Source organism: Lissotriton helveticus, chromosome 7 (assembly GCF_964261635.1).
Source record: "Lissotriton helveticus chromosome 7, aLisHel1.1, whole genome shotgun sequence".
NCBI classification, from domain to species: Eukaryota; Metazoa; Chordata; class Amphibia; order Caudata; family Salamandridae; genus Lissotriton; species Lissotriton helveticus.
The window spans coordinates 966,627,919-966,772,097 of record NC_136068.1 but is presented as its reverse complement, the minus strand read 5'-3'; the positions used below and the strand labels follow the sequence as shown (position 1 = coordinate 966,772,097).

The 144,179-nt window shown below is 44.4% G+C and overlaps 1 protein-coding gene across 1 annotated transcript; it reads right to left on the bottom strand.

Moving 5' to 3' along the window:
* Nucleotides 1-75,466: 75,466 nt before the first annotated feature.
* LTC4S (leukotriene C4 synthase) lies at nt 75,467-136,951 on the bottom strand. The gene is made up of 6 exons (XM_078653532.1): nt 136,376-136,951; nt 135,011-135,224; nt 97,258-97,357; nt 80,612-80,682; nt 78,498-78,579; nt 75,467-77,876 (listed from the first exon to the last, which is right to left on the bottom strand). The coding sequence occupies exons 2-6, from the start codon at nt 135,066-135,068 to the stop codon at nt 77,756-77,758; spliced, it is 432 nt and encodes a 143-aa protein (XP_078509658.1). The 5' UTR covers nt 135,069-135,224; nt 136,376-136,951; the 3' UTR covers nt 75,467-77,755.
* Nucleotides 136,952-144,179: the final 7,228 nt, after the last annotated feature.

The following is a 144,179-nucleotide window of genomic DNA, read 5'->3' as shown; positions in this document are numbered from 1 at the left end:
CACATAGCACTAAAAACATTCTCAGATGTGGGTCCATACGGGACACTTTTGCAACATGAGGAATCCAGGCAGAGACTATTAAGCAAAGGAAGCCCTGGACCCTACACAAGGGACTCAGCCTATCGATTTATTTATGCATTTTTTTTATAGCGCTAGCATTACCTAAAGGTGTTAAAGCGCTGTTCAATAAAACAGGTTTCCTTACAAGAGATACATTTTAACAAACAGTTGCTAGTTACAGTCGTTACAAAAGGCACACAGTGGCGGGTAGATACACAGACATGATTGCTTGTTTCAATGGTTAAAAAGGAACAGACTTACAATTGTTAGAGGATGTCGATGATATAAGTAATAGCAGCAAGGTTAGGTCGAATGGGACAGGAGTAGTGCAGTTAGTTCCAGGGAGGGTACATTATTATAGGAGTGTTCAGCTTAGGGGACAACTGACCAAGACGTCTATGTAGGAGCAGGTCTTTAACTCTGTTTCGAAGATACGCAATGATGTGGTGTGTTGTAAATAAAAGATGCCTTATCTCCCTTTATAACAAACCAAAAGACACCCACACTACCACACCACGAACCTTCAAACCGAACCCTGATACTACAAACAGGCCAGCTTGCCAGGCTAACATAAAAGTGGTACGTAGGGCACCGACCACAGGGCGCGGCAGGGAACAGTCAAAAACGTAGAAAGTGTGGACCACCTCACACGAACCGTATTACATCTAAACTGCCCTTCACCCAAACCCAAAGTAAGGGTGGAAAGTGTGGAAAAACACTCCACAGCAGCCAAGAAAGAACTACACAGCTCTACAACCAATCATGTAGTAAATTTGAACAGCAATCACTAGTGTTACAAACACTCACGCTACAAAAACCTGGCTCACTCTCTGCCCTTCACCTATACCCCATAGGCTGGGTGGAAAAACACTAAAATCCCATGTACTGTGGCTTCATACTGCCACACAACACTAACAAAATTTGGCATCTACACTGCCCTTCACCCTTACCCGTAGTAAGCCTGGTAAGTGTGGAAAAACACTCCACACCAATCATGAAACCACAACACAGCAAAAGTCTGGCTTAACAACTGCATCGAACCCAAATAAGCAAGAAACGAACACACTGGACAGACCATATCGCTCATTGAAGGTCATAAAAAAAGACAAGAAAAAAGAGATTGAAGCCTTATAATAGGAGGTGCACCATTTGGAGTCACAGCATGCCTGGGACCCCTCAGATGCCAACACCCACTGGTTACGCACAAAACAACAGGAATATAAAGAGTACCTATGGGCAGGCGCCAAAACCTGTATAACGTCAGTCCAACATAAGGTCTATGAATCAGGGGACAAAGCTGCACATTTCTTGCTTGGTTAGATAAGAGGGATCGGGCGAATAGATGGGTGACAGAGCTCAGACTAGAGAATGGAGAATTAACATCAGACCCACAAGAGATAGTAACCGCGCTGGCGGCACACTTTCAACGGGTATATACATCCACGAACACAACCACAGTTCATGAGGTGCTCGATTTCCTTCGGGGCATATGCTTACCAGTACTCACATCAGAGGAGGCCCAATGGCTCGATATGGACATAACAGCAGACAAACTCAAGGTGGCCATCCACAAGGTACAGTCCAGCAAAGCCAGTGGCCCCAATGGCATCCCAATAGAACCATACAAACGCACGGCTGATAAAGTGGCCCCCTACCTACTGAAAATGTATGAAGCGAGCCAGCCCCAAGGTGAGCTTCCTAGCGATCAGCATATGGCTACCATAGTGGCCATCCATAAACCTAGCAAGCCCATTGTGGAGTGCGTGTCCTACCGGTCGATATCACTGATTAACGCAGAGGCCAAATTTTGGCCAGAACGTTGGCGCTCCGATTAATCCCCTACTTCACTAAATTAGTCCACCCGGATTCATGCCGGGACGTAATACAGCTTTGAACCTTAGGTGCCTACATAGGGTCGTGGGCCGAAAAAACACAATACTTGAGGAGGCGGTGGTCCTGTCTCACAATGCGAAAATGGCCTTTGACTCAGTGGAATAGGCGTTTCTTTTTGCTGTCCTCCAATATCTGGGGTTTGGGCCTAAATTCTGTTCCTGGGGTCGCCTACTATATGCTAACCCAATCGCACAAGTAGTGGCTAACGGACATATCTCCCAGGAATTTTCTCTGGGACGTGGAACGCGGCAAGGTTGTCCGCAGGTCACCACTCCTGTTCGTGCTAGTCCTGGAACCATTGGCAGAATAGATATGGAGAGACCCAATAATCCAGGGTCTGCGATGGACGGAGGGATGAGAGGATTGCATCTCCCTCTACGCAGACGAAGTCCTGTTATATATAGCGTCCCCCATGTGATCCATTCAAGAACTGCTAAACATCTGCGAAGTGTTTGGGATGGTATCAGGATACACAATTAATTGGGAGAAGTCTGTACTATATATTCTGCAAGGGTCACATCCCAAATTACCTAGTGGTTGCACAGTCAGGGTAGTAACAGATAGCTTTAAATACCTAGGGATACACGTAACGTCAGACCCAGACGACTTCCAGGTGCTCAACCTCCAAGCACTGCTACAGAGGCTGAGGCGAGATATCAAACATTGGAAAACATTACCGCTCACCTTACTGGCTTTTTAAAATGATGGCACTACCCAGATTTTTTTATGCCCTGCACAACACGCCCTACCAGGTCCCTGAATCCTATTTTAGAGCAATAGACTCAGAAGTCACTAATCTCATCTGGGATTACAAACTGGCAAGGATAGCTGCGAGTAAACTGATTAGAAGCTGGTACGACGGTGGTATCACTCTAAAATACGTAGTGGATTCATGCACCAGATCCTGACCCCAAGTATCTCCTGGACAGAGTAAGTCTGGGAACGGGAGGAATCAACAGGGTACTCTACAATAAACAGTAAACATTAGGCCTCTTGGGACCAACAGCGCACACAGTTCATGTGTGGCACACTGTGACACAACACCTGGGATGGGCTGACAAGCTTACACAACAGACCCCATTATGGGACACTGGCAGGCTAGGTACACTGGGAAAGAGCAAGGGGTTTCAGAAGTGGGATCTGATAGGGATCTCCTGGCTGGATGATCTCTGGAACGAGAGGAAGGGTGTCACCTTTGCATACCTGCAGGAACAATAAGAAATGGCTCCTTTTGAAATGTTTCCCTACCTGCAGGTAAAACACGCACTGGAAGCGGCTTTTCCAGCAGAGAAGGTACTCCATGAATCCTCCCCCTTACAGGACTTACTATTAACAGACCACTTAGACAAGAAAGCAATTTCCCTTACATTTCGGAAAATTATTAATAACCAAATGGACCCCCTGGTACGACTACGGGCCATATGGCAGGTAGAGACGGGAGAACTGGATGACACCGAGTAGCAGGAGGCGATAGAATCGCCAAGAGAGGTAGCAGTCTCCTCTAGGTTATGCCTGATACAGCTCAAAATACTACATAGGCCCTTTTACACAAGTGTAACTGCATAAGATGGGTAGAGCCACTGACCCGCGCTGCATGCGTCAATGGAACGAAATAGACACATTCTACCACACTCTGTTGGAGTGCCCACTGATTACACTATACTGGCCAGCAGTGATGGACACTATCACAGAGGTCAGCTATAACCCAGTCCCACCTGAACCCAAACGTTGTCTGTTGAATATATGGGAACCAACGGACCTCAACCACACAGACCGAAATTAGGCAACAACGGGGATAATGATAGCTAAGCGGGATATATCTCAGAAATGGGGAGCGGCACAAGCCCCAACCCTGGAAGAGTGGTGTAGGGATATGGACATGATCATGGTGGCTGAGAAAGCTACGTACATTCACAGAGGATGCCCTAAGAAATGGGAGAAAGTGTGGGGTAAATGGAATACCTATAGAAGGCATATATATACACCCCCCTGTAATAGACCGGGACACAGAAGATGAGGTAAAAAAAATTGCAGCTAGGTTTAATTGTATATCACTGTGCATGATGCCGATCGATGAGAGCCTGCCAATGTAATATCTCCTCAATGAGAAATGTAATTGCAGATCTGGTTATATGTATAATGAAAAACGTTAAAAAAAAGAAACGAACACGCTGCACCATCCCACGACTGCAACTCAAATCAACACACAACACGTTAAAAGAGGGAGGATAAACCTTGCATGTATCATAAACACACCCGGTTAAGTGACCTTTCGAATTCGTTAAAGCAAGTCTGTTAAATCTCACCAAAGCAGGGGAAAAACAAGACATTGAAAATCAATAGATATGGCAACATTGAGAAAGGACACGTGAAACACACCAGTGAGCGACCTTTCACCCGAGATCATGCTTGAATAACGAAAATTTACAGTTCTTAAGAATCAAAAACAATCTCTTCACACCACATTTCCACCGTAGATTATGGCGGTAGATCTTGGAAACCGGAATAAATTGTGTCTCACAGGGCACGATTACATTGTTGCCTAGTAGAGAGAAATTCACCAACTTCCCCACAAAGGTGGCGGAGGCTGAACCACAACTAAATTATTAATAATAATAACATCATAGTCATTGTCTGTAGTGTACTAGGACACTACCACTATAGATCATGTTGCTTCAAAAAATTGCATGTGGGAGGCAGTAAACAAAGTAAATAGTACCTTTAGTCCCTCTGGAAACCCCCTCTGGAAACATATGAAGAAGCTCAAAAGTTGCTACTTAAACAATATGGTGGTACGCATGCATTACGTGTGTCGAGTGGCCCCAGGTGCGAATGTACGCCACACGTTGCCACGCAGACACGTAGGAAAGTGAAACTTCACAAAATGAAGATTCCTGGATCATAGGAAAACAGAGTTGCAGGAAATCTGTGTGAGACCCAAGCTTTAAGTAGTCGGGCGTGAGAGTCACTTGACTCGTTTGTGCCACAATTTTGAAAAAACAGTGGCAGTTGAACTGCCATGGTGGTCCCACTGGTGGTTGAATAATGGTAAAACATTATTATAAATGTTTCGACAAAACCACCCTTGCTGCCAGTGTCAAGGCCACTATGAAAACATCACTTGTAATCTACAGCACATGTAAGACAAAGTGGTGGGCGCGAAGCCCAATGCACCACAGCGAAGTCCACTCTTGCAAGATAAAAACTAATGCCACTCCGCAGTAAGGTAACAAAGAAAGGCAAAGTCCACTCACTTACATGAACAATGCAGATCCTCTGTGCAGCAAGACAAAACGGCCAAGCATACACAAGACCCAGCTCAGCAGGCTAGTCACTCTTCAGGACAGGGACACCTCTGCAAGGAGCAGCGTTACAAACGTACTTCCCACAAAGACGGAGAGAAACTCCTTCTTCCTCAAGGTTGTTAGAGACACAAACTAGAAGGAAAGCCCATATTGGTTGACCCTCTGGGAAACTCCTCTTGCACTACATGATAAGGACACCTCTTCAAGTTACAGCACCCCAAACATTCTTATTGATGCTCCATGGGAAACTCATATTGATGGAAACACTTTCCCAAGGTAATTTGATACAGCCAGTAAGAGGGAAGGTCTAGCAGGAACTGGCAAGCCCGGGTTGGGGCCGAACGGTCTTGTGGTCACTGGTGGGGCTAACGGCTGCCAGCTTGCAGTACACACCAAACTTACAAGAGGAGCTTCTTGAAGTTGTTCTTCTTCGATTTCAAGTTACTTTAGGCTTCATAGTTTCCCTTCAGGTGGCACACGCAGGTTCTTCTTGGTAAAATCGTCGCCAAAATATGTTGTAAATAAAAGATGCCTTGTAGTCCATGTATATTAAGCAAGTTCTTTTATTCAGGATAGACGTTATCAAGTAGAGCCCCACCAGGAGCAGCCTTCCTGCTGCTCAGCCGATCCACCCACTGACTCTCAAACTCGCCAACATTCCACTGCCACCTCAACAGCAACATTCCATCACCACAGTCACACTGGCTGAGCAGCAGGTAAAACATGGTGGTGTGTAGTTTTGGGGGGTAGGTAGTTCCATATTCTGGTTGTGCTACCCAAGAAAGATTGTGCCATGAGTCATTCATTTTTAAAGTTTTGAGGCTCTAATAACATAGTTTCATCATTTCACGATGGCCTTGTTCCCACAATACCCTCAGTTTGTTTGCTGGGTAGCAATGAGTGGATGTATGTAAGGCCTTGTGAGTGATGCAGGCAGTCTTATATATCAGACTGGCTTCTGTGTGGAGCCTGCAAAGGGTGACAGGCATAGGTGAGATGGTTGTGTCTTTTCACACCTTAGACAAAAGGAGCCACTGAACGTTGAACTGATTTCAGAGCACTGGTACTAGTCTTGGGGAAACCTGGCAGAAGAGAGTTACAGTAATCGATTCTGAGGAGAACCTGGGATTGAACTAAAGATTTCGGATCTTGTTCAGGAATGTAGCAACAGATTTTCCAAGCAAGACATAGTTGATATTTCCTTGCCATGGTGCTGATTTGGGTTTGAAGAATGAGCCTTTAGTCCAGAGTGACTCCTAGGGGTCTGTCACTGTCAACAAGGATGGGTTTGCTGTTGAGGAAGTTGTGTATCAATCCAAGTTTGTACTGGCAGTTGTGAATTCGAAGATGAAATGAGGAGGAGTTCTGTTTTGGAAGGGTCCAATTTTAGGTTGCGATAAGCCATCCAGTTTTGAATGGGTTTTTAAGTGGTGGCGTAAAGAGAATAGCAACAGGGAAGGGAAGCATCAGCTTTGGACCCCCTCCTCATTTGGTTTTGCGAGTGCAGCAGCTGAAACATTCTCTACCATGAAGCAGAACTGCCATTTGCACAGCGGAGGCCTGCTGCCAAACGCCATTTTTAGCTCGAATGAGGACAACGTGTGTAGTGTAGTTCCTATTATCCCAATAGGCTCTGCGCATTGGAATAATACCTTCAATAGTATAGGCCTAGACCAGACGTTAGGTCTTCTATTGTCGATATTAGACTTAAAGTTTTGGGTTTGCCAGCTAGCTCAGAGTTCACTAGAAACTTTCTCGAATAGGCAAGGAGGAGTTGAACCTCCCTGGATAGACAAGAAGGGATTTAGTTTCTGACAACCATAGAACATGACAACTTTGCTCTCCCCTAATCAAGAGTGTATCTCTAGAGTTGTGTGAAAACAAAAGACAACTTATTTTACTCAGTCAGTACGTGCATTCTTAGTTTCACCAGTTTGTAGAGAAAAGGAAGAGACGGGCGTGTTCAATAAAGGATGTTATTTATTGATCAGTCTCTTTTCTCGTACAAGAGAAATGAATCGATATTATTGCAATACTTATGGTTAAGTAAAGTGCATACAATAAAAGCAGAAGTATAAAATAATACTGTAAAAACATTTATATGGTTTCTAAGCCATATGGTGGTTTAAAATGGATAAAATAGATATATACATATAAACATTTGACTAATCGTACTCAACTGGTGCTTCTAACTACGCCTACCCCAGTGTACCTGACCTAAGCCTAATACGTGGGCGGGGATAGAAAGTAGCAGTTTAAGTTAAGTCTGTTTTGCCAAGTGACTGATTCAAGAATTCTCTGCAAGGGGTTATTCAGTTCTGTACCTTGAATCTAGGATGGTTGAGGGATGGTATCTCTCATCTTTGGTCTCGATATTCCAGGCTGCCTGCAAGGGCTGCTCGGAAGCGCCGGAGCTGGATTTCTCGGCAGGAGAAAGGCAGCGTCTCGTTCTCAGCGCGTCAGGAAGGCGGGGCAGCGCCGGCGGGCTTCGCTCTCTGCTGGGCTTCGGCAAGTCTCGCTGCTCCGATCTCGTCACCACCGCGTGTGTTTGCTTAAGGCAATATCGGTAATATTTATACCTGTAAGGTGCCGAGATTGACGTAAGGATGGACATAGATACGTCAATAAGGATGTCATACGAACTGGTCGTTAGCACATTCTTTTGCTGAAGTTCTCGGTGAAATCAAAACAATGGCCGCAGGGTTTTTCCCAGGTTGTCATAGGTTTGATTTGTTTTGAGAACTCCGTATGCCTTATCAGGGGTTGGAGGAATATTGCTTGTCTAATTAGATGGCAAGCGTTATGACCTAATCAGATAACGCGTTCCTGTGCCGTGGTGTGGCTTAATCAGATAACGGTTTCTGCATCATGGGATGGCTGCTAGTTAACTTGTTAACCAGAACAGGGTCAGGAATAGGGGGATCGATACAGAACCTATAGGAATACATCACACCCACTCCACGCTAACTATGGCCATATTTACGAATCTAGGCATAGTAAAACACACTGTAGAGTATCGTGTATACCTTACCACCCCAAAATACACATAATGCATTTCGAAATTATGTAATATACGGGAGAAAAAAATTAGTCACATGTACTATATGCACTCAAGCTGTAGAATAATGCTAAAGTAATCACGCATATGTATACATTATTACTAATTTGTATATGAGAATTACACATGAAATGGCTCTTAATACAGAAGAAAGGTTCGAGACCACTTCATCACAGTTCAAAAAACATTTACGAACATACCAGCGGGCAGCTAATGTCTATGAAGTTTCTAAAAACAGAAATTAGTTCTTTAAGAATAGTTCTTACTTTAAGCAGAAGATAAGTGTCCCGAAAAATCGTTAAAAAAAAATATATATATATTTTGGGGCTGCTAAAAAAATTGCTGTCCGTGGACTGGAGGAAATGTTGATCTTGCTTACTTTATTATTAAAGTTGAAGGCCAAATTCAAGGTGTCGGGAACGCCGTGTGCTAGCCTGTTCAAGAGTCATTATTTTTGCTCTGGTGAGAACATCATATCATTGAGACTGCTGAAAAAGCTGTCAACAGCTTCCTGTGAGAGTTCCACTAACTCGGAAAAAGATGTAACCATGCATTCGTGTGCATGATTGTCTCCATTGACGTTTTGATTAGTATTGCTGACAGAAGGTAGTACCTGATCGATGCTGCTTTCATCTTGATCTTCACTACCCCTCAATCGTAGTGGTGAAGTTTCCACGAATGCCGTCATCAGGATTGGCAGCCGTTGAGGGCAGCACAATGCATGAGCCGTTACCGGACCCAACAATGTTTCTGCATCCATTGGCGCATCCGATTGTAGCGTCAGACAGGTGTCCAACACGCATTCTTCTCCGCACAGCATGCACCTTAGTACAGGTAAAACACATCTTTGCCATATCGGCCGAAATGAAAGAAACCAAGTCATGTTCAGGTCTCTAAGCCGGGTTAGTCCTAGGATTTTTGGTATCCGGTCCCGGTATCCAATGGCTCGGATTGTTTCTTCCCTTGTCGCAGGTGTTTTGTCTGTGACATGGTTTGCCATAACGAAATATAAGGACTAAGAATAGGATTCCTGCAATTAGTCCCAAAATGAGGGGAAGTCCGCCAAAAATCGAATGGACGAAGTCTGGAAAAATACCCAGTATGGCTTTGAATGGTGTTAATGCCATCGAAAATACTGTCTTAAATACATTTGAGACTCCACTGGTATCAGAAATATTTAAGATTTCATTCAGGATTTCTGCGAAATGTATGGGGGAATTAGTTGATAGCAATGAGTGAATCTCTGCAGTCGTCCTTGCGACTAGGAGATCATACATTTCTTTTGATGACGTGAGCCTGGTCGGCGTCTGAAGAAGCACTGTTTTCATTCTGCTTAAAGTATCAACTCGAATAGAAGTAATTTTCAAGTTAGGCCATGCCCTTGCCTCCCTGTCTGGAAAGGAGCTGGGGAACAATAAGCGTCCACAGCACATGACCTTCGCAGTCGTACTTACGAGATAAGGAACCCCGGGCAGTAGACTACAACATCTGCGATCCACAATTAGAACGTAACTCCCGTTATAGAGTCTTTTAAAGAATGGTTCTATCTCTGTTGCAGGTGCGCCTAGCTGGTGACATGAAAGGTTATTTGAGTTCCCTTCACAGGCTCCATGCAAACTAATTCCATTACACAGAAGTGTACCGCTTAGTGACGTCGCACAATTATTGCCACTAAGAAACACTTTCTGTCCTTTATTACTGACACATGCATGTGAATAGGGCAAGTTCCATGTTGTCTTAATGTACCCTTTTCCCAATTTTTCGTACATGCCAGCCTGTATATATTTTTGGCAGTATTGAAACCTGAAAGTCGATATTGGAATATTAATTATCCCATGTATTATCCATTCAATGACAGGTCGTTCTGACATTGTCAATGGTAATCTCTCGAGTTTCTCAATGCTCAGGATTGTATAATCAGCACCCTTCTGTGCCATACTGATTTGTTTATCAGTAAGGTTAAAGATATTGAATAGTGACGTTGTGTTGATTAAACGCCAAGGCACATAGCCTGAATGCAGGTTTTGTAACGTCCAGCCAAGCTGTACAATAGAACGCAATTGAGACTGACCGTGTTGTAACAACAGTAAGTCTTGCGATATTATGTCGATTGCTGAAGACACAATACTGTCCAATGAAAAAATTCTGGAGGACAGAGTCATTAACCCATTGTCCACTACAGAAAGCGATTTTTCCAAATTAATACGGTCAATTTCCCGTATACTTTCTGCTGTCTCAATTTGAGTTATCTTCCAGGCCTCGTTGTAAGCTGCATATATAGAGGCTGCTATGAAGCGTTTTTGACGCTGTTTGCGCGGTCCCATAATGAAATCACGCAAGTCAGCACCATCAGTAAGTAAAGTTAGGTGTTGCTTAATTTCTGTCAGTGTGGAAGTTTGTAGCCATTGAAGGCAGAGTTTTCCGACACTGTAGGTGATGATTATCCCTGGGTGTTGTCTTTGGGAATATCTAGGGTCTGGCCTGGTCAATGTGAACCCCTGTGTTTTGTTCAGGAATCTGTCTTGACAGTTATTAGTATCTGTGGGCCAGATTAACCATTGTTTCCAATCAGGATTTGTTCTGTTTTGGTTTAATACATAGTTTACGTCTATCTCTTCATCTGTAGAGTTATTGCTGTTCATAGTTGGCTTTGGAATAGACGGTTTATTTAAGTCTTTGATTTTGGCTAATCCAAGACAGGTAGTTTGTTGAATAGTGTCATTCAAGAATATAATTTGTTCTGGGATCATGCAGGCTCTAAACAATGATTCTATACCCTGAACTTGCCATTCTCTTGTACCCCAAACACTTTTTACTTCCACATTTTTGTCCCAATAATCAAAACCAAATGTATTCATCTGTTCAAAAAATGAGTCCGAATATATCAATTTTGTGTTTGTAAGCATGGTTTTTGTTCATGTCTTATTTGACAATTTAAAATAAAATGTTTCAGCTTTACTTGTATTGAACCCTGAAAAATATGAATATTTGTCATAAACGGTTCTTGAGCTTCCTTTTGGAGGGGTTGCACAATGTTCCCATTGATTATAATTTAAAACATTTCTAGGTTGTGCAGATTTATTTAGAAAATGGTTACCATAGTGGTTGTAGCAGTACATACTATCATAATTAGACGAACCCTGCAAATAATCATGTTTGGTAATTTTAGCAGATATCACTAGGTCAGACATCATGTCATTAATACTTTCAAAGTCCCAATCATCAGCAAATGAGTTTGGTTTTACAAAGTCACTCAACGAGATCTTGATTTGGTGTAGATATTTGAGGATTTCAACCGGACCATAAATTTCATAGTCAGTATTGTCCCATGCTAGCTACCCCACCCGGTATAGGATTGGCTGTGAAGTTGACTGAAGAAAGTTCTCTTTTCTCGACGTGTGAAGACGTGTGTGGCTTGAGGATCAGGTTGATTTTCTGGCTTGCTGTGTCCATTTTTGCATATTTTCCCTCAATGAAGCGTCCCAAACATAGTACCATGATGAGCCAAAGTATGAGGATAAATACACCAAAGGACACCCAAAATTCAATCCATGGAGAAATCAGATAGGTTTCTTTCAGTTGTTTCAAAAGTTCCTTAGCTTTGTCTTTAAGGGTTTTTGTTGATGGCTGTGTCTTTGATTCACTGAGGTCTTCAGAGGAATCATTGAAGTTTATGAAGTAGCCGGATGCCGTTCTGTCTATTGTTCCAATTGCTTCAGGATTACTGTTTCTTGCAGCTTCAGCATATTCATTTGTTACTTCATTGTAGGTTGGTGTGTCTCTACTAAATGTTTTTATTTGGGTTTTCAGAGGTGTGAGGTCCATTGCATTGTTGCATAGTCCTTGTTGTTGTTCTGTAGGCGTTTCGAATGTGATTAGCCTTTTAGTTAGCACCTCTGTACTTGTAGCAAACCTTGGTGTTCTACTACTTATCGGGAGTCCACTTGGCCTACTGTTTGTTATCGGTCACATGATTGTGGTTTTACCAGGTCGATGGATACAACTCGGTTCTCCTTTTTACCAGCAAGCGGCGGTAGTACAACTGATCTTGTCCCGTTGATGGACAAGACAGGAACTGCTTTTCTGTAAGAAGGCCCAAATTCCTTCTTTACCGCGATCTTTTCTCTGACTAGATCCCCGACTTTTGGAATCCAGACAGGTCTTGCTGAAACAGGTGGTGGTTCTTCAGTGGTTGTTGGCTGCTGTTTCAACTTTATGTTGCTCAGGTCTTTTCTTGTTTCGTTTAAGTCCTGCAAAATAGCCAAACGGTCTTTGATATCAAAGCCTTTTTCTTTCACCACTGAAGTCTGACTGTCAAGATCTAAGACTAACATCCTAGTTCCAAACAACAATTCGTACGGACTGAATCCCTTCAGAGAATTTCTTGGCAAGTTGTTTAGACTACGTTGGACACTTATTAGATGTTTGACCCACCCAGCTCCCGAACCTAATATCCTTTCTGTTATAGACAGCTTTATGCCTTGGTTTTTTCTTTACACCATCCCGTATCCCTCAGGAAGGAAGTGAGAAGAATCCCGCTTCGCTATGCTCATTTGGCCGTGCTTCCCCACAAGCTTGAGGGCTAAAGTGAAATCATTGGTCAAACGTAGCATGCTCCTAGCGTATATGCCATTTAGACTCGCAAATCTTTGTATAACAGTCCCGACGTCAGCCGAGTGCTGGGGTCTGTTGTATAGCTCCTATATATCCTTATATCGTGTTAAGTTAGCATAGGTACATTTGAGATTTAAACGCCATTTTTCCTTTCTTGCAACTTCTGCACACGACCCTTAATTGTTGACTTAGCTTTCAACCTAGTGGTTTGCCGTGGTGTATGTGAGAATAATATGTTATTGCTCTGATATCAGTTTTGTTTAATAAACCATGTCTGCACGGAGAGTGCTGAAGTTTCAGGAGCAACACGATATGGAATTGTTATGAGGTCTGATCTCCACGCCTTCATAGTCATAACACAAGTGCAGCCTTTGCCAACTTGGGCTTGAGGCGGGATTGATATTGCTTTGCACGAGAATTGCTAACACACTTGATGCGGTGCACATGCAGAGAGAGCTGGTGTATGCTGATGTGATTCCTTCATGCTAGGACACTAAGGTATGGGCCCGCCCTAAAACAACCCAAAGAGACCTTCTTAGCTAATAATATAATATATGTGTCAGGGAGGGTGAGATATAAGTGTTGTTAACTCTTATTCATTACAGCATGTTAACATGCTGTCACCATTCGCTTTTTATGTCTTAGTAACTATGCTGATAATTTTGCTACTGATAATAAGTGTACTTGTATTATCTAAGATACTGCGCCTGAGAAGACGGCATTAGTAAATAAACATTTCAAATGCACATGTGTCTTCTTTACTCCATGTTCTGGTTTGTAATGATAATATAACGAAAGAGTGTTCATGAGTCCCACGTACCCTGAGGTACTGTAAGTTCATGTTCTGGTTTGTCTAAACATTGGGTGTTTGATATGTCCAATGAGACACTGTAGCTAGCTCGGTAAGGGGTGAGTTGGTTGCTAAGGTAAGTTTTGGGACATCCTAATTTGCCGAGGTTCCACTCCTCTGTGCACAGTTCTGTGTGAGTACAGAAACCCTGCAACATGGCGCCCAACGGTTTCGGTGGTCTTATATCATGACACTCGAGTAGTTTATCGTTCATGCCTTAACCCCTTCACGTCCGTTTCCGGAAAACGGGGTGTCGGTGAAACCTACCTATTTTTTGAAGTAGGTCTTTATTCAAGCTTGATTCTTTCTTAAACGGTTTCTTTGAATTACTACCCAGTTGTGCTACAAAGTATTCTTTGTGTTTTTTTATTTCCAATACTGTAATGGCGGCAGCGGTGGCTATTGCGCAGCATAGTCGCGTAGCGGTACGCAACCATCTTCAGACGTACCAAGTCCCAGTAGATGGGATGGCTGTGATTTTCGTGGTATGTGCAGATCCGGCGTTTCCTTACGAGTTGTTTTACTCTTGGGTTACGTTTCCGGCTGTGGACGCTAATTCTGGTTTGTTCCACTCCTACACCGCCTCGGATGTCCCGGCTGAATATACGCCATACAGGGCATTGGAAATACCTATTGATCATTGGCAGCATCGAGTTTGGTTTGATGGCGCCCTCCCCCACTCTATGTCCCCTGCGAGGTTAGGTCCACTCTCAATTCCAGGTACTAATTGGCCTGCGTTGGGTGGCTTTACCCCGCACCCGAATCACGGGGCTTGCACCCTGGCTGAAATTCGCAGGCTGCATGTAGTTTCCATTTCCGTGATTCGTGCTTTAGTGCAATACATCGGTCGACATCTTCCTGGTGGTCCCCAGGGGGGTGCGGCCGCTCCCATGGAACGAGGCGGTATGCGTCTCAATCCAGTGATGGTAAATTCGGTTTTTGGTGCGCGTCCTGTTGACAACGATGACTTCCCATTCTGGCTAGCGGAGAAGTTTGATCAACTGGAGGCGGTTTTTCCGAATTCTACTCCTGCTGATAAACATAGAATGTTAACGATTACTCTACCGAAGGATATTACTCCTGAACTTGCTGACTGTGACAGCTGGGGAAAAACATTTGCGGCAGTTTATACAAGGTGTTTCGGCACCCCGTCTATGACTGCCCTGCCTGAAATCGTTAGACGTGTTCAGAATGATCACGGTCCAGAGGCAGCGGTTGAATTGGGTATGCGCCTGTGTGGTTCTTTTGAGATTGTAAGTGATCTCATTCTCTCCAATGTTAAAGGAGATGCAGTTAACTTTCAGGTGTCGAATGCTTTGGCTGCTCTGCCCGATGCCGACAAACCCCGCCAGTTAGCAAAGATTGTGGTGGCCGCTTATAAAACAATTGGCCGCACAAGTAGAGGTCTAAAATATTTTCCAGTAAAGGAGAAAAAACAACCACAGGGACAATCTGCAGTGACAGATGCCCAGCCCAAGTCCAAGAAACAAAATTGGCCTAAAAAACAGACACAGGGGAAGCAGACAACGCAGACTCAGGGTAATTTTCCTGCAATACAAGCTCCTGCGCCACCCGAAAAAGTTTATGATTTGCGCGACCGCGCGATGATTAAATCGCCTGATCGTTTTCAGGGTTCTGATCAACGCTCTCCTCGTTCCTTTCAGGACACATCGGCTCCCAAGACCGGTGGAGGAGGAGGGGGTGGACGTGGACGTGGTGGCCAACAAGGACGTGGTCAGTCCCGCCAGACGGACGGCGCAGTGAAGCAGGAGGATTCTACGCCTAGGCGTCCGCAGTTTGCGAAAAAGAAAGTCGCAGCCTTAACAGCGCATCGATATGCCACAGATAGTGAGAACGCGGCTTCGGAATCTGACGTGGGCTCTGACCTTGCTGGACAGCGCGGCGGAGATAACCATAGTCAGAGAGGCGCTGCGTCCACTACTGAGGGTGACAGCGACTGATGTCTACGTTGTGATAGAAACAGCGGATACGAGACTTGCTCCCCCTGAAAGACTATATGAAATTGTCCTGTTAATTGAAGGTGACATACAGCGTACCGTTAAAGGTGTATTTTGGGAGAATCTGTCTTCTACATATGATATTTTACTTTCGGAGGCTGACTGGCCCCCACCTTTTGTGCTCGCGGCGCCGCGAGGGGAGGAGGTAATCCTACCCAGTTTCGCGAACACTGTCTCGAAAGAGCATGCGCAGCATTTTGCAGAAGAGTGGGCTCGGGCTCTCGCGCCGGCTCTGTACCGTAACCAATGTGGTTGGGATAAATTGTCGCCTTGCCACGAAATTCCGTTGCGGTCTCAGCCGCAGCCTCAACCTCAATATCCCATTCGGCGTGAAGCAAAATCTTCCGTCGCGGAAATCCTTGAACAATTGGAATATCAGGGAGTTATTGAAACGTGTGTGTCACCGATGAATAATCCCCTTTTTACTGTGAATAAACCTGACGGATCATATCGTTTGGTTTTGGATTACCGGCATTTAAACTCGCATTGCCGTAACTGTGCAGTACAGAATACCCACGGCTCTGCCCTAGTGGATAGTCTCGTGCGTAAGCGTTTCAAGACAACGCTTGATATATCCAATGGTTTTTATGCCCACAGATTGGACAGCTTTAGCTCCCAATGGACCAGTTTTACAAGCGCTGGAGTCCAAAAGCAATTCCGGCGTCTTCCAATGGGCTACAAGAATAGTCCTGGTGTATTTACCGCTCGAATTGTCTCTATTCTGGAGGCACTCGACCCTGATGCTTTTTCGTATGTGGATGACATATATCTCACAGACGACGATATTTGGGAGCATCTGTGTCGTGTAAATTCTCTTGTTTGCAACTTCGCAGACATGGGTTACAAATTCAACTTTGCAAAATCGCACATTGCTGAACACACAGTGTTGTTTTTGGGCTATGAGCTCAACAATGAAGGTAGAGGTTTGGCTCCTCACTTCTTGGAGAAGTGCGCACAATTGCGCGCACCAACAACTCTGAAAAAATTACAATCCTTACTGGGCTTTTTGAATTTCGGCAGAACTTACATTCCGGAATATGCCCAGCGTATCAAGCCTTTGTATGCTTTGATACAACCAACTTTCTCAAGATCATGCTGGCTGCCTGAGCATTCAGCCATTTTGCAATCCTTGCAGGCTGATCTGCTCGCTTCTAAATATTTACTGACTCGTGATAACCACACCAACCTGGTCATAAGAATAATTCCTGGGACGGTGGGTTTCACGTACCTCACTTTTAATGAAGGTGACACGGTACCTATTGCTTACAAGTCACACTTGTACACTTCGGCTGAGATGCGGTTTCCCACAGTGGAAAAGGTTTTAACTGCGGTACAGATGGCAATTCTAAAAGAACGTGCTCTGTCACAGGGGAAGCGCATGCTAGTGGTAACACCCTGTCCTCATTTGGAGGCAGTCACTAAAGCCAGTGTACCAAATTCAAAGGCTTTGCACCCTCGGTGGATTCAGTGGGCTGCGTCATTGTCATCCTCGGATGTCATGTTTATTTTTGACGCTTCCTTACGGTCGCAGGAGTTCTTGCAGTATGAATTCGTTCACCCTGCTCCTCTGGCGATGCGACCTTTGGAGGACTTCCATTGCATCATTTACACTGATGGGTCGGCGCAGGTTGCGCATGGCTCTAAACATGCCTACGTTTCCGCTTGCGCCATTGTGGTCGGTGCTATGTTGAATGATGAGTTCCTTTCCAGGGAGGTACACACGTTGCCCCTGGGCGATTGCACCGCACAATTGGCAGAGCTTCGTGCTCTCTTACTTGCTTTGGAGTACGCAGATCCAAGTGTTACTACTCTAATTGTAAGTGATTCTTACTACTGTGTCCAGTCTTACAATGAAAACTTGTTCTTTTGGATTCAAAATGATTTTCATGATTCCAAGGGTAGCACAATAAAACATAAAATGATCTGGGTTCGAGTGGCAGAGCTTAAGGCTATGTTGCCACTCGTTTATGTGATTCATACTCTCGGTCATCAGCGCGTGGGAGTTCACGCTGTTGGCAACTCGCTTGCTGATGAGGCAGCGAAATCAGCAGTATCTACATACTTAGTTGCAGCAGTTACTAGGTCGAAAACCAAGATTGATAGCGACATCTTGGCAGCGATTGCTGCCTCTGAGAAGGGAAGTAAACATCCTTCGGGATTCCCTTCGAAGTATAAATACCACTTAAGTCCCGAAAAGGTTCCTTTTGTGACAATTCCTGATGTTGGGGAACGGCTGATTCCCAACTCTGATCGCAGAACAGACTTGATTACAGCGGCTCATGAAGGTGTGGCGTCTGCGCATGCGGGCGTCTCAGCCACTGTAACGCAACTACAACAACGTTTCTGGTGGCGGGGACTGTACAAACAGACGCGTGATTATGTCCTTCTTTGTGACATATGCCAGCAGATTAAACCTTCAACTGCTACGCGTCCGCCTCAGACTCAGTTGTACATTTCTAATAAACCACTAGGCTGTGTTTATTTAGATCACTGCGGTCCATTTTCATCTGATACTGCGTATAAATACATCTTAGTAGCAGTTGACTCATGCACACGCTTTGTGTGGTTATGGCCACATCGCAGCGCTGATTCCCGGACTGTCATCAGAGATTTGCGTATCTTTATAGGGATTTTTGCCTGTGGTACCTTCCATTCGGATCAGGGTCCAGCTTTCGCCTCTAAGGCGTATAAGGATGCCATGACTTCGATGGGGGTCCAAGTCAAGTTTTCGTCACCCTACAGACCCGAGGGTAATAGTGTAGTTGAACGAATGAACCGTGATTTAAAGCAATCTTTGACAGCCCGAGTTATAGGCACTGGCAGAAACTGGCTGGCCCACCTCTATGGCGTGCAGCGTGCTCTTAATAATCTCCCTAGAAGGTCTCTGGGTGGGCGGACCCCATACGAAATGCTCTTTGGCATCAAGATGTTCGTCCCTGACCTTGACGGTCTAGACTCGGTGGTTCGCGCCACTTGCTTTGACGCAGATGAACATTGCAATGTTTTACAGAATCTACAAAAGACGAGAGACACTCTTGCAAAGGAACATTTGCCCTCCACATCGGATGATGCGTTGCAGATCCCGGTAGTTGGCTGGCTACCCCAAGTTGGAGAACTGGTTCGAGAGAAGATCGACAACAAGAAAGAGTTTGGTCCCTCCTATCGAGCTCCGGTCCCAGTGCTTGGAGTGAAGGGCACAAGAACAGTCATTTTACCACCACTTCCAGGTCATAAGGAAAACAGGTTTATTTCTATTGACAATGTCAAGATACACAGAGTGGCCGATTCTTCTTAGCATGACACCGGCTGTTTCCTGTCCTTCCATTGTGAGAAATTCAATTATGCCCACTGCTTCTAATAATGAACCTGGGGTGGCCATCGACTTACCTGCTGTTTCCAGTCCATTATTGAATAATTTACCAGGAACTAACCTTGATGAGACAGACTATACATACCCCACTGATTTGTCCATGCCTGACCTGCAAGCTCGTTTAGCCACGGAATCCAGATTTTCATTTGACTCTGCTTCCCTTGCCTCGAAAAAACCCTCTAAAATTGCATTATATGCTAGCCTGTTTAAAAAACATTTTTTGATACCTCCTTGGATATACGTTTGGCTGGTCCTTTTTTCAGTTTACCTTTTTATGTCAATTGGTTTTGTGTTTTATTTTTTTCGGATTATGAATGGACACTATGTCGAGGAGAGAACTTGCATTACTCATTTAAATGGAACTTTGGCCCCACTTTCCTCTTCACATTCTACACACAGATTAAAAAGAGACTTGACTTTGGTTAACATCACAGCGTGGCCTGTTCTGGATGGAATCGCGTGGGATGCTGTTCGTTTTCAGATTCATGGTCCAACGGAAGTCGTTAATGTCCCTAATGTACTAAGGGTTAATATGGGGGATGTGGTGAAACAAAACATTCGTTCTGATGATTGGGATGTTAATGCTGTGGAAAGTTTGTTTTCAGATTTGAAATATTATGCTGCTTTTGATGCTGAGGATTTATATTTAGAATCTGCTAATTATGGTGAATTGTTCTGTTACCAACATTATGGCAATCACTTCTTACACAAGACATCTTCCCGAAGGGATGCGGTTAATTTTACTCAGTGGGAACATTGCCCAGCACCAACACAAGGGAGTTCAGAAACGTTTCTTAAAAAGTATACTTATTTCACTGACTTTAATCAGTCCAATCCCGAGTCCTTTTATTTTAAATTTCACAAACAGCCACTGTCCAAGGTTCGACTTACAAATACAAAATTGTTATATTCAAAGGCCTTCCTGGATCAATTAGTTACTGGAGGGTATGAGTTATGGAAGGATACCATAGACCTTAAATCAGTTTGGGGCTCAAAGGCCTGGCAGGTACAAGGCACTGAGGCTTTGCACCGTGCATGTCTCATCCCAAATCATATGTGGTTTTTAAATGAAACCATTTCCCAGACCACGTGCTTTGGATTGGCTACATCTAAAAGGTTAAACACCCCGTCTTTCCCGGAGTTGGAGGAATATGAGAATTGGAGTAATTTTACTAAATTGTCCATTAGAGATGTACAGGCTCTGCTTCTGAATTCCTCCTTTGACATTTCCAGTATGACTCCCAAGGGTTGGCTGCTTTGGCACCGTAGTGCTGATTCTTGCCAAAAAAGATTTTTAAATATAACTGACGGGTTTAAGACTGTTAGATCTGATCCCCGTTTTGATTTGAGTCATACTGTCACCTCTTACTCTGTTGGCAAGTTGTGTCAAGCTTGGCTGAAACATTCAACTTTACCTGCGGTTAAGTATCACCTTTCCAAACTGAATGCAGACGTGGATTTGAATGATTTCATTAAGGGCCCAGCTAGTGGCAGGTCGAAAAGGTGGTTATATGGTGTTTACAATGAAATTTGGAAACTCTCACAGATTGAGGCTGCTTCACGCCTTAGGGCTATTGATCAGGCAAATCTTGAGAAAGTGCTTGCAGTGGTTGACAATAGCATTAACGTGCTTTCCTCTAGAATTTACACATTAGATAATATTGTGTCGTCTGTTGTTGATATTGTACATGATGAAGTATCTGTATTATACCATGGTCAAAATCAATTACGCTCAATCATGCAGTTTGCATGGACACTTCAGACTCTGAAAATGGGTAAAGTTCCCTGGGGATACATGAACGTTTCTTCTTTATTTGCACCGTTTAATTTGACAGACAAACAACGCTTGCTTTCAATGCGTGATGCTTCCTTTTCTATGCTACATATTGAAAGGTTAGAATCTTTACCTTTTTCTGTGGCAGAATCCACCGCTGCTACGTGGCTTATCCACGGTTTAATAACACTGCCTTTTGCCTTATATAAGTTTTCAAATTGTATGAAATATGTGCCAATAGGTCGTTTTGAACCCTTAGGTAGCGGTTTTCTTCATGAGGTCTGGTCACTCCCATACACATACAGATGTTTCAAGGATGACCAAGAGGTTTATCTAACAGGGGATGAGTGTACTGAGACGCCAGATCATTCTTTAATGTGCAGACACATACAGTTACACGGTTCATGTAACAAGGACCGCCCGAATATGGCTTGCGTTTTACAGGGCACGCCAGTTCCTGCTATCATCCCCACGTTTAAATTGTTAGAGAATGGTAGTTATTTAATGCTCAATAATGAAAACTGTTGTGGTTTAATTAGAGGTATAGCTTTCATAGTAACAGTTAGTGAGCGAGTTATTTGCTGCAGAAATGTTCTTTATCCTCCCACACGTGAACATAGGGAGTCTTCCATTTGGCCACAGATACCGACCTTGGGAGCAGAATTCAGCGGCATGGCTAGAATAAGAGCTCTATTGTCCCAGAAAGAGGTGGCCTTGAGCTCGGCCCGTGAAACTTTCGTGCTTCACATTGCTAACACCCGCACGGAGGTTCAGGCTCTTTTAAACACTGATTTGCCCTTGCATTTCGGAGCCATGGTCCGTTCTATCTTTAACGCATCCTCCACAACGGGCCTAGCACATTTTTTTAAAGTTGTTAGCGGTGGTCTCGTGACTTCCTTTGAGAAGATTTTTGGAGTCATCCCTGCTTTCTTCCATTCTATTTTTTCATCCTTATTTGGAGGGTTCCCGTTTTTACTTGCTTTAGCGGCTGGCGCTTTGGTGGTTTTCTGCCTTTTTAAATATGGATGCCCTTCCTGTGCAAGTCCACGCACAGCTACTACTGACGCGGTTTCGCAACCGCATGCTTGATTATTATGGCACACTGCCGTTGGCGACTCTAAGCACGGCTTTTGGATTATCTTTTCGGTTCTCCTATTTCACCTGTGTCCAGCCTGTATTTCGCTGCCTGACCTGTGATTTCCTTTGGGCCATTGATTTGTGTCTCTGCGGACCAATATCTGCTGACGTCGATTTTGATCAACTGATGAGTCCTATCATTGCTCACGAGTTGGTTTGTTCTGACGAAGGGATTATGGCCTTGGCGGTGGCACATGGACTAATGGGTCCCTGGGATGTGTTGTCGGCAGCGCAAAGTTTCTTGGAACGAAGTTTTCTTGAAAACCCACCGAGCTGTCCTCTGATGGTTATAGAGGATGCGGTGCTGGAAGATCACGTATGTTCCTTTCATCTTTTAAATTGGATGGCTGAACTGTTTTCGGATGAGGACAGTGACTTCCTCCTGGAGGCTGTTGCAGCTTACTTTTCATATACAGTCTTATCATAGACACTGCCTCAAATTGACATGCTGATTGATAGCATTTCCTTGATTTTATTGACTTTTGGTCAAGACATTTTATTTTTTGCTTGCCTATTGGCTTGAGCCACATTATACTTGTGGGCTATTTTTTAGCATTAGTTTTTATAATTGAATTTTTATTCATGCTCTTTTATAAATGGATTCTGCTCTCATGTGATGGCACTTCTGTTATCTTATTTAGTCCGTTCTCGGATCATGGGGGGGTGTTGTATAGCTCCTATATATCCTTATATCGTGTTAAGTTAGCATAGGTACATTTGAGATTTAAACGCCATTTTTCCTTTCTTGCAACTTCTGCACACGACCCTTAATTGTTGACTTAGCTTTCAACCTAGTGGTTTGCCGTGGTGTATGTGAGAATAATATGTTATTGCTCTGATATCAGTTTTGTTTAATAAACCATGTCTGCACGGAGAGTGCTGAAGTTTCAGGAGCAACACGATATGGAATTGTTATGAGGTCTGATCTCCACGCCTTCATAGTCATAACACAAGTGCAGCCTTTGCCAACTTGGGCTTGAGGCGGGATTGATATTGCTTTGCACGAGAATTGCTAACACACTTGATGCGGTGCACATGCAGAGAGAGCTGGTGTATGCTGATGTGATTCCTTCATGCTAGGACACTAAGGTATGGGCCCGCCCTAAAACAACCCAAAGAGACCTTCTTAGCTAATAATATAATATATGTGTCAGGGAGGGTGAGATATAAGTGTTGTTAACTCTTATTCATTACAGCATGTTAACATGCTGTCACCATTCGCTTTTTATGTCTTAGTAACTATGCTGATAATTTTGCTACTGATAATAAGTGTACTTGTATTATCTAAGATACTGCGCCTGAGAAGACGGCATTAGTAAATAAACATTTCAAATGCACATGTGTCTTCTTTACTCCATGTTCTGGTTTGTAATGATAATATAACGAAAGAGTGTTCATGAGTCCCACGTACCCTGAGGTACTGTAAGTTCATGTTCTGGTTTGTCTAAACATTGGGTGTTTGATATGTCCAATGAGACACTGTAGCTAGCTCGGTAAGGGGTGAGTTGGTTGCTAAGGTAAGTTTTGGGACATCCTAATTTGCCGAGGTTCCACTCCTCTGTGCACAGTTCTGTGTGAGTACAGAAACCCTGCAACAGGTCTACATTATAAGTGGAAACTAGTCTTTGTTTGTTATTGCGACGCATCATTTACAACGGTTTTACTGATTATTGTTTAGCCCTTATTGAGTGAAACGCCATGGTATTACCCCGTTCCTCTCGCCGCTGCGATCTCTGTTGCAGCCCGGGCATTTTTTTACAAAAATGTGATGCTGCAGGCTCATGCCTGGCCACCAGTATACTGATTGTAATTCTTCCAGAGAATCTTTTAGTTTGAGGTGTCTGAGACCGTCGCCCATATGTGCGTCTGCTATTAACAAGTCTCTCCTGTCCATGTTTGGAATCACTCTATCCCCCACTCCAGGGATTCGAGCAAAAGGAACGGAGTTCGCATCGATTATGTATGTATATTTGAGTGGGTAACTGATCGGTAACGCTGAGAAGTCGCCTTTTGATGACGTTTTCACCGCCAGCATTGTTTCACCGTCAATGTATTTCACTGTACGCTTTTTCCTAGCTACGGAAGCCGATTCAGTTGCTACCGCTGTGGCTTTCTCAGCCAATGAATTCCCTGCAACGTGAACGCCATCACGCTGATGACTCAGTGAGTGTATCACGTGAGTCTTTGGTAGTTCTTTCTGTAACAGAACTATTTGTTCCCAGAGCATTTTTTGCTTTATTGTTGCACCTGTGTCATCTTTGTAACCGTTTTGAATCCATTTCTGTAAATCGTTGTTATATGATTTGACGCAGTAATATGAATCGGACACTATGAGTGTCGGGAATTCGCGATCTGCATTATCTAGCGCCATTTTCAATGCTATTATTTCAGTCTGTTGTTCTGAATTAGTTTCTACTGAGTGTGTTTTTGTTAATAGAGGTCTTAGTATACCTCCGCGCCACACTTCTTTTGTAATCTCACATGTGGGGTTGTATGCTTGTTCTCCCCAAACGGATGGTTGAGCATGTCCATCTGTATAGATTACACAAGCGTACTGTCGCAATGGCAGAATGTCGATTGGCAGAGGGAATATTCTTTCATATTCTAGAAATTTTAGTTCCTCTAGTTCTGGATCAAAGTAGTATTTTACTTTGTCCATTGTAATGGAATTCACCCATTGTATCCATTCCGGATTCAATGCTGTTGTTGGTAAATTACACGGGGTTGTTAATGCCTCAAAGGCTGATTCTGCTGTTCTGACTGTGATGTGTCTACCGTCAGCTTTATCTTTTTCTCTAGCTATTGCGGTTTGAACTGCATGAACAATGTTTTCTTTAATGCTGAATTTCTTTTCAGCTTCTGTGTACAAGTGTGATTTGAATGCAATTGGTACCTTTTCTCCCTCGTTAGAGGTCAGGTAAGTGAATCCGTATCTTCCTGGGATGACTCGAATCACAAGGTTGCGTGTGTTATCACGTGTTTCTAATTTTGTTTTAATTAACATATCTGTTTGTAAGGATCTCAGAATTTCTGTGTGTATTTGAGTCCAATTGGTTTTTTTAAAATCTGGTTTTATTAGATCATAAAGGGGTTTGACCCTTTCTGCGTAATTTGCAATGTATGTTCTTCCGAAATTTAGGAAACCTAGAATTGACTGTAGGTTTTTTAGTGTTCTAGGTGCTTGGAGTACGGCACATTTCTCTAGGAAATTGTCAGCCAGGCTTTTGCCTTCACTTGATAATTCATATCCTAAGAACAGGACTGTTAGATGGGCAATTCTAGATTTTTTAAAGTTGAATTTGTAACCCTCTGCTGCGAACCCAAGTATTATGGTGTTCACTCTCTTCAAGTGAGTATCCAAGTCATCATCTGTTAGGTATATGTCGTCGACATAAGATAATGCTTCGTCATCATAGGTTTGTAGTAACTCTGTTACCCTCGCTGAGAATAATCCTGGGCTGTTCTTGTACCCCTGGGGTAACCGACAGAATTCTTTTTGAGCGCCATTTATTGAGAACGCTGATAAGTATCTGCTCTCTGGTGCTATATTTTGACAAAAGAATCCATTAGAGATGTCTAATGTTGTTTTATATTTTTTGCGCACTATGTTATTCATTAGTGCAGCACTATGCGAGTTTTGTACTGCAAAAGTTTTGCAACATGAGTTAAGGTGTCTGTAATCCAAAACTAGACGATATGAGTTGTCTGGTTTGGAGACAGGAAACAAAGGGTTGTTCATTTGTGAGGTGCAAGTTTCAATCACCCCCTGGTATTCTAGTTGATCTAGAATTTCTTTTACCTGTTTTTTAGCTTCTTGCTTGATTGGATACTGCCTTTGTGCAGTAGGTTGTGATTTTAACTGGATTTTGTGAGGAGGAGATTCCTCATTCCATCCCACATGATTTTTATACAAAGCAGGAGCTTGAGCTACTGCCCACTTTCTTGCAAGTGTATATTTTTTATGAATTGGAATATGATTTGAGAAGGCAGGCATAATTATTTCTTCGCCATGTGGGCACTCCCTGACAAACTCTGGTGGCCAATCTTTTTCAGCTAGAAGGATGTCATAGCCCTTGGAGAGATTATCCCAAAAAAGGCCCCTTATTTTTCTAGTCTTATCCCCTTCTATACGTAAAGTTATTTCATATATTTTGTGAGGTTTGCTAACTCTGGTGTCTGCAGTTTCCACTTGAATGTATTCATTCGTGTCCACTGTCTCCAGATGATTCATAAGGACTTTGCGTGCTATGCTCACTTCTGCTGCGCTGTCTAGCATTGTCTGAGCCCACTCTCCGTTTTTCAGCTGTGTCCTCAGTATTCTCGGCATTGTTGAATACTTTAATGCTGGCTACCTTCTTCTTGGGAAACTGTAATTTTTTATTTGGATGAGCAGGTTCCTTGTCTTTGGACTTGACGTGCCCTTCCCTGGGTTCCGATCGTCCTCTTCTTTCCGATTTCTGCAAGGAAGTCTGAAAAGATTGAGAGGGACGTGTATCAAAATCTTGATATCTATCCGGTTTCTTTATGTTATCCCTATTTCTAAGGTTGTATCTTTTCACAGAGGGCTCCCTTTGGGGAGACTTGGGTCCTTGGTCCGGAGATCTTTCTCTCCGCCGAGGAGACCTTCCTCTGGACTGGAATCTTTTTTCTTTTGAATTGGATTGTTTGTTTCCATCCCAGTTCTTCTTTTTACTGTTTAGATTATTTTTAATAAATATTTTTTCAGGACTTTCAATTAGTTGGGGCTTCACTGGTATTCCACCCAAACTATCTCTACCTAGTTCTTCATAGGATTTTTCTATAATTCTGGCAATTTCAGCTGGTTGGTCTGCTATATCTGTCTCTTTTAACCTCTGGCGGATCGCCACATTCGCTGCTTCTCCTTTTATGTTGGCTAGTAATATTGCCGAGACCTGCTTGAAGTCTTTTAGTAATTTCATACCAAGAGTTAAAGCGGGTTCTGGACCGTATTCGTCTTGAATTTGTTTTAGCACATCTGGTATTACTGACATGGATGGAACTCCATGTGTTTTTGTGTAAATGGAAGCAAAAACTGTACCCCAAGTGTCACAGTCCTCCACGTGTGGTGCGATTCCCATTGGAAGACAGATAGTCAGAATCCTGTGTTTATCCACAGGGGTGGTGTCTGGAAACACCGCCTCTATTTGGGTGATTTTTTGTGCTAACCAGAATGGTATTTGTTCCCGTTTAGCTGGTACTTTACCTAGGCAGGACTGTATGTTCTGTGGTGTAATTTTATTTGTGTTCCCCTGATGAGGGGTCAGCTGTGAATTTTTAATTGCTGGTTGGATTGTTGAAGTCCGCATTACATATTGGACTAGTTGTCTATATATTTTAATTAATTGTTTTAGTTGTACTAAAACATCTGCTGCAGACATTCTTTCGATGTCTGGATGTGGTGTGTATCCGGCTAGGACCGGCCACGTTGCTCCTGGTCTACCTAGTGGACCGAGCCTGGTGATGTGATTATTATGTTTTAGGGCGCCATTAAACAAGAGCAGGTGCTCTTGGAATTTAAGTGGTACTTCTACTTCCTCGAAAGGAGTGTACTCATTAGGAGGTTCCTCTATTTTATAATAGTGGAACTCCTTTGTTACAGCATTTGCTGCTGGAAAGTTTATCCATGAATAGAATACCTCTGTCTGCCGATATTCGTGTGCCTCAATTACGAATATGACTGTACCACCTCTTGGTGTCAGTCCATTGTCTATAAGTTTTAACGTTATAGATCTTCTTATGTTGACCGGGATGAGTTTTATATCCGGGTCCGCTTCTTGCATAGTATTATCAGCTTCTATTAGTTCAGCTGCTAATCTAACTCTCTCTCTTTCATCATCACTGTCTACCATTTTACCGACAGGAAGGTTTTTCTGTTTGTTTGCAGATCAGGTTTCTTACGGAAACAAAGATTAGATGCACAATATTTTGGAACAGTGTATCCTTCAACGTTGACTAAACCAAGAACCATACATAGGAGTTTCCTCCTGCGAGGTTTGGCGGATATTACCTTTCACCCACTCCAGACGTCTTTGGAGTATTATGGGAAAAAAGGGTCTGAGTGAAAGAGCACGACTGAGTTACTCTAATGTCTTGCGTTAGTTTTATCGCCTTTCCAAACGTTGGGCGCCATGTAGTGTAGTTCCTATTATCCCAATAGGCTCTGCGCATTGGAATAATACCTTCAATAGTATAGGCCTAGACCAGACGTTAACTAGGTCTTCTATTGTCGATATTAGACTTAAAGTTTTGGGTTTGCCAGCTAGCTCAGAGTTCACTAGAAACTTTCTCGAATAGGCAAGGAGGAGTTGAACCTCCCTGGATAGACAAGAAGGGATTTAGTTTCTGACAACCATAGAACATGACAACTTTGCTCTCCCCTAATCAAGAGTGTATCTCTAGAGTCGTGTGAAAACAAAAGACAACTTATTTTACTCAGTCAGTACGTGCATTCTTAGTTTCACCAGTTTGTAGAGAAAAGGAAGAGACGGGCGTGTTCAATAAAAGATGTTATTTATTGATCAGTCTCTTTTCTCGTACAAGAGAAATGAATCGATATTATTGCAATACTTATGATTAAGTAAAGTGCATACAATAAAAGCAGAAGTATAAAATAATACTGTAAAAACATTTATATGGTTTCTAAGCCATATGGTGGTTTAAAATGGATAAAATAGATATATACATATAAACATTTGACTAATCGTACTCAACTGGTGCTTCTAACTACGCCTACCCCAGTGTACCTGACCTAAGCCTAATACGTGGGCGGGGATAGAAAGTAGCAGTTTAAGTTAAGTCTGTTTTGCCAAGTGACTGATTCAAGAATTCTCTGCAAGGGGTTATTCAGTTCTGTACCTTGAATCTAGGATGGTTGAGGGAGGGTATCTCTCATCTTTGGTCTCGATATTCCAGGCTGCCTGCAAGGGCTGCTCGGAAGCGCCGGAGCTGGATTTCTCGGCAGGAGAAAGGCAGCGTCTCGTTCTCAGCGCGTCAGGAAGGTGGGGCAGCGCCGGCGGGCTTCGCTCTCTGCTGGGCTTCGGCAAGTCTCGCTGCTCTGATCTCGTCACCACCGCGTGTGTTTGCTTAAGGCAATATCGGTAATATTTATACCTGTAAGGTGCCGAGATTGACGTAAGGATGGACATAGATACGTCAATAAGGATGTCATACGAACTGGTCGTTAGCACATTCTTTTGCTGAAGTTCTCGGTGAAATCAAAACAATGGCCGCAGGGTTTTTCCCAGGTTGTCATAGGTTTGATTTGTTTTGAGAACTCCGTATGCCTTATCAGGGGCTGGAGGAATATTGCTTGTCTAATTAGATGGCAAGCGTTATGACCTAATCAGATAACGCGTTCCTGTGCCGTGGTGTGGCTTAATCAGATAACGGTTTCTGCATCATGGGATGGCTGCTAGTTAACTTGTTAACCAGAACAGGGTCAGGAATAGGGGGATCGATACAGAACCTATAGGAATACATCACACGTGTTCATGGCTTGAAAGCAGCAACAAACCTCAAACAGTCTTATTTGAGGCTAGATTCAGATGCTGACATACAGAGGGACACAGCAGCATTTCAGGAACTCAAATCTACACCGGAGTATGCATAGTGAGTTGCAATCACTGCTGCCATGTCATTCTGAAGGGTGGTAGGAAAATCATGAAGGAGCATTACTAAATGTCCTCTGGTGCCCTTCTATTAATTCCCATGTGCACAGGTTGGCGAGAAGGACCACAGTCTTCTGAGAAAGGTAATTAAAGCCCACCTGAATTTCTTCAAAGGAGCAATCTATGAGCTTTGAGAATACAGTGTTAAGTTCACAGGAAGATGGAGGCGTTAAAATTGAGAGACAAAGCCTCTCATAAACTAATTAAATCACAGCCCTGCTGCCAGCAAACATTTTAACTCAATGCCATACACAATAGAAAAGGTGATATTTTATTGGTTGGGATGAAAATGCATGTCCTTTTATAGTTTTGATACATGAAATAAAAAAATCGCAAGAATAAAGAAACAATGTAGTCCTTCCTTCTTGCACCAGTGACAGACTACTCCAAACCTTTTTTTTCTCATCAAAAATGGTCATATAAAAAGTGGCGAAAATACATAGTAAGCCTAAATAGGGCTGGGATTTGACGGTCCATCAGTGCATATATCTCATATGCATTATTGCATACACCAATATAAAAAATGTGAAGATAAGAAGACTAATTTATAGGTAGATACCAACATAAAAAAGGCATAGAAATGGCCAATTTTATAAAACTTGTGTTAAATTCATAAAACTAAGCAAGTCGCTAGGCCTAAGAAATTAATCAAATTAAATTACATTTCTAAGATTAGTATTGAAAGAAGTTTCCCACCGAAATCCCACCTTAATAAGATCAAACTTTTTAATGGACCAGTGCCCCCTAGCTTTGGCCAGAGCGAGCTCTAAATCATAGATTTGCTAGAGGCAAACCCACCATTCTGTTGCCTTGGGCGGTAAAGGGGAGATCCAAGCTCTTGCTATACATAGCCTGGCAGTGATGATAATTATAGCTAAAAGTTGACTCTGCACAAAGCCATCATTCATCCTATAGCCTAAGTTAATCTCCTTTATGTGTAAGATATATAGCACTACCAATACTGGAGCTAGAGATTTGTACCACCCCTGTCCCAAATTCATGAAGCATAGCAAAAACGACAAACATGTGCAGGATATCAACTGCTAAAAGGCCGCACTTTGGACATTTAGTCTTGATTCCCAAGCTATTCCCAGTTCATTTAGCAATTTTGTCAGGCGTATAATATAAAAAACATATTATTTTAAAATGCTGTAATTAAAATGTAATTGATTGTGTAGATTGATCGATTGTCTCTAAAGCTGAGCTTATTTCAAATGGTAAGACTTCATCTGAAAGAGCCTGAATCCACTTGATGGCAAGAGTGGTAATATCTTTAGACTTAGTATACCATACTGATGCAAAACTTCTGAGGCGCTTTAAGTAAGTTGTTAAGTATATCTGAGCCGGCCACTAAAGTTGTAAGCTTATAGCCCATCATCAAATAGTCCCTAATCTGTAATTACTTAAAAAAGAAACTGTGGGAGGTTAAAGGATGCCAAAGCTCAGCGAATGTACGAAAGCCTTTAAGGTTGTGGATCTGGCCAGGGCAGTTAATACCATACTTCCTGCCTGGTCCTGAAATATCGCAGGGATCATTGGGTTATCCCAAAGCGGTGTATCTGGGTGCAGAAAGGTAAAGACATATTTTGTAGATATCTCCCACCATATAGCAACTATATCTCAAATGACCTTAAATCTAACACGTTTAAAATTGTTGGGATTCCCCTAATCTATACAAAAATAATCTAAAATTGGATCCAAAAACAAAATGGAAAAAGAAGTCAGCTGGGTCAGGATTAGAAACAATCAAGAAGTTGCGAAGGCGCCCAGCAATCGCCACCGAAAAATAAAGTTTAAAGTCAGTGTGTGAAAGTCCTTGATTATACTGCAGTTTAATAAGTCAAATTGCCCACATAGTCTGTCGGTAACCTCGAAGCTACCAATGATTCTTTCAAGTCGTAAAAAAAAAAGAATTTGAGAGCCGTAAAGAAATAGCTCGAAACAGGTATATGAATTTGGTCAGGACACTCATTTTAATGATATTATATTGACCGATGATCAATATAGGGAGATTAATCCATGCCTTAAGTTTTCTTTACACACATGTTTAGAGTGGTTCATAATTTAACTTGATAAACTGCGCCACCTGTGGAGTCAGGTGAATGTCTAAATATGTGGCAATAAAGCACACCCCCTGTATTAGGTTCTTATGATCAAAATTAAGTAGTAGTTGTGTTTTGTTTGTGTTCAGCTTATAGCCAGAAAATTCTCAGAATCTATAAAACTCATAGATAATATGATTAAGAGCCGTTGATGGGTTGGGGGAAAAAATTGCCACTTTATCTGCATTAGCTGTAATTTCTAAGGTTAAGATCACCAGAGACAACAGGCTGGCTCTGCTCATTGAGATGTAAAGAGCGCAGGTATGGTTCCATATATAAATAGAATAACAACAGAGATAGCGTGCAACCTCGCCTGGTACCCCGATGAATCTGAAGCAGTTTGGGAGAGGTTCCAAAATATTGAAATTGGCCAGTAGGATTCCGATATAAAGACTGTACCCATTTTTTTAAATGGTCCCCTATGCTCAGAGAAGATATCATAGCCCAAAGACATGACCAGTTTACCCAGTCAAATGCTGTCTCCGCGTCTAAAAGTATCATACCGACGTTCATGCTTGATTTTGCTGCTATATCAAAAGCAGCACGGTGGGGTTAACTTGTAAGGTGGTATCACAATCTGGTAGGAAACCATGTTGCTGCGGTGAAACCAACGCAGCCATAAAAGGAGCAAGATAGATGGCTAAAATCTGCGCAAATATTTTTGCGTCTGCATTAATGAGAGAGATAGGGTGGTAAGACACAAGCTCTGCTGGTGGTTTAGATTTTTTAAGAAAATTACAATTTCAGATGGATACATCTGCCTGTGGAGTCCACACCTTTTGAATTACCCTTATGCACACGGAAACTTTTCTTCTCAACTCTCCCAAGTTGATGATTATGCCACAGTGGAACGGCTACGCACGCGTCTCCGTGTGACTTTACCGGAGCCACAAGAAGACCTCGTCGGCATGCTGACATCAGTTCCCTTTTTTCCGTGCCGTCAACGAGTAACTGTTTTCCCCAAGGCTCTCCATTTCTGTGAGTTTCTTTGTTGCAAGTGGTTGTGACTTTGTATCATCGAGTATCTGGTTTCAAGTCATGCAGGGAATGTGGGGGCCAGATGTCTATCACTGAACCCCATGTTGAGTGTTTACAGTGTCTCTTGTCGGACCACGATGTTGAGGAGTGTTCTTCATGCATGCGCATAAATCCCAAAGCGCTAAAGGATAGGGAGGCCAAGTTATTACTGGCCAGGGCCAACAAGCTAAAAAGGGGTCGAAGAAGGTCGACGTCCTGTTCCAAGTTGCTGACTCTGCATACTTCGAGGTCGTCGAAGAAGCACAAGAAAGTGATGCCATGGGGCTCAGCGTTGTTCATCGAAGGATGCAACGCTGAAGTCGGTGTCTATGGGTCACAGGCGTTATAGGAAAGATGAGATCTCTCCAAATCCTTCTCCTGAAGTGACTCCGGCTCCGAGAGCTGTGGCTCCACCGGTTCCGAGAGAAGCAACGCCTCCACAGTTGCCAAAGCTGACCACTCCACCTCTGTCTCCAGGGTGTCTGGCGCCACAGCCGGAACCAAATGTGCTGCCTCTTTGAGCGGCTTTAGAGCCAACGGTGTTGGATCCGGTGTATCCTGCCTTCCCGACTCCAGGTACAGATCTGTTGCATTTTTTAAATGTGATGTTTGACTTGTCCCACTGAGTGGTAAACCCTACTGGCGCACCTGTTGGTCCCATGGGCCCGCAGGGGTTTTCCCAGGGAGGTTTGCCACCTCATTTCTCTCAGACACCTCTTATACCTTTTATGCCAGTGGCTCCAGGGAGTTGGCCTCTTCCGATGTCAGTACAATCTTTGGAGGGGCAGGAGCAACTGGATGGATCTTCTCCAGCGCCGTCTGGTTCTGAACTGGTGCCGCCTCGACCGGCATCAACAACTGTTCCGGTAGACCTCTCTTTGATGCCGATCCTGAAGTCACTGACGTCGCATCTGGCACTATCGTCGCCTGTTCCCGAGGATGAGGTCTCGGAGAGAGGCACAGAGATTATTAGAAGAGGAAAAATACCAGGAAGAACATGAAGAGGCTGAGGAAGGGGATACTGTGGATCCTGATCAAGGTTTTGAAAGTTTGCAGTAGGCTAGTGGCCTGGATACCTCGCCAAAAGGTCTCCCAACGCAGGAGGTGACAACTTATGCCGTGATCAGGAAGGCAGCAGATCTGCTGGAATTGCTTCTTCCCACATCGGAATTAAAATCTAACATCTTGACAGAGGTGCCTCCTCTATCTTGGAGCCTTTACTCCCTTTTAACGAGGCTTTGATAGAGCCCATTCTTGATGTCTGGAAGATGACCAATGTCTGTTCCAGCAGTGTCAAGGACTGTGGCAAGGAGGTACAAGGTGGCTCTGGGGGATCCTGTTTTCCGGTCCACTCATCCTTCACCGGAAAGCCTTCCAAGCTTTGTGCTCCTCGAGGCAGTATGCAGGTTTCTTCCCATCTACACCTGCTGATAGGGAGTCGCAAATGCATGGAGCAATCTGCAAAAAAGGCGTCCCTGTCGGGCAGTATGGTCCTCAATTTGACAAATGCCACATGTCTTTTTAGGTTGCTACATCCACGCCATTATGAACTCTGCCAGGGAGTTGCTCCCAAAACTGCCTGAGGAAGTGCAAGGGCATTTCTCGGATTTACTGACAGATGCACAAGCTGCAGCCACCAGGTCATACAGTTTGGTCTGGACACCGCTGATTCGCTTGCCAGAGCGATGGGATTGTCTGTGGCTACCAGGAGGCACGCATGGTTGCGGGGTTCAGGATTCTCTTCTGATGTCCAATGCACTTTGTTATATCTGACATTGGACGGATCACTCCTGTTTGGGGCCAAAGTGGACTAGACGCTAAAGTGCTGTAAAGACAGTAGAGCCATGGCTAAATCATAAGGACTTCAGTCTCAGCCGAGGGGCTTTGGAGAATATCATAAGTTTTGTTGTTTTAGTAGGAACTTCTCCTTTCATGCCAGACAGCAGCAGCAACAGCCGGCAAATCCCTTGTACAGATCTTACAGGGGAAAGGGCAGAGGTTGTCTGAGGGGTGTAGCACAACAGCAAGTCTCCTTCTCCTCCTCCTTCTCCTCTTCTGCCCCTCCAACTGATGCGGCAGGGAAGCAGCTCTATCTCCACCATCCTAGTGCATGCTTCTCCCATGAGAGGACGGGTGTCCCATTTTCACCAGCTTTGGAGGTCTGTTACTACAGATCTCTGGGTGTTGCACATCATAGAGAATAGGTATGCCCTACCTTTCCAGGAGTTCCCTCCTCCTTTCGCTTCCCGCCAGGTTTCATGCTTCAGCAGGAGGTTCTGTCATTACTACAAAAAGGTGCGATCAAGATGGTTCCAGAGCAGGAAAGAGATCAAGGATGCTACTCCTGGTACTTCTTCGTTCTCAAAAAGGACGGTCGCTTGAGGCCAAGCCTAGACCTCAGGGTTTTGAATTTTTACCTCAAGCAGGAGAAATTCAAAATGTTGACCCATGTCTCTGGTTCTTCTTGCGCTGCAGATGGAAGACTGGTTGGTGTCGATCAATTTGCAGGATGTGTATTTTCATATTCCCATCCTGAAGTCGCATCTGAAGTATCTCAACACTACCATTTTGCAGTCCTTCCGTTCAGGCCTTACTTCCACACCTTGAGTCTTCACAAAGTGATGGCAGTGGTGGCAGCACATCTCAGAAGGTCGGGGTTCCTGTTTTCCTCTATCTGGATGGCTGGCTGCTCAAAGCGAAGTCGCCAGTGATGGTTCTGCATTATTTGCAAGTAACAACACAACTGTTGTTCAACTTGGGGTTTCAATAAATGTACCCAACTCTCACTTGATGCCCTCTCAGCACTACATGTTCATAGGGCAGTACTGGACACTACTGTGAGTCGTGCCTTCCTTCCACTTTTTCCGAATGGAGCAGCTGTTCCAGTCCTGAAGGTCTTGCTCTTGCTCGGTCTGTTCGCTTCCTGCATACTATTAGTCAACCATGCACGCTGGCATATGAGGGCCCTCCAGTGGTGCCTCGGCAGGTAGTGGTTTCAACACAACGGAGATCTCGAAGAGGTAGTCAGGATCTCCAGAGACACTGTGGCGGAGCTGTTATGGTGGAGTGTTCTAGGCAACCTGTCTCAAGGGAAGCCGTTTCAACCTACCTCTCCGGTGGCCACAGTGATATTGGATGCCTCCACTCTAGGGTGGGGAGCTCATCTGGGGATCTGGAGGTCAAAGGCCTTTGGTCTCCAGAGTAAAGAGTGTTTCCCATAAATCTTCTGGAATTGCCGATACGTATTGCTCTCAAGGTCTTTCTTCCCTCCCTTCGTAGTCAGTCAGTTCAGGTCCTGACGGACAACACTACTGCGATGTGGTACATCAACAAACAGGGAGGAGTAAGGTTGTATCTTATTTGCAGAGAGCCTCTGCACCTCTGGTCCTGGGTCAGGACCATTAGATTTGCGTGATCACAAATAATCTAGCTGGAGAACTGAATGTACGTGCAGACAGTCTCTGTCAGCAGTATTCAGCCGATCACGAGTGGAGTCTCCATCCAGAGATAGTCCTTCACATTTTCCGTATGTGGGGGATTTCCTCAGTTGGACCTGTTTGCCACTCACAAGAACACGCACTGCCAGTTGTTCTGCAGTCCCCAGTATCCAACGTGGGGAGCGTTGGGGGATGCGTTTCAGTTAGGTTGGGGCTTACAGCTTCTTTACACGTTTCCTCCCGTACCCTTGATTCCTCAAGTTCTGAGAAAGATTCGCCTAGACCGGCCCCAAGTCATATTGGTCGCCCCTGATTGGCCACGAATGGTGTGGGACACAGAACTCCAGCCTATGAGACCTCCTTTACTTCTCATCACACTTTTTGCTCCAACTCCCTCTCAGGGCAGACCTACTCTCGCAGTCGCAGGGGCAGGTTCTACACCCCCACCTCTAGAGCCTACACTTTCAAGCCTGGAGATTGAACTTCGTAACCTGAGCTCTTTCTCTCTCCCACTGGATGGGGTGGATGTTATTCTATCGACCACTCCACCAAATCTGTCTATTCTGGTAGGTGGGCCAAGTTTGTTAAATAGTGTGGATAGAGATCGATCGATCCTTTGCAGGCCCATTTGTCTAATATTCTGAGTTTCTCTCTTTCCCTAGCAAAAAAGGGTTGCACAGTAGCGACTTTTAAGGGCTACTTGTCTTCCTTGTCAACTTTTATCTGTTTACCAGATCCGTCCTCGTTGTTTAATCTCCCATAGTTATGAGATTCATTAAAGGTCTCACAAATAGGTTTCCTCCCACTCCTTTTATCATGCCTCAGTGGGATTTAAATGTGGTTCTCACTTTCTTGATGGGTTCTCCCTTTGAACCATTACATAGTTGTCCCTTAAGGTTCCTACCGTTTAAAGCAATTTTTTTGGTTGCAATCACTTCCGCTAGGAGTGTAAGTGAGTTGCAGGCTCTTAGCTCCAAGCCTCCATTTACATCTTTTCATGCGGATAAGATGATTCTTAGGACCAGAGCTGTTTTCCTGCCTAAGGTGGTCACTCCTTTCCACCTAGGGCAGTCCATGACCTAACCCACTTTCTACCCTCCCACTCACACTTCTAAGGAGGAGAGACTTGATCGCCTGGACCCCTAGAGGGCGCTCAGCTTCTACCTGGACAGTTGGACAATCAATTCTTCATTGGATTTGTAGGCAGGATGAGGGGCAAGGCAATCCACAAGAGAACGCAGTCCAAGTGGATTATCCTCTGTATCAAGATCTCCTGTGCCTTGGCCAAGAAGGAGCCTCCTGAAGGTATTCAAGCTCATTCTACCAGAGCTAAGTCTTCTTCTTCGGCTTTAGCTAGCGGTATCCCTGTGGTAGACAACTTGGGCCTCCGTCCACACTTTTGCAAAGCACTATTGCTTGGATTCAGAGGTGAGGAGGGACGGCCATTTTGAACGTTCTGTGCTGCAGGATTTTTTTGTTTAAGCAGGCAGGCACCATCCGTCGGGAGCGGGACTGCTTGGGGATTCAATTCAAATGGCGAGGAAACAACAAACAGATGTATCCATCAGAAGAACAAGTTATTAACCTTCTGTAACACTTTTTCTGGTGGCTGCAGTATCTGTGGATTTCTCACTGACCCACCGCCTCCCCGTTGCCTATCTGCTTATACCGAAAATTAATCAGTGTAATCTTATGTGATTTATTGTTGAAATCATGTGATGCTTGGTACTGGGAAATGTCTATGGTGAGAAATTTCCAGTTTTGTCTGTTTTTGTATACTGTATATACTTGTGAAAATGTTGTCTGTTCACCGGTTTGCCTCTAAGGCATGGAAAAATGGGTGCAACTGATGCCGACAAGGTCTTCTTATGGCTCCAATTATGTCACGCGGAGTCGCGTGGGGAACCATTCCATTGTGACGTCCTCGTAGCTGTAGGAGAGCTGAGGAGAAACGTTTCTGTGGAATGCTGTGCACTGGGGTAATTCAAAAGGTGGGGAATTCACAGGCAGATACTGTATCCATCAGAATTTTTTTTACAGAAGCTAATTAACTTGTTCATTTGTCCTGTTCCAGGACTCAGGGACTCTACCACTAATATCGATATCTTGAATAACGTGAATAAGCAGGGGAGGATAATACCTTTAAACATTTTGTAAAATTCCAGGGGTATAGTATTTGCTTCAGCAGCCTTGCCTGAGGGAAGCATGATCAGTTAATGTTAATGTTAATAGGTATTTGTAAGCGCTCGTACGCCCGGGGGCTTCATGGCGCTGTAGGAAGGAGCTAGCGCAGGGTCACAGGGAAGGGAGCAGCTCAACAATGCGCCTGAGTAAAAAGCCAGGTTTTCAAGGAATGTCTAAAACTGAGGATGTTGTCATTCAGTTTCAGATGGAGGGGAAGGGAATTCCAAAAACCAGCTGCAAGAAGGTCAAAGCAACTGCCTCCAAGACGCTTCCTTTTGTAAGATGGAACAGTCAGAAGAGATTTATGAGTGGAGCGGAGATTACGTGAGGGAGTATATCTCTTGAACATGTCTCTGATGAAAAGGGGGCCAGAGTCATGCAGAGATTTGAATACAATGCACCCTGTTTTAAACGCCACACGCTGCTCCACAGGCAGCCAGTGTAGCTGTTTCAGGCCGGATCTTACAGACTGCCTCTTAGAGAGGTTCAGGAGGAGTCTGGCGGCCTGGTTCTGAACCAGCTGAAGGCGTTTGAGCTCTCCAGCTGAATGCCAAGATAAAGGCTGTTGGAGAAGTCAAGTCTGGACAGAACCAGGGAGATGACTATCTGAGTGAGAGCGGCCGGGGAGAAAAAGCTAGCAATTTTCTTAATTTTCTTCAGCTGGAAGAAACTAGCTGAGACAACTGCCCCGACTTGTTTTTTAAGGGAGAGGTCTTCGCTAATGTGTATTCCCAGACTCTTGACCGAGCAGGACTTGGATGGGGGAGTTCCCATACAGGAAGGCCAAAAGCTGGGGTTCCAGCTGAGGGCGCTCAGCCCCGGCAAGACCAGTTCGGTCTTGCCAGGGTTGAGCTTCAGATGACTGCAGTTCATCCATTTTAAAATGTGGGACATAGTGTTTTGGAATTCAACCACCGCATTCTTGGTGTTTAAAGGGAAAATCAACTGCAGATCGTCTGCATAGTTGAATATCGTTACCTTGGCCCTCCTAAGGGAGTGCAAAAGGGGGCGTAGATATATTTAAAAAAGCATGGGTGATAACGAAGAGCCCTGCGGGACTCCGCAGGTAGAGGATATGGTGGGGGCAGTGAAAGATCCGAGTCTGACAGCCTGAGTGCGCCCCGTAATAAATGAGCGGATCCAGCTCAATGCCAGGCCCCTGAGACCTGCCTGCTCGACACGGTCGACCAAGATGTTATAGTCGACCGTGTCGAAAGCGGCTGAGAGGTCCAGCAGCACCAGAGCCTGATGTATTCCCTCATCCGCATTCCGTCTCAGGGTATTCTGCACCGAGAGGATGACTGCCTCGGTGGAATGACATGGGCGAAAGCCGGCCTGGTTCGGTGCAAAATACTCTGATTCTTCCAAGAATTTGGAGATGCTGTTACAGACATGAGCCTCCAAAAGTTTGGCACAGTAAGGCAGCAGGGATATGGGCCTATAGTTTTGCAGGTCCTGCGGATTAGCACCTACTTTTTTTAACAAGGGAATAAGAAGGGCTTTTTTAAGATTTACAGGGACTTTACCCTGAGAGAGCGTGCCATTCAGTAAAGCGAGTATACCCTCCGGAATACTGGCTCCCACTTCTCTCAGGATGAAAGGGGGGCAGATGTCATCGGGAGAACCTGAAGTAACTTTGGAGAGAAGATTGAGCAGCATAATGCTGTCAACTGGGGGAAGTGAACTCAAGGTCGCAGTGTTGTGATAATTGTCAGTCAATGAAAGCGGGGACTGAGTAATAGGGATGCTTTGCTTGATAGCACTGATTTTATCCGAAAAGAAGGAATTTAGTGAGTTACACAGCTCCTGAGTAGGGGCTATCGGGAGGGACGTTCTATCGCTAGCACTAAGGTTCTCTACGATGTTAAACAGCTCTTTAGATTTGTTGTGAGCATTAAGGATCTTTTTAGAGAAGTAGTCAGTTTTGTGTTCCTGAAGCAGTTTTTGATATTCCTTACGTGTCTTGCAATAATTAACTCTGTCTACTTCTAAATAGTCTGTCCGCCACTTGCGCTCCATCTGACGAACTCCAAGTTTAAGACTTTTTAAATGAGGTGAAAACCACCTATGAGCGTCTTTGGGACGAGAGCGGGGAAAGTTAGTGCATGGAGCATAGACATCGGCTGCCTGAAGTAGCCACCTGGAGAATGCCGCTTCCATTTCTTCAGTGTCCTGATCTAAAAGAGGGCAAGAAGATCTTAAAGTGCCAATAAAAGCCGAAGTATCCACATTCTTCCAGGTTCTAGGTTCAGTGCAGGCATTATTTTACCTGAAGTAACTTCTGCCTCAATTGCAGTAGTGAGAGTTTTTTCTAACACAGGTAGAGCAGAACCCCGATTATACTGCCTAAACCCTGCAGCCTCAACATCATCCATCTGGTCATAGAGGTACCAATAAAATTCTGGAAATTGTTCGGGGATCCTATCTGGATTAGAATACATCATACTGTCCTTCCCTTTAATGCCTTGTATAAAGTTCTGAGATTTCCTGCCTGATATTTGATGTGCTAAAACTCGCCCTACCTGTTCCCCTATACTCATATTGTGGAACTCGGTTTTTATTGAACATTAAAGCTACCTTATACTTTACCTGCCCCAGGATTGATCACTTTTTGATTAAAGAAAAATAAGTAGCTGTTGGTCTGGTCCCCCAGCTACTATATTAGAGGTGTGTAATAATTCAAGGGTTATGATTGAATGAGATAGCTGTTGTATATTATTTAGACTAGTCTTGTTTTGAGAAAGAACAAACTGAAGAGTGGTACCATGAATAAAGGCTGTAATTGTGTCCCAGAATATTGGAGACAAAGTTGTACCATCATTAAGCTGAATAAATTCCGAGAGGGCTTTCAACATGGAATGTAAATACTCTGAATTAGAAAGAAGGTGACATTGAAAGGAAAATCGGCGCCGCTGAATACCGGCTGCTTGTAGACTAAAAGGAACCAGTATAGGATTGTGGTCGGAGATTACTTTGGGGGCATACTTCCATGGATGCTCCTTGCAAAAGCTTACAGTCAGAAAAAAATCATATCAATCCTAGGTAATGTTGATGGGTTGAAGAATAGTAGGTGTTGCCTGGCTCCATTGGATATAGCGCCCTCCACGCGTCGGCCAACTGATGTAGTCTGGCCAGCTCTAAAATAGAGACCCGGGTGGTCTAGCACCATGATTAGTAGTGTTGATACTATAGACACAATTGTAGTCTCCCATAACTAATAACTCTCCGAGCCAATCCAGTAACTGTAATGTTGATTCATTGGTCAGACTGGGTTCATCAGTATTAGAGCTATAAACCGTACAGAGCATGATATTAAGACCAAAGTCGGATATCTGAGCAATGACCCACCTGCCTCTAGGGTCAACAGCTATTTTCAGTGTTCTATTTTACTATTCAGCATTGATATCCCGCTTAGGACGCCTTTTGTCCGTAATTTGGGGGGTCTCTGCGACCTGCACTGTTCTCCTTTTAGAAGCTTTAGTGTTCTGAGAACTCCCTGCTGGGGCCCCCTCGCACTCCTCTGTGCTCAAGAGCTGACCCTCCCTAGCCTCCCACAGACTGTGATGGACCCATTGCCATTCTGTATGTCGGCTGATTGTCGCATACAGGATGACAATGGGCCAGTCTGGGCTGTTAAGGCATGTGGTGGGCTTGAAGGCAAGGAAGAAAAATTTAACACATTAGATGGAAGCAACATTGTCCAGTTACTTTAAAAAAAAAACAAGCATATGCAATTGGGCTCACATTAGTAAAAGTTAGAGCTTTTGGCATTGAAAATTACAATGTTTTTTTACTTTTTTATTTGCAGTGAAGTGATTATATTGTCATTTGTATGACCTCGCAGCACTGGAGGACCAGAAAATGGGAAATAGTTTATGAAGGAGGGGAGACAAGTAATATGTCCTCTGAAAAATACAGTAACAATATCCTGGAAAAAGCAAACCCTTATAGGGAATGCAAGATTTAGTAAAGCATGTGAAATGTAAGCACAGCAATAGTTACTTGAAAATGTTATACTTATTATTCAGAAATTAATGTGTGGTTTTGCCTGAAAAGTTAAGGACATGACTACAGGGCCTGGGAAGAGACTACAGGGAACAGCATGCACTGCTAAAAGCCAACAAAAGCTTTATAGAAGGTTAAGACTTTTGCAGCAGAGCAAGATGTCTCGGGCCATATGGCCCTGTTAACAAACGTTTACATCAGGAGAAAACCTCTGCCTATACTACTTTACATTGAAACTTTAAATGAAAAAAACAGAGTAGACAAGCGAGGCATCAATTCTTGCCATACCCTGAGTATGTTTCTTGATCTTCCATCTCAATGTCGGCTCTGTACTCCAAAAACAGGCTAACCTGTTAAAAAAAGGTGTGCTTCTAAGACTTAAATTAATAGCACTCAGTTTACCGCCCTCGAAAAGATGAAGGCGCAAGTTGACCTTCCTCTTGGCCTGCAGATCACTGTAGTTGTGAGCACTGAGCGTTTAACGCCTGTAGACCTTTTGCATGTGATAAGATCTGTTCCCACCTCTCCTGTGGACAGTTTCACTGGCTGTTTACATGGCGGCTGGAGACTGGGTGTAGGAGGTGGCAATGGTGGAGTTTCCATGTGTAATCTGTGTAAACTTGTGTAAAGCAGGCAACTACATGTAGGATGTATGCGCAAGCGTGAGCCTGGCACTCATGTGCAGTTTATGTAAGAAAGAATAAAGCTGAAGACCATGTGTGGTCTAATTTGGAAGAGAGTTTCCAAGGTACATGCTGTTTTTATTCACCAGAAAATATTAAGTGATTTAGTGTACCATCTTTAAGAAAAGTGTGGGTACATTATTTCACACCGAGATTTGAATATTTCCTACATGTATCGTTGGGTCCTTTATAAAATGCAACTATTTTTACTGAACATATTTAATATTGTTTGCTGCAAAATAAAAGGTTGGCCCCGTTTAAAAAAATATTTTGGTGGCATGGGTTCCACCGTCTGTCTCAAGCCCTTTCATGGAGAGCCAATCTTGCTCTTAAACTCTGTGCAAAATGGGGCTGGTTCCAGCGCTGCCTTTGGCGGCTTTTCACATTTTGATGAGGTGACCTGAAGCACAAACAATGTAGAAGGACTACACTATCTATTCCTCATCTGTTGCTCATTCGAGGACAGAGTATGGAACGATGCAAGGATTTTTAGCGTTCTAAGCAAAATTGGATTTTTTTTGGCGTGCGCCCTCTGCTGAAAAAACAAGTCTCTTTTAACCCCTTGCATGCGTGGCCAATTTTCATGCTGTGCGGCCGTTTTAAAGAGTGGGCGGGATCATGACGGCCCCCAGCCGTCATCAGCACACGCCTACCGTGATGCATGATGGACGGGGGCCGTCATCAGCATGGAAGGGGTTAAGACCTTAATTGTTTTTGGTGTATCGCAGTAGCAGTACTTAAAGGATCCTGTCTTATCTAGCTTTATGAAGTGCCGGCCCTGCCTCCTGGCACCATGTTCCCATTCCTGGTCTTTTCATATGTAAACCATTGCTATCTGTTATGTAAGTCTAAATAGGTCAATATAAACAATAGTTATTAGTAAAAGCAACCCCAACCAACATGTTATGTTTTAAATCCAGAGCTTCTATATTTCTCCAGGCCACCCTCTCTTAAGATATAATACCTACCAAATCTGTAGCCCTAATTGCCTTAAGTAACATTTCCTATACATTGACTTACACTTTTATTATGAGTCACTATCTCTATATAATATGTGAGTGATTTAACGCACTCTGATACCCTGCCCTACATACTTGGCATGACTAGCTCTATAAAATAAATTAAAATGCATGAGAGAGGGGCTAGATTGAAGGTGAGGGGCACCATTGGCGGATGAGTCCCATCAGGCATCGGCATTTTCCCGGGAGGCTGGAAGGGTAGGAGGCTGGTTTTGTCACTGGGGCTGATTTTGTAGCTGTGCAGCAGTTTTAGTTTAGCTGGTTTGGGTGTCGCGAATCCTACAACTTGTAGGTCCCTTTGCCTTATGTAACATTTTTTTGTACACTGATTTACACATGTATGATTCATTGTCTCTGTATGTATGTGTGATGTAAAGTGCTCCGACACCTTATACTGGTATGAAAAGGGCCATAAAGCAAATGAAATACATTTTAGAGAGGGACTATGAAGAGTTGAGAGAAACAGCTGGTGACAGTGAGGGAATCATTGAAGAGCCCCAAAAAAGATTTTCGTATCCTGGTGCACAGTAAGGTCATCATTTACTATGCTTTAGAAGCTAATACAGTTGGATATCTAATATGACAAATGCGTTGCAGAATGCCCCATGTATTCCCAAATTTTCTTGGGGGATGTGAAAACAATGGATCTAGGCTTTCAGTGTTTTGTAACTCACAACAACTTTTAAATATCTGTAAATCAAATTAAACAGCATTTGTAAAGCGCAACACTGTCACCCCTAGGGGTATCTGGGCACTGTGTCTCAGTCGAAGAGCCGGGTCTTGAATCTCTTTCTGAAGTCTTCCAGCGAGGGGCCTTGGTAGCAATGTAGAAGGAGCTGCTACTGCTGCTGCGACAGATGCGGGGGTGTTTGTGAGGGCGAGTGAAGAAGAGCGCAGGTGTTCAGTGGGTCGGTGGAGGTTCAGTTGACGGTTGAGGTAGGCAGGTCCTAGGTTGTGGAGGACTTTGCAGGCGTGCATGAGGATCTTAAACTGCCATCTTTTCTGGGTGGGGAGCCAGTGGTGGTCTCTCAGGGTGGGGGGGGGGGGTGATGCGAGTTTGCTTGGGGAGGGTCAGGATGAGTCTGGCTGCAGTGTTCTATTTGGTCTGGAGTCTTGTGAGGAGATGCCGGTGTAGAGGACATTCCCATAGTAGAGTCGGCTGGTGACAAGGGCCTGAATGATGGTCTTTCTGGTGTTGGTTGGGATCCATCTGAAGATTCTGCAGCGCATAGGAAGTGTGTGGAAGCAGGAGGAGGCGATTGCGTTGATTTGTTTTTTTCATGGTCAGTTGGCTGTCGAGGATGATGCAGAGGTTGCGTGCATGTTCGGTTGTTCGATGTGGCATGGGTCTAAGTTCTGTGGGCCAACATCTATGGTCCCATGCGGAGGTGTTCTTCCTGAAGATCAGTGCTTCAGTTGTGTCGGAGTTGAGTTGGAGGCAATTGTCTCTCATCTCCTTGGCTACGCTGGTTATGGCGTTGCAGAAGTTGGTTTTGGTGTTGGAGGGGTCCTCGGTGAACAAGAGGATCAGTTGAGTGCCGTCTGCGTAGGAGATTATGTTGAGTTTGTGCAATCTGATGACATCTGTGAGGGGGGTCATCTAGGTGTTGAACAGGTGGGCTGAGGGATGTTTCTTGTGACATGCCACATATGATGTCTTTGGGTGCGGAGGTGAAGGGAGGCAGTCGGATGCTTTGTGTGCATCTTGTAAGCAAGGAGGCGATCCACTTGAGGGTGACTTGCTTCATGCCTATATCGTAGAGTCTGTTGAGGATGGTGTTATGGGTGACTGTCTTGAACGCCGGGTAGAGGTCGAGGAGGATCAGGTCCACAGTTTCTCCACGGTCGAGGAATGCTCTGGCGTCGTCTTTGGCTGCAATCAGCACGGTCTCAGTGCTGTGATTGGCACGGAATCCTGAATGAGAGGCGTCCAGTCGGTGGTTTTGTTCCAGGAATTTGGTGAGCTGCTGGTTTCCTGGCCAAATTTCTCACGAAATTTGGCCAGGTAGGGGAGCAGGGAGATTGGATGATAATTTTTGAGATCATTGGGGTCAGCTGAGGCTTTTTTTAGTAGAGGTATGAGGTCTGTGTGTTTCCATCTGTCCGGGAAGGTTGCTGTGGAGAGGGAGGTGTTGAGGATGCTGTGGAGTTGTGTGCTGATTGAATTCGTTGCCAGGTTGTAGAGATGGTGGAGACAGTGGTTGTTGGGTGCCCTGGAGTGGATGGAAGGCATGTTGGCTGAGGTGATCAGGACGGTAAGAGGTGACTAGGTGGTGATGGTTTGGTTGGTGTTCACTGGTTGGTTGAGGTTGTCGGGGTTGAGGGTGGCGGGTTGGATGTTGAAATTGTTGTAGATGTTGGTGATCTTGCTGTGGAAGTAGTCTGAGAGGGGGCCGCAGAGTTCTTGGGGGGGGGGGGTGGATCGTGTTCTCCATGGCTGTCGGGTTGGAGAATTCCTGGACTATTTTGAAGAGTTCCTTTGTGTGGTTGGCTGTGTAGTGGATGAAATGTGCAAATGCCTCAAAACATAGCAGTTAGGAAACCACAAAAGGACCACTTGTTTGTAATACAGAACTGTGCCAGAAACAGTTTTAATAGGATTAAAAAAAATCAAGGCACTTCACTTGGTGATGTTCAAATTATACATATTTGCTGAAACCACATTTCCACATATTATTATTTGTGTGCTATATAGTTCTATCAGTAGAACTGCATGTTGGCATTGTGCTTCCATTTCAAAAGAAAATGTTCTGTATGAAAAAGACAGTAACTCTTTCTGACCCTCAATAATGCTTCAATAAAGTATACAGTTTCTGTCTCTAGCACACTTCTGTGAATTGGTGAGAATCTGCAGTTTACAGCTCACACAAATGAAACAGCCCAGTAAGTACACTGATTGGGCTGATTTGTCATATACAGGTAAAATAAGCAGGGCTGATGTATGGCTAGCCAGGGCATCATATAGTAATGTCAACTCCTATCTAATCATTCTGGCCCACAATAATACCATAACGCTCAGCAGTGTGTAGCCAAATATAGCTCATGCAGGCTGGTTAATAACTGTTTTCCTGCTTAATGCTCTTTCCCTCATACAAGACCTCTCTGCTATGGGTCTTATCCATCACTCAGTACTGTACCAACCCTTATACCTGTCCTCACCAGCTGAACAGACATGAAATACTTGAAGCGATCTGACGCACCAAACTGGCCACTCAGAGTACTGCATTCTAGTCCAGCACAGCAGGTCCAAATTAGCTACATCCTATGTGTGCTGCTTTACATCTCACAGTAGGACTCAGATAGTCTAGAATCTAGTAACAAAGGCCATCCGAGCAGATCTTCCTGACCACTTCTCTCACCAAACATGCCTTCTCAGGACCATGAACTGTAAATAAAATATCAAACTGGACAACCCGGTGCAGTAACCATATAAATAGATCATGGTCATGTGAAATACCGCAAAAGACCTGCGGAGTTGCTCAAAGCTGCGCGGAAAATTGTGAAGTGCACTAGTGTCTCAACCTAATATAAACTTATTTTGACTTGTACGTATGTTGGTTGTCTAGTTACTTCTATATTATTGTGCACCTCCTCTGATTTGTCTGTAAAACGTACCTTTTGTCTCAAAATCTTGACCTTCTGTCCTGAATTTTCATCCTGAATTTTCACCCTTTGTCCTACATTTGTACACTTCCCATCCTGAATCTGCACCCATGCCAGCTGCAGTTGGTCACCCTAAGACCCACACCAGGGTCAGAAACCTGCGGCGGCCCCACCTGAAGGGCTGCCACATGAGCGGCGAGAGTCCAAATGCTGAAGGCGGAGGGGAACATCGTAGGTAGAAGCAGCGGTCAGCGGCGCTGCAGCAGCTCACACGGCGTTCACAGGTGAGCCGAGAGGACAAAGGGGGAGGTGGTGCCCTCAGTGACAAGCTCAGCCCGTCATCTTCCCCGTCCCTGAGAGAGGCTCCATTAAAGCTAATAAGATTCAGTTGTAGATGGGACTGGCTGCTTGCTTGCAGAAACATTTACACGTCAGGTGTGTCTAGTGCACCAACCTCCAGTGTTCGTGGTGCTAGGCTGTCAAGTTTAGGGATGCAGGATTGTGATGAGGTACTTGGCTTTCAAGTGCTGCACTTTTGAAATGTGCATTACATGCCTCGATGCATGTTAACATAGTCTAAGTTTGAGCATTAAATTGCATATTTTGTGTGTGATTCACTTTGCATAATTGCATAATGCTGTTTTCTGCAAGCTGGTGGACTGTTTTGTATGTGCAAAATTGCTGCATCTTTTGTATTGCATTGTTCAGCTAACAGAAAGTTCTCCATTTACTTTCTGAATATTAGCAGTGGTGGCAGCAATGAGCTCTGCTGGTTGGCCTTGTAAAACGCTTCGTCTACAGTGGTTAACAGGATGCAAAGTAACAAGCACTGATCTAGGCGTCGTGCTTCCAAAGGAAGCATTGTTTTCCATGGAAATACCAAAGAGGAAACTGGTCGATGGGAGGCGTGCTGTCAGTGGGGACACTCAAATGGATGGCATTCTTTGGCACAGGTATGCTGGTTTATTACATTACACAGTAACAAACCAAACAGTAAAAAGAGCGTTCTGCAAGGCAAATAAGACATTGTAAGACTCATTAGTTAGGGACGAGTGATGAACAATCTTTGGGGTTGCACCCCTAATTTGCTTTTATAGTATTTGTAAATGCTGAGGTATTCATTATTGTAATGGTAATTATTTCACGATTTCTAGAAAACATTAAATACTCATCTTTATAATATACTAAGGTGTGTGTGCCTTCCCGCTCTAAGAGCAAGGGATTTTCTGAAAGGTCTTTTGGATTCTAAGCCCCGATTCCTTCCTCTAATTATAACTTGGAGGTGCGAGTGGTAAATGCAATCCCTTTCCTTCTCTCCACAGCGGTCGCAGCTTCCTTTGGGGGCTCGTGTGACACACCGGGTACCCCTAAAAAAGTGGGGTTCTGCATAGCCCATGAGGTCCTAATCACCAAGATCCCAGCACATAATAACACAAGTATTTTAAAATTCTCCCCAGAACCAGGAAAGACGCCCCATCTTCTCTGAGAAATGTTAAGCGTAAGAGGTACAAAGGATAAATAACCTTATCCTGTTTACTGACCCCTGAACATTTTAATGCAGCAGCTCATGACATAGAAATTCCTGAAAATGTGCAGCCCACTCTTACTGCACGTTTAGCTGTGAATAGATTCCCATTCATGGGTGGAGACATTACATGCATTACTGGGGTAGACCCTGTTTAGAAGAGTGAGGTCTGATTTCTGGATCCACCTAAAAGTCCGTGCAGTAACTCTTTACCAAATGTACTCTAATGGAATTTCCAGCTCATTGTGATCCTTATAGACATATTGTAAAGCCCTTAACAGAAAATGGGCACACGACTTTGTTCTAAGATAGGCTTCCGTTGCGCCACAATGCATGTCACAGTTTTCTTCGAGCCATTTTTCACTTGTTCAATTTCATTTGAACTGAAATTTGCATACTTTATATACATCACACACCACTTACAATTGGGATCCTTGCACAGCCGTTTACTCGGGGATTGCAATTTAATGGACCACATGTAACCAGGCTCATGTCTGTCTTCCTATGGGGATGGCACCTAATCCTAGACAATGCCAGTCCTGGAGAGACATTCGGGAACCGTATTTGTAGCCAAAAACAGTATGTCTTCATTAGCGAAGTTAAGCAGTTTAAAACAGTATAGGTTGGGCATGGAATTCATTGACAATATTGAGACTGTAGTCAAAACGTTTCTTTTTAATGCTAGACGCCACACAACTGTTTGCCCATATGCCAAAGATAGGCATCTACACTGCAAGATCAGGAAGAAGTGGAATTATAATTTTCCAGATGTATGTATATATTCTGGGAACAAGGACGCAGAACCCCTAGTTAAAATTTAAACCCGAAAAAAGTAAAATGAAATAAGAACAAGCATTGGCATAGCCAATAGGTCTCTCTTTTGAAACATTATAAGTTTTCTGGGTAGCTACTTTCAAACTCTTGCAACACTGCACTCGCTGACTGTAATGAGAAACTACTTACTTTCGATATTTAATCAAACAATTGGAATTGCACTTTAACATGTAGATCTCAATGCGCTTTGAGTCTTGCAAGGTTGCAGGGATTCTGAACACAATATGTGTAGCGGAAAAAAACGGTGCAACATTAAAGTGTAGAGTTTATGCTCAGGTGAGCACATCAGCCAGTGCATGGGTAGTTTACATATCTGATAGAGAAGTCTTGCCACAGATTCCTTAACTTAGAATATCCCCTGGCGTCAGACTGGATGCGGAAAACTTTCTGCAGCAGCACATCTGCGCGCCGGGGTGGCGCCGTACGGCTCCGCCTGACGTCGTCCACGGACGTGATGTCAGCGGAGCCATATATGCCCCTCCCGGGGCGCTGACATCAGTTTTCTTCTTTTCCACCTCCCAACGCGGATCCTGGAAAACCAGCAGTTCCTTGACCTGTTTTTTGGGTCTTCGTGATGCCTTCAGCGTCCTGGAACAGTGTGCAATGCCTTTGGGCTTTAAAGCGTGTGAGACCTGTGCAGGTCAGATGTCGGTAATGGACCCGCACCCCATCTGTATGTGGTGCATCGGGGTGCACCACGACTCCAAAGAGTGCAACAGTTGTCAGTGGATGAAACCAAAGTCCCTACAGGAGCGTCGTATGAAATTGCTGGCCACACAGCTGTCCGGTCCTGCATCTTCGCGTCGCCGTTCAACCTCTCGAGATCAAGCCCACTCCTGAAGTCGTTCCCGCAGACGTCGTTCAGAGGCGGGTAAGCACAAGCGTAAGTCCAGGAGGTCTTCCCCCCCATACCTGTGAAGCTGGCGCCTGATCTTCTCGCTCCCTGCCGGGAACAGGCATCCGGTGGTCGTTTCCACCGGACCCCTCCTTTCCGGGTGCCGCAGCAACACAAGCCCAAATGGAGGCTTATTATAAAGCACTCCACTCTTACTTTGGGTCACCCCTCTCCCTGGAGCGCCTTCGGGTCCCATAGAGGTGGATGGCACTCTTGTCGGGTGCTCGCCGGCGGATTCGTCCTCTGCACCGGCTGTGTGCATCGACTCTGACAACGTCAGAGGCGGCGCTGGGCTCGATGCCCTGTTCCCCACTTGTTGCAGTGGGGTCGACGTTGGATGGCGCCCAGCCCAAGTATCCTTTGGAGGTCGTCAACGTCCAGACGACTCCAGCTTGTCGTCGGTTGACACCGGTGCCGACATCTGCCTCTCCTCTATTTCAGGAGGTTGATATCCCACCCGGCACCTCGGATGTCGATGCGATTCTCACACGGTGTTGGTCGACGCCAGTGCCTACGCCTACGCCTCCTCCTCCACTTATACCACAGGTTAACGCTCCTCTAGACTCCCCTGATCTCAGGCCGTTTTGGGCCATGGTGCAGGTACCTTGTGTGGCGTGGTCTCCGAATCAGCCTCCGGCTCCTCCACTTTTGCTGTCTAGTGGACGGGTTAGTCTTCAGCCATCTCCTACTGATGGGTTATTGTCACCTCCCCGGATGGCAACTGAGGCTAGTGCTGCCTATGCATACGCTAGTCACAGGGCGGCAGCTATTCTTCGTTTTCAGCCCCCTGTGGTTTCTCTGCCTTCTGATCCCTTGTTGGATCTTCTCCATATGGAGCCGGTTGAAGTGGAGCCTTTGTTGCCCCTTGGGGCATCTTTGTTTGACATCATTCTGGGCACCTGGGCGAGGCCATCCTCATGTGACCCAGTTGATCGGGCCATTGCTCGTCAACATCATCCTGCCCCAAATGATCCGCTCTGTCTGTACCTTCAACAGTCATTTTCCGTAGGGCCCTTGTTCTTTTTAGGTCAGGAGCTGTACTCAACTCTGACGCCCTGTCCTCGTTTTGCGCAAGGATTCAACCACTGTGTGGCATGCTTTTTAGTGTGGACGTAACCTGGAAATGCACCCTGGTATAATTTCTATTATAGGGGGTTTGCGTTGTTTCTTCCATTGCTGTGGTGCTGGTTCTCCCCTCCCCTTTAGGGGTTCGGGTAACAGTTTTTCGTACTTTAGCCCTTACTGGGTTTGTCTTTAAAGGTGACTGCTTCGCCCTGTACCTCTCTACTGTAAATTGCCTTGTGCCCTCGTTTTCTGGGCAGTTTCCCAACAGGTGTTTTTGACACATTCCCTGCTGCTTTGGTTTCCACTGTCACCACTCTCAAAGGGAGTGTTCTCTTTAGGAAACTTGCTTTTTGGACCCCTGGAACATTCGGTTGGTCCTGAATGTTTCCGGCTGTCGTGTCTAGCTCCGTCTCCTCCTCTATCTTCTGGGGGACTGTTGGTCTTTCTGGGCGAGGGGCTGCTGTAGCTTACTGGTTGGGACATTGTTCGGTCCACTTCTGCTTCCTCATGACTGTTGGTACTTTCTGTACCCTAGTCTCCTTGTGTGACGCTTCATTTTTGAACGTATTTCTTTTGCTTCTATATTTGCTCTATGCTGTTACACATTGTGCTATCAACGTTTCTTCATTAGGTGTCCGTGGTCATGACCCGGTCTGTTCACCTACGAGCTCTTAATTGGGTGTCCAGCTTGCCTGGTGCCCCTTTTTTGCCGGTTGCATGCTTGTTATGGCGTATCTCGCATCGGGGCTGGTCATGTAACCCCACAGAAGGGTTCTTGTTATACTTTGTGTGGTTCGACCGTCCACACGGTATGATTCTGTTTCATCCAGTCTTCCACTTGGCTATCATTTTTACTGTACTGCTGTTCTGAGTGCTTATGCTGGTTGCCGTCAGCCCTTTCACATGCCTGGTAATGGAGCGAATTTCTAAAGGCATGTCTTCTGTTTCAAGTACTACTGGCACTTTCTGATCATGGATTGGCATCCTGCCTATACTGTCCCACGTATTTGGCTAGTACAGGATTTCACAGTGCTTTCCACTGTTGTACATACTGGACCAGTATGTGTTGACTCTGTCCTACCAGTTGACTTCCCTCTGGGTTTTATTTACGGTCAGCACATCAGATCCTGTGGATCCATCAGACCCTGAGTTCAGTTCCACTTCTTGCAAGGTCATGAACTTTCCCTTTCACACTGACATAGCTAGCATATGTTTTCTTTCTCTCACACGGTGTATATACGGGAGTTTTCGTGCTGTCCTTTGACGGCCTGTGGTGCCTTTGCCTGTTTTTCGCTCTTTCTGAGCTTCATGGTCTGGTGTGGCTGCGCTGGCTTGCGGTCCCAACTGTGGGTCGTCACCTTGTTAACGGCTACGTTCCCTCGGCAACTTATTGGGTTTCAGTTGCAGACCCGCCTTCTCTGTGGGTATGGCTTTGGTATGCATTCTAAGTCAAGGAATCTGCGGCTAGACGTCTCTATCAGATGAACGAGTTACTTACCTTCAGTAAAGATGTATCTGGTAGAGACATAGTCCTCCCCATTCTGCGAGGACCTTTTCAGGTTGGGCTTTATACACTCGCCTCCTTCCGGGTGGCTTGTCCCTACTGCAAGGTGACGTTTTCACTTCACTCCGACACAGAATGCTTCATTCTGCTTTCGTTGTTTTACTCTGCCCATTCTCGTGATTGGACAGAATGCTCATGTGTCATGTATCCTTTCCAACCCTGCACCCTAGGTTGTACAGTGTGGGATCTATTCATGTTTTTTCCTACTCCCCTCTCTCCCCTTCTCTATCGCCTTGGGGTCTCTTACCACCCCTGCGCTCCATTGGTTTGACGTCTATTGGCTTTGCCACGTTTTATAGATCTCTTATTGGTGATACAACGTCTCTTTCTGGTATCGTTTTGGGGTCAATTGTCTTAGCTCCTGTATTCCGGACTTGTTGTCCTTCACGGTTATACATTAAGATTGCGGACTTTCTGTAGTCTGCCATGATGTTGTTTACTTCTTCATTTACCTCCAAGGGTGGTTGGCCTTCACTTTTGCGGGGTTGCTTCTCAGAGGAGTTTTCTGCTCTTTCCCTTTACTAGTTTTCAATATACAGTGACTGGCACTGTCCTTTATGGTGCTGTTTTTCACCATTCTATGTCTTTTCATTATTTTTGCACACTGTTTCCATATTCTAACAGTTTTTTGGTGGTTGCTCCGCGTTGTGGCATGGAAAACTTTTTACAACGAAAACTGACATCAGCGCGCCGGGAGGGGCAATATATGGCTCCGCTGACATCACGTCCGTGGATGACGTCCGGGCGGTGCCATGCGGCGCCTCCCCCGGCGCGCAGAAGTGCTGCTGTGGAAAGTTTTCCAGATCCAGTCTGACGCTTGGGGATATTCTAAGTTAAGGAATCTACGGCTAGACTATGTCTCTACCAAATACATCATTACCGAAGGTAAGTAACTCGTTCTTTACATTCCCCGTTTTCCCTTTACACATGATTCACTTCAGAGCCAGAATACACCACTACGAGGGAAGGAAACCACCAATAAATGAGAGCAGACCTTTGGCCAGTGTACTGTGCTCTGCACAAAGTCGTCCTTCAGCACGATGCAAGTCCCACCATAGAGACAAGGGTTGGATGAACACGGGCTGACAATGACGTCACAGTGTGTGCCCATGAACAATGACGTACACTTGCAGAAATAACCTGAAACGGGAAAGAGACCTTTTTTTTTTTACATGTTCAAGCAGTTTGATACTTCGCAAAAAAAAAATCTTAAAAGATGAAAGGAGGATCTTGTAAACCGTACATCAAAAATACAAGAAGGTAACTAGCATACTACAATAATGACATAATTAAATAATACAATTACTAAGAACTGAGTGGACCTCAGTGAGTGTCAATGTCCATCAAGATTACAGGAAGAGAGCTACAGCGCGTTGTTAAAGGCAAAGTCACACACGAGACTGCAGAGGAAAAAAGAGTTAACTAACAACATGGGAGGAATCGAGTGAGCACGGCAGCACGGCAGACCTGAACGCGCTAATTAAAAACAGATTGTGACATGACCCCGAACAGATGGTACCCCTGCTCGTAACCGCAAGCCGTATGCCGTTGGTGGATACATTTCCTGGGAAAGATGGGACATGCACCCTCCTTTGCCCAATTGCTTGCTGTCTTTTTAGAAAGACTCACGCAAAGCCCAATAGAATAAAATGCTAAAAGTGAAAAGTCCAGAGTGATTCCAAGAGGTCGTTTTCCTAGGCAGCGCATCCGCCCTGCGCTAAGCTTGACCTAAAAAGCAGCACCAACAGAGGAATCTGCAGGATCGTGGGTATAGCTGGTCCAGTTCAGTCAAGAGTGCCCAACTAAACCAGGATGTGAACGTGGATGGAAAATGATCAGGACAAAAGCAACACTTCACAAAGAAAACTGTTGCCACTCATAAGGTTGGGTGGGTTCTCCTGCTGACTTTGATGTGGTCAGCTGTCATGCTAGACTAGTGATACTCAAAGTACGTCCCGGGGGCCGCCTGCGGCCCTCCTGACCTTCACATGCCCCCGAGTTTATAACAGCATTGGGCTGCTGTTTACTTCATTTGGCACTAACATTCAGCCAGATGTTAAATAAATGGGAGAGCTTTTATTTACAATCTAATTGTACTTAAGTAAAATATTCGAATTCTGCAACATTTAACCACCAACAAAGCCCCACTCCCATCCTGCTACCATCAATGCGGCCCTCGGACTCACCACAGACCAAACTTTGCGGCCCTCGGAAAACGTTTGAGAATATCTACGTCCTAGACAATGAGGCGGAAATCACAATAGTGAACCTAATTCAGAAGCTCACTTGAAAATGAAGTAGATTAAGGACTGCATTCAAGCTGGCACTCCAGATGGGCATTCAAGTGAGCGTAACTTAATTTGATTAAAATCTGTTATTAAAAGGGACATTAAGCAGACAATTTTAATGATATTTTAGGCTAAAGTAACAGAGTCATATGATATACTAGCTGTGGAACTGCCCTACCCCCACAACTTGTAAATGATGCCCCTATCAGGGGAGAAGACAGAGTGGGTGCCTTCTCCTCCCTAGTGCCTTAGTCTTAAAAGGACCTCTACACCAAACAAGCATTGGCACCACCAATAGGATTCGTCTACGCAAGAGCTCTTGGCTTTGCCAATGTCTTTTAGCCATATTGTGCAGCATTGCAGAGTAGTGTGGAGTGGAATGGCATGGCATGGTGGCAGTGTTATGGAGTGGCGTAGAATTGGGTGGAGTAGAGTGGCTTGTAGCGGAATAAACTGGCATAGAGTGAAGTAGAGTGGACTGGTGTAGAGTGGCATAGAGTAGAGTGGTGTAGAGCACAGTGGTGTAGAGTGGATTGGCATAGAGTAGAGTTGAGTGATGTTGGGTAGACTAGAGTGGCGTAGAGTGCTGCGGCATGGCATAGATTGGTGTGGAATGGTGTGGAGTAAAGTGATGTGGAGTAGAGTGGTATGGAGTGGCATCGAGTAGAGTGGGGTGTAGTGGCTGAGAGTAGAGTGGCATTAAGTGGAGTGGGGTAGAGTAGCGTAGAGTGGCACTGTGTGGAGTGACATGGTATAGAGTAGTGTGCCATGGAGTAGCTTAGAGTGGAGTAGAGTATAATGGACTGGCACAGAGTGCAGTGACAGAGTGGTTCAGAGTAGCGTGCAGTGGCATACAGTGGTGCAGAATAGAGTGGCGCAGACTGTAGTTGTGTACAGTGTTACAGGGTAGTGTGTGGTGGGGCAGAGTAGAGTGCAGTGGTGAAAAATGTGGTGGCGTAGAGTAAAGTGGTGCGGTATAGAGTGCAGTGGCATAGAATAGAGTGATGCTGAGTAGAGGGTCATAGAGTGCAGTGACAACGTGCAATGACGTGGTGTGGTGCAGAGTAGAGTGGCGTAGAGTGCAGTGACCTACAGTAGGGTGATGCAGAGTAGAGTGCGGTGGTGTAGAGTAGCGCAGAGTAGAGCACCATAGAATTGAGTAGCATAATGGCAGTAGTGTTAAGTGCAGTGGCCTAGAGTAAAGTGGTGCAACGTAGAGTTTAGTGAGCTAAAGTGGTGCATAGTAGAGTGCTTTAGAGGGCAGTGGCATAAATCACAGTGGCATAGAGTGGCGCAGTGGCGTACAATGTAGTGGCATACAGTAGCATAGAATGAATGAATAAAACTTTATTTGGTTACTCAAAACCACTAAAATAATTTTTTTTTTTTTAAAAGACAAACTTTGGTGAGCATTATTTTCATGTCAGAGATTAAAATAGTGAAACAGAAAAAGGGAAAGGAAAGAAAAAAATAAATAAATAATGAGACTTAAAAATGAGTAAAAACATAGTTAAAAAAGCTGAGTTCATTAGGCCGTATCATCGTAGGCTGAAATGTCTCATAACAGTTCAAGGCCGCTGGCCTGATTAGGCTGGGCCATCAACTTGCCACGTGTCTGTTGTATAAATTTACTGAACACAGCCATATCTTTCACTATATCCATTGTGAATAGGTAATTCACCGCCTTCTTTGTCGTTCTAATTCCTTGTCTGAGTAGGATTGGCTTTAGATAGCGGTTACGCTCGACAGACAGCCCCGGGCAGCAAAACAGGATGTGTACAGTAGCATAGCATAGACAGCAGTGACATAGAATGGTGCAGAGCAGAGTGGTGTAGAGTGCAGTGACTTAGAGAGTGGTGCGGAGTAGAGTGGTATTCGGCGCAGTAGCATACAGTGAAGTGGCGTAGAGTTGTGCAGAGTAGAGTACAGTGGCATAGAGTATAGTGCCGTTGCGTAGAATACAGGGTAGGGGAGGGAAAAGGAGCAACATGGAAGGGAGACTTGTGGGAGGAGATAGTAGCTACATTAACGGAGACATGGGGGTCGGACTGAAAACACAAGCACTCATATGGAGTGCTTGTACACAAAGAAAAAAGTAGCTCCATAAACGGGAGCAGTGGATGGAGCCAAATACTTGGTCCATGCTCCAGGGGAGGGGCAAAGAAAAGAAAATGACACGATGCCTGCATCCCATGACAAACTGGGACAAAGGAAATGAGACTGATGCTGAAGCTAACAAATGGCAAGCTGTGGTTGGGCTGTAAGCCCACAATATGTAAACATACACTGTCTAGGCAAATTCTAAAAAATAGGAATTAGTTGGATGTCACTCTTTTCAAAGATTATGAGAGCAAATCCTCTCATAATTCCTTTATGTAATGAACCACAAATCTAATAACAGTATCTTATAAAGTCAGAGCCTAAGAGGTTTGAAAAGATTCTGTATGAGCTCCAACATCAGGGAATAATTGCCCTATGCACCCTATGGGTCCTGGAGATTAGTTTTGGACTATTGGACCCTGAACCAACACTTTGGGTTGTATGCAGTTGAAAATACATATATCATAGTTTCAAAAAGTAAAAAAGTATAATTGACATTGTTAATGGCTTCTTCACTCAAAGTGTACGAACTGAGTCATAGTACCGGACAGCATTCAGATTTGGAGAGAGACAATATGGGTTAACTCTTTTACGTCAAGGATATAAGATCTAGGATTGTCTCAGATTGCTTCATTGATTTTCTGCAATAAAAGATGATTGTGGTGTTGTATGTGGATACTACCCTCATGAGTGGACAACTGCTTGTCATTTTGATAAGTACCAACACCATGTAAACAGAATAAACACAATACTTGCAGGGGCAGGGCAAAAAATATATTTAAGAAAATACGATATGTTTGTTTAAATCTGATTTTCCTGGACTATGAATTGTCCAGCGGGGTCAAGGGCTACCCCCAGAGCTACTAGCGAAGTGTACAACACTTGACCCTCCAAACACTCTAAAAATGTGCTTTCAAATATAATTTACACTATGCAGAATGAGTTATGCCATTATACCCAATAAACAATTCAGCACTGACCAGGAAGGCCTGGAACACACTAACAATCTAAACACAAAATTACAAAGCAATGATTTTTCTTGCTTATTTGCAGACATGCGAGAAGTGTAATGTAGCGCTCATAGTAGTGGCAAGCCAGTCAGGCTTCACAGACCTAGTGTACAATAAAGACAATAAAGACAGAATAGTTTTCAATAAAAGTTAGATGACACCTGTAGATGACAAATCACATTTTTGCTCTGCAGCCAACGAGAATTTTGCTATAATTAAGGAGACTTACAGCACAGGGTAAACAATCATATAATAGTATCACCCATACCAACAGTGGAAGCAGCTACAGAGGTTAGTATACCAAATTCTATGGTCTTGCATGATGGTTGTGTGCACTGGATTGCAACTCAGGGAAGTTCAGACATACAGTTTGCATATTAAACCATACTAAAAACAAAAGGTTTGCTTCAACATCAGGTGACTCCACATGTCACACCTCCACATGAGTATCACACAGGTTTCAACACAGGCAGCTTGGTGTATCCCAGACAGTGTGCAACAGAATGCAAATGTTGAAAGTGATTGTCTTATAGGTTTTGTAGCTGAAATAAACATGTTTAGTCATAAGAATAGTCCTGGGATTTTCTCTGCATGCGTCACTGAATTGCTGTACGGAGACATGAGCTTAATGCTTCCATTACTCACCAATAATGGCATTACTCCTAGTCCTTCTCCCTCGCCTTCCTTCTTAACGTACGAGTCTTCCTTGCCTCCAATTAGACCCCTCCCTTTTCAGAATAAAGGTGCCTCCTACCCCCGCCAATTCCTGTTCTTGTTTGTATCCATTGAGACTTACCTTTTTCTTTCCCTCATGAGACATATAAGGTCCAACAGCTGATCATCCCCTCAGGCACCTCCTATTAAGAGACTGAGATTGACTGATCGTGATACTGGTGGGCACACTGAAGATGATGATAGCAGTGACCAAGTAGACATTAAAACCAGAACTAGGAGTTATATCTTTGTACCAGCGAGATTGCATGAAGACTCATACGATGAGACATGACATGTGTGTGCTGCCAACTCCTTAGATTGCATTATTTAACCTTTTCTTGCACCTGGATCCTGAGTCCTTAGGCATTCTCAGAATTTTTGGAAGAAGCCTCCTTCCAACAATGCAATATCCAATTTTCTGGGCAACCGCTCCTTTGTCTATCTGAAACACCACTTTTACCTCTAGGAGCAATACAGATCAGTCTGTAGTGGAAATAGCAATCTTTATGAACCAACAAGGAGGCAAGCCTGTTATCTGGCCCACGGTTTGACAAAGTCACCATGGGGGCCGAGCTTTTCAGTTATGATTCCCCAGCTATGGTACAAGCTGCCGGAGAGTCTGCGTAGGGAAGCCACTCCACTTCCCTTTAGGAGAAAACTAAAGACCTTTTTGATTACACAGGATTTTGGACAAGCTAAACTCTGACCGAGCAGGCACTGGGATGGGTTACCCATGGTTTTGTTCTATATTCCCTCACAAGCGCTTAGAGACCGCTGGTGATTTTGCGCTATACAAATGGCAGGTAACATAACATTTAAAAAAAAGTGTCTCAAGAACTACAGAAAGGCATATATCATGAGAAAAGCTAACGCTAAAATAGTCCTGTTGCAGTATAATCTACAACCCCGGCATTCTTGGACAATTTCAATCAATATGCCTTCCATCTGCAAATGAGACGCATCACTGTTAAGTCTTCAGTCATCTTTGCCCTATAACTCCAGCAGACACAGCGATTGAGACTGTTCTGCTTAGTTTCTCTCAAAACAACTTCTGGAAGAGTCAAGAGGCTGAGATTTGGCTAGGAGAACCTTTTGCAGTAATTCTGTTTTTTCAGTTTCCAGATTCCCATTCAATAACCAGGACGAATATGTGATCAGAATTTGGTGGAGGGATGGTGGTATTTTTTAGCCAACAATAAAAAATCTTTAGATGCAATAGGCCTTCCATGCTGGCTTCTGAACATCTCACATTAAAGATCTTCCCATCCACCATGGAATCATAATAATGGTTCTAATTTACACTTATCCTAGGAACTTCGCCACTTTGTAGCTTTGGAGAGCAACAAGCTTGATGTGTCTTTGCAGTTAATGCAGACGAATATTAAAAGTGCACTCTTGGCAGTTTCAACTTATGGTTCCCAGATGGACATTGTTCCCAGAGAAGAAGCTTAGGGCGAAATAAAGGAGATAAGGGGTGCCCTCCACTCATGGAACCAACAACAACTAACAACCCTCGTAGCGCAGTAGGTGGATGCTACTGCACTGCACGGGACCACTGGCACAGCAAGTGGTCATTAAAATTCGACTGGCACCAGCAAATCAAAACAGTGGTCCATCAATAGGCAATCACCAGGTGAATGTTTGGTGCTGTGAACTGATGCCACCCATTTTTCCTTGGCATTGAAACATGTTGGCCATCTTTAACTCAGTGGTCTAAGCATGCAACTTTAGTTTTAATCATTGCTTCGAAGGTCTGCATAATTAAAACATAAAGGCAGTGCCTTGGATACATTTTTTGTTTGGTGGCCATCTGGCATGTAGGTGGAAAGTAACACTCCTATAAAGAGAACCTTATACAACATGTTGTAGGAATAGATGTAGATGCACACTGGTTTTCCAGTCACATGATTGTTGGACATGGTAAGTATGCTTGCGCTCATAGGAGTACGCTTATGTTGAAAAGCCCTGCCTATAGGAACTGAAGGGGCATTGAATGGTTGCTTACGTTGGGTGTCTCCTACTTTGATAGTATCCATTGTTGGATTATATAGTAGGATTTACACCCCAGAAGAACCCATATGTACACAGGTTGTCATCCCCTACATTGGAATAAGTTAAGGGCTAAAGTGGCGGGGAATGCTGGCCGCTGTGGGAGTTAGGGGCTTATTGTTCTTGTTGATTTTAAGATTTGAAAGACAAGGTAGCATCGGGCCAAACAGTTAGTCTGATCCTACAATTCATAAAGGAAATCTTTAGGCTGGTTCTTGAGCTTGGTGGTAGGCATCAGTGAATGTAGACTCGCCATTTCATCATCTGCTAATGATTCATCTTCATGTCATTCGTCAAAAAGAAAAATGCTGCAAACCTACATTTATACTTAACAAAATCTGAAAAATCTTAATATCATGTAGACCAGTACCACACTGGCAAAGGTAATGGACTAGCTGGCTATTGAATAGTGACACCCACTATAGGATATTGTAGCACTGCTCTACCATTAAGACATTTGTAGAGGAAAATGCTCCTCCAAAACTACCTCCAGAAACAAGATAAAGAAATCTCATTACTGATTCACTCAGGATCTTAAATCTGTTACAGGGTAACTGAAGTGAACTGAAAGGCTCCTAAATAAGCTAATCTAGTAACTTTGAGGGGAAGATAGGCAGACATTTAAACAGTCAATTGTTCAAGCCAAGAGAGGTGGCATCTCAGTTTCTGTCCAAAAGAGAGATAACCCCTCAAGGATCCTTTCTCGTATTTTGAAGTAAATTGTACATTCTAAGATTCAAGTTATTGTTGTTGAATTGCACCAGATTAGTTCATCTATTCCTAATGAAACTGGTGATGTGATTGGTTCAGGATATCCAGCTAACAAGTTGACTCCTACTGCAGTTTCTTGTTTAGGGAAATTACACCGGAGAAGACCATGGGCTTAGTCTAGACCATTAATTCCACTTAGGCTTTGATTAAAATCACTCTTTTCTGTGGGATCAAAATAGCCAATTAACTGGACTTTATCCCATCAGGTAAATACTGGACATGATTTCCCCAGTTACAAGTTGGCAATATGCAATAGCAAAATGTCCAAAGAATAGTTAGAGATGGTGGTTTTGGTCATGAAAGTACCAAAACATGCATGTTATGCATCGTTTGGAAAGGTTTACCTTGGAATGTGCATTATGGGTGTGATATATATTGCATTCCCCCGCCGGGCACTTGTAATCAGAGCCATATTGTCAGGGGGGTCAATGCAGAAATTAATTAAAGTGAATAGTACAGATATAACTCCTTTCATCAAGGGTATCATTAACTTTTCTATCTGAAAGAGACACGTTAGTGATAGATTCCTTACCTTAGAATAATCCCCAGGCTTCGGGCTAGATCCGGAAAGTTTTCTGCTTAGCAGTACCCCTGCACGCCAGTAGATGGCGTCGTGCAGCTCCGCGTCCGTCACTGGCGTAAGCGCCGGAATGACGTCACGGAGGCTTCTTAGGCGCCACCCATGCACGCTGATGCCAGTTCTTTCTTTTTCTGTGCTGAAAGCGCAATTCCGTATTGAGCACGTACCTCAGTAATTTTCTGACCACTTTTTTGAGACTTTTGTCTCCTTCTCTTGTCTCCTGGTGCACGTAGGGATGCCCGGCTTTAAGTCTTGTGGGTCGTGCCGCCATAATATGTCGGTGGCGGACCCCCATGATGTCTGCCTCTACTGCCTGGAGACCGACCATGACTCCCGGGACTGTCGGGACTGCCATGCCATGGCCTTACGGGAGCAGTTCCGGAAGTTGTTGGAGGTCCGGCACTCCTCTCACCGCCGCTCCGGGTCTAGGGGCCGTTCGCGGGGCCGCTCCCGGGACCGGAGCCGTCGCTCCTTGGGCTCTAAGTCTTCACCTTCGGATTCTGGTAAGCGACGCCATAAGAAGAAGTCGAAGAAGCGTGTTTGCTCTCCGACGTCCCCCCGTCGCTCATTGAAGGCGGACGAGCGGGACAGGGGCTCCGCTACTGCGGCTCCTCCGGAGCCTGGGAGTCCTGCGGCCTACCCACTATACCCTGGTCCGTCGGCGACTCCCAAACAGATGCAAGAGTTTCTTGCTGCCATGGACCGCCTGTTTAGGCCTCGGCTCCCGCCGGCGTGCCAGCGGGCCCCGCGGTCCCGTGTCCAGGTCCTAATGGCCCGGCGGCACCATCTCTGGTGCCGGCCCCGGAGCCATTGAATCCAGTGCCCTCGGCTCTGGACCCGGCACCACAAGGTGTAGCACTGCTGGCTCCGGCCCGGCGCTTCCCTTGGCTCCGGCCCCAGCGCCGCCCCTGGCTCCGGCACCAGCGCCGCCACAGGCGCTGCACTGGGTGCCGTTTATCCCGCCCCTGCCATGGTTCTCGGACCATTTAGTTCCGACTTGGGATCCACATTGGGATGTGGCTCCGGTTCGGCCCAGGCCAGCACCGTTCCCGGTGCCACTGGCCCCCTCTCTGGCTCCGGCCCTGCCGCCGTGGTTGGCTCCCCCTGCTCTGGAGCTGGATGAGGACAGGGACAGCTCCAAGGACCCCCTTGCACGGCAGTGTGACTCCGAGCAGGATTGGGTGGATGACCTTCAAGATGCGGGTGAACTTGATGTGTCTTCTGACCCGGGGTTTGTCTCCCCTCCGCCTACTATGGAGGAGGGCGCTTCCAACACTATGGTGCTGCGTAGAGTTTCGGAGGCTCTCCATCTCGACCTCCCTACGGTGACCCTTAAGACCAACCTCCTTACGGAGGTGCTACAGACGTTGTCTACATTGTCGGAACCGCTGCTCCCTTTCAATGAGGTCCTCTTGGGCACTTGGTTGTGGCCGGCCTCGGGGGCACCGGTGCATAAGAACGTTGCTAGGCGTCATCTCCCGGGGCCTGGTGACCCTGCCTTCTTGACCACTCACCCCATGCTTGAGAGCCTGGTCATTCAGGCCTCGACGTCGCAGAGTGCCTTTCCCTCGGCTCTGCGGGATAAGGACTCTAAGGAGCTGGACCAATATGCCAAGAGGTTGTTCTCCTCGGCCAGCTTGGGGTTGCGGTTGGTTAATACCGCCTGCTTATTGGGCTGTTACTCCCACGCTGTGTGGGATTCGGTAGCAGAGGTCCTGCCTCAGTGTTCTGAAGAGGTCCAGGCCATCCTTTCCCAAGTGATTGCAGAGGGCAAGGATACGGCGAAGTTTGCCATCAGGTGTGGTCTGGACACGGCTGATTACTTGGGCAGGGTGATTTCCACGACTGTGGCGTTGCGGGGCCATGCCTGGTTGCGGTCTACCGAGTTCTCGCTTGATGTCCATAGCTCGCTCATGGACATGCCCTTTGATGGCTCTCGCCTCTTTGGCGACAAGGCGGACAGTGCCCTGGAGCGCTTTAAAGACTCACGGCCTGCGGCTAGGTTTTTGGGTCTTTCCACGAAGAGCCCTGCCAGCCTGGGTTTCGTTCCTTTCATCGCCAGGGTAAAGGTGCCCAGGCGCGCTCCTCCATGAAGCCTGTGCAGAGTCTGTGCAGCGCGGCCGCGGATGTGACTTCCGCAGGGGCGGGTCTGGTAACCAGCGAGTGGGTCAGTCCACCGCCATGGCCCGCTGCATCCACCTCTAAGCCTTCCTAGTCCGAGCTTCAGGGTGCACCCCACGCAGGGGGGCAGGGTCCGTCGCCACCTCCACAACTGGTGCGGAATCACATCGGACAAATGGGTGCTGCAGATAAACTGCCACGGTTACTCACTCCCCTTTCTGTCCTCCCCTCCGGCCATGCCACCTTGGTGCCACCGCATGTTGGGGGATCATTTAGCTCTTCTCCGTCAGGAGGTCACGGTCCTCCTGGCCAAGTGGGCCATCGAGTGCGTTCCAGAACAGGAAGTAGGGAGTGGTTGTTATTCTCACTACTTTCTGGTCCCCAAGAAGGAAAAGGGGGGCTTGCGCCTCATCTTGGACCCCCGGGATATCAATCGCTTCCTCCGGCCTTACCAGCGCCCCTCGGGTGTTCACGAAAGTGATGGTAGTGGTCGCACCTCATCTGCGCAGGTCAGGGGTGTCAGTCTTCCCCTACCTCGACGACTGGCTGTTGAAAGCGGGCTTGCCCCAGGCAGTCGTCTCCCACCACCAGACTACATTTGCTGGGGTTCTTCATCAATGTTTCGAAGTCGCACCTGAGTCCCTCTCAGAAGCTCCCCTTCATCGGAGCGGTTCTGGACTCGACGCTATTTCGGGTTTATCCTCCCGAGCAGCGAGTCCTTGATATTCAGGCTATGATTCCGCTCTTTCAGCCTCTATCCCGGGTTTCAGTCAGGATGACCATCCAGCCTCTGCGCCTGATTGCCTCCTGCATCCTGATGGTAACATATGCCAGATGGCATATGCGGGCTCTGCAGTGGGACCTGAAGTTCCAGTGTGCACAGCATCAGGGCAACCTGTCAGATCACGCCCAGTTCTCGGAGGGCGCTGCACGACAGTTGCAGTGGTGGCTCACGAATCGCGATTGGATCAGTGGCAGATCCCTCTCCCTACCCCAACCGGAGCACACAGTGGTGACGGATTCGTCCCTCCTGGGATGGGGAGGCCTCTGGTCTCCGGCAGAGTCTCGGCTCCATATCAACTTTCTGGAGCTGCAGGCGATCCGGCTTGCACTGAAGGCATTCCTTCCCTCTGTCCGGGGAAGTGCAGTGCAGGTGTTCACGGACAACACCACCGCCATGTGGTATTGCAACAAACAAGGTGGGGTGAGGTCCTGGACCCTATGTCAGGAGGTTCTGCACCTTTGGACATGGCTGGAACATCAAGGCATTACCTTGGTGGTTCAACACCTGGCAGGTTCTCTGAACGCCAGGGCGGACGAACTCAGCCGCCGGTGCATGGTGGATCACGAGTGGCGTCTGAAATCTGACGTGGTGCAAGGTCTCTTTCTGTGATGGGGAGAGCCTTGGTTAGATCTATTCACCACCGAAGAGAACGCGCAATGACATCAGTTCTGTGCTTTGGAATTTCCAAGGCGGCACTCGCTCGCAGATGTCTTTCGTCTCGAGTGGAGCTGCGGTCTGTTGTACACTTTTCCGCCTATACCACTTCTGCCCAGAGTGCTGAAGACGATCAGGCGCGAACGAGCCCAAGTTATTCTTGTGGCTCCGGACTGGGCTCGAAGAATATGGTATCCCGAGCTACTCAGTATAAGCATCGATCCCCCGATCCGCCTGCCTCTTCGGGAGGATCTTCTGTCGTAGCAGCAGGGGTCGGTCTTCCACCCGAACCTGTCCAGCCTCCACCTCCATGCGTGGAGATTGAGTGGCAACAGTTGACGGCTTTTGAACGTCCTCCCAAAGTCTGTAATGTCATTCTGGCAACCAGGCATCCCTCCACCAAAACGGTATACGCCTGCCAATGGAACAGATTTGTGGCATGGTGCACAGCAAAGGCTGTGGATCTCATTTCAGTCCCTCTTTCTGAGGTTCTTCTGTTTCTCCTATCTTTGGCCCAGCAGGGCTCTGCTCTGGGCACTATCAAAGGCTATCTTTCTGCCATTTCCGCCTTCCTGAGGCTCCCTGATCAGCCTTCTCTTTTTAAGTCCCCGGTTGTTAACCGCTTTCTCAAAGGCATTACACGCACGTTTCCTCCCGTGCCTTTCATAATGCCTCAAGGGGACTTAAATCTTGTCTTGACATTTCTGATGTACGCTACCTTTGAGCCTCTTTATAACTGTCCTTTACGTCTTCTTACTCTAAAGACGGCTTTCCTGGTTGCTATCATCTCTGCCAGAAGAGTGAGTGAGCTCCAGGCCCTTTCTTCCAAACCTCCTTTCCTTTCTGTTCATCCAGACAAGGTGGTTTTAAGGACCCGTCCTTCTTTTCTGCCAAACGCTGTCACGCCCTTCCACATCGGGCAGACCATCACTTTGCCCACCTTCTTTTCGCCTTTGCATCCTTCAAGGGAAGAGGAGAAGCTCCACCGTCTATCTGCAGCATACTCAGCAGTTCCGGGTGGATGATCAGCTTTTTGTTGGCTACGTGGGTACCAAAAAAGGTAGGGTTGTACACAAACGGACCATCTCCCGGTGGGTAGTTTTGTGCATCAAAGCATGTTACTCCTTGGCCAAGAAGGAGCCTCCTGTCGGGCTGCGTGCCCATTCGACCAGGGCAACAGCAGCCACTACTGCCTTGGGACGTGGCGTTCCCTTGCAGGACATTTGTCAGGCAGCTACGTGGGCCTCGCTGCACACGTTTACCAAGCACTACTGCCTTGACAGTGAAGTCCGGAGAGACAGCTTCTTTGGCCGTTCTGAGCTCCGTGACTTTTTGGTGTAATCTTGTTTGCCGACTCACCACCGGGGTTAGTATTGCTAGGGTATCTATTCTATGGTAAGGAATCTATCAGTAACGTGTCTCTTTCAGATGCACAAGTTACTACTTGTGGAACGATATATATGTAAGAGACATTAGTTAGTGATAGATTCCTTACCGCCCCACCCATACTCCCTGTTCTGCGTACTGATTACAAGGGTTAAGGTCATCCCCTTTTAGGGCCCTAGTTTTATGCACCAATGGTCAGTATCTTGCATGGCTCTGCGTTTTGGCGCGGAAAGTCGTGTACAGAACGGACATCAGCGCGCATGGGTGGCGCCTAAGTAGCCTCCGTGACATCATTCCGGCGCTTACGCCAGTGATGGACCCGGAGCCTCATGACGCCACCTACTCGCATGCAGGGGTACTGCTAAGCAGTAAACTTTCCGGATCCAGCCTGATGCCTGATATATACAGATATATCATTACACAAGTAGTAACTTGTGCTTCAGGGAGGATCCCTTATTTACAACAAGGGGTGGTGATGGACAGAGTCTCTGAATTAAGCAGAGTACTCTCACCCAGTCAAGAGATCAGGGCTAGATCCAACACCGTTTTTTAGCTCATTGCACCATCCCAGTTTCAGAACCTGGCTGTATGCAAATTAGTCTGTCCCTGGCCCAGTGCATCATGGGAACAGGGCAGACCAGACTACAAAAGCCAATTCTTACACTGGGAAGGAAACAAGCTTCCGGGGACCGGTTTCTGCCATTTCAGGCGTCTTCGGCCCGGCTTGCTTGAATCCTGATGGTGCAATGAGCAAGGGACTCACATCTGAGTATACCCTTCCACGCTTAGGGTGGACAAAATTATTTACAACAAGGGGTGGTGATGGACAGAGTCTCTGAATTAAGCAGAGTACTCTCACCCAGTCAAGAGATCAGGGCTAGATCCAACACCGTTTTTTAGCTCATTGCACCATCCCAGTTTCAGAACCTGGCTGTATGCAAATTAGTCTGTCCCTGGCCCAGTGCATCATGGGAACAGGGCAGACCAGACTACAAAAGCCAATTCTTACACAGGGAAGGAAACAAGCTTCCGGGGACCGGTTTCTGCCATTTCAGGCGTCTTCGTCCCGGCTTGCTTGAATCCTGATGGTGCAATGAGCAAGGGACTCACATCTGAGTATACCCTTCCACGCTTAGGGTGGACAAAATTATTTACAACAAGGGGTGGTGATGGACAGAGTCTCTGAATTAAGCAGAGTACTCTCACCCAGTCAAGAGATCAGGGCTAGATCCAACACCGTTTTTTAGCTCATTGCACCATCCCAGTTTCAGAACCTGGCTGTATGCAAATTAGTCTGTCCCTGGCCCAGTGCATCATGGGAACAGGGCAGACCAGACTACAAAAGCCAATTCTTACACTGGGAAGGAAACAAGCTTCCGGGGACCGGTTTCTGCCATTTCAGGCGTCTTCGGCCCGGCTTGCTTGAATCCTGATGGTGCAATGAGCAAGGGACTCACATCTGAGTATACCCTTCCACGCTTAGGGTGGACAAAATTATTTACAACAAGGGGTGGTGATGGACAGAGTCTCTGAATTAAGCAGAGTACTCTCACCCAGTCAAGAGATCAGGGCTAGATCCAACACCGTCTGGGTGAGAGTATTCTGCTTAATTCAGAGACTCTGTCCCTCACCACCCCTTGTTGTAAATATTTTTGTCCACCCTAAGCGTGGAAGGGTATACTCAGACATGAGTCCCTTGCTCATTGCACCATCAGGATTCAAGCAAGCCGGGCCGAAGACGGCTGTAATGCCAGAAACCGGTCCCCGGAAGCTTGTTTCCTTCCCAGTGTAAGAATTGGCTTTTGTAGTCTGGTCTGCCCTGTTCCCATGATGCACTGGGCCAGGGACAGACTAATTTGCATACAGCCAGGTTCTGAAACTGGGATGGTGCAATGAGCTAAAAAACGGTGTTGGATCTAGCCCTGATCTCTTGACTGGGTGAGAGTATTCTGCTTAATTCAGAGACTCTGTCCCTCACCACCCCTTGTTGTAAATATCAGGGAGGATCCCAGCATTCCTGAGAGACACCTTAGTGATGCGTCTTTTAAAGAAACCCTCCCTAAATCTACCAAATCATAAGGTTATCATTCACTTTCTAATATCTCTCTTCCTCTCAAATTGATTGAGAAGGCAACCACCTTCATCTTCAAGATTAAATTCAAATCCGTATTCTTCTGGGTGATGAACAGTCCAAATTTCATTCATATCATGGCATGAAGGTGGCATTGGTCGACATCTAAACCACCATCTTTATCATCTTAGGTTCTGGTGATCCTGCACCACTGACGTCAGTTGACCCGTTGAACGCATTTGACACCTTTGGTCACCCTTTACTTCACGGACTGAGTAAAGAAGGTAGGAGGGAGGTGGCAGATCCAGCACAGCATTGACTCAGCTCCTTCCATGGTGACAAGAACGCAGATGTGATCGAACAAAATTGTTGTGACACCACTGCTGTAGAATATAGGCTATCACACGCTTTCCGTCTTTCCTTCCTCTTCTTTAATATCTGATTGCAATCACTTTATCAGTTGTCGCTTGGACTGGGAGTGGCTCATAAAAATTACTCCAAAGGCAGTGTCTCTCCCATAACCCTATGACCAAGTATCAGAGAACCATGCATAGGCTCGAAGGGCTAGCACATCAACAACGTAAGACCAGGTTAAGATCCCATTAACATGTAATAAAGGCACAGGAGGGAATGTGTATGTAAGCCTCCTTTAAACATCGCATCATAACCGGTTACTTGAATAACGAAGCCTGGTCAGGCAAACTTAGAAAGGCTGAAATGGACAAAATTAACTGTCAACACTTAAAAAATGTTCATGTTCCAGAGATAAAATAAAACAAATATTAAAACGTCAGCCAATTTTGCCTGGAGAGAGTCAAGGTAATGGTCTCCACCCCAAGCCATGAACATCACTCAACGACTGGAACAAATAGATTTGGTAGATGGGCACCCTGTAGCAGAATAACAACTACTACTTTGGCAGACATATAAAACCTGCTCAGTGTCCTGGCATGAAGGTGTAGGTTGTGAAGATCTGGGTTGAGACACCCTGCCCTGTTGCTGAGACGGGAGAATCAGTGGACTGATGCTCAGGATATCGATCACCACACTCCTCTGGCTCAATTCTGGGCAATCAGAACGATCGGCCCTGTCTATCCTGATGTGTTCTAGAACTGGGACTAGGAAGGTGTGCAGGAGACAAGAATCTGACTTCAGGTGGAATGCCTCTCCCAGGGAGTCTCTTGGCAGAAGTTCAATGCACAGTGTGAAAAGATCTAATTAGGGTGTGCCCCCTCAGGCGAAGACACCTTGAACCATCGGTTTGTAAAGTTTGAATTTAGATTGGCAGTCACATTCTAAGAAAGGGAGATTGGTAGATATTCTATGTGCAATAACATGTCAACAAATCACAATTTACTGTAGAGTCCCACAAACCTTTATTTATGAGTTTGGTTGAATAGGTTGTATTTCAATCATAACATTGAATTAATTAAAACCAATTATCTATGTAATAAGATAAATAAATTATGAGTTCTTTTATTACCTGTACACCCGGATTTAAAATCAAATAAACTCCCTTTTATGTGAAATGGGAAGGGGGTGCTCTACCTCCTCGAAATTATGATTTCTGTTATACATTATGATTTATTAACCATTTTATTTTCTTCCGTCACTCTCTCCATATTTTTTAAACAAATATTCATATTGTCTTTATGTCCGAATGATAGTGACATTTTACCATTCATTCACTTTGTCTGTATGTTTTTTTCTTTCGAATATAAAAATGATTAAATTATGGTTGATTTAAACAATATTCCTTGTTGTCTTTCATAATTTCTGTCTGTATCCTATTCTTGTTTCACTTTTATCTTATGCTTATAACTTAAAAATCTATTCTGTTTGATTATAGTTTATGCATTGAATTTTTTATCTTGTAGGAATTTATTTTTTGTTATTGAACAACGTGGACTGTTTGCCATTAATAATTTCAATAAAGTTACTAACGAAAACAAAATGGCACATCACACAGAGGAGGTAGATAGGTAGTAAATAGGATATGTAATTTAGATAAAGTACATTTCAATTAAGATCTTCAAAAGTTGCATCTGATTATTTAATTTTTTTACAGGAGTACTTTTGTGGTGCCAACAAATCAAGCGCATACCATTGCTGAAGAAAAGTGTTATTATCTATAAAATTACAGATATATCAAAGTGTTTTCCTAATGAAGATTTTCTTTAAATGCACTGAATTACAATGAACTAATCTCCTCACAGTACATTCAAAATTCTTAAATAATTTCAATATTTTGAACTGAAAAAGTATATAAAACCAATAATTTGAATTTGAAAATAATATATATCTATCTGACCAAAGTATTGGAAAATATAATTTAAATAGTGTAAACAATAATTGAAACCAGTTGCATTACTTGAGGTGCATTAATTGCACTCTACTTGCTTTACCCAGGGTGCATTCTTTCCTTCAGGGAGATAAAGTGAATGGGAGTTTGGCAGAGGCCATTTTGGGATGGGATAGTGGACAGGATAACCCTAAACAATTGTCTGCACTCTCCCATTTCAATGGGGTGCCTTCTTATTTCACCAAAAATGTTTCAAAATGTTTTGTGTATTCATCCTTTGAAAGTAATCCCACACACCTGTTATTTTTTCTCTGTAAATGAGTGGAATACTTGAGCCCTGTCTCTGTCCAGCTTGCTGTATCATGGAGAGAGCAACTGCATTTAGATGGAAGGCTTCAGGATGTGGCTGTGTAACCAAAGCTGGTCGTTTTGCAATTGTATGATGATTTTAATAAAACATTTGCACACTGCTAATCTAAATAACCTACAATCATTTTGCACACTCATGCCATACTAATGTGTTTTAGTTCTGTCGCCTCCAATGGGCCTGGCCTCACTCATTTAAGCTAGCTGAATGTCTGAAACCTGTTGTTTCTTTCCTTAGAGACATTATTCGTTTTTCTCATTTTCTTCTTTCTGTTGCACAGAATTATTGCCATTCCCATATGACCTGCTAAACTCATAACATTTGGAAAGGGATCTAGAATAACCTGACTCTCCACCCACCTCCTTGGGGGCCATTTGTCCATTTACAAATGGACTTTATTATGCAGTGTTGCTCCAATTTTTATTTTCTCAAAATTGTATGCATGGTTTCTGGGTGGTTGAAGTTCTCCGATGTGCACGTGCTGATGCCATTACTGTATCCAAAAAGTTGTTAAAGTACTTCAGTCCCTGCCCTGTAGTGCCAGTCTGCTTTTCCAGTGATCATGGCATCTACTTTGTCTCCTCTGTAGTTCAAGAAGTGTACAAAGCCCAAGGAGTTAAACAGCCTTCCACTGTGCATATCTCCCAGAATCCACTGGTAGGGTAGAAAGGGGCAACCTGAAATAGCTTGATGCTCTACACTTCGCACTTTGGCCAATCCAAGGGTCATTGTAAAAAATTCAATTGCTTTGGACATTGTCCTAACTGACAACGTGGTGTATGTGCCAAAGAGGTCTCTGAATATTTTGCATCTATCTCCAATAAATTGATCAGTATCCATTAAGAGACAGACAATTTATGGAACTAAATAATGTCCACCAAAGGTTTGGCCTTGACGGAAGTAATATTTGGTCCTAGTTTAGAGGTATTTTGGGGGCATGAGAAATTAATAATTTTTAAAATAATTCTTGCAGTATTTATTCTATTGGAAATCATTTATTTGTTCATACAGTTATGATTTTGCACTATTTGTTATCTCACAATCATTAAAAGCACTGCCTGTTAATTTCCATTCAACATTGCTGAAGATTGTGAAAGCAGTCATGATGGACTTGTAAGTGAAAAGTTTAATGTAACAGACATTGAAAAATGAATAAATAGATTAATGGCAATAGACCTGCTATAGGTGTTCACCTAAAAGGTGCAAAAGTGAGGAGATTGTGAAATTGTTTTGTCATTTTATAGTAGTAGAATACTTTATTTTGGTTACCATGAACCATCAAAGTGTACATACAATAATACAGTAAAATGCATCTAAAATAATAATAATAATAATAATAATAATAATAATAATAACAATAATAATAAGTTGGTAATCAGATAGCTCATACTCAAGTCAGTGTTAGGTATTCCCACTATCTGTGTAACTATACAAACTCAACAAATATGCATTCAATTCCTCCAAATAATCAACTGATACAATGTTAACTGAACGATTGGGTACAAGTAATTAATTGTCAGGGGATTAAAACCTCAATCAGATCTAAAAATATTGTAAATATACAAATATATGTAATCAGAAAGTGGAATTATAAAGAATTAATGTACATCCTAATTCAACGTACTTTCTCCTTTAAAATGTTACTCCCCCTTTACCAAACAGCTTGCAAAAATTTGCTAACAGCAAAAACAATAGCTGGGGTCCGGTCATTTTTTTTCATTCTAATGGCCATTAGATATCTCAACAAGCCAAAGGACCAGCTTATTGGACACATCTATTTACAACGAGAGCCTTGATATGCTGGACAAAAAAACAATATATGCTTCTCAGACTCTGTATCCAAAGCACAAGCAGGACAGAGGCTTGTGAACACGTCATTGTTCCATTTATCACTGAAGGATCTCAATGGAAGAATGTTAAGGCGAAAATGAACATGCAGTGGAGGAGATATAATATCTAAATATAGTTCAAAATAAGAGTCCAATTTAAAATAGAGATACATATTGGTCTGTGATCCATTTGATCCATTTCTTACATAACCTTCATGTACATGTGCCCAGTGGCATATTTTCAGATTGGCAATATCAGCTTGAGATATGACATTAGACTGTTAAGGCCGAGCCTCTGAAACCATTATGAAATAAATGTATAATTTAATCACGTATTTGCAATCAGCCTTGTTGAGTCTATTTTGCATGCCCATGTTTTACTGATGTGCTTGAGTTCTCTCATATTTGCAGTACTGCAGCCTTGCTTTCATGTCTGGCACTGCATAGCAAGGATTCTCAATTGTGCTAGTTTAGGGGCCGATTAGGATGGCGGACGGACCTGCGTCCCTCCGCCACCCCAGAGTTGGAGGAACCGTCCGCAGGGGCAGCGGCGGTCCCTCCGTGCAAATTAGGATGTCATATCTTGTATTTTTAACATTGCGGCGGGTGCTGCTTGAAGCGGCACCTGCCGCAATGTTAAAAATGAAAGCAGTGCATCTGCATGCACAAAGCGGCAGGCACCGCGCGGTGCCTGCCGCTTCGTGCACGCAAAGGCAAGGGGGTACCATGGGTCCCCCCCATGTGCAACCACCACCCCCCCTTCACCCCTGGGGGCCCGCAACGGGCCCCCAAACAAAAGTCCGTATGCCTTTCCATGGCGGGAATGCCGCAGTGGAAAGGCATAAGACAGCGGCCATCATAATATGCCTGGTGGTGTCTGATAGACACCGCCAGCCATGTTAGAGTTTTTCCGCCGCGGTCGGAAGGCGACCGCGGCAGAAAAGCTGCGAACGGAAAAAAATATCCCCCAGTCATCCTAATCTGGCGGGGGTATTTTTTCAGTCCGCCGCGGATATTCCGCATCCTCCGGGCCGGCGGTGGCTTCCGCCGGCCAGGAGGATGAGGAATATCCGCGATCATAATCGGCCCCAAAGTGTCTGAGATATCCACTGTTGTGTCCTTCCTGAAGGTTCTTTTTCGTTTTTCTCATGAGCAGTGCCGGACTGGAAACCAAAAGCAGTCCTGGCAAAAATGTTCAAACCAGACCCCCTCAGTCCTTCTCCACTCTCTCTCTTTCCAGCCACCCATTTTCTTTCTCTCTTTCCCTTCTCTATTCTCCCTCTCTCTATGAACTCTCCCAATTCCCAATCCTCTCTGTTTACCCCCCTCTCTCTGCATATGCCTCCCACTGTGCCTGCTGCAATATAGTGAATGAGGGAGGAATGACTCATGAGATAAAAGGCCAGTCCGGCCCTGCTCATGAGAAAGCCAGGCACTTGTTGATACTGTCATCTAAAGATTGTTTGTCATGTTTATGCTGCTTCAACTGTCTATGTGAAGAAAATGTATAAATGCTGGGGACATTTTGGGGAGGACCTAACATTTGATGCTCAGATGTTTGGTGAGAGGAATCTCTGTCTCACTGAGCAGTGATATTGCTATATTTTAGCTTCTTTTCACCCACTAAAGATGTTTCAGACTACAAGTGCGCACGTAGCAATATTTTTCTTTCACACATCCAAATTTCATAAAGTGAAGCTTTCAAATAGACTTTTAAGGGCACCTCCTTCTGGAATACCATGCCAGTCGGGCTCCAATTAAAAGATATTGAACATCTTAAATAAAGATGTAAAAATCTTTCTGCTCAATTGATTTTTTGAAATGTGATTGGTTAGCTTTAGTTTTTTTCTCTGGGATTTTTCTCAATGCAGATTGGTATATATTGTTTATCTAAGTATTGCTTTTGCGTTGAAAAAAACATTAAATGTTGTTTGTTCATACCTGAACTGCTTTTTAGACATATCAATGTGCAGTATTAAGCTTTCAAAATAATGAGTGCAATTAAAATGTCTGTAGCAACTTTAAACTAGTGAAATACAAAGCTTACATTTGAGCAAAGGGTAAGTCTGCTCGAACAACAATGTATGCTGATGGTTCTTTAGGCTGAAGCGGGTTTTGATGATTTATGGAGGATAATGTTTATCTCGTATCTCATTCTCTCCTTTCGATTTCCTTCTAATCGGGCAGTTACTTCACAGTTCATTTTCCCGGATTTTGTTTTCGAAGTTTAAATATTTTCCTTCATTTATTCCACCAGTACTTTATTTTAGCTTGAAGGATCCAGTGTTTTGATTGGTTATGGTTGTTGGTCACCTACAGTGAATCCTGGAGAATAGCGCATTTAGGACGTCTTGCCGCACTCATGCAGTCAGAGCGGAAGCTGCTTAAACAGTTCAAGGTAAGTTCAATGTATCTCATATAAAAACCGCTTCACCAGGTACTACTCCTGGGGCTCTCGCTAAGCTCTACACATTGTATCTTAGCTTCAGGTCCGACGTCCTCTGTGGTCAGACCATGGTCCTGTATGTCCTCCGGGCTAAACATTAGGATGTACTTCCTACGTGGAGATCTTCCCTGTAGTCTCTCCGGCCTGACCATTTTACTGTTCCACTTGTATGTGTAAGAAAGGAGGACTAAGTAGGGAGGAGGTGACAATGAGACAGGAATGGTAGAATTATGCATCACTGCCCACACTTTGTGCTTTGAAGCTTCTCTTATAAGCATCTCGTATAAGCTTTTGATGTGCTATGTGTCTAAAGGCGCAGGGAACTCACGCGTGTGACTGACGACGACTTAAGTTAACATGAGCTACTACAGCAAGTAACTTTGTATATTTGCCCTATTGACAACAAAAATCAAATATGGGTGCTGCTATTTAGCGTGACCAGTTATTGTAAAATAGCACGTCTTCACAACTTTACTCTCTCTCAGCGTTAACTTGCGACTTCCTTCTCATGCACAGGGAACACATGATGTATCTATGTATCATTTAAGTCCACATGACTGGGAACTCCATTCCTTTGTTCCAATCACCAGTCAGAACGCTGCGTCACGACACCCACCGCACCAGCCCAGTAGGCCAAGATGCCCACCACCGACAACCCAATCAGAATCCACAGGACTGTAGCACTGAAGTACATGGGAGCCAACCTGCAGGGAAGGAAACAGATAGTAATTTAAGATTATTGCACAACAACTGTTTGATTTAGAGTCCAGATATGTGGGGTCTCCTTAAATAAAGAGCGGTAGATGTCTGTCCCATTCCTGGTGATAACAAACGATGACCAATGCAAACAATGAAATGTCTTTCTCATTTTAATTTGACTGAATCCTTGTTTTTGGCACCCCTCTTAACTTGATGCCTTCTTCGGCGACTACCTGGATCCCCTATATTTGCCTGCCACCCCTCTGTGTTTTTCTTTCCAAATTTCAAATGCAATGTTCTTTCATGCTGATGAACTACTTTCTTTAACTCGAGGTTTGCTCGTGTTGTTTTAGTGTCTTTCATGTGAAATGTAGGTCGACCCTTTCAGCGAACAGAAAGCTCTTTGCTATCCTCAATCAAAATTCAGATTTCCCATTATCTGGATTTTGTCTAGCCTGAATGTTTTTTATTCACCATTTCAAATCTTCATAACTATTGACCCAAGTCAGCTTTACCACGAGGATGACTATATAATGCCCTAATCCTGTATCCCGCAGAGTCGTTCTCCAGGGATATACATTTGGTTCCAGCAGATAGAATGACTATGTTGGGTTTTGTGCACTTACCGTCCTTGAGCCGACACTGAATAACGGTGGAAATACAGGTAGCGTCCGTAGAGATACAGCAAGCCGCAGGAGGCAGCCACACCTGCGGATCAAAATACAGCAATCTTTAAAATGAGTCCCGTGCTCGCAGGGCACAAGATGCATGTTATTTTTATGTATTTATCTGTAACTATATGATGTGCAACATATATAAAGGTACATTTTATATTGCTGTTGTAGCTTCGCCCTTTCAAACATTTGTACTTTGTACTTGGGCACTAGTGGTCACCCTCCTGTGAGCCCCCTACCTTTAACAGCGACAAAGCATCTTGATCTGGTGTTTAACACTGGGACCCCTTGGCCTCCCACCTTATTTTCATTGGTTGGCTGTGATTGTAGAGTGCATTACATAGATACACCCAGCCCAGTCAATAGAGCAGTGATGGAAAAAAGACACCTCAGATCCCTGTTGCAGCACAGGTCCACTCCACAGGTTGTGGCTAGTTATATAGTTTAAGTTAGTCTTTCTGGCCTCAATAACCAGGAAGATGTCTCATCCAACCTTCTGTAAAATGAGTACCTGCCTTGGTAGGAGGCCCTGCTATTACCCGTTCACTAGGTCACTTTATTTTTTTACTTACTGGTTTATCAATGGCTTGGACATTTTCCCAGACAATGTTGTAGCACTCTAACGAGTTTTACATAGAATGGAACACATTCTACATTTTTTTTACATTTAAAGAAACCATACTTTCTTACATACAAAACTTTCTGGCACTACAGTAATAAATATATAAAAACAAAGTCTGTTTAAAATGATTCATATTTCTAGCTTTTGGCAGTGAAATATTCAGAAAGGAAAAGATTGATGATAATGTTTTATATAATCTTGAGGTCTTTACGGAGTGAACTTTCTTAGGCGGCTCTTGATAGAAGTGAAAGACGAGTCCTTTCTCATCTTATCTCAAAGGATAGATTATTTTATATTTTGGAGCAATCACTGAGAGTGTGATATTGCATGCAGATTGTTTGTGCTGAGGTGTCTTATCATCCTGGTTGATATGAGTCTTAGGTGATGGGGTTGGTTATATTTTAGAGCTTTGAAGATGACACAGACTGATCTTAAAATGGTTCAGGTTTGTAAGGGAAGCACATTTGAAGTCGCTTGTTAGATTTGTAATGTGCTCAAATTTGTTTGTTTCAGTGGTCATTCTCACCTCTGCATGAAGGGTCGGCTTTTAAAGGAGCTGTCACAATAGCAGTAAGTCCTGTGCGTAGAAATATCCCGTATTCAACCCAAGTTAAGGCCACGGTTTGAGGAATTTGTTTTAAGATCCTCGGTTTGTAATAATCGTTATTGGTTTTAGATGTTTTAGCTGTAGATGTGCAGCTTTTGCTGTTGCGTTGATGGGGAAGTCAAGGTTTAATTTGACATGTAGCCGGAATCCTGGCATTTTGCCATGGTTGACAGTTTTAGAGCAGAACCTTGGTTCTTGTAAAAGTGTCTCCAATTACATTGTGGTGGTGCTCTTTGGGTCATGATTTATAATAATTAATTATGTTTTGTTTTGCTTCAGCAATTAATGGCTTTTTCATCCATTGCTACATATAAGATAGTATTCAACCCACAAGGGAAGGATATAGAGCAGATCTGTCATCATTGGCTCCCTTAATAATTGGTTGCTTGTGGCGAGACCATTTTTGGAAGAGGCTGGCTAATACATTTTCAATTGATAAAATGGATTACCATTGGAATTGTGATACAAACCAGAGATACCGAGTCACCACTTGTTACTGCCTTTTTTTATTACTGTAAATTATAATATAAACCGCAAATAACGGCAGTAGGATGTCTGGTAAATTATTGAAAAATGATTGGCTAGCTGTAGTTTTTTTCTTAATTTGGCAAAGAATGACCATCTAGATGGAATGAGTGATCACTAAGCTGTCAAGCATCAAAAGCCACCGGGTTGTTTGAAAGAGTGGCCAATGCACTATGTATAAAAGTGTAACATGAAAAGTGTACGTAGGAGAGAGAAACGGAACCGATTATATGTGTTTCCTAACAAGGGCACATTATGTCCCAAGTATGCGGTGGTGCCCTAAAACTAAGAGTAAGATAGCATGAGCCTTACCTTGATGACAAAATATTCCAGACACCCAGAGGACTGCGAGGAAGACAGGGAAATATTCAGAGCAGTTTGCCCTAAAAAAGAGAAAGAGCTCCATGAAATGCGATAAACTCAACACCCACCAGCGATAACAATATAACATACGCAGACAGATATCATATGAAAGAGCATAGACCCTTATTTTATTTGTCCCACTAAATAATGACACAGGTAACCAGTATACTGACTGGACTGTTCTCAATTCAAGGATTCTTTATTCGATGATTGAAAATCACCATAAAAGCACATACATATATACATGATTAAAAATTAAAGAATATAAAATATCATTAAACCATTATCAGAATCCTAGTTAAAATAATTATTTACATTTGACAAAAGAGAAGAAGGAATTAGACATTTTAAAAGAAGATTAATAACAGTTTTTAGGAATCATTCCACTCCTCTGGTTACCCTTAATCGGACCGCCACTTTAATAAAATTCATTATACAGCACAATGTTAAAGGATCCGATGCTTTCTGTAAATAGATTAAGGCCTCTCTAGCATGTTTCAGTTTGGCTTGTTTTAGGATTTTCACTAAAAATCTACGCCTAGGCATTGAGTAAAAAGGGCACAGGAGTACAAAGTGAAGGGAATCCTGCGGAGACCTGTTGTCGCAGCCGCAGGTTCCCTTCTGCTCGGTTGTGGTTAAAAACCCTGCTGGTGATGCCAATAAATACGGAAGTAGATTTAATCTAAAACGGCACATCAGAAATCTGTCCTGAACATTATGCATAAGGTACAAGTATGGCTCCATTCCCTCTGTGCTCTTAACCAGGTTGTGAGCCCTCACGGTCTTTTTGGGCCCTTCAACCTCAGCTCTCTGTTGTGCTTTTTGATCTAAAAAAGCTTTTTTTTTACAAACACTTTATGCTGTGGTACAATTGCTGCCGGGTCAGTGAAGAGGTTCCTGTAGCCGATTGACTCTAGGGTACTCTTTACATAGTTGAGCCATGGGATTCTCATGCATTTGTCTCTTTCTAAGCAGTCGTTTAAAATTTCCCTGCTCAGAGACGCCTCGGGGTTGACCCAAATTTTTAACCAGGCCACTATTGGTCTAAGTTTTACCAGATCTTCTAGGTACGGCCTCCCCAGTTCCCTATGTACTATGAAGCCAGCGGTGCTTGGGGGTACTCTCAGAATAGTTCTTAAGTATTTGTTTTCTTCCCGCTGTATTTTCGCAGTATTAACAAAGCCCCATACCTCTGCCCCATTGATCACTTTGGAGCAGCATATGGAGCTATACAGGTTCATCACCTGTTCAGGGCTCCATCTTCCTACCCTCCTACCGTAACTTGCAATAGCACCATTCGTAGCAATCATTTTACAACAGCGCTCCTCAACCAGGGAGTTAAATTGTAGAGACCCGTCAAAGGTTACACCTAGATAGGAGAATGTTTTGACCTCTTCTGTTTTATGGTTTCCTATCGTGTACGTGAATTTGGTGCATGGTTTATTGCCAGCCAACAGCACATATGATTTACCCAGATTGACAAAAAGATCTAAGGAACCCATGAACTCAACAAATCCGTCAATCAAAGTCTGTAAGCTCCTGGGCGTACGTGCGAGCAGGACCGCGTCATCTGCATAAAGCAGTACGGGAATATGACGCAACCCCACCCTTGGACAATCTGTTTTTAAATTTAACAGGAACTGCTCCAGGTTATTTATATAGAGTGAGAATAAAAATGGGGCTAGAATACAGCCTTGCCGTACCCCGCTCTTACAGGGAAATGAGTCGGTCAGCCCGCCCTCTCTATTAAATCTGACTTTTGCTGAGGTATCACTATGGAGTTCCCTTAAAATGCTAATTAGGTCAACCTCAATCCCCATAAGAGACATCATGACCCAGAGCTTCTCCCTATTTACGTGATCGAATGCCGCTGCCAGGTCCATGAACCCCATATAGATGGCTTCGTTGCTGGCCATGGTGTATTTGGCAGTCAGCATATAGAGGTTCAGGCATTGGTCACTAGTGGACCTCCCCGTCCTGAATCCATACTGAGTGTCCGAAAAGATGTTATTTTCCTCGGTCCACTCGGACAATCTGTTGAGGAACGCCCTTCCCAGGAGTTTGGCCGACACATCAATCAAAGAAATAGGGCGATAACACCGGGGATCGTCCCTATTGCCCTTCTTAAAAATAGGGATGATTATAGCCTTTGACCAGGACGGCGGTAAACCACAAGTGATGGCGGTATTTATGACCCTAGTCATTATGGGGGCCCACAGTTCTACACAGCTCAGAAACAAATCCGGGGGGATCCCGTCCGGGCCAGGGGCCTTATTTTTTGTCAAACCCTCTATTCCAGCAGTGATCTCCTTAATGGAAAACACTACTGTAGTGCCTTCGTATGAAGTCCCTACATACTCTTCTGTTGGGCCTGGCTCATGATTATACAGCCCCTTATAGTGAGAGACCCACTGTTCTGGTAGGATATTTAGTCCTATCTCCGGGGCATTATTTTCCTGGAAAGTTGGTTGATTAATAATTCTCCAGAACCCGGACATATCCCTGTTTTCCCCCGCTTCTCTTAGGTCTGCCCACGCTTCTCCCTGTAGAGCTAATTTCCTCCTCTTGGTCTCCATCTTATATTTGTTCCTACACACAGCAATTTGTAGGATATCCCTTGGTTTGTTTTTGAGGCTGCTTTTAAGCTCCCTCAGAGCCTTTGAGCAATCTCTATCAAACCATCGTGGATTACATTGGTTCCTTATGGGAGCGCTAGTTTTTAATAGACCATCTATAAGGTCAGCAATCTGGCCAAATGCTTCGAGCAACCGTGGACCTTGTACACCCATATCTAATAACTCTATTTATAAGAAGTCTAGAAACTAAAATGTAGTCAATAAAAGAGGAGCATCCTCTACCCTTAAATGTTGGTGGTAGACTGCCATCCCTCTGCACACCCATCATGTTAATAGTGTGCACTAAATCGTAGTTAAGAAGGAGTTTACTAAAAGCTAGACCATCCGGTGTGTGCGAACAATGCGGCCCTTTCGCTACGGGGCAATGAGACCACTCTGCATCTATTGGAACCAATGCCGAGCATAAGTGACAGTTAAAGTCTCCCATGACCAGTAGGGCAGGTACCTGTCCCGCTTTCCTAGCCAAGATTTCCTGACCCAATCTGTCATCTAATTCTCCTATAAATGAGGTATGGCCTCCCCCTACCCCGTTGTTATAAATGTTGAAAACAGTGAGACTTAGCCCCTTCCCTTTAAACCGTACTGCTTGTATAGCATTTGAATTCCAGTCCGTGATGGACCAGCTGCCCGGAAGGTTTAAGTCCACATATACAGATAAGATAGTCCTCCCATGGCTCTCCCTGATCTCGTTTTTTGTGCCGGGACGAAAAAGCATTTATACCCCTGGATGTGGAAGTTGCTCTTTTCTAGGGCCCATGTCTCCTGAAGACTAATTATGTGAAATTTGTTAATATAGGTACGCCACTCTTTGTTATTAAATTTGGCTGCCAAACCTGCTATATTCCAGGAAATGGCTCTCATTTCGTTGTGAGCATGCTTTGTTCCCCCATTAAGCCCAATTCGTTCCACAGTCTCCACCTGGCCAGGTTCCAACCCATTTCCTCCCATTATGGGTTCAGTAGCCATAACCGTGATCTCATTTGCCTCAGTCCCCCTAGCCCTACTAGGTAAAATTTGCAGTGCCAACAGATTTTGCTGCCCAGAATCCAATATTGAATCCCCTATAATTACAGCACCTGGGCATTCATTTCCCCTCGTATAGGTGTTTCTAACCATATGTCAGTCAACCCCCTCGAGTCCATTCAGGCAGCTAAATCGATTAAAGTTATGGAAGGGTGTCACCGGGGGTTGAAAAACTGGCCGAGCCTTAGAGTCATGGTTTCTACCCCTCCGGACGACCCTCGTCCAGTTGTCATGGGCTTGATCGGGATACATTGGGGTTGGAGGGAAGAAAAAGGACACATGTAGAGTCTGGATTGTAGATTCGAGGGATCTATTCTTCCCATGACATATATAAGTAACAGTCCCAGCGTCTCGAAAAGTCACCAGGATGCAATCCCCTATTATAGATTTGTTTGTATTGCCCACCCAAGGTACCCTTCTCACCATAATGATTTCGTTGTTAAGGTAGGTCGGAAGGGGTCGGTTCCAATTTAACCACTTGATGACCTTACTTTTCAGTGAGCAAAAGTTCTCGCCTTCGCCCACTTCAAGTGGGGGAACACCGGCCATAATTACCATAAAATCATTAGCCTCTGGAGGGAGATTGGGTCTACGGGGTCTAACAGCAGGCTTCTCATTTGATAAGGTTATCCTTTTAGTTACTCAATTGTTTTTCAGATAAATCCTGTTCTGGAACGCTGTGGCAAAACATGTTCCAGAAACAAAGTCAGAAACCACTATGAAAAGATTAGAAATTCTTGAAAAAATGCAGTTAGTCTCCTGTTTGTGTTGCGTCTTGCTGTGTTTTAGTGGTTAGTCCCTTGTTGCCACTTCCAACTCCTTCAGGGCTTCCTGTCGGTGTACCAGTTCATTTCTGCCCCTGTCATGGCAGTTGATCCCCTGTCTGCCCTCTAGCCATGTCTGATGTGCAGGTTTACTAGGTCCAGTCCCTTACACATGCCCTGTTTGTAGTGTCTCTTCCCTTTTATGGTGCTCCTCCTCTTTTACCTCCAATAAATCCGTTGTCCCTGTCTTCTCTCCTTCAGCCCTGTCAAGTGGTTGTTGCAATGTTGCCTCAATAAGTATCCGCTTACATCCCCTCCAAGATGCTTAGTACCCTATAACACCCTAGACACATGCCTGTATCCAGATTGTCCTCTACCACAATCATAATAACTGGTCCGCCACCCTCTTTTCACCCTGTCCTTGTATGTATACCACATACCTGGATTCCAACATCGTAGCCGTCACTAATGCACCTAGTGAGAAGGAAATGTCCCAGGCATGGTAAGCTGGCGTGTACCTCTGCCCTGAGTACCCGACTACATGTTAAACTGGTATCCTTACTTTTATTTTGACCCTGAAATCACACTAATCTAGTGTGCAACTAGAGGCCTAGGAATGTCGCTGGTAACGTGAGGGCCAAAACTTATTCAGACTTGGACCAAGTTTGCCCTTATAGAGGGCAATGGACTATTGTCATGCCCTGAGTGCATCAAATAAGGCAGAAGGTCTAAATGTTACGTAAACCCATTTGCTGTGTGCATGTAAATTGAGAGTATGTGTAGATAGTGTATAGCACATGTATGGTAGTAAGACCCTGTGATGAGTAAGTCTGCATACTTAGGCCAGTGAGACCACTTTGGCTGGTTTAGCTTGACAAAAGACTGTTGCCTGTATTCATGTGACTGGCAGGGAAGACCGAGACACTGAAGGGAGGGAGGATGGAGACAGGGCTCCCTTTAGAAACTAAGTGAGGACCTTGTTAGCAAGGGCTGTAGACTACTTCTTCCTGAGCACTGGTCTTTGGTAGACGGAAGGGGTAAGGCATTGGACTGCTGTTTTTATTGTTTATGGAGAAGGAGTTTCTAGGGAGGGCTGTCCCGTTTATTTGTCTCTGAATGCTCATTCAGGAAAGCTGATGAAACCTATGTTTATATAGCATATGCTCACGACTTTGGGCTTCTTGGTGATGAATAACATATTTATTGGTAGCTAACTCAGTGGCACGGATGCTATCCACCACAGAAGTATGAAAGACTGAGTGGACCCACCGGAAGCCAAACCCGTGACCACGAGGTCACAGAGATTCCTGAAGTGCATGTTAGTCCACTGAGCCGCCAGACCTGGGTTTCACTGTGTTTCTCTGGCCAGTCTCAGATTCATAGACTAGTGCAGCTTAAGCCGCAGCAGTAGCACTCATACAGTTACGCAAGAATAAAAAGACATGGGAAAAAAGCCGCATTTCGGCTTATTAAAGTTTTCCACCTTAAGAACCCATCTAATACTTTATACTTAACTAGGATAGGCAGAAGTAAAAGCAGAAAAATATGCATCTACCAGATGTTTTAAAGTACTTTGTTATAAATTAAACAATTGCAGGAAGTAAACGTGAAGGAATTTAGACAGTCTGTTCTTTTACAGTTTAATGACGTTGCTCTTTAATAATGTCTTAATGAGGTTACAGTTTCTACTTTTAACATTTAAAGCCACAAAAAGCGCTCTGTGCACATTTTACTGACATTGCTTTGAGATAGTGTGCACAACAAAGAGTAAACAATGACACGAGAAGAAACAAATAACAGTATGCCTGGAATGGCATTTCAAAGGATAACATATAATTGAAAACAGCATGTAGAAGTTGTGGGTAAACGGCCAGAATTGCCCTCCTTGGAACTGGGGAAACATGTTTGAGTTCCGGCTTCAGCTGAACAACCTGTGATCTTGGACGGATCACCTAATCTCACTGTCCTAAAATAATACTGTGTAATGTAATTTGGTGGTCGTGTAAATTAATCTGGCGCTCATGTAATGCGCTCCACAAATTCACGCTGTATAAAGAACTGCAAAAACTGGAGCTCCTATTATTTAATTTTCCTATCTGACTTTGATATTTTTCAGGAAACCAATGCGTGTGTAATAGCGTTTTCTCCCCAAGAGTGTGTTGTTTTTTTTTTGTCAGTGTGTTCTTTAGTTCTAACTTCAGTTTCCTCATCCGGAGGGTTGATCTGATTCCGAAACAGTGCTCGCCAGTCTGAGCGGATCCTCTGTCGGTTTGTCATTGTCCTTGCCAGTTTCACACGGGGCTCTTCGCCAGAGGCCCCGCCTGCAAGCCTTAAACGTCACTGCACTATTAACTCGATTGTGCAACGTCAAAAAGTTTCATCGAGCATTTGTTTGCATGCTTCCTGGAATAGCAGTACCTTTATCTTATCTAAATCGGATTCATTCTATCCATTTCAATGAATGTATTAAGAGAGTAAGCATATGTAAATCACGATAAATGCAAGTTTCTGAATTAAATGTCTTGTGAGAAATTCATGATAGTGATTGCATGGACTAACAAAAAGCAGAACCACAGGTTTAAAATAATCATTAATTGTACTCCTTAATGGTGTCTAATCGAAAGGCTTCTATAAAAGCATGGCATACGTTATTAAGAGACATTTCATTGTCGCGGCGAATGAAATGCGAGACACTGACCCACAAGACAAGGAGATTGTTTGGGCAGATGTGCCCATGTGAGCAAAAAAAAACTAGCTCACACTGAAGGCAGACAGAGTCTGAAGTAGACAGAACCATTGATTCATGGTGTATACATTGGTGGGCTGAAGCAAAGTGTGACTGATGTAGTGGGGTGCACACTGAGCCTCAATAAGACCAGGTTGAGGCCTAGTTGCTTACGCAGGGGCAGGTCGCGGACCAGAAGAGTGACTCAGGCACACACCGTGTCATGCTCGGAAGTGACGTGCTCGAGCGCCCGTCCTCCTTTTATTGAACCCCGCAGGCCACGCCTGGCCTGCGGATGTAGGGGTGCGTGTACGTGCGTCGACTAGACCGCTACAGCACTACAACTGACACTACAACAAGGCAGTGGGTGAGGAGGGCTCACTGAATGATATACATATTGAACTTTTTTATAAGAACATCCGTTTAGAAAAACAAAAGGCCTTGCCTTACACCGCACAGACTAACAAGCATTTACAATGCAACGGTTTCGCCTTTGGAAAAGTTAGAGCTATTGGCATTGTAAATTACAAAATTTTTATTTATGTGTTGGTTTTGAAAACAGATAAATAAATGGCATTGTCATTTACATTGCCAATAGCTTAATCTCTCGCAAATCTGAGACCTATTGTACCCTACGGACGAGCTCAGCAGACAGCAATTACTACCACACACACACTCAAAGCTACCCAAAAGGCCTGCTCCCTCGTCTAGCACACTCTGCATCAAAGCACCTGCGGAAATCGGACAGTACAAGGGACAACTGTAGGGTACTTGGAAGAACATGGGTTTTAAAACAAGTAGTGCAATACAACACGTATTAAACTGTGCAGCTACATATTTAATGATGTGGCGGCATAGTAAAAACATGAGTAGAGAGTGGGATACAAAACTGCCTCAGAAACCTGAGTGGTGACAGTTTAGCAACACTACGACACAGCACACTGAGTGAGCAACTGAAGAAACAACAATGGTAAAGTAATCAAGGCCACTGGTGGAGCCCACAGACCCTGTGCCACCCTTCAATAAATGCACTAGACTATTGTAACTCCGGCTGCTACCACGTTTAGGTGCAGGAGTATAACCATATAAACTACTCCCAGAGAGAAGTGGTACAATCAGTTTGGCAAATGCATGCACTCACTATACCCCAAGATGGAAAGCAGAACTTGGGAAATATGCTGGAGTTCATAGTAAAGAATTGCACTGCAAGTAAAGGAAGCGAATTCCCACGGGGTGTTCCGTCATCTGCATGTCCACAAGCAACCATCGAAGCATTAACATGAAGGGGTAGGGCAATCCAAGTGTTTACAGCAACGGGGCACACTACTGGCCCCCAGCGCCGGGACAGCTCGCCTGAGGTCACTCCGCGCTTTACAAATGCTGATTATTATTACTATTAAGTGACCAAAATACCAACAGTGCATGCGATAGGGAAAAATGTCAAAGTAGGAGATATTCGATCAATGTTTCTGAATAAGCCTACAAGTAAGGTTAAAATGACACCTACGGATTTACTATAACAATTACTGTTTTCAAAAGATTCGAGCGTACAGTGTAGCATTGAATAAAAATAACAAGACTAAAATTGTGGGGGGGGGGGAGTACAAAGTATGAGAAACCAATATTTGACTCGCATTCATAAAAACACTTGGTGGCTTTATAAAACAAGTCAAAGAAAAGTTTCAAATGTGAGTTTCTGGACCCATTATCACACACCCTGGCATGCGAACTATTAAAAAAAACATTCAGGAAACGGAGAAATGTTACATTATTCCAAGGAAGCACATCGACCAAAACTACACGAATACTGCCAAACCCGAGCCTGACATCTGCTGTTAAGGAGTCTAACCAGCTAAATGTGGAAGTGAAGGCTCTGGTGTTTTATAGACGCAGGGAGCGGGGTGCACGAATATTTTGGTGGGCCTCTATCTGCAGAACAATGCAGCCAGGCTAGCTGGACACCAAGCATGATGAGGTGTGCATGTCACCACACACAATGCTCAAGTACCTACTTGAGGACGCGTAGGTGTCATTGCAAAAGTGCACTTTAGACAACTACCTGCTTGAGCACTTCCCGCGATACAGCAAGCACTTGTCTGATCAAAGGAGGTTCCACATGATATTGATCCCAACCATGTGTCTCAATAATTATAAAAGCAGCTCAATTATAGCTCCCTTCAATTGTTATTGCTTCCCACATTGCGCCCCTCAAGTGCACCTTAAATTAAATGGTCCGATATTACCTCCCATGGTGTGCGTGTCACCGTAGATGCGCACAGTGCACTTACGATACATGCTGTGCACTTGCTACAGTGCTTTTACTTCTAGTAGTGAGGCAATATTAAATTGGTGCGCGCATCACCGACAAGCACACCCAGGAACTGCTACAACATTGCCAAAATGGCATCGCCCATGGACTTAGCAGTATCCCAGGTTTGACTAAAATGGCCCCCCACCCCCGGACATCGGCATCATAGCACACTCGTGCACTTATCAATATTAACTGCAAGTCTCACGCATGCGCTTCCTCATCACGAGGCCTGGGTGTGCGAGTGATGGCAAGCGAGCCCTGCCAGTAGGGAGGCTCACACAATCTCACCATTCCGGTTTCCCCAAAAACTTTGGTGTGTTCGCCTCCTTGTCTCGCAGACACATTACTTCGTGGTAGGAAAGCAATTTATTGGAGAGCAAGTGTGTGGCATTCTATCGCAACCAGTAAACACTCCAAATGCCACCTCAAACACTACATTCCAGAACACCAATGGTCTCCTGGTTACCTAGTCACAGGTTACCTATATACCACAAACAGCCCTAAATAACACACCAAGTAAGTACCACCAACCCAACAAACATCACATGCCACCGCTTTTGCCATTGTACAGGCCGCAGATATTGAAACCTTCTCTATTTAGGCCCTTAGCCCTCATCTGCCATTACACCTTCTCCTGACCTGACCTCTTCACGCGAGGCGCTGCCTCGCCAACACCTGGGCGCCACAGGTGTAAACTCATTAATAAACACATAGATTCTTGCATCCCTTCTGCCTGACTCATCGGCAGTGTTCTGCGTGGCATATGACAACCCTCTCTCTCTCTCTCAACACCTGTGATCTTCCTTCAACTGACTCCTACCGCTGGATGCTGCCCACTTAAGGGGGGGGGGGGCACTTGACAGCAGTGCGGACCATTCTCACACCTGTAAGTTGTCCGATCCCACCCAAGTGCCTCAGGACTCGAAGTGCAGCATCCTGAAGCGTCTAGTGTACGTATACGTGTGTAGAGCATCCACCTCTCAGGCTTACTGGTGACCTGTCAACCCTCAGCTACTTGACCGTAACCCACCACTCCTTCCCTTCTGGACCCAGTGAATGTCTCATCAACGCTAACCCTTACCTGGCGGACCAAGATGCGGCCTCCCACATAGCCTGACGAAACGCACCAGCTGGCCAAAGCCCTCTCCGCCAGGGTCCATAGCTCGCCTCCTCGCGAACCTCAGCCGCCCGGACCGCCCGTTCATCCCCGGTGCTGCTGCTTTACCACGCCCCTTTTACTGAGTAGAGCCGGGTAGGCTGGGACGAAGAGTTCCAGCCTTGCCAATCATTGTCAGCCTTACTTAGCCTTGCCAAATAGAAGGACGCGTTTTTTCAAAGCAACCATGAACGTCAGGGTAACCAGTACAAAATAATCGATTCCAGATATCGTGGTACCTCTAGCAGCCGCAGTTTTCAGACAGAGCGAATGGATGCAACCACAGAGTTCCTGGCATCGAAAAAGAGCGACGACAACCGTGTTGATGTCGGCCATCTTGTAAAGGTAGCTTCTGAAGGCCTATCAAGGGCAATCTACCTTTGATAAAACATGTTGCACATTTAAGTGAAGCATTGTAAAACGATGAAGATTTATTTCCGGAGAAAAGGAAGGCAAAGGATAAAAAAAAAGCACCTACGGGGACACGGGGGGCGGGAGAGAACACGGACGGCGGGAGGGGGGCAGGAGAGAACACGGACGGCGGGAGGGGGGCGGGAGAGGACACGGACGGCGGGAGGGGGGCGGGAGAGGACACGGACGGCGGGAGGGGGGCGGGAGAGGACACGGACGGCGGGAAAGGGGAGGGAACGGGAAAAAACGTAACTCCGCCCAGGGAAAAGATCTCGGGAACGCCCCCGAATCTGGTCCGGCCTTGACGGACAGATCCGGCACCCAATGGCTAGCCTCCATTTATGGAGCTAGCCAATGAGAGCCGGGGGACGTTCCCGAAGTCCTTATTGTCAACAAAGGATTTCACCTGCGCCGAAAAGCTGCGCAGAGCGCAGCCTTCGGCAGGCGAAACCCAAAAAACACACACAATTGTCTCCTGCCTTCTGTTAGACATAACATTGTTCAGGAACGACATTTTGACGTCTACATATATGGAGCGAAACTGAATTAACGTGATATTTGTATTTCTTGAACAGAGTGTCCCAATTTAGGACAAAAATTATTGAATACAAAGAATTGTCCTTTGGCGGTCAAGGGACAGAGGAGATATTCTTTCAGTAGCTGAAGAGCACAAATCCCAGATTCCCTTTCTTGTCCAAATCGAGTCACCTCATTTTATGACCACATCAAATCTGAGACCACCGTGAAGAAATTCATTCAGAAAATAGTCTATATGAAAACCTAACGTATGGTTTAATGGTTAGTAATGTTGCTGAACATACAGCAACTATCTTGGCCGTATATTCAGAACATAATAAACTCACATCTTGTGGTTCACCCATGGATCTGTTGTCAGGGCATTGACGTTTGGGAAAAGTTAATTTTTAAAAACACTTACTTTTAATGCATGCGATACTATCCAATATACTGACATGAATCAGTCCTTCAAGAAAAAAACCTAGGCTTAATATTAAAGAGTCTTGATCGTATTTTATATGATGTTTGCTTTATCTCTCATCTCTTTTGATGGCTCGCCTCAAGCTTGAAATCCTGAAGCCAAGCCAGCCCCCTGGCAAGGCTATGCCTGTTCATTTCCTAACTTGTCACAACTTTACTATTCTTGTTCTGTGTGCCAGGGAAGCATCCATTGCTTCTGCCCATAATGTACCTATGATATGCCTTAGTCAGGCATGAGAACACCTCGCTGTATAAATGCCATAACCTCCAGCTTTGTCAGTATTCCAGAAAGAGCAGCTCTGGCCCGTGCTTTCAAGGACAAGCTTACGTTTTATGTACCAAAAATAGTGTAGAACTTTACTCCGCTTTTCCTATGGTCTCTACTAAACCATATTTCTACTAGCATAGAAAATAAGTATAGGGTTCAAACGTCACTCCTGACAAGGAGAGCAAGAAGTAGTAGTAAGAAAATGGCTTTACTTTAATCCAGAGTAAAGGTTTGATTAATCTTTCCCCTGTATATAACTACAGATCTACATTAGGTACCAGCCGTAGGAATTGCTAAACTTTGGAGTTTTCTACTAGAGGTCCCCCCTGTGTGTCTAAGAGTGGATCCACAGGCATGGCAAATGCAAAGTTGAGACCATAGGCCCTAGAGGGCCTCTTGAGTGTCTATCTTTGTCTCAACCTCATGAACACTTGCCTTCTTGGATGATTTTGCAATGCTTCAAAAGGCAGGGTTGAAATGAAGAAAACACAAGGAGATGATGGAGGGAACGCTGAAACTTTTCAGACACTCACCCCCAGTCACTATTAGATCTGGGTTGAATTCATCACCATTCTTTAGGTCACTTCGCCACCCCAGTTCAGACCCAGCCATATGCAAATCAGTCTTGATCCTCTTCCTCATGGGAACATTCCAGCCCGAACTTCCAATCCATGTCTTCCCTGGACCGGAAAGAAGCATCCTGGGACCGATCTCAGGGTAACAGCCCTCATTAGCCGGGCTAGCTTGAATCAGTGGCAAAGTGAGCAAGGGACCCACGTCTGGGCATACCCTGCCAACTTATGGCAAACAAAGCAAACACAAGGAGATGATGGACAGAGCGCTGAAACTTTTCAGACACTCACCCCAGTCACAGATATGGGTTGAATCCATCATTGTTCGTTAGCTCAGCTTAATGGAGGCCGAGATGGAGCTCCAGCCCTGAACGGTCTTCCATGGGCCACCCTCGCAGAAGATACCCAATTCTGGTTAGTAGTATTGGCCACGCTATACTCTGAGGTTCAGCCGACTGGCACTATACCTGAGAGTTGCCGTGATTCAATAATAAACCCTGTATTCAAAGGAGGTGGTAAGACCAACACGGCCAACTATAGGCTGATAGCCCTACTGGATACAGAAGCCAAGTATTCACGTTTCAGGCATTCCTTTGCCCTTGTTCACAGGCTCTCGCAAAGGGAAAGTGCAGCAGAATAGTGAAACACCTGCACCTATTCTAATGTCCCGCCCCAAAATAGGTGCAGGTAAATGTATTTTAAAAATAAAAGGTCTGGGCCGAAGTGTATGTGTTGGTTTGCCTCAAACAGGCAAAGGCCATGCGTGGCTGGGTGCATATGGAGGAGTTGGCTGCCCACATGGGGTTGGATGCAGAGGGCTGGCCACAGCCCAGGCCCTACGGCCAAACGCTATGCACGGGTGGGCTTTGGCTCTTTGTTGGGATTTGAGCACACGGCTAGGCCGAAGGCCATGTGCAGTGGCTGGTTGGCAATAGGTTTGGTAATAAAATATTATTTCACGTTACAAAAATCCTAGAAATTCACAGAAAAAACATAGAATAAAGTGAGATTACAGTTGGGTAGGGTAATATTATCTAAATACGTATGTTTTTAAACTAAGAAATTCCACCGAATTTGTTCAAGCCCCAAGCATGGATTGGGATAAAGGCCTCTGGTTTGAGTGTAAGCAACTAAGTAAGTTTACCTAACTTCCCCATATGTACCCATATGTATGTATTTAACATATGCATGTATGAATGAATTTGTGTGGTTCTAGTAGAGCACAAACCGAATCAAAAGGCAGCACTAGGTTATACTTGCAGTGTTGCTACTACTTACTTGTGAATGATGCACTTAAAATAATATATAGCCAGAGGTAGAACCTTGGACTTCCCTCTAATTGTTGGGGAAACAAGACACAGAGAGGCTGTTGCAATGCATGTGGGTCGCAACAGGTCTGCATGTCCTCCTCCGAATGTGAAGCACAATTCCCTGATTTATCATATAAACTACAAAACATATATCCAACAATTAGGGACTATGGTCCTCTAGTACCATCTCTAAACTCTGGTTAAATTTGTAAACGTATTTCCCTTCAGTCTCATGGTTTCCCATATTACCAGAAACCCATATTGGCATAGTAGAACCATATTACTTGGTAACCCATACTTTTATATCAGGTGCTTATATAGTTCCTGCTCAAGAGAGATTTTAAATAAAATATAAATACAAACCAAATTTACAGTTGAATAAAGAGGATGTGTGGAGTGATATAACAACGTCTGAGACTAATGATACTTAAAATGTAGTGTAAATAAGTGAATTGCGAGGCTTCTACTCATCACAAATGCAAAGTGGTTTTTTTTTAGGTAGTCGATGCAAAATCATTAGGACAGAAAGGAAGAGCTCAAGGGATTCAGAGAGATGATGAGAACATGAGATTGGAAACTGAAAAGAAAAATATGTGGTGAACAATGTGAGAACTTGGCCTGGTATATGCTGTCCACTAATTAAAGTGGGCACCTTGCACCAGTCCAAATGACCCTAATGATGTTTGAGGTCAAAGATAACCTTTAGAAATCTATCCTACTGGTAGCTGTGGAGAGCAGCCTTCAGGCTTAATCTTGAAGGAATATAAAGCAGCTTGTTTTACCAGAATATCACCTCCTGGTTAACTAAATAAAGGAGAACCAAACAGTAGTTATAATAAAATTTGTATTTATTAATATAACACTCTCTACTGGGGCGAGGAATTGGGCTAACAGCTAGGACGGTCGACCTCGAATCTGGGGAACCGGGTTCAAGGCTCAGCAATGACACTGAACATCCTGTGATTCTGGGCAAATCACTTAATCTCCCCGTGCCTAACAAAAATGAATGTGTCCTCATGTAAAGCAACTGGTGCTATGTAAAGCGCTCTGATTCCCAATACCTTCGGGTCAAGTTCACGCTATATAAAAATCCGTAAAAAAAACTTTTAATTAAAAACAAAATCTGACCGGCAGGAGTTGAACAAACAGAGATATCAAACTTTGAGAAAAGCATTGTGTTCTTGTGGCTACAGCAAACGAGAACCTCCGAGGGGCTGAGCCACATAGACTTGACCACGGTGGCCCTTTACTAGAGCTCAGGGTCACCTCCACTACTTGCATCTTCCTACCCCTTGCTGGGGGTGTGGGGCCAGCAAGAAACAATGATCGAGGGAGAACCAGCGGAGACCTCCATGGTAACACACATTAAATCCTGGCTTCAATTAAATGTTTGGCTTACCCCCCCCCCCTCACCTGCTGAGAAATGTGAAGCAAAGATGACTACAGGAATGTGTGTTAGCTTGGATATATGTCCTTGGACTTGTGATGCTGACTGGCTGTGTTCGTAGGGAGAGTTTGTTGATTTTCACTATTGGGAGGCATGATTTGTCAGAGATCATGAGTTTTGGTGCCAGGTTAAAGAGCTATGGCACACGCATGCTAGGGTGGGGATTGGTGGCCGATGGCTTAGGAGGAAACCTCCAGCGATGGCATTGGAGCAGCACAGGACACAAAGAATAAAAGTCTGTGATAATCTGGGTAGTGAAAATAAAAGAACCCACAAGTGTCCTCTCTCAAGTTCCATTAGAAGTATTGCGGCAGAAGCACTTGATTGCAAAGGGAACCAACTGAGACCATGTACAATATCACTTATCCTGAAAACTCCCTGGTGTTACCAATGAAAATAGCCATTGTTCAACACTTTGCAGGCCCGCTTGGAAAATTGAAATAGGTTCTCAGGGCAATATCAGAAGAGAATTGGTCACTGCAAAGGGAAGCTAGCTTAACTTCGTGATAGAGTGAGTTCTGGAATTCCAAGCAAGCAGAGTAGTTAAGGCAAACACGCAGACAGAAAAAATACTGAATTTCAACATTTCAGTTTAAAAGTTCCTCCTGTTATTGATTGTGCAAAATTCATTCACTACAACACCCATATTCATGCTAACTCATTTTTCTCTAATCTACCACAGCACCAAAGGACAACTCACTGACAATGTGTTGCTCTCAACGGAACACTCATCTTACCACCTCCCACGCTATCAACTCTGCATGAAGGGTTCGTGGGAAGTATAAAGTACATAAAGATATGTAAAACTAAAATATAAATGCAACGGGGAGTAAATAGGATGATATTCGACTAAATATGTCCCTTGACCTGAGTTTTATTATAAATAACCTAGATGGCACTGTATCCTCATTTGATTGGTTTGCAAGACAAAAAAAATGATTAACAAAGAATGAATACTGTCTCTGGAATCACTTACTGAGCTCTGTAGATCCTTTCAAAGTCTTCACACCCTGATGTGTTGGGAGGCGTCACCTTGTACTTGCGCCGAGCGTAGATCACCTGCATGCTGAAGTAAGCTGTAATAGAAGGCAAGTGGAAGAAAGAGACCAGCGTAAGTGAGAGATAGGTGGCAGTGCCTAGATTCCATGTCCACAGCAGCACTATGCAGCGCTCCCTATTGTGCTTGTGCAGTGACCTTCGAAGGAGCATGAGGTAGGACGCAACATCTGCATGGCGAAAGAGCCCTGTTATTTATTGTACTCAGTTTTCAACTTTATCGGCAAATGTGACTCAGTTACACCGCATGCTGAGGCATGTAAAAGGAGTACCGTGGCTATTTCCACATTGAACAGACTATATTTTGGATTATGTGCCATACAAATAGCCTTCATCAGCAAATCCCAAATGCCTTTTAAGATGAGGAAGATCCAGTAGGGATTTTAAGTTACGCCCCATATTTTACCACTGCACCCCAGTCAAAAATCCCTGCTAAAATCTTTGCAAATTTGGAATATTTCTTTGTGAATGTGAATGTGGTTGCGTTAGCACATCTGTAACCTGGTGGAGCCTGGCATGTAACAAATCGGTAAGGTTTTCTGACAGCGCTCGTAACCTCTGAAAGGGAAGCGAGGCTAAGGGAATAGTCCCCATTAGAGTAGCCCTGACGATCTACAAGTGGAACATTTTTTGTTTGTTTTCATGTACCATTTTATCACTAAGAACGTTCTTCATAGAAAGGGTGGTAAAGGCATTGAGCCCTGTTGCCAGTCAGGTAATGGGGAAGGATAAGGAACCGAATTCAAAAAGGTTTGAGGCGGGCGTAGGAAGCAATCAAAGGGAAAGTGCAGAGGTGAATCGACGGTCTTACACTAAGCTTGGAAGCATACTGACAAAATGAGTTCTGTAGTGTGGCTCTGACATCAATATTGTTGCATGTGCTTAGTGAATAGAATTATAAGGAACACACTCAGACAACCTAACTCTTCCCGAACCCCTGGCTTCTATGATTTCTTTGTCCTAATGTAGACAGAGAAAAGGAATTTAATAAAGTCAACCCTAATGTTTGTGATATTGATATGTATGACTCTTCGACGGTACAAATATTGAGAACAGAAATCAGATGTCATTCTTCGTTTACTTAGTGACACATAAATGATGCAAAATGAAGGAAGAGCCCTGGTCAATCTCATTTGTTAGATTGCGTGTATTTTCAGTCAACCTGGCAACGTTTTAAGCAATTAGAGTTTGAGTATTTTGGTTTCATGTCTTGGCTGCGCTGCTTCTCTTTGGGCTGAACTTCACTCTTTTCATCAACTCTAATAAGAAGAATTCACGCGTCAAGATGGTGTTTTTATTTCTTTCCTGGTGGGCATGGATCCAAATACAATTGTACTTTACCTGCATTGGTAAATAAATGCCGATGTCATTTCCGGCTTGGCTTAGATGGTATTTCAGTAATGACGTGCTTTGGCGGAATAGAGGCATGTGAGCTGGCAAGACTCAGTGGCGCTCGTAGATCCACGCTTTTCTCTAAAACAGCCCACCTCTTTCTGTTTTGCAAGAGTGTGTTTCTTTTTCTAGTGCCAACCTCCATTTGTACATTTGGGAATTCATATGTTAAATTATGTGCAACGTTCCTCGCAACACATTCTCGGAATTTGTTTTCCCACCCTTAGGCTGTCTGACGGATCATGTCAAGATGACGTTTCCAACATCATTCACTTCCTGTTTGTAAAGCTTCCTCTGCAGTATCTCAGGCCCCGCCCACTCTACACCAACTATCTGCTCTTCCCTGCAGGTAATTAAGAGCCAGAAATCAGGAATGAACAACTATATCAGGTCGTGCGTTCTTGTGCTAAATTAATTTTATTTAAGGGATAAAGATATGTGTAATGTCATGTATAGCGAACAAAAAGGGTCAGTCAACCATCTGAAGGACAATTTGAAGATCCCCTTTTAACTGTTTCCTGTGCTAGGGACAGTTATGTGTCCTAAAATGTCCTACTGAAATCCAGACCAAAGTTAGACAAATCCTCATCGTCTGAAGACCTATTTGGTGGCCTCAGCAGACACTTACTAGGACGTTAATGCTCATACAACCTTTCCAGTTTGTCCTGGTCAACAGAGCAATGTGGATCAGGACCAGATCTGCTGTTGGTGCACTCAGAGAAGTGGCTTGTCAGCAAACTTAAAAGGGTTGACTTGCCTGCAGGATTTCGGCTATTGCACTTTTATTTTGGCACCGTTTGTTTAGAGGTTGCATTTGACTGGGTGTATTCAATCACTTTTCGCACACTGGGTGTCAGTGGCACACATTTTTGGAACTATCAGGATCTACATATGTGTACCTACTTTGTGTGTTGGGGGGTGATCATAATAAACAAGAATTGGAACACATCTTGTGTTGGGATCTTAAGGTTTTACCGACACTCCCATGTTTATCATTTTTTGAGTGTGAATATGTCAAAAATATACCTCATGTTAAAAGAGATTACATTATGTTATTTTACAGTATTCCCCTGATGAAGGTTTTTCTACCGAATTCATTGGGAAATGAAAACATTTTTGGGAATACGTGGATACTTCGTTTGAATGTCAAAGATTGTTGAAAAATGAGAAGAAATTAAACACTAATATATTGTTTGTGATTATTATTGTTCCTGTTTTTTGTTTTTGTTTTGTTATTGTTATGTTTGGTAACAAATTGTGAGGTACATTTATGTGATAAGAATTGTGGTCACATGTATGTGAACACAGCTTTGGAACAATTGGCGAAAAATATTGTTGTTTAAACCATATTTTGAAAGTTATATGCACCGCAAAAGGGCATGTGAACAGTGCACCTCTATAAACAAACAGTTTCTGTTTGTGCTGATTTTGAGTTTAGTTTACCTGACAGGAGCTAGTCAGGATTAGAGGGTCGCACCGCAGATAAAATATATAAGATTGATACACTTTTGAATACCCAGAGGTGTGCAGGCTATCAATTCTGAGATTTGCCAACTGTGGCTTCCTTCCTGGGCCGTCGTCAGTCAGTGAAGACAAGCTTTTCAGATTTTAAAAAGGTTGCTACATCACAGGCAACTACAAAGGATATATATTTTTTTTCAAGAGTTCATCTGACCTCTGCCGGTCTTTCTATCCTTACATATAGGTTACACTTCACATAAGAATATTTTAACCAGCCCCGAGGCTTCATGCAAGACCTTTCTTCTCCCTCCTGCTTGAACACTGCCAGTTACTGCAACAGGGCTCCTTTTTTGCAAATAAATAACATCTACTTTCATTTCCTCAAAAACTGTCTAGTCTTTATTTCCCTACCGTTGGTTTGTTTTGTTTTTAGCATTCACCTCCGATACACGTGGACCGCCTTCCATAATTGTAAGTAAATCCTATGTAAGTTGAAACCCAATTGTCTGCCTCTGCTGCTGTAAGGCTGCTCAGAGGATGGCTGATTATTACCAAGATGCAAGGTCCTCTCTGCCGAGCAGCAAAAGTGTCACCAGTAGCTTAGGGCTAATAGGTCACGAATGAGGTAGCATATATACTACCTACTGAAATGCACTTGAGCACCCCATCATGCTACAAATTACTTTAGCTTCATCTAAACAGGACCGTTTTGTTGCACCAGCCTTACAGTCAACCCCCCCCTATTGTGATCATGCTACACACTTGGCACAGATGTGTAATACCTTCACTTCATTGGATGCTTAGAAATGTTTCACTGCCTTATACACCTCCTGCATCACTGCTGTACATTCTTACTATACATAGCTACTATCTAACGTGCGTCCTTCAGATTTATTTTTATTTTAAAGCAGTGATCACCAAACCTTTCTGTAATGAGAGCTACTTCTGATCAATGAAAAGAGGCCTGAGCTACAAATGACGTTGAGAATTGTTGCAGTAGTAACCAAATCAGAGCTAAATAATCACATTTGTGAACACACTTTGCAGGATTACTAGTCATGGCCACCCAGATGTACCCCATAATATTAAGCAATGGCAAAATATCATATCCCGAGTATTGACACAATATCACGATGGTTCATAAATTGATATACGTATAGACTTATTTTTCTAAACTTCACATCTATGTACCTTGAAGATGCATATATTGTCACGCTAGTTAAGAATGTAAATGAAAATGTACTTACCCATACATACTTACCTCTCTGATATTATGGAAGTATATATTATATATACAATATTTTGGCTAGACAATATTATAAATGGAATATTGTAGTACAACACCAATCACCCCAATGTATTAGACAGTGTTACTAACAGCAAGGTAAGGAAAAGCTTTATCATAAAAAATAGGTCTTCAGGTGGCTGATACCTAAGCAGCAAGTGACTAAAGCACAAAGGAACACTAAAGCGATAAATCTCCACTACTTAGTTTATACTATCATTCAAACAGGAGCTTAATATGTTTTGGCATTTCAATCATTTTGCTTTCAAACATCAGAATATCAGTTTCTCAGAATGCATGACTTTCTATCAATTATGCACTTTCTATTTTTGGGTTAATACACTCGAAAATCTTGTCATATCCTTAAAAGAATATATATTTTTGCCTCAAAACCATGGTCTTTAAACATCAGCTTGTGTTTTCTCTAGTGAAAACACATCAGATAGACAGACTCTGCCACTTGTCCAGGTATTACCATCACATGCCCGGGATGCCCACCATAATGCCAAATAGGCCTACATTATGCCGAGTATGCCAACTGTTATGTCAGGGCCATAACTGGGCCATGCTGCCCACAATAATGTTAAGGACCCCACATCACGTCAGCCATGGACAATATAATTCCACTGATGGCCATGGCACAACTGGGCCAATTATATTAACTCTATGGCAAGGATAGGTGTTATTATACCATGCTTAGCCCAAAGATGGTCAGCACATGTCAATATTTACCATTATTATACCAGTGCCAACATTACATTAAAATAGACCTAACTGTACCGGAATTAACCCATTCTATAGGGGTCACCAGATACATTTGGTGTTTCCTGACACCAGGAATGGCTTCCAAGAAGAGGCAGTGTCTTTAAAGAATAGGCCCAATGCCAGAATTATGCACAGCACACATATAAATGCACACATATCTGTACACATGCATTTAGACAACGACCACGTTGTGATTTCGCATACCATTACTCCGCAAGTCAGAACAATGACTTGCGGAGGGGGGGGGTGTTGGATTTAAAATCCAACACCTTCCCTAGTGTCCACACAGATTGGAGTTGGAATAGTAAATTATACTATTTCAACATCCAGCGCCTCCCCCTCCGCAAGTCGTTGTTCCGACTTGCGGAGTAATGGTATGTGGAATCACAACGCGGTCGTTGTAACCACCGCGTTGTGATTCCCTGCAGGGAAAAAGGCTGCGGGATTTCAACACATATTCGTCTAGACCGTCTGAATTATGAAGTATGCTTGGCTGCACCTCAGAGAGCTACCTTCAGGGTACTGGTGAGCTACCATAGCTCCTGAGCTTCCCATTGGAGACCCCTGTAATCTAGAGGTTACATACCAATAAGAGGGTGGGACCAAACTGCCTTACATCCCAGCACTCACTTCCCTTTCAATGCATCTTGGTAAATGCAGTGCACAATAAGACCTACTGCAGTGACAGTCTTTAGTTTTTCACCCTTGTTGGTGCAGACAGTGCTGTGTATCTATGGACACATGTTTAAGGATAGTTGTCCTTCTTCAGAAGAGAGCAATACATTGTTTCGGGGGTTCTGGAAATGCTGCCCAAAGTCTTCTCATGTCTCTGTATCACTCGCTGGGCGCAGGTGCATCAGCCAGACCTTGTCAGCTGGTTATCTCAAGGAAGCCTTTTCAAACAAAAAGAGAGTGGGAGCACACTGCCTTGCATCCCAGCACTCAGTTTGCCGCAGTGCATCATGGTAAATGCCAGCACCCCCAAATTTCAAGTGTTACTCTCTACTAAAGAAGTACAATTCTGAAACACGTGTCTAGAGATAAACAGCATTGGCTGTGACAAACATGGTGAATACTAAACACTTTCAACTGAAGTGAATGTTATCATGCACTGCATTTACCACAATGCATCTGGACTAGTCCGTGTACTTATTGGGCTGATGAGCACTGCAATGCACCTGTGTTCTGGAAGTGGTACTAAACCTAAGAAGACTGTGAGGTGCATTGCTAGACCCCAAAATGTCACATGTTACTCTCTACTAAAGAAGGATAACAATCCTGAAGCACATGTCTAGAGATGCACAGCACTGGCTGCACCAACTATGCTGAAAACTAAAGACTTTCAACTGTAGTAAGTGTTATGTGCACTGCGTTTACCACAATGCATCTGGGCTAATTGTGTGCTGGTAGGTTCCCTCATCCTGTTTTGGTTCTGTAGTAATATTTGATAACAACTGGTAATTTGTTAATCATCTCTAACTATATGTGCAATGTAACAACGTATTTCTACTTTAAAGCACTCTGGCACTTCCAGGTAATTTTTGTGTTGTATAAAAGAGCAAATTAAAAGAAAACCAGCATGGCTGCAAGATATCCTTTAAGTGGGACAAGATCACTACTGAGTAAAACTGTCAACCACTTCTATACTTCTCAGCAAGGATGTAATACTAGCATACATTTAGGGCCTCATTTATGAGGAAGTGACGCAGCGCACCAGGTCACTTTGCTGCATTGCATGACAGGAAAAGGGCAGGAATGCACAGTGTAAGGCTAAATTGTGCATTCCTGTCCTTTCTCTTTTGCTGGCACCCTTTTTGCAGCCTAGCGCCAATCCAGTCTCCCTAGCACCATGGCGCAAGGGTTCCTGTGTGGCATGCAGGAAGGGGAATCTTCCTGCACAACAACAATCCTTGGAGGTATATTTCTCTTTCTATGTGTGCTGCAGAATGCAGCACACATTGAAATGGAAGAAACAAGGAGAAATAGAGATATTTCTCCTCATTAGGCCTCCCATGGGAAGGTGTACATTTTTGGGGAATGGAGCACACATAGAAAGAGGAAGAAATGAGGAGAAATAGAGATATTTCTCCTCGTTACGCCTCCCCTGGGAAGTTATCAGTTTTGGGCGTGTCCCCATGTTTACACGTTCTTGTAAATCTGGGGATGCATCAAAATCCATGGTAGTCGTATGGGAACACTCATGCAATGTGGCCAGAAGGAACGCCACCAATAGCCAACCAACCTTTCTTTCTGCTTAAAACAACGGAAAGGGCATACTCAAAGCCTGCTGTGTAATGTGTTTCATACAATTTTAAATGTATCTAGCTATTATCCACTACAATTGTAACAGTCTTTAGAGGATAAAAGTCTGAGTTGCCCTTGCCAGAGTCCACACTGTGCCCGGAACTGTGCACAGAAGCTTCTGCAGCAGGCCTTTAAATAGTTCCGTGATTTTGAAAGCTTGTAAAATACTGTAATCCACTTGTCCTGTTCACCTTGCTTACTCACAGGCAAGAGTCTTGCAGTTTAATATGTCTAATCGTGTGTAGTGGGTTTTTGTGCAACTTTCTAAGTGCACTAAGATACTTGCTTCTCGTCTTCATATGGAAGGATGACCACTCTCAACAGATCCATTGACCTGAATAGGAGTCTTGGAAGGCTTCCTAATGCACAGTGGTGGCTGCTGTGACATTAAAGTGGCTGGGCAGTGTGTAGGAGACAGCGTAGGGGGCGGCGCATGTGAGATAATTCATTTAAAACTACAGTTTCATTGATCTACCCTGCTTGTATCTTACGTATTTGATGTTTGTTTTTTGTTTTTATTAAAACCCAAGCCCACTGTCTGACTGTTTAAGATTTATTACATGAGCATTCTTTCACAAACCAAATGAAATCATATTTTTTGACCTCCTCAAAGTTTACAGTGACACTCTTTCGAGTTGATGAAACCATTAAAACCAGGCACTGTTCCATTTCATGGCTGAAATTAGAAACATTTCCAGTGCTACCTGCGTGGGAGTATTTGAGTGGATTTAGTGTGGGTGCTGCAGGCCTATTTTTGCATGCTAAGTGGCTGTGCACTGCCTTACTGTTATGTTTTATACTATGCATGCAAAAAGAGCAATTGATGGACAGAATGATGAGCAATGTCAAACATTCACCCCAGTACAACAATCTAGGCCTAAATCCATTATTCTTCTGCCCACCATGCCATTCCAGAATAAACCCAGCCACATGCAAATCAGTCTTGACCCTGCTTCCCATGGAAACAGTCCAGCCCAAACTGCCAGGCCAGGGCTCCCTGGACCATAAACAAGCCTCCCAGGAACGTTTTTGGGCTATCACCTGTCATAAGCCAGGCTAGCTTGATTACAGTGACATGGTGAGCACAGGCCCACGTGTGGGCATACCCATCCCACTCGGGGTGACAAATGCAAAATGAACAATTGATGGGTAGAATGCTGAACAATATCAAACATTCACCACCAGCACAGAGGTCTGGGCCTAAATCCATAATTGTTTTGCCCACCATACCATTCCTGTTTAAACCCAGCCATATACAGATCAGTCTTGACCCTGTTCCCCATGGGAACAGTCCAGCCCGAACTGCCAGGGCAGGTCCGACCTGAAGCAAGCCTCCTGGGACTGGTTTCGGGGTATCACCCATCATCAGCCAGGCTTGCTTGAATCGAGTGGCATGGTGAGCACGGGACCCCCGTCTGGGCATACCCATCCCACTCAGGGTGAAAAATGCAGAACAATGGATGGATGGAACGCTGAACAATGTGAAATATTCACCCCCCAATACAGAGATCTGGGCCTAATGCCATCATTATTTTGCCCACCATGCTATTCCTCTCAGTGGCTCCATTAACTTGAATACGAGTCTTGGGAAGCATCCGACATTAAAGTTGTGAGGCAGTGTGGGTGACGAAGCGCAGGAAGTGCAGGGTGTTTGAGATAATTCACTCAAAACTACAGTTTCATTGATCTACCCTGCTTGTATCTTACGTATTTGACGTTTGTTGTTGTTTTTTTTTCAATTAAAACCCAAGCCCCAGCATTCTTTCACAAACCAAATGAAATCATATTTTTGAGCTCTTCAAAGTTTACCGTGACACTTTTTCGAGATGATGAAACCATTAAAATCAGGCATTCTTCCATTTCATGCCTGAAATCAGAAACATTTCCACTGCCACCTGCTTGGGAGTATTTGATTGGATTCAGTGTGGGTGCTGTTGGCGTCCGTTTTGCATGCTAAATGACTGTGAGCTGCCTTATCGTGCTGTTTTATACTAGGAAGCACCTGATAAGAACATTCCGGAAGATACTGGAGGAAAGACTTTAGTAAATGCTGATGTGTTCACGGGTTTTCATGCCCTTCCTATAAATATATAACTCTAAGAAGGAGGCGATGTTGTGTGTGGGTGTGCTTAAATCAAATGACTTTCACATACCCGATCCCCGGGATGTCTGACATATATTTATTAATTGTTTTTGTCCATGAGAACATACAGGCACCTTGTTCTTTTCCTACTCTCTGTAAAATGGAAGCTCACGATTCTTTTCAGTAGAGCAACTTCAACTGCATATACCCAGTCCTGATCACAGCTGAGGTACATTAAAACACCTTCTTCGCCAAGGTTTTACCAATGTGAGCAGCTAACACTACTCGAGACATCACAAGGATGTGATCTGTGGGTCTTCTGAATAGAAATGTTAGCCCTCGGTCATCCTGCAGTGGCGGCTGCTGTGCCATAAAGTGGGGGGGCAGTGTGAGGGAGGCATGCGGAGGGTGGCAGCGTGTGTGATAGAGGACCTAAGGGTGAAGGGAATAACAGCTGAGCTGAAGGTGAGGAGTACTGCAAGAGCATGTAAAAGTGTGCAGAAGACTCTTGGCATCTTAGTGTGAGCATGAGTCTGAAGGATGTGAGGCTGAGCAGGAGCAGCAGGAGACCAAAAGGTTGAGATTTGCTTATCGTTCCTTATGATGAATGGGTAGTCTATTGACCAACTGATGATGAACAAGAACCCCACTGTCTTCCAATGAGTAGGGTATCAGGTCCTTTAGAGTGTATAGAAGCCAGATCTGAGAATGAGCATGACCCCCTGGTGACCTGTTGGTCCGTGGACAAAGTGAGGATCCATGTAAACAAATAGGAACTTTAGTACCTAATGGCTAGGAAGGAGTCATGGATCTGATGGGGAAGGGGAACACATCAGTTAAGAGAGATTTATGGACCTGAGGATGAGTGCCAGAAGGCCAGTGAGTGAGATGCAGTGGAATAATAATGACATTTTTAGTCCTGACTAATGTTACTGGCTCTAAAAGCTGCCATAAAGTTATTTGAAAGTTAGCCCCATGCTACTAAACATGCAATACTTCATGAAAGGTTGTAATCCGCAAATATGGGCCATTTTATTTTTTGAGTGCCCGGGCCAGTTTTTGTCCCCAATCTGACTCTAAAGGCAGAGAGGATCCTGTGCTGAGATACTGAGGGAGAGGCAGACGGCTAAATAAGCCTTTTGCCATGATGACTGCTGCTTGAAAGAAATGTAAATGTGCGCAACTGGTTAACCTGCCCATGAAAAGAGAGTTTGGAAGCCAATATTAGCTTTAATTAATGGAGTCCCTTGAAGCTTTCGAATGGCACAGATGTATTCTTTTTTAGTGGTATTGCAAGAGAATTACCAGCTGAGCTGTGAGGTGGGTGCTTTTTTAAAGGAATTATATTGTAACTACAAACACTCTGTGTATTACTAACATCTATATTTTGGAAGCACTTATTTTAATCTTAAACTATTTTTACATTTCATAGATGCCTCTCTTCGATTGTGTGTAATGCAAGTTTAAAATAATGACACATGTTCACAGTGCTTTTCGTCACAGTCTGGGACCTCGTAGCACTAAACATATGTAAGTCAGAATTCTCCACTGCACCAAACAAGATCCAATTTTGTGGTTCTCTGGTTACACATAGACCTCTGTTATGCTTTAACTAGTAGAGGTTCCATAATGTACCATAGTGCATTTCTCACTGATTAACTTAACTTGCATTTATTTTTCATTTAAGCTGTGTGTTATTTTGTATGTAGTTACCTGAAGGTGAAAGACCAAAAAATATTACGGAATATTTTAGCCACGCCATTGACCTCGCCCCCACACTTTACCCACCCCACCCCCATTACGTGAAGTATCATATTTCCCTTACTTTTTTTATGGACTTTGACCACTGCCCAAACCCCTCCCGCCGCATGGGGTGGGTAAACAAAAACTGCTACAGTTAAAGAACTATGTCTGGATGGAGCAATCAGCCTTGTTTATCTGTCCGTGGTTGATAACATGAGTGGAAACACTTTTCTTGTACTCCTAGGCTGCATGCTTGATCCAAGAAAGAGAGAGCCTGGTAACACAGCCTTGCAGATGCCCCTGTGTAGCCTGGAAGTCTCCATTCACATTTTACTTATTTGACTAAAGGTTGTCATCTTTCCGAGGTAGATAATTGGCTGAAGTGACTATAACCCAGATTATGCATGACATGAGAGAAAGTTACAAATAAAAGCACATTCTGAGTGTAGTGATGTTATATGATTTAATACACACCATCACTTCTTCAAAGTGGCAGATGCTGGCATGCCAGTCTCAGTACAGGAAACAAGCACTGGCAAAGCCAATAGGTCTCACCCACGGGTGAGCTATAGCCTTTGGCAAACGGGTAGGGGTGTGGCTAACAAGGGAGGGGGAAGAAACAGAGACGAGGCGGGTGGGAGGGGGATAAGAAACGGATGGGATAATATGAAACAGACACAGGAGGGCACGGGGAGGGGATAAGAAACAGGGGCGGGTGAAATAGGGAATAAACAATAGCATGATACCTGTAAGTGGGAACATGCATTGAGCAAGTGGTCTGCGTTATTTCAGGCACACTTCTTGCTGTGCTACATTACAGTTCTCTTTGTCCGTTCTGTGCCCGCGCAGCCATCACTTTGACACTATGGTGCCCCACTTTGTCTTCCCATGCCACTCTTTCTGATCCGCCTTCGTCTATGTTCTACCCAAAATGCCTCTCAACCTCCTTCAATAGGACAAGGAGACTTGGTACCCAAACTTGGGGGCGAACCATGCATGCACCTTCCAAACATGAAGCTAGAAAGACATGTCATCTTCAGTAATCAAGTTGAAAGGCGTTTCTACTTGATTACTGAAGATGACGATGGGAGTACTCTCCTAGAAACCAATATACTTTTTCTTGGATTACACCGAATATATAAATTTTAGAGTTTTATGCGGTATTGGGCCATTGATGGGTCATACCTGGAATGTGGTGTACTCTTTCGCGAGATTTATTGATGCCCTGAGGAAGTCATTGGGTGATTGTGTCACGTGACGAAACACGTGTCGGCTTGGCTTTCTGGCTACATTCTATGTAATTCCAATCAACATAACAAGGAGAATTACTATTTTGTGAAAACTCCACGATTGTGAAGAGAAAAGAAAGAAAAATAAAGGAATTCACTGATTGAACTTTGGAAACAGATAAATTGCTGATTTATTCTCTTTTCTCTTGAATTTATTATACTTATTAGATTGACATCTACTTTGTGCGGTGCTCGGGGACAACAACTTTGTATTGTGTATTCTCTGTGTTTTCACAGAGGATTCTTTGGGACGTAGGTGGCCGTTGCCTTTATGTTCCCTGGAGCAAATTGCTATGAGACTTGTTACCATTGCATTGGTTTTGCGCAAGGTATAACCCAGCCACGCCTCATAGCTTACTGTTTAAGAGGTGTTCTGAGAGGCAGTTTGAAGGCATTGAGGCCGGCTCCTTTTTAGGTTTCGTAACCTGGCGAGGGGCGAAGCCCCTCCCAGATCGAAATCTGTTGTTTTTAATAGTGAGGTTAGGACAACCTCTGTTTCCAATTGGCTAGCTCCATAAATGGAGGCTAGCCATTGGGAGGCAGAGGCTGTCAATCGCGCTTTCTCTCGAAAACGCGATTCGGGGGCGTTTCTGGTGCTTTTTTTAAGCCCCGCCCCTTTGTCCCGGGCCGTGCTGCGATTGGCTGCCGGCCCGGGACACCCCCGTGACGTCATTCCCGGGCCGCGCTGTGATTGGCTGGCCGGCCCGGGACCTGACTGCCTCTGCAATTTGTGGCTTCAAAAATCGGGAGATTGCCGCTTGTTTATACGACTTGTGTCCTGATAAATCCAATTACAGCACCTTAGTGAAGCTAGCCAAAAAAAACCTGTGACTTCAAAAACTTTGCATAAGTAATGTGTCATGACAAACTTTGCTAAAACCATTATTAGAAGGTAGTTAGAAACAGCTGGACAGTCAGATCCACTGATGGACATTTAAATGCGCTGTTTATTGTGGGTCTTTTCTGCTTATTTGTCGTATGATGATGGGAGAAACTGACACAATAACAGTTTTCGTAAATATTGTGGAAAACTGAACGACCGCGGCAAATGTAAGCAAAGTTAACAGGTATGTATTTACCACGAACAAAATGACTAACGTTATCACACCAGTAAGCAATGTTTATATTTATAGGAAATAGTCGCACATTTTCGGTGCGCCCGTCTGGGTTTAAGATATTGAAATAGAAAGCTAAGTAATTACAAAACCAAACGCAAAGGAATAGAGCCAAAGCCAATCAGAATGGGCTGCTCAGCGGCCAATGCTAACAGGCCTGAAGCGCACGAATCAGCGGCTTCCTTACAGACTGCAGCTGCAGCTCTGGCGGCTGCAGGCTGGATGGTTTAGTGAGTGGATCGGGGAGGAGACGGTGGAAGTGCTACTGCTGCCTGCCCTGCTCTAAACAAGTACCCTGCCGGTAAGTGGCACCCTACCGCATCCCCTGTTTCCGTTTGGATTCCTGAGCCCCCAAGGAGTACTTGCGGCTTCTTCCTGTTCACGCGTGTGTAGGTGTCCCGGCTGCAGGCCTTCTCATTGTCCTCCTACCCCTGCATACCTTGTAGGCTGTGTTATTGTAGCACACTGTTCTGTGATTGGTGGGTGGCAGGATAAGCCTAGGGCTATTGTGACTGCTTGACCAGCGGGTGCCGAGGTGTGTAAGACTGATGAGGGCAATAAATGAATAGCTTTAGTGCAATGAAATCCAGCTGCATAAATCTGTGTTTTTTCTGCATTGTCGGTTAGTTTCCAGAAAGTTTGGTCAGTTAATTCCGAATGTTTCTGGTCCTTTGGGCTTCGTGGGCAGCCGGATTACTTCTGGAGAGGGAGGAAGATGTACATAAATGTATCTGATTTACTCCCTCACTTAAGAAGTTTGTAAGATTGACACATGAAACCCTTGCAGGCCAATATGTGAGGATTTCTGTTGACCAGAAAGTCCTGAGGAGGGGCACAAGAGATTTGGCCATTTGATCGTTTTATTTATTTTAGATATCAAGTTATTTATGTTATCTGTAACGTCAGTTTTTTCCCAGAAATGTTGGTCATGAAAATGGGCTTGTGTCGCTGTATAACCATGCGACCCGTTAAGTCGGGAGAGGAAAAAGGTTTATCTGTGTGTTTCCGTGTCTGCTTATCGTATCTTTAGTCCGTGCGGGACAGTGACCATAGTAGAAACACTTATTCTTTACGCCTTATCACTTCCTTTCCAAAACGCTACTGCAGATAAATCAGTGCTGGGCAGTGCTTGTTTGTTTTTTTTAGAACAGGGTGTTACGTTTAAATTAATGTGGCGTACTCGGTTTAGAAGTACAGTCCAGGGAAAGAAGGGAAGGGTGCGTCGAGAGTAAAAGGCTGTTGAGAGTAGAGTGAAGAGGGGGATTATTTTTTTGTTGTTGCAGATTTTATATAGCATAGGTATTGGAGTGCTTTACATGAGCTCTTGTTATGTTACACAATCACACATTCGATTTTTTTTTTTTTGGTAGGCACGGTGAGATTAAATGATTTGCCCAGAATCACAATATGTGGACTCGAGGCACCAAGGTCGGCAGTCTAGCCGCGAGACCACATCCTCTCCCAATATTGGGTGTTGTATGGTAATGAGAGAAGTTGTTTATTTTAGTGTCATGACTGACGCTGTTGAAATATTTGTTTTGAAAGTTTCTCGTTTAAAAAGTGCCGTGAAATATGTAACTCAATAATATGGGTGAAGTCAGACTTTTTAAGAGAGCGATCCCATCAAGGTAAATGGAGAATTTACACTTTTTCATAGTACAATAAAGGTTTTTATATATCGCACTTCAAAGACACATTTTTCTTTTACAAAACGCAGCACACTTGATGATCATGTAAGAATCGTGTCCAGGGCTGTCGTTGTTGTCCCTGTATGTCTCAGCCACCCAGATCATTTGCTCCAAACCTCATAGTTGTGGGGGCAGCTACGTGCTGTATAAATTGTTCCTTTTTAACACACCACTAAATACCCTTCTTCCAGCTCGTGATGGATGGCTCGTTGGGGGCTTTCCACTGCTTAGAAATATCACATTGACCAGAGGGTGCCAAACCCCACCAGTATCCTGTCCTCTAGGAACACTTTATTTGCATGGCTTGCAGTGCAGCTGCAGCAAGACAATAATGTGAGTACCACTAGAGAGAGGGTTAGCTCCGCCCACTTGTTGAAAGTTAGGATTATATGTTGGGGCAGAAATGATGTGCTTCCACATAAAAAGTGCTTACCCGTCACCAGCTGTGCTCATTTTGTTTATTTATCCAGCTCACTGAGCTTGAACTTTTAGGGATGCACATTTGACATTGTAATGTTGTAAAAGTGTCCTTGATAACTAGATAATTTATGGTATTTGTCTTTCTCTGGTAGCAGCACCAATTGGAGGAGGGCAGTCATTAACCTATATGGATTTTTAGGTCTGGCTTGACAGTGCAACTGTCACTTGACCTTTTAACCTACACATATATTCTACAGTTCTGGTCTTTCATACAAATACATATGCTATTTACTTGTAATGCTACATTCCTTTAACCCAGACCTATTGGCATTGCCATAGGTTTAAAAGAAAAGCGGATGACCCATTAGTCAATGGAGGCATTTTGTTTATCACATGGGTGAATAGAAGTAAAAAGTGGGTGGCAGCCGACAATTGCGGATGAGTTGACAGGTATAATGTCCATGCTTGAAATACTTGTTATTCACTTACCATACTTCTGCATTTCTCAACATATATTATGTTGCCCTTGTAAAAACTATGCTGACACGGCACGATTCACTCTATTTTGCTGCTCACATCTAGCTGCCTGGGTGGACACCTCATGCGACCTGGCAATGTGTCCACATGTTATTATTTGACCCATATAGAGCTAACTAAGAAAGCAGCTGGGAGGCAGGAGATGCAGTACAGTAGGTTACAGCTTTGGGCAAGGTCACCTCTAGAAATGCTAATAGGGAATATGGACACCTACAGTTGAACAACTGTGAATGTCTGAATAAAAACCATGTCACGGTGTATGCAGAGAAAATGCCTTTGGTGTTATCACAGAGAAAAGACACGCTTAAAAAAAAAGAGAGAACGCTCATGCAAAGCCGCCTTTTAAGTCGCGCTGCAGCCGCGGTTCAATCAGAGCCGCATTATTCGCACTCATCAGACGGAAAGTGTTCCCCAGCAGTGGGGGTATAGACTTTAAAAATTCACTGGCGAGGCGTTTAGAGCCTGCAGGAATGTCAAAACTCCAAGCTGCATTCTGATGTTTTCGCCTCAGGTTAGCCTTGACTGACATGCTCGGAGCGCCCATGTTTGTGCTCGGGCATCCATTAACTGTCCTTGACTCAATGTTAGGCGGCCCTAACGGTCACCTCTGCGCCTAACGGCGCCACGAGGCGCGAGGACAGCAGTACATACGCCTCACTTTAGGAGATCACATTGGCCGTTCGCGGCTTCATTAAGGGAATGGCGTTTGATCCCAAATTAATGAGAACCTGTTAATTAAAGACGGCTCAGATGATTTTGTGCGCGCAATATCTTTCATATGGTTTCTTTGCCTTTGATTGATCTGGTACTCCAGCCGCCTGCACGTGGTAACAGTTTGTGGTGATTGACGTGTGATGCCGAGCGCGCCCCCTGCGCGCCCCTGTTGTCTGTCATGCTTGCCTCCTTCACGCCCCCTGCGTGTCCATGTTGTCAGTCCTGTGTGCCCCCTGCGCGCCCATGTTGTCTGTCATGCTTGCCCCCTGCGCGCCCATGTTGTCTGTCATGCTTGCCCCCTGCGCGCCCATGTTGTCAGTCATGCTTGCCCCCTGCGCGCCCATGTTGTCAGTCATGCTTGCCCTCTGCGCGCCCATGTTGTCAGTCATGCTTGCCCCCTGCGCGCCCATGTTGTCAGTCATGCTTGCCCCCTGCGTGCCCATGTTGTCAGTCATGCTTGCTCCCTGCGTGCCCATGTTGTCAGTCATGCTTGCCCCCTGCGTGCCCATTTTGTCAGTCATGCTTGCCTCCTGCGTGCCCATGTTGTCAGTCATGCTTGCCTCCTGCGCGCCCATGTTGTCAGTCATGCTTGCCTCCTGCGCGCGTGTGTGTGTGCGTGTGTGTGGCTCTGTGTGTGTGTGTGTGTTTGTGCTCTGTGTGTGTGTGCAAATGCAATAGGTTTCGCATTTGTGAGAGATTAAGCTATTAGCATTGTAAATGACAATGCCATTTATTTATCTGTTTTCAAAACCAACACATAAATACAAAATTTGTCATTTACAATGCCAATAGCTCTAACTTTTACAAAGGCGAAACCGTTGCATTGTAAATGCTTGTTCTATTTAGTCCCGGCTAAGACTAGTATCTGATATTATTTTCTGGTGTACGCTCCAAGGAGAATTATATACACGACAATTTCCTTTTGGCAAGAAGTTATTTTTGGAGCGATTGAGGACTATTCAACCGCCTGCTGGAATGGGTCCTTCTGCTAAAACAACCCCGTGATGGTATTGAATCTTGCCCTCCATGGACTTTTGCTTTAATTTTGGTAACAAGTGGAGTTCTCTATGTTCCTAGTGGTGATTACTGTGAAGTCCTAGACGCCTGAAACTTTATGTGAGTGTAAATGTAAATGTAAATGTGACATTCCTATGATCATAGTGGTGACCCGTATGAATGCATTCTGTGTCTCTTACTGTCTTCTTGCTTTCTATTGCATACAGAGTTACCAGACGAAGGCAGGCGATCTAGACCAGACCGGTGAAGTAACAGGACTTCTTTATTATTTTGCCCCCTTCTCTTTTCCCTTGGGTGCTCCTTTTCCCGCAGTGTTGTCCTTGCATTGTAGTAGGGGTAGTGTTCAGGGTAAGAGGGAGGCTACTCTTCACGGCTTCGTTCCTGCTGGCTGCTACAGACAGGTTAGTGGCGTACATCTTACCTGGTGCTGCTGACAACCCTGACAGTGGGAGATCAACAGAAGATTGTGGAGAACATATGGTTTAAACAAAGATAAGACCTGGCAGGGAGGGGTGGGAAATGCAATGGTGCAATAAGTCATTTTTTGGACAAACCGAACACCAGGTACACAAGCCTCAGCCTGTTCCCCAGTGCCTTGTGAGCCACTTTAGTGTACGTTTGTGGAAACAATGTGTGCATGCTTTCATATCAAATTTAATTATTATAAAAGTATGCCATCTACAGCATGTTAAAAAACACAAATAACAAAAGGCAAACACGGTTGCTCCTCGCAGATACCTACAGGGAGCAAACTTCAAAGGTAGATGTGAATCCAGTGACCAGGAACGTAAACCAGGCCCCTGCGGCACAGGCCCTCCTCCCCCCAACTCCCAAACAGCCGATTAGAGGGGGTACCAATCAGCCAAGCCAAATGCATGTCTGTGATATATGGTAAATTCAGAAGCCCATCATCACACTATGCAGGTGTGCCCATCATTTTGTGATACACCACTGCCTGGGGCTGTCTTCATGCGTCTAGGGAGGGGCTGTGTGTTGTGCGTCGACTGCGAACCCACGCAGGACACTCTGGATATGGTACTCATCTTATCATGAAAGACCCTTCCCAGAGGTCGGCCAGTCCTTTTTTTTAAATTCCTTCTCACACAATACTGGACACACCAATAGCGGTTAACACGTGGAGCAGGTGTAATAATGGGCTTCCTCTTGTTGCTACACTGGAGCAATGCCACAGATACTCAAGTATTCCGGTTCACAACTTATCCTTCCCGCAGTGTGTATATGCGTTTGTGTGTATAAATGCACACACACACACACACACATACACACACACACTCCTGAACAGGCTATTTGTTTAGCATATACATTTTACCCCTAGCTCCCACCATGATAAAACTATGATATACGTGGCAATTGTCACAACCTAGTGGCTGAAGGGACACGCAGACTTCATAGCTCTGTACAGGTAAACATGCAGACAGTGACTGAAGGGATAAGTTGTAGGTCGGTGCAAGAAATGATAAAAATATGGATGCACATTTTATTAAGTAATTTATCCTTGTAAATATGTCTACAATCTGAGTGTTTACTGGATTCATATATAAGCTGCATGCTTATGCCTAGGTACCTGCTCGCTAGTCACTGAGTAGCAGTGAATGTTTGAGGCATTAGATGAACCTTTCTGTGAAGAACAATAGTGACTAGTGTACACGAGTCATGAGCAATGAAACACCAATTAAGGAACGAAGAGACTTGAAGTGATCCTGCATAAAAAACATGGGCGACTTGATATGTGAGATCTGTTCAGGTTATGCTGTTATTAGCCCTCTAAGCTGCCTCTTGCCTCACCGTTTTATAGAAGCAATCAGTACAATAGGGTTTAGCACAGAAAGACCATATAGAGATAATTTTCACCTATTGCACATTTAGAGGCCAATTACGATGTCGGGCGGAAAGCCTCTGCCCGACACTGACTTGGAATAGGAACCGACTGGCTTGCGGTCAGCGGTTCTGACCGCCGGATTACGATACGACTGAACACCGTTCAGTTGGATTCCCATTGTTCCCTATGGGAGCTCGTGTTATGCCCGACAACCGGCCATAACACAGACTCCTATAGGGAAATGGGGTGTGTGCGGAAAACCCTGCAACCTTTCGCAGGCAACCCATGGAACCTGCCACACAGTGCTGGATTTTGCTGGGTCCCTTAGGTACCCCTTGGCCAAAAACTGTAGGCTGCGGAGGCTAGTGAGCCCTGCCAGTGGCCCTCAAAGTCACTTTCCGACAGCCTTTCCGTGATGGACATGCCGATGTGACAAAGCTGTTGGAAATCGACATCGTAATCCCGACCGCGGAAACGCTGTCCATAGGGGTGTACAATGCCATCCGACCAACACAAATACTCTGTGAGTCAGTCGGAACCGGGTCAGAATGACCGCGCGGTTAACGTTTCAACCACAAACATCGTAATCGGATGGACGGAATGTAAACCGACTGAGTCAGTCGGAAGGGCTCTGACGCGGTTGAGGAGATTCCGACTGTTGGTAGGAGCCTTTCCGTCCAACACCGTAATCGGCCCCTAAATGCATCTCGCGTGTAATAGGAATATTGGGCTACGAAATTACTCAAAAGGAAAATTAGTTGAAAGAAATGGGAAGCTACCTTGGTTAGCACATATAAAATGTTCATTTTCACCATCTACATAAAACATGGCAGTTTCAGTCATTTATAAAGAAGTAATGTTAATGCTTAGCTAAGAACGAGGATGACCGGGCCACATCCATATGTGCTCCTCAATTGTAGCCTTTGTCCAAGCTGGTTACCTCATTTATCCCCTTCACATTTTATTGTGGAACAAACCCCCTAACTTTAATTCCTGCAGTATGCACTGAAAGGTTCGCCGGGGATGATGAGTTTTGCTAACCCTTAACCCCACTGCAAAATACCTAAGCATGCCATGCTGAAGGGTTACTTCTACCCTACATACTCTTGGCAGTGCCCTGTAAAGCGCATCTTCATAGGTTAGATTGTCATGTCAGAGGTGACAAACAGGTGGAAGAGAGAAGTGTTTTTTGTGTGAGAAGGGTGCCCTAATCTGAAACCAGGAGCAAGGGAAGGAGTTTGGCCTCAGCTTTGATGGCAGCACTTTGAAAATAGGCAAATGTGCTTCCTTTTAGCTAGGTTTGGGCTACACAAATACCCCTTACATTTGTAGAGTACCCGAACTGTGCCTAATAAGAAATTGCAAGGCACCAAGAAACTCCACAACCAACCAAGGTACAAGGCGGGAGGCCGAGGGCACAGAGGCCATGTGTCTGAATGCCATATGCCTATTACATCAGGCCATGGGCCCCCGATGCTACTTACAAAATCCTCATTATGTACAGCTGAGGGTATTTTAATCCATGTAATACACGAGCTCTAAAATTCCGTAGGCAATGCAAAAAGAAAATATCAAAAATACAATATCCAACTCTCTACATGGATGCAGTACCATGTGCATTTAAAAATAAATGCAGCCCTTTCCCTGAATATGATGCAGTTGAGTTGCAGCTACCGAGGTTTATTGGTACGAATTTCTGCAGAGCTATTTTAAGATTTAAAAGCAGGAAGTCTTTTTGCTGGTGGTAAAATGCAGTTCTTCTTTGTCCATCCTGAAAAATTTGGCACAAGAGGGAAATTTCAGGCTGAGCCAGCTTTGCAACTGTAGTGAAATATGGAAATACATTATTTTAGGGAACTAACGGGTGGCAGCTCGGGCATGCTTCCGTTCGACTTTATACCAGAGGTGCCGCATAATGCTGCCAGTTATGGTGCAGGCATATTTTAAAATGTTTTTGCAAATGTAATTCAGCGGAAGCAATGGTGCGAGCCTAAGGAAAATGAATTAGAGGAGTGGTCGCCAGATGGACACTGCCATCTTGTGTTAGAAGGAGCTGTGTCACCAGTATCATGTGCCCGGGGCGTCATTTTGAGGTCATTAGGCAAAGTAACAATTTAGTATTGGCGGATAGTGTTGTTTTTCTAACTACAAGCGAATTCTGACGTCAGCACTTGTAATAAGAAAATATGTGACAGGTCTTTTGTGGATATTACACCAATCCCCACGCCCCTATGCCTAAAAAAATGCTTTTTTTGACGTAAATGTAGAAAAGCATCTCTGTGTTGTTGACCATGCTAAGATAAAAGAACTCGTACTGATTATCTTGAAATGCCTCCAAATTTGGAGATGTGTTTATAGTGTTTAAATCCTTGGCAGTATCCTGATGATACATAAATACTGGGTCAGCTTGCATAAATTGTGTGATCCCGAACAAACGATTCTATCAGCCTGTCCCTCCGAACTACTAAGTGCCAAAATTGTGAATGCTCCTTTTTTTGTATTTACGGCAATCATACCTTTTATGCAAATACAAAAAACTAAGGGTTTGAAGTTATAAAATATAAAATTAAACCCAATTGAAACTGAAATAATTTTAGCTCAGCTCCTAAGGCAGTCCACTTCTGCTTGCAAACCCAGTCAGATACCCAAATCCTCCAGGCCACTGTGTGCCTCTGCTGCCCTCTGTTAGGTTCCTCTCTTTTATTTTTTGAAGACTTTTGTTTGGCAGGGCTGATGATGTGGATGGGATGATATCGCCAAACCTCTGATGGTGGGGGAGATGTGGCGAGTGATTAGGCGGTGGGTTCCACTACACTGCAGGAGTCTTCACAGGATGTTGGAGGACTTCCATCCGTTTCACGCCGAGCTGCACCTATGATTCAGAGTTTTTGTGATGCCCGTTTCTTTTGCTTCTAGGGTGCACCATTTGATGGCTGGTGTGTACATGCCCATGATTTTCTATCCTGGCTGTTAGGACGTTTATTTATCCTAGTTCCTGCTTTCACGAAGACTCTTATGAACTTCAACAAGTCTTCTTTCGTTGTGACGTGTATATTATTTCCATAATCTTGTTAAATTTTTGGACAGCGCTTTGGTCAATGATGAACCATTTGCAATGGATGTTCAGGAGCTCCCAACTTCTTGATTTTTTTAACTATCTATTTCTACTAATTTGTATCCTAGTTGCTCTCCAGGTCTCAACAATGAGAAGTGAGCCTTGATTACTGTCTCATTCTGCTGCATGCTGGCCTGGAGCCAATATGGTACTGTTGTTCTATGGTCATGATTCCCAGGTCAGCTTCCAGAAATATTGATGAGTAAGAGTTGGGGAGGTGCAGAATTCTTTTTCCATTGAGCATCTTTTGACTGACCTCGAAGTGATGCCTTTTTTTTTACATCCCAGAGTCCGCCTCTGTAGGCTGGAATGGCTGTCAGCTTAAATTCTAAAATATTAGTTATGTTTGAGTGCAAGTGATTTTTCAGCGTTCGGAGAAAGTGTTATTTCTCCTGCCACAACGTCAGGCGTCGTTTGCCCTGCCTGACTTCTGGGTGCATCTTAGGACCAGTTCTTAGTCAGAACTAATCCAAAACAAGATAATACATTAACCCTTTTCACCTTCAGTTCATTGATAAGAACATTTTCATTTGTCCTTTGGGTGTTCTTTTGGCCCTATTGTATGATTCAGACCTTTTCGATAGTTAGCTCCTGCGTGTTCTCTATATAGTAATAACCAGTTATTTCTGCACTGCTTTAGCCATTTTCACACAGTGTGTGGAGCCTTCAGCATGTGTTCTACTCCATGTGGACACTTGGATACCGTGGCATGTCACCTGTTACAGATTTTACTGCAATACTGTAGTTTTCATTAGCATGTACATTTAATGTATTTTTGTTGAGGGTGCAGCCATGTTTCACACTTGATTTCATTAGTATTTTTCTGAGATTTCACCTTCAGACAGAAGAGGATTTGAATGGAGGATGTTGCATTGCTCATTAACTCGAATGGACGCACCAACTAGCAACTTTCTTTCACGGGAAAATTGTGATCATTCAAGAATCCTTCACCAGGGGGTACCCCCACGATCGTGTTCATGAGGCTTTGCAAGATTCTACTCCAGAAGCTTCCCCTGCCCTCCTGCAGTTTCCCTGGCTGCAACCTGAAGTTTCCCTGGCTATTATCAAGGACCTTAAGTCTGCCTCCCCTACAGACCTGTGTCCCGCAAAACTGTTGGCAACTGTGGCCACGGCAGTAAATCCGGTGGTTAATAAAATTCCTAATTCTTCACTAGCCACTGGCCATATGCCTTCTATACGGAAGCAGGCCAAAATCTTGCACTGCTTAAGAAGCCTCGGCTGACCCCAAAGTACCAGCGAATTACAGGCCCATCTGCCTGCTGCCTCCAAGGTCCTGGAAAAATATGTGAACAAGGTTATTAAGGACTATGCAGAAATGAATAACCTCCTACATACCATCCACTCCGGCTTCAGAGCCTGCATTATTAGAGTCTCCAAACACATCAAAGAGAGCCTTGATGGGGGAGGGAAAGCCATCCTGACCTTATTAGATCTGTCAGCGGCTTTCGATACCGTCCCCCATAATAGGCTCCTGGACAGGAGGCAGGCACTCTGTATTGGCGGCTCGGCTTTAAAAATGGCTCGCTTCCTTCTTGAAAGATAGAGGTCAGGAGGTATGGACACCTCCCTATGCGGCTGCAATCCCCAGTCTTAATGTTGGGGTCCCACAGGGCTCCATTCTTTACCCCACACTATTTAATTTGTATATGTCCCCACTTGCATCACTGGCTAAAATTATCTCTTATGCCGCGACAAGCAGCTCCTGTTTACCTGTGCCAAGGGAAAGGACTTTGAGGGTGAGAAGATCAGAAACTGCCTCTCTAATGTGTTTGCATGGTTAGGGACCAACTAATTGAAATGTAACCCGGAGAAGTCCAAAATGATTTATTTTGGTATCTCTCCTCCGGATAAATGGAGATATGTCCCCTCCGCTCTCCGCCCAACGTAGGTAAAAAACCTGGGACTTATGATAGATGACTCTTTACCTATGAGAACTCAAGTCCAATTTGTAGTGGGAACCTCATTTGGCCTCTTGCAGCTGCTGATGAAATCTCTCCCGCTTTTGCCTTTGGACTGTAGAAAGACCGTGGTCCAGGCATTGGTTACGTCTAGATTACACTATGCCAATGTTCTGTATCTGGGCCTTCCTGAATACCTGCTTAGGTGCCTACAGGTGGCCCAAAATGCAGCTGCCAGAGCAGTTGTTATGCAGAAATCAAGGACACATATTTCCCCTCATCTCAAAGTTCTGCACTGGCTCCAAGTAAAAAAGAGGATCAGGTTTAAGGCTCCGGTGTAATTCTTCAAGGCTTTTCATGGGAGTGGCGCAGGCTACCTCAGCAGGAGAGTACCCCAATATGCGCCACCCAGAACCCTGAGATCCTCCTCCCTGAACCTTGCTTCTGTGCCCAGAATATTCCTTGCTCGATCGGGAGGCATCTCCTTCAGGTTCTTGGAAGCACAGGCTTGGAACTCACTCCCTATGTCATTAGGATCTGTGACGGGTTTAGCAACATTCAGGAAATCGCCTAAAACCTGGTTATTTCATCAGTAAATGCCCTTCTTTTAGCAGATTTTTACAGCATTAGCTACAGGGTGTTTGCTGGGTTGTCTGGAAGGCTTGTCGGAGCGCCAGGACACTCTAGTTGAGTAGCTGTGCGCTATAGAAGTGTCTTCATTCATTCATTTATTCATTATTGTTTCCAACAGGCATTTGTCTGTTACCATCTTTTCTAGTTTCTTCTAAAGCCCTGAGATCTAGAAAGGCAACATATGTCAGTTGCTCCTGTCTCGTGCAGTGCTTGTCAATATTCTGGAGAAAGTCAAAGACTTGTTGACTCATTTGGAGGAAATGAAGCTTTACTCTGTTCCACCAAGTCAATGGAGGGCTATATTCCACTGCTCTCGTGGAGTATGTCCATACATATCATATTTAGAGATCTCCACCAGGCAAGTGAAGATATATTCTCTGTGCCAGCAGCAGAGCAGCTACATTGAAGGCTCTGAAATTTTGGTGAGTGGCCACCATGTTTAATGCAGACACACAGCAATGTTATTGGCTCTTCAAAAACAGACTACCAAAGCAGGAGTTTGTTCTTGAAACACAAGAAATAAATGTCTTTGACACACTCAAAGTCTTCCTATAATGTATGGGAGTCATATATTTGTCTTTTTGTCGGGTCTACCAAGCAAAAAAACAGGTATTCAGGTGGACGTCCGAGGAAATTTGACTGACGGCCTAAAATCTAACAGACCGTCAGTCAAAGGTTTCCATTGAGCATGGGCTCTGTAATCGGAAACATTATTGTTCCTTATGATTCTAGAACAGGGGTCTCTAACCTTCCCACTAGTGAGAGCTACTTCTGATAATTGAAAATCGTTGTAAGCCTCTGCCTAATAAGGGATTTCATGAATGGACACGGAGGCCAAATAACTTAAACACTGCCGTAGAGTCCTGCTATGCGTAGCACACAGCATTAATGGGACAGGATCTGTATCGCAAAAGGTTTACATTGGGGTCTCTATGAATTAGCTTTGTCCCTTTGCTCTTGAGAAAGTGAAAGAGGGAAAGAGCGAGAGATGGAGGGAAAGAAACACAGAGAATGTGGGAGGTAAAAAGGAGAGGAAGATAGAAGAGGAAGCAAAACAATAGAGAAAGGAAAGAATGAGCGAGAAAGGGCAAGAGAGACAGGAAAATAAGAAAGAAAGAAGAGCAAGATGGAGAAAGAAAAAGAACAAAAGAAATATGAGAACGAATGAGAAAAAAAGAGAAAGGAAAAAAGATGTAGGAAGAAAGAGTAATTATGAAGAAAATGGAAGATTAAAAAGACATTTTGAAACGAATGATTGAAAGGAGAGAAATAAAAATGAAAAGACAGAAGCAAAATGAGAAGCAAAACAGAAAAATAAAGTAAGCAACAGAAAGCAAAGAGAAAAGGATAGATCAGAAGGAAGGAAAAGAAAGAGTAGAAGAAAAAAAGAATATAAGAAACCGGAAGAAGGAGAGACATGGAGAAAAGTCTATTAGTGGAGAAAGAAAGGAGAAAATGAAAGAAAAAGTACAATAGGTAAGTGCAACAAGAAAGACAAAGACAAAAGAATATGGCAAGGAAGGCTGAACAAAGATATTGAAAAAAGCAGGGATAGTAGAAAAAAGTAGAGAAAGAAAACAGTAGCGAAAGAAAGAGATGGGACAAATGAAAGGGAGCAAAGAAGGAGACAAAACAGGAAAGAGGTAAGAAAAGAAAAATAAATGGAGAGGAAAAAAGAATAAAAGAACAAAGGAAAGAACTGTTGAGAGAAAGGAGAAGTAGAATGAATGAGAGAAAAAAAAGAAGCAGAGGAAAAAAGAGAATGAAAGGGGAGAAGTAATCAAAAGGAGAGAACAAAGGGAAAATGGAGGAAAAGGAGAAACGTCGGGATAGAAATGAGAAAAACATAAAAATGTAGGGAAAAATAGCACGGGTAGATTAAAGACCCGAAGAAAAATTACAGAGAAAGAAGCTGAAAAAGAATGTACAATGATGAAGGGGGAAAGAATGAATGTAAAAAGATAGAAAATAAGAAAGAGAAAAAGAGGAAAAACAAGAAAAATGTGAAAGAAATGAAAGCAAGGAAAAAAAGAAAGAGAAGAAAGAAGAGGCAAGAAAAAGAAGTAAAAAAATATTTTTCAGAAACGGGTAGGCCGCATCATTCTGCATTTTCACTTTCGAGCCCTCCCAGAAACTGGTACAGCAAATTAAATTGCTGCCTTTTCAGGTGAGCAGCTAGTTACCATGTGCAAGCTAGTACTCAACAGCCTGCGAGGTACTGGTGTTTCGTGATCGACCTTTTGGAGACCCCTGCTCTAGATCAAGGTTAACAAGGCACTTTCAACCAGAACTCTGCACACATTCGACCAGAACTAGCTATGTTGTGGTGGAAATTTCTTCAGGCACCTAAAGATATGATCTCTTGAAAGGCCCCAGGACTGGTTGGGTTCTCATTGTGCTTCTATACACTATTCTTCATGCACCCAGGTACAAAAATGATTAATTGGTTCAATACATTTGAGAAGGGCAACGGAGTGACAAGTTTGAAGTAGGAAGTGTTGCAGCCTTAGTCCACAAACAGGGCTTGGACCCATAGGACAGTGCATCATATAGGTCCATCTCGCTAATGAATTCTGATGCTAAAATGTATAGGAAAATATATGCCAGTAGGATGGAGAACCTTATGCCCTTTTTGGTCAAATCGGAACAGTCAGAGTAGGGATAACATTAGGTGTGTGACGCATCTTGCAGAGAAGACAACGAAAAGGAATATCTTGATGTTCTTAATGGTGTTAGAGACTGAGAAAATGTTTGACGTCGTGGGTTGGACCTTTCTCAATGCTGTGATCCAGGAAATATGATTGGGATCGAAAACACTTGAGTGTATGCTGGCCAGCTGCAAAGCTCTAAATGACAAGTGAGAGTGAATGGGGTGCTGTTTTCCAGCTTAGCCTTCTATGGGGCACATAGCAGGATTGTCCACTTTCCCCTGCTTTTTAGGTCTTTCCTGGAGAAAGTAGAGCATGCGCTGCTTTCGCCAGAGAGGACCTTTTGGAATCAATTCTCCCCGTGGGCTCATGCACACGTCTGCATGGACAAAGATGGCTGCTCTCACCATCTGTCCAAAGCAGACAGCATGCACGTGTCCGTGGGGCAGTGGACAGTCCCACGCCATTTTGTTGTCATAGCTCGCGCTCGCATGCACGCGCATGGCAGCGTGCTTTTAAATAGCGTGGCTGCGCTTGTTTTAAGACTGTCAGCGCCCTTGCCCTCCCGGAGGCCAGCAGTGAACCGGAAGTGACCGCCGTGACGCAGCAGGTGCATCCGTGACGCAGTTTCCGATCATCTTTACCTGCATTGTTGATGAGCAGAAGCCGCTCCTGTCCATGGGGCAGCTCCCGTACAGCCATCTCTGCCCTTCGCATGCCCCCCTTGGTGCCCAGGTCAGCTGCCTCCCATCTCACCTCCAACTCAGGGAAGAGGGCCCACAGCTCCCCCGCAAGCCCAGCCAGGGCATCCTCTGAGCGGGCGAGCAGCAGGAAGCATGAGCCGGGGCCCCGCACACGGGGACGAGTGCCAGGCTGCAGACCCCGTGAGGCACCCATCAGCACACAGGCCACGGTTCCCTGGGAGCAGGCGGCATCCGAGGGCGATGCCGCAGCGTTGATGCTCTCTTCCATCTCTGCCTCTCCCTGCCCTGTGCGAGATCTGTGTGTGGCGAGGGCTGGATGGGAGTGGAAAGAGGTGCAGACCCGGCCCGCCTCCTCTCCAGGCAGGAGAGGGGAGCGCCTCCTAAACTTCCAGCCAGAGGCAGCCGCCAATTATTATGGACGGGGGCAATGCTGCACAGGATTTTGCAATATGTCTTTTTGGAGAAGCAAAGTTGATAGGTCAATGAACGGAACAGTGGTTGGCGTTCTTTGTACACTCACTTCTCTTATCATTACTTCCCTTGTTTTGTTCCATGTACTGGAGGCTCTGGGCCATATCACGTTTCTGGTAGTTGATGTGCGTCTCCTGGGCTGCATGGTCTGACCTTTTCTCGGGTCATGGGCTCTGTTATTACCAATTAACTTCAAATTGAAGTCTGAATGCCTCCTCATTTTAGGGTGACTTTATCTTTAGAATCAAAACCCAGGATGGGCCCAAACATAGAAGTTGTACTAACTGTTGGTACCCATAGCTACCAAGTTTTCAGTTCAGAATGCTTGTGTGTGACATTTCCATGGTTTCAGTTTACTTATGAGTGACATTCACAGACCAAATGTATGACACGTAGAGTGACCCTTTCTCACGAGTGAAAGCAAGCAATGAAATGCATGGAAAGAAATATCAGAGGAGAAGGAGTCAAACTGATAGAAGTCTGGCGTATTTTGAGAACTTGCCTCTTCTATTCTGTCTCTGGTTAAATAATCAGTACCCACTATTTTTCTGTCTCCGGATCTCCTGCATCAGCATTTGGCTATTGTCGTTTTCCCTTAATGGCCATACACCGAAGACCATTCTTGACAGACATTGACAGTGCCAGAGGCCAAACCACTCATCTTTTGTACACTCAGTGCTGAAAGGCTTTACCATCGTTTTGCAACATGTGGCTTTTAAGGATTGTTTGTATATTAAAGGTCACATGGTACACAGAAGTTGCCCCACTAGGCTGGTTTAAATCCCCAACCCACCGAACAGAGTTCATTGTGATTTTTCTATGTTGGATTCTGAAGAATAAAGGACCCCAGTGTATTTCTACACAGCAGCCTCACACAGCAGATCACACTCACAGCCATAGCACTTGCTGCTAAAATGTAGCTCCTTGTTAGTGCAGCTCATTCGGTGGTTAGGGTGGCAGTATGTGACTAATGGATTTTAGTGCAGTGATGCACACACCGCACTTAATGTGCGTTAGTCTAACCCCTGCTGCATGGTACTAGGCATGGATGGATACCAACCAAGAACACTGCATGATTTTAATCCAGCACCCACCAGTGTAGGATTAGAAATGCCACAGCCAACAAACCTATTAAAAAAAAAAAAAAAAGACCAGCATGCGGGGGCTGTGAACTTCTTTCCATTTCATTAAGTTTTGACTTGCCAAAAGGAGAGAACTGAAACTTTAGGTTTCCCATCATCATGCTTGAGCAACACATGCACTTCAATTTCCCTTTGCATTCCAGGACTTGTAATCCCGTATTTATAATGATAAAACAATACTACAATTTGCTAGAAAGGAAATGAACAAGCATTCTCAATGCAATAGGTCTCGCATTTGTGAGAGATTGACCTATTGGCATTGTAAATGCCAACGCCTTTTATTTATGCATTTTAAAAGCCAGCAAGCGCGTGTAAATTTGCACTTTGTACTCATAGTCCTTGCTTGCGAAATGCATGGCTGACAGTAAAACAGGTTTGGTAAATACTACTAAAAGTACAAAATGTGTGTTTATGCACTCATTGCAGGGTTTCAAAACACATGAATAAAAAGCTTTGTCATTTACAATGCCAATAGCTCAAACTCTCGCAAATGCGAGACCTATAGCATTACAAATGCTTGTTTTGTTCTTGCTGGGGAAGCTCTGGCGATATCAGTCAGGGATCCTTAGTATTAGAGGCAGGGGCGGTTTCTCCATTAGGGCCCCTCTGAAATTCCTCCACATTTACATAAAAACATATCAAAGAGATCGATAGAATCGTATCTCTAGATAAATCGATATATTTAAGTCTGGTCTGTCTGTTTCAGGTTGCCTGTCCTGCCTCGCTTTGAAGCAGGATACAGAAGCCAGGAAGTAAATCAGCTTTCTTAACTGTGATGCACGACGCAGGGCTTTCTGTTTTAAAGCCCTTCATTGCCATTGTGGTCTAGGGCTGTATGCACCCTGTAGGCCAGTGACGCAATAAGCGTCACGACTACAGACGTCCGTCATTCCGTCTTTCAAAGGCTTAGATCCCACCCTTTCTTCATACGTGGGAGTGGATGTAAGTCTGAATTGGTGCCTTGCTCTCAGTAATGGTAAGGGTTTGCATGCTATTGTTGTGTTATGTATCTTGTGTTGAGACCCCTCATCACGCAACCTTCTCCACTGTTACACCCCACGCCCTCTTCACTCGCTCCTTTAGAAGTGGAGCTGCTATATTTGTTCCCCCGCGAAATGGATCCAAATAAGGACCACAGAGGGTTCTTGTTCCCTTGTGAAGTTGATCCAAATATCTGAGTCAAGACCAAAGCGAGAGATATGTGCTTACTGTAGAACGTGTGCTTACAGTTGACAGTTCTTTGATGTATGACATTAAAACTCTCCCTGTCTTCATGCCCCTAAATTAACCCTGATGCCAAAAACATGGATTGACTTGCAAACAGTGAATGTTAAAAACGTTAAGGGAATGCATTTCAGAGATTTAGTTCCTCTCTTATTTCACATGCTTTACTTAATCTTGCATTCCCCAGGAGTTAGCTGTTATATAATGTTGTTTTGTGTGCATACTTTGAGGCTTGAGCCATGCCAGGTGTTTATGAGGGGCTATGATTGAGCGTGCAGGCGCTAAGGCTGAAGCTAAACAAAGTGTGTGTCAGTGGGTTGACCTCTCTGCAGAGCAAACAGAACAATGTTTATGTATTCCATTTGCAACTGAAATTCTGTGGATATGTGTGTGAAGGGGGTACACAGATGTCAAAATATTTGCAAGGCAAAAGTAAGAGAAATCAAAGTTCTTAAATTTGAGGGTGTACAGTGCATGTTGGGGGCGGTGAAGTGACAGTGATGCGAGGAAATGCATTTTGGGAACAATAAAAAGAGGATTCCGTAGAGCAAAGAGAGGTGTTTGAAGGTGTGCAGATGGACAAGATATGCGTAGAAAAAGAGGATACATATCTAGCACAGAGAACACATTACTGAAAACCAAAACTCCTTCCACAGGCCTCAATGCTATTTAATTCACAGACTCACTATTTCAGAATTTAAACATGTTAATTATTTATAAGAAATCATTGTTGTTACTCATTTATCTTAAACAGCTAACACCCAGTGAAAAAGCCAATCATACTAACAGGCTTTAGGTGTATGTCAGTTGTTGTGTCATTTATCTGGATAAAATTACATCTCAGAGAGAAACCAAAATACCAGTCAGGTGGCACACTATGGGAAACACAGAAATGTATTTGACATGTTCCTTAATAGAGAGCCCCTACTTTTTTATTCTGACTTAAATACCTGTCTGCACATATTTCGATATGACTGGTTAAAGCCAGCATCTGTGAGTGCGTCTCGAAGTCTGGTTAGAGCATATTTTTCCAAAGTTAATGCTGCATGCAGGGCAAGGCACTGGGCAAGCATACATTTTAAAGGGCTAAAGTTGTCATGCTGTACAATTTACACATTACAGTAACTGTAAAACATATTATTGCAGGAAGATATGGGGCAGGTGTTAATGTGTTTAATATTTCAAGACTATATGTTTCCACTGCTTAATAATCCTTGCTTTATCGCTACATTCATTTGCTTTAAAATGCACCATTTACCAATTTCGTTATCATTTCTTTCTCGGGAGATGGACTCACCCTGGACTCCAGGTGTGTCCATTGATCTTGTTCACATCGCTCGCTATATAAAAGTCATGCCAAACATTTATGCCTCACCACTTTCAAATGTCACCACCTGCCACTGATTAGAGGGATCGACTTCAAAATAAGCCTCTTTGCGGCTGACGTCCTGTTGACGCTAATTGAGCCAGAACAAACGATTCCTTCAGTAACGTAACTGCTGGACCTCTTTGAAATGGTATTTCAGAAATACTGAACATCTCTATCCCGACAGATATACTTCACTGGCTTGGACTTAACTTCAAAAATAAGCTAGAGTGGTGTGATATGCAGCAAAGTGGCCGGAAATACTCAATTAGATTCTAAAAGACATTAGGTGCTGATAACCAATATATCTGTCATGTCTAGGCCGATTACATATCCTGAAAAAGAACACCCAGCCACGTCTGCTGTATATCTTGCAGGCTCTCCTTGCAGCGTTGCCTCTGTCTGTGGTTGTAGACCTTCAGACTAAAATGACTGAGTTTATGTGGGTAGGTAAAAAGGCAAAGCTTAGCAAGAAAATGATGATGGCCCACAAGGGAGCTAGATGACCTAGAATGCCTAGATATAGGTGAAGAATACCAAGCTGCACACCTTCATATGGTGGTGTGGGCAGCGAAAGAATCAGACAAAAAATGGATTGTGCGGTAGTAGAGGACCTAACATGACGACAAGTGATACAGACATGTGAAAACAGCCTTGGAGGTGTGGGGTGGAGTAGCCATCATGGGGAGGTTGATCTTGTTTCCCTCACCAAACACACCGGTGCATGATAATCTGCAATTTGTTTCTGCAGCATCAGTGAACTTTAAATATAGGGAAAATAGGGAATACAAGATGTTCTAAGACCTCGTCTGCCAAGGAATCTTTAAATCGTCGAATGAATGCTAAAAGGAATTTGGGGTCATGGAGTTGGATCGATTGCAATATCCTCAACTACGTTAGTGGGGGCTAGAACAGGTTAACAAAGATGCAGCCGTCCAACCATTGAGCAAATTTGAAATGCACATTAGGAAATATGATGGCGCATTGCGCCTAACATTATAAATTTTACTTGAGGGTCAACCCCCTTCCACGTGGGCACACCAAGAAAAACGGGGTTATTCTTTTTTTTTTTTAATTAAGAATACACTATCAATGGTACAATAGCTAACCACACACAGTAAAGTTGATAAATACATTCATTCACCATGCTTGTGGTTCAGCTTATAATACCCACCTCAGTTCTCAGCCCCCACCCCCTTCAGTCCCTTAGTGTAACATGGGCCATTGCCAACCTAGTATATTTTCCCTTTCCATGTGACTGGAACTCAGAATTTATGTCATGAGATCACTCCTAGAAGTTCTGTGTGTCACAATTTAGTCCATAGTAGGCCCTCCAGCTGCACGCCGCGTTTCTCAGGCAGCCTCTTTCCTCCTAAACCACTCTCTCTGCTTCCATACAAACATTCATTTATGCTGGCCACATTACTTTTTAGTTGGACCTGCCTGGTTCCCTCAGTCTTGCAATATCTTTTTTCACCAGCACAAATTCTAATGTACTGAACATCAGTTTTGCTCTGGGTAAATCAACATCGCTCAGGATACCTAGTTTAACATATAGGGTATGTGCACCTCCAGTTCTTCTGTCAGTTCGACAATTATCTCTTTCCAGTATCTCTGTATTTCAGGGCATTCCTGTATCATGTGGAGGAAGGTCCCATCCGCTGCATCGCATTCTCTAAATGTGGGAGATTGCGCCTTGCCCATTTTGTATAGTCCACTTCTGTTATAATACACTCTGGTAGTTCAATTACCCTCTGTCTCACCTTTCAAGCCACATCGCATGGATACTTCGGGGGACCTCCCAATGAGTTTCCTCCAACTTACCTAGACCGGGTTCCCACTTAGCCCTAGGATTTGATAGGTTATCCGGTTTATTGTTATGAGGTTATGATGTATCCAATAAACTGCTTTGCAGGTTAATTCTTTAAAGAACACTCTATTCTCCTCCGGGTTACTGTCTGGCAGGTCGGTCCAGTTAACTAATTTTGCCCCTAAAGCGTGTCTGAGTTGTAAGTATTCATATTTTTGGGTGGAAGCTAAGCTATATTCCTCCTGCAGTTCTTCAAAATACTTCGGTTCTCCTCCCTCAACTTCATCCCTCCATTTGGAGGTACCCATATGATTCCACTTTTTAAAACTCGCCAGTTTCCTCACCTCTTGTAGCATTTTCCCTTTCCATAGATGGGTTTCTCTAGTGAATCCCATGTATTTTGTGGGCCTACCCATTAGCCTGGGTGGGTCCCAATATTCCTCTCATAAGATGGTTTCCGTAGAAAATATATATATATGTATGTGTTTCCATTAGCATCTTTTCCAGTCTCGTCTCAGGTTCATCCTGTGAAGTGTATCTCTATTTAATAATAACCTGGAGCCGAGGGGCCTAGTAATATGCCCCTTTGGTCACAAGAGATATACCACCATGATGCAGCGACCTCAGTGCTATGTGCAGTGCTATAGAGGGTGTACCTCTATCCCAAAGCAATATGCACAGTATTCTGTCCATTCTTTCAAAGAAGGGCTCAGAGACAATCCAAGGGATAGTTTGCTGTATATATAAAAATGTTGGCAGCGCGATCATTTAACGATTGACACCCTCCCCATCACTGAGAGCGGGAGTTTTCCCCACCTTTCCATGTGTATTTGAAATTGCCAGAGCACCCCCTCTAGGTTGCTCTCTAAGAAGAATGTAAAATGTAAATTGATACTTGTATAGCGCACTACTCACCCGCAAGGGTCTCAAGGCGCTTGTACGAATACCGCTGTGGAACCCATCCTGGCTTTCCCTGTGAGGTGTCCACTCCTGGGCACCCCCAAGGTGGAGGCCAGGCATCCTTAGCGTTGTGGAGATTAAGCAAGCTATTGCCCAGAGTTGCAGAGTGGGACTCCATGATTGGAATAGGCACCGAGGCGAGAATTATCAGGTCCGTGGAATTTTTGAGCCCAAGACCCGCCGAGGCGGGGAATTGAACCCTTATCCCGGGCTAGACCCCTGCATCAGGGTCTGCCGCTCTAACCATTGAGCCACACTTCTCCACAGAATGTCCTGTTCCGAATGACCTTAATGGCCAGATATCAAAAGCCCTCTACAGACGCCTCAATGTAATGGGCTACCTCTCTCACCCTGGCCCAGGTCCCCATTCATTTAACACTGATTTGTCCCTATTAATCTTATATCTTGCATTTCTCTCAAAGTTCTGGAATACTGACAGAACTCTCAGCATGGATGACCTGGGTTTCTAGGGAGACAACAAGAGGTCCTCTGCATATGAGGATATTTTCTCTGGTTGGCCCGTGATCTTGGCAGTTCCACAATGTCACCCCTCGCTCCCATCCAGCACCCAACGGTTTCACACAGGGGGGAAAATGGCGACATAGTGACAATGGACACCCTTGTCTGGTGCCAGGTTCCAGAACGCACCCCGTTCACTTTCACCGCCGCTGACAGTGTCTCTTAGAGCATGGCCACCAACTTGCAAAAATGTGAGAATCTCTTCAAGACCCGGAAAAGGTATGTCTAACTTTGAGAATCAAACACTTCTTTCAACTGCCTGTAAATCTGGGACTGCGTCAGAATCCATGGGTGATGGGTGGGAACACCCACAGCAAAACCCATGGAACGCCACTTTCACACAGAGTAATGCGTGAAAGGGGCCGTATTTACAAGGCCATGAAAAGGCGCACACTGAGGCTTTGCGTGGCCTTGTACATATGGCTCAGCATTGTGCGTCACAAAAAGGCACGCTCTGGTGGCGCAGGAGCCTTGTTAATATGGCCTGATGTGGTCAGATTCAGGGAAAGAGGTGCGGCATGTCAAAGCTTAAATCGTATTGTACATCGCTGTCCAGGCCACACACAACAGTTGAACACCGTGAGTTGATAAGAGTTTTGACTGCTCGTGCGGCCCTGCAGACGTAAGCTCTGTCCACACCACCGGTGTTATTACCCAAGTCTGACATTTCTCAAATAAGCCTCCGAAACATAACAGGAAGGGCAAGAATCAGACCTGCGGAATGCAGGCTCGACAAAGGTCTCTGCAACACGTGATGCGCCCACGGAGCTGCTCCTGGAGACAAATATTTGTCTTTAATATCCGTCTTCCTTGTGGCCGGGATTTTTAGAAATGCATTTTCATTTTGTTAGTCTGTGAGTTGCTAAAACTAAATATGAGATTTGTGCAATCAAAATACTCCGGGGCTTATTTACAAGCCCCTTGCGCCGCCCGTACGTCACTTATTCCCATATTAAAAGTGACGCACCGTCTTGCAAATCAGCCCCTCCGGGTCAGTAAGCCCTCCGCTAACAGATTACTTGCAGTTCTTCCTTCTCGGGGATGCTGCTGCTCCCAGAAAGAAACCTGTCCGAAAACGAACGGCTATTTTCCAAGTTGTGCCCTGTTCCCACGCCTCCCGTGCATGTCACGCTGCAGACCATGGAAACATAAGGATGACCGTTCGAGTGTTGACAACCCTTGCAACACTGTGTGATCTGAGGCAACGTGTAACTACTCCCCGGTGTCTCGCTTACCTGATGTGAACATTGGGAATTCTCCAAGGCATGAGGCAACTCACAAATGTATCGCCAAAGCCAGCGGTTCTTGCGTCCATCCACTTGCAAAACCGTGTGATCTGTGACAACTTACGACTTCTCTCCAGTGACTCCGTGATAGTTGGAAAGGTTTTCCCAGACAAACACGAAGAAATCTGGGAATGCGTTTCTTTCTGTTCAATTAAATAAATAACTCCTCCCACCCACAATAGAAATCCCCCCTCCCCCCCTCTCCCCCTCTCCCCCATCATACCTTGCTCCAAGACTCCGATCAGGGTGACGGTCGCCAGGTGGATAATCTGTGGCTGCATGCTGGCGTGGCTGTGGGGGCACGGCGTGGTCTCTTGGTCGGCTGCCGTGTTGGCGCGAAAGCTCTCCCTACTTTGATGCAGTGCTCCTCAGCCTCAGGTGGGTGCTGTGGTCTCGCAGTGCAGGCTGGCAGCACTGGGGTGGATGCCAGGCGGTCACTAGGAGGTAAGTGGTTGGTGAGTCTTAGTGTTTTTGTAGCAGTGGTTTGCAATCTACCCAGTTTCTTATAGTAGTGACATTCTGGTATTTTAAATAAGCGTGAGGTCTTAGGTTTCTGTAGACACGTGGTTTAAATTAGCTCTATAAGTGGTGGGATCTTCTATGAAAAGTGATCAGGTCTTCGTTTTCGACAGTAAAGTCCTTGTTTTCTGCAGAAGCTGTGACGTTTTATTTCTCTATGGACGTGGTGAAGTCTTACTTTTGTACAGTACAGTGAAGGTTTTCTTTAACAACAGTTATAAGGTTTTCCTTTTTTTATAGAAGTGGTGAGTTCTTGCTTTTCTGCGGCTGCAGGGAAGTTTTTATTTTCTACACAAGGGGTAAGATTTAATGATGTTTATTAAGTAATGGGGTCTTAGTTTTTTACAGAATTGGTGAGTTCTTCTACTTTTGTAAAAGTTGGGATGTCTTAACTTCAACAGAAGCTTTGAGTTTTTCAGAAGCTAAAGGCTCAGTTGATAGGTGCTCTAATATACTCTTAAATTAACTGGGTGAGTTCCCTGCCAGTCTCTTAACTGGGCGAGTTTCCTACCAGTCTCTTAACTGTGCGAGTTCCCTGCCAGTGTCTTAAGTGGGTGAGTTCCCTACCAGTCTCTTAAGTGGGCGAGTTCCCTACCAGTCTCTTAACTGTGCGAGTTACCTGCCAGTCTCTTAAGTGGGCGAGTTACCTGCCAGTCTCTTAACTGGGCGAGTTCCCTACCAGTCTCTTAAGTGGGTGAGTTCCCTACCAGTCTCTTAAGTGGGTGAGTTCCCTACCAGTCTCTTAAGTGGGTGAGTTTATTACCAGTCTTATAACTGGGTGAGTTCCCTGCCAGTCTCTTAAGTGGGTGAGTTCCTTACCAGTCTTTTAACTGGGTGAGTTCCTTACCAGTCTCTTAACTGGGTGAGTTCCCTGCCAGTCTCCAGGTCAGGGGGGAGAGAGCAGGGAGTGTTGGCCACTGGATTCCGTAGGGGGGTTGGGATTAGTGGACAAGATGGTGGGAGAACGAGATTGAGTAGAAGCTGCTGTCTGTGGCACTAAGGAGAAAGTAGTTCTTTGTGGGACGTGTGAAGGTGTGTGTTCTGATGCTGTTGCTGGATAGTGACTTACCTTCGCGGTGACAGGTGCCTCCCCTGGGTTCCTGGCAGGGGCAGGTGCCACGTCGCCTGCGTGGACGGCTCGGAGGAGGTAAGTGACTGGCTGCGCCGAGGGGTGTCTGCCTCTCACTCTGCAGGTGTACAGCTGACAGGAGGGCTCCGTGGCAGGGTCCTGGCGTTCGCCTCGTGGCTGGAGGTGCCTCTGAGGGTGAGTGGACGGTGCTCTGTTGCTGGTTGGATACAGAGGCAGGTCGGTAGGCGTGTGTAGGTAGTTTCAGCAGATGTTGGTCTTTCCTTCTCCGCCGATGGTTCTGCTGTACGAACCCACTTCCTCTCTATTTATCCTCGTCGTCGCACCGGTAAGTTGCTGATGCCCGGAGGCCGGGGCCGCTCCGAGCAGCCAGCACCGCCCCTCACAAGCGCTGCGCACACTGCCTTCTTCCTTGAGCTCCCTGCCAAGAGCGGCTCTGCTCTCATCAGCAGCCTGACTTCCCCGTGGGCCGGGCAGCCATGAGCCAATACTCGAATCCCCAGGAAACCAGCCCCGGGCTGCTGCGCGTTATCTGATGGCGATGCGGAGCGCGCCTCCGATAAGGACAAGCAGGAAACGGGCCCGCCACAGGATGTTTGTAGATAGGGATGCAGAGGGGAAGGACCACGGCCAGAGCTGCTGCGAACATGCTGAAGTATCACAATCGCCCTTTCCGGCGCACGCACAGATCCGATGCCATGCTCGCCTTTGTAAGTCACGGGTATCCATTTCACTTTTAAAGCATTAAGCTTAGCTACCACGCAAGGGAAACCATTTTAAATATAACAAGCATTGGCAAAGCCAATGGCTCGTGACAGCGATCGAAGTGGGCGGGATTGGTGGCAGTGGCCGCTGGCGACTTTTGAAAGTGGTGGGGCGTTAACGTTCTTCCCAACTTTCACGGCAACAGCTAGGCACCCACACGGTTCCCAAGGTGGACCCTCAAATACCGCAACAACAACAACGAGGTGATTGATGGGTGCACTGCTTGAATTAATATCAGCTGCTGGCAATCGCTAGGGCCGCATCGCAATCCATCGTTTTTCGCCCACTGTGCCACCTCAGTTTGTTTGGGCCCAGCCCTACGCAATTCAGACTTTATGTGAACCCACTGTGGAGCAAAAGGCACTAAAGACAAATTAAACAAAGTAAACTCCACTAACCCCATTCAGTTAGATCAATGTAAAGCAGAAAATGAAATGTATATTTAAGTCAAAATGCTTTTAGTGCACACAATTCAAATGGATGAAGTAATTTCAGTACACGATGCCGTTTAGCGAATTTGGACTGCATTCATATATGAACTGTTCACACTTAAAAGTGTTTCGGTGACACTGAAAGATATGCAAGTCACTTTATCGTAGCTGATTTCTGTTTTTAATAATTAAAGAAAGCAAGGTACACATTGAAACAAATACAGCAAAAGTTTATAAAAAATGTCAGGCTCTACAAAGGCAATTTGGTGGGTTTTTGTGTTCATGTAAATTACGGCGCCTTTCTTTATACCAATTGCAGTTAGTTACACAGATGGAATTCGTGTTCAGCAACAGAGGTGTGGTAAAAGGAACTGCAAAGCAGGAATAAGATTGCAAATTGTTTGTTTTGGTTTTCGCTTTGGCCGATCCTCATCAGAGGACAAACCATGCTTATCAATTTAGCTAATGACCCCCCCTGTTTTGGCTGTGGAGTCACACAGCTTAAAGCAAATAACTGGTGATGTAAACTCATTGGGTGACAAAGAAGGCACGTTTGCTAGGGAAAGCCAATACACTAGTTGCAATTACACGAGATTAGGAAAAGGCTGGGCAATACTTTATTTTAAAAATATGGCTAGTACGTTTCTGCAACTGCATATTTTTCAGCTGTACGGAGGAAAACAAAGATTGTATGTCCTCCTGAATTCATATAATCAAATCCCTTGTAGGTAATATCAGCCTAGCGAAGAATAGTATTAAAAACCAGACAGGAATAGATTTGAGAAAGCAAATGAATATTTTGGAAGACGTTGCCCCCCTAAAATTCATCTTGCCAATGCCATGTTTTAAGATTTACAAACTACCTACCGGTCGATGAGGATGTGGACACAGAGCATTGGGTGTTGTAGCACTCCGACCCAGAATGGGGACATCAATAGCATTTGGCACTGTTTGAAGCCTTTGTTTGTCCCAGGAGCGGTGGTTCCCTGGTAAATGGTGCCATGGGTACCCAGGGCACTGTGACCAGAGAAGGCCCCTAGGGGCTGCGGCACTTATTGTGCCACCCTTGGAGGCCCTGTGCCCTGACACACACACTGCCTTTGCGGGCTGTGTGTCTTGGTGCAGAGCAAAACAGAGTCGACATGGCACACATCCCATGCCCACATGGCACTGCCCTGGCATGCGTTGATCACACCTCTGGCTGGGTGCCCTATGCCAGTGGTGAGGGCACAGGTGCATGAGCCCTCCATCTTGTGAGTTGCAGCCTTCCTGTGCCCCAGATTGCAGTAAGCAGAGTCCAGGAAGTGGTAAGGAGACAGACTAGTGCTGTCTCTTCCCCAAAACAAAAGTTGTTAAAAAAACGATTTTCCCTTTCAGTGATTTCTGTCTTTGCCTGTGGTTGTTACAGTTTAAAATTGTAGTTTTTAACCTGCCTATGATTCCATATTTTATCACCTGTTTTGTGTTTTAAACTTGTGGTTTTCCCTCCCCGTGATTGCTTCCATTTAACGTGTTCAATTGTGGGATTTGCAGTCCAAACTCTGTAGTTTATCCCTCTCATTCCTGTTGACAAATCAGTTTTCCCTCCAAATTTCTCCTCAGCTCTGTGATAAGACCTGTATGTTAAAACAGTGCACCCCCAGCCTCCATTTTGTGTTCACAAGCCAGTGAAACCAGCCCACCTGCCCTCCCTCCACCCTCCCCCAGCAGCAGGGATATTCTACATCAGAGGGTGCTTCTGTGAGCTGTTTAAACTGTGTTTACTAGGGACTGTACACTTCGTTTTTTGGCCAGGAGAGGGAGTTAAGCTTTATTTAAACAGTATGGTTAGATTTCAAGTTAGTGAAGCCTTTACCTGCAGAAGTCCAAAGTGTGGATCAAGCCTGTCTGTCTCCTAGGAGATTCTAAATAGGAGAAGCAGCTTCCAACTCCCTGGCCAGCAAACCTTTTCTGAGGTCGCCAGGACCTTATGTGGTCTGCTAGTGGTTGGTACATGTGTACACTGATTGGTGGTTGTATCTGGTGTTTCTATTGGATTAGGGTTAGTGTCCTCATTGGTTGGGTGCTTGAGGGTTCTGATTGGTTTCTGGGTCTGTGATTCAACCAATGTAGGGTTGGGACTAGGGTTAGGGTTAGGATTTCTATTGGAAGTAGGGACTAGGGCTTCCTATGTTATTGGTTGTTGGGAGTAGGATGGGACTAGGGCTAGGGTTAGACCTTTAATTGGAAGTAGCGATTAGGGCTTCTGGTGTGATTGGTTGCTGGACTAGGTGTGGGACTTAGAGTAGGGTTAGGCTTTCTATTGGAAGTAGGGACTAGGGCTTCCTGTACCATTGGTTGCATTGGGTTGGGACTACTGCTAGGGCTAGAGCCTCTATTGAACGTAGAGATCAAGGTTTTTGAACTGATTGGGTGCTTGGACTAAAGCTAAGATTTGCTTTAATGTCCTGGTCTGCTATTGGTCCTAGATTTTAGGGCTAGTGTTGTGATTGGATAGTGTTAGGGCTAGGGTTCCCATCGGCTGAAGGGGTCACCTGATTACTAGGGCTATAAAAGGCCAGGGTTAGGGCGTCTCAGCCCGGGCGTCGAGGCTAAAGGCAGAGAGGACAAGGGCTGCTGCCTGTTTGAGCATGTTAAGGGCGGAGAGGACAAGGGCTGCTGCCTGTTTGAGGATGCCCAGGGCCAGAAATGCTGCCCATTTTCCAATTTAGCAATACCCAGCCCACACCATCCACATCCACAAAATTAAGGTACTTATGTATCTATATATTTATCACTTTCTTCTAATTTAGCATTTCCAATGCACTATCCTATTTCTCAGGCTATACATCTATCAATATATACTCTACATCCACTCTCATTTATCCCAAACCCCATACCACTACTATGATCCCCAAAATAACCCTTTCTTGATTCTCTCCTACTCTACACCTCCTTGTATCATCTGACACCTCTTTCTACTATACCTATCCCCCACAACAAACCTTTCTAAACTCTTCCCTCTGACTCCTCCCCTCCAAAACTCCTTTTTACTCATCCAAAAGCCTCCTCCTACTGCTAAGACCTAAAAACAAAACAAAAAATAAAATCTTTCACTCTTTTATCCCTCCACTATCCTTTTCAATCAAAATTAACAGACTAACATGTTCACTTCTCAAATTCCATATTCAACTATACTAATTCACCACCAATCCTTTATGGGTTCCGGCGTGGGGTGCTTCCATCAGGGGTAACAAGTGCTATATGAATGCAAACTTTTCTTCCCCTTTTATCCCTACACTATCCTTCTCATTCCAAATAACTGACTAATATCCACCACTGAGATTACTTTCATATTTCACCATACTAATTCACCACTAATCCTTTATGGGCTTCCGGAGTAGCGTGCTTCAACACCCCATCAGGGGTAACAAGCGCTATATAAATACAAACCTTTTTTTCTTCCTCTATACTTCTGCTATCAATCCAAATCCAAACAACTGAGTAACCTATCCACCACTTAAAATGTACTTGCATGTTTCACTATACTAATTCAACACTAATCCTCTATGGGTCCCGGAATAGCGTGCTACTCGCTGAAAAAGTGCTTCGACGCCTCGTCAGGGGTAGTAAGCGCTATATAAATGCAATTAAAATACAATACAATAGTCGTTAATCAATGGCCATGTGGGATGACTGTATTTCTGCTTTCGTTACCTGGTCTAAAGGTTCGGCGTTGGGACAGTTTCAAGGTCAGAAAAGACTCTTGGGTCAAGTAACTGGGCAGTAAATAACAAGTTATCTACAAAATCAGGAATCATTTCAATTATCCACGGTCTGCGATGATTAGTGAAGCTGAGCTTCAAGGAGGAATGTTTTTCATTCTGCGGGCCAGACTTAGAGGGTAGCAGGTTTAAATGCCAAGCACATGAAAAGGAAGCGTGTTGTGAGTTGGCCGATAATCCGTTGGAGCATGCAGGCCCAACCACCCAAGCTGTAATTAAGCAATGGCTGGACCCTTCAACGATAATAACATGAAGTGAAGTGCCTGGGCCAGTACTTGGAAGGGTTCTACAGTAGTTGTCAATTAAGGTGACTTTGATGACTATAAATATTAAGACTTGTGTTACTGTGAACACCGAGACGACTCAGGTGGGGGAGAAGGGAGGGTGGTGGGGTGGTTTCACCCACGGAATGTGCTCTCACGTGACCTATATGCTGAGAGAAGCACCAGGATTGGTATGATCAGGCTAACCCAGGCAGCGCTCTTTTTGAGTCTTGGTGCCTGTGCCTGCTGCAATCGTCGGTAGTTAACACTGCATGGATTTGTGTGGTCTGAAGTGCGCTTGTTGGGCTGGCCACCGAAAGACGAAAGACGGCTGGCCAATCTGACATGCGCGCTCGCAATGTCAGCTTCACATAAACATGTGACCCTGCTGATGCAATTCAATATTTATTAAAGATTTGGAACTCCAAGGAGGTCCACTTAAAAGGATACATACAAATTATTACATAAAATATAATAAAACATGCAGAAATGCATTACTAACATCTACTCCAAGTACACATTTTTCAACGCATAGTAGTCTACGGAAATAAAGTTTAGGATTAACAGCAAGAGGATTGAGATAGCAGGGCATATCCTGAATTGCGCAAAGAGCATTTAGATTGCAGCCAGTTCCTGTTCAAAATACAATTAAAAATTCCAGCTTCAGCAGAGAGTTAACTCAGAAAAAACCGTTGTGTTATGGCAGAATCATGTGCAGAAAACAATCCGAAATCTAACTTCAATAGAGAATCAAGTTTCAGAATTTGCAACAAGACAGTGGGCGAAAAACAAAACATATCCTAGTTGTGCAAAGAGCAATTATGTAGTAGTCAAAACATGTGCAAAATACATGCAGGAAATGGAGAAAATATTAAAACTACATAATAGGGTGGCAGGCTCAGGGGTAACAGCCCATTTAAAGAAAATGTAAAAGATTAAAATATGTACATAAACTCCTTAAAAAAGTTGAATAATTTTACACAGACAGCTTCATTTTTTGGGCCAAAGAGAATATCGCGGGCTGAAGCTACATCCTTAACACCATTTTGTAAAAACATCGGTCAAAGCAAGTGACGAGGACTTAAGACCAAAGCGGGACAGACAGACAAGACATGATCCAGGCTCTGAATGCTCAGTACACAAAAATTACAATATTTTAAATTTTTCATGTCTGGGACCAGTTTGCTGTTAAATTATTTGGAGGTAAAAGATTTGTGCAACATAAAGAGAGCCAGCGTTGAATTCCATGTTCTAGATTCCAGGATAAATATTTCTGGGAAGTTCTCGGGGAGCTTATCTTTAATCTCTCTTTAGTGTTACAGAACTTAATATCTCTATCAAAGCTGATCTTACCACTTACGTTTTTAAAAAAGGATTTAAATTCTAAAGGTGGGAGGGTGATCACTGATTCTTCCTGTACACAGAAGAGTTTTAGTGCCAGAGAGAAATCACAATATAGGTAATATTTCCCCCCAATACCACCAAAGATTTCTTGACACATGAAACCTCTTAATGAATGGGGGTCGCTGTTTTTTAACTGGTATCCCCAACGTAAAACTCTGGAAACACCTTGGACATAGGTGCTTATCAGGCCAAATTCCAATCTACTAGCAGCTGATGGAACTAACGTGTTAAAATTGCACAATTTACGTCAAATCTTGCCTTCAATCCTATCTAAAAAACTCCATTCCTTTACTGGGATTGATTCAATAGCACAGAGCAGAGTTGGTGGAATTTTTGCTTTAAAAACCATCAGCTGACGGAAAAAGTGCCTTCTGCCCATTGCACTATAAAAAATGCGCAAACCATTAGCATGGGGCATAGCTTTACAAGAACTATGTTCGATATGAAGTTTATTCTTCGTATTGCTTGCTATTACTTTCCCTAAATATAGGTAGCAATCAACCACCTCCAACTTTTCAGGACCTATTTTCCATTTGAAATTACTTGATTTTCTACATCTGTTACATTTCATGATTAAAATTTTATTTTTTGATACATAGATCTTCAAGAAATGAGCCATCGTGTAATTCTGTAATGAAATCAGTGTTTTATTCAGCCCAATAGGGGCTAGGTCCATCACAACTATATCGTCTGCATAAAGGAGACATGCGGAGGGATGGCTGCCTATCTTTGGTGCATCTCCCTCTTGCTGGGAAAAACAATCAGATAAATCTGATATATATAAAGAAAATAGTAGCTGTGCTAATAGGCAACCTTGTTTCAGACCATGTTCTATGGGAATTACAGATGTTAAACCTTGGTTTGCTCCCATTAATACCTGGCACCAAGTTTGAGAATGTAATGCGATAATTAAGGATAGCAGGGGAGCAGGCAATCCCATATTATGTAATTTCCTCCATTGTAACGCCTGTCTACCTTATCAAAGGGCGTTGAAAAATATATGAAGACCATGTAAACGTTTGACCTACGAGAAATCATGTATTTCTCCCCAATTAGTTCCAACATGGAGATGTTATCCAGGGTGGAATGATTTTTCCTAAAACCTGCTTGTTCTATAGGGAGGACCTTCTTCTCCATCACTCCTTCCGTGAGGAGATCG

Bases quoted from the DNA above. Each gene is read 5' to 3' on its own strand.
- LTC4S (XM_078653532.1), bottom strand. From the start codon at position 135,068: ATGCAGCCACAGATTATCCACCTGGCGACCGTCACCCTGATCGGAGTC. The intron at 80,683-97,257 runs GTAAGTGATTCC...TCTCTTTTTTAG, and splicing joins GAAAGGATCTACAGAGCTCA to GGCAAACTGCTCTGAATATT. The intron at 78,580-80,611 runs GTAAGGCTCATG...TTTGATCCGCAG, and splicing joins TGGAATATTTTGTCATCAAG to GTGTGGCTGCCTCCTGCGGC.